The sequence below is a fragment of the Oncorhynchus tshawytscha genome, linkage group LG23 (genome assembly GCF_018296145.1).
Source record: "Oncorhynchus tshawytscha isolate Ot180627B linkage group LG23, Otsh_v2.0, whole genome shotgun sequence".
Classification (NCBI taxonomy): Eukaryota; Metazoa; Chordata; class Actinopteri; order Salmoniformes; family Salmonidae; genus Oncorhynchus; species Oncorhynchus tshawytscha.
The window spans coordinates 16,148,196-16,292,374 of record NC_056451.1 but is presented as its reverse complement, the minus strand read 5'-3'; the positions used below and the strand labels follow the sequence as shown (position 1 = coordinate 16,292,374).

General features: G+C 44.3%; 3 protein-coding genes and 1 long non-coding RNA gene across 6 annotated transcripts in view; 2 read left to right on the top strand and 2 right to left on the bottom strand.

Annotated features, from left to right (window-relative positions):
- LOC112228268 (nectin-2) overlaps window positions 1-49,783 on the top strand; it is an 84,753-nt gene extending 34,970 nt beyond the window's left edge. Inside the window, exons 2-10 of one of the 2 annotated variants that reach the window (XM_042304725.1) lie at window positions 8,956-9,065; window positions 9,651-9,900; window positions 13,825-14,133; window positions 14,296-14,413; window positions 14,736-14,884; window positions 46,807-46,939; window positions 47,018-47,087; window positions 47,603-47,689; window positions 48,421-49,783. In XM_042304725.1, coding sequence (XP_042160659.1) covers window positions 8,956-9,065; window positions 9,651-9,900; window positions 13,825-14,133; window positions 14,296-14,413; window positions 14,736-14,884; window positions 46,807-46,939; window positions 47,018-47,087; window positions 47,603-47,689; window positions 48,421-48,645 — 1,451 coding nt within the window. In that variant the 3' untranslated portion in view covers window positions 48,646-49,783. Of the gene's footprint in view, window positions 1-8,955; window positions 9,066-9,650; window positions 9,901-13,824; window positions 14,134-14,295; window positions 14,414-14,735; window positions 14,885-22,929; window positions 28,454-46,806; window positions 46,940-47,017; window positions 47,088-47,602; window positions 47,690-48,420 lie in introns of those variants that run through there. The other variant, XM_042304724.1, reaches the window with a different exon arrangement.
- Window positions 49,741-51,268, bottom strand: LOC112228309. The gene is made up of 3 exons (XR_002950031.1): window positions 51,110-51,268; window positions 50,470-50,516; window positions 49,741-50,366 (listed from the first exon to the last, which is right to left on the bottom strand). It is a non-coding gene; the product is annotated as an uncharacterized LOC112228309 (long non-coding RNA).
- Window positions 51,269-56,119: 4,851 nt separating this feature from the next.
- LOC112225025 (dynein axonemal heavy chain 5-like) lies at window positions 56,120-114,886 on the bottom strand. The gene is made up of 74 exons (XM_042304398.1): window positions 114,673-114,886; window positions 114,075-114,212; window positions 113,699-113,875; window positions 113,326-113,439; window positions 111,343-111,450; window positions 110,932-111,054; window positions 110,456-110,671; window positions 106,750-106,857; window positions 106,557-106,642; window positions 106,118-106,439; window positions 105,003-105,209; window positions 104,547-104,718; window positions 104,104-104,249; window positions 103,571-103,736; window positions 103,071-103,356; window positions 102,730-102,879; window positions 102,095-102,248; window positions 101,676-101,877; window positions 100,463-100,698; window positions 99,404-99,622; window positions 98,305-98,367; window positions 97,837-98,075; window positions 97,489-97,729; window positions 97,073-97,272; window positions 96,383-96,536; window positions 96,030-96,193; window positions 94,971-95,127; window positions 93,028-93,240; window positions 92,364-92,588; window positions 91,947-92,119; window positions 90,787-90,965; window positions 90,293-90,480; window positions 89,834-90,028; window positions 89,293-89,427; window positions 88,771-88,878; window positions 83,458-83,611; window positions 83,196-83,342; window positions 82,159-82,400; window positions 81,240-81,416; window positions 80,666-80,870; window positions 78,626-78,768; window positions 76,117-76,251; window positions 75,737-75,859; window positions 75,355-75,568; window positions 74,792-75,015; window positions 74,124-74,322; window positions 73,527-73,699; window positions 72,915-73,045; window positions 72,388-72,541; window positions 71,981-72,248; window positions 71,603-71,834; window positions 70,410-70,524; window positions 68,245-68,421; window positions 66,967-67,170; window positions 66,552-66,731; window positions 66,259-66,396; window positions 66,038-66,173; window positions 65,481-65,797; window positions 65,124-65,279; window positions 64,801-64,983; window positions 63,913-64,156; window positions 62,971-63,085; window positions 62,504-62,694; window positions 62,245-62,366; window positions 61,825-61,974; window positions 61,376-61,621; window positions 60,716-60,950; window positions 58,822-59,015; window positions 58,483-58,686; window positions 57,993-58,208; window positions 57,437-57,649; window positions 57,190-57,342; window positions 56,788-57,019; window positions 56,120-56,528 (listed from the first exon to the last, which is right to left on the bottom strand). Exons 1-74 carry the CDS (start codon window positions 114,874-114,876, stop codon window positions 56,377-56,379), a joined length of 13,362 nt encoding a protein of 4,453 aa, XP_042160332.1. The 5' UTR covers window positions 114,877-114,886; the 3' UTR covers window positions 56,120-56,376.
- A 10,255-nt stretch (window positions 114,887-125,141) lies between these two features.
- Window positions 125,142-144,179, top strand: part of LOC112222534 (triple functional domain protein) — a 151,411-nt gene continuing 132,373 nt past the window's right edge. The window contains exons 1-2 of one of the 2 annotated variants that reach the window (XM_042304723.1): window positions 125,142-125,373; window positions 142,784-142,840. In XM_042304723.1, the coding sequence (XP_042160657.1) occupies window positions 125,304-125,373; window positions 142,784-142,840 (127 nt within the window). In that variant the 5' untranslated portion in view covers window positions 125,142-125,303. The remainder of the gene's footprint in view (window positions 125,374-142,783; window positions 142,841-144,179) is intronic. The other variant, XM_042304720.1, reaches the window with a different exon arrangement.

Sequence of the window (144,179 nt, the reverse complement as noted above, 5' to 3'; positions counted from 1 at the left end):
ATGTGCACAACTGGTGAGAAGGAGGGGTAGAGGGAGAGATAGATGGAGGGACAGGGAGAGAGGGAAGGGTGGAAATCCACAGAGATACAGCATGTAATACATTTAGTCTGTAATTTTCTTCTGGGGTCCCCGTAGTAAAATGAACTGGAGGCCCCTGTCAGATCCTGCTGGAAGGCATTTCAGTTGGAGGCATACTAACTATTTAAATGAACTAGTTTTCATTTTAGTTTTTGTGTAATTTAAGTAACAAACTTTACTTTTTTGCAGAAAAATTAACATTTTCCCTACAGATCAAACTCTAATACAAAGCATGTAAGCAAACCAGCTTTGGTATGCAAACAGTCAGGGGGAACACACATGCCCACATACACAACATGATGCCCCACACACACACCACTTAAGCTGCTGCTACTGTGTATTATCTATCCTGTTGCCTAGTCACTTTACCCTGAGAGAGAGAGAGACTCTTTCACCTGGCTTAGAACCCATGCAACCTCACTACCGGATTAGTCTCTGAATAGTCTATATATGACTGAATATTTATCCACTGTCTTGATCACCTCTCTGACCAACACCTTTCTCCCCGATTGCTCGGTTTGGCCGGGCGGCCAGCTCTAGGAAGAGTCTTGGTGGTTCCAAACTTCTTCCATTTGAGAATGATGGAGGCCACTGTGTTCTTAGGGACCTTCAATGCTGCAGAAATGTTGTTGTTGGTACCCTTCCCCAGATCTGTGTCTCGTCACAGTCCTGTCTCCGAGCTCTACGGACAATTCCATCGACCTCATGGCTTGGTTTTTACTGTGACATGCACTGTTAACTGTGGAGCCTTATAGACAGGTGTGTGCCTTTCCAAATCATTTCCAATCAAATGAATTTACCACAGGTGGACTCCAATCAAGTTGTAGAAACCGCTCGAGGATGATCAATGGAAACAAGAAGCATCTGAGGTCCTATCTCAAGTCTCAAAGCAAAAGATGTGAATACTTATTTCAGTTTATTTTTTATTAACTTTGCAAAAAATTCGAAACCTGTTTTTGCTTTGTCATTATGGGGTTTAATATTTATAGATAACATTAAAAAAAACAATTTTAGAATAAGGCTGTAACGTACCAAAATGTGGAATTAGTGAAGAGGTCTGAATACTTTCCGAATGCACTGTAGTGCACGCACTACTGACCAGCGCCCCTTTACCCATATAGTGCACTACATGTGAAATAGGGTGTCATTTGAGGCACAGCCTATTGTTCTAGTGTATCTAAATGTTTTCTTCCTGTGTATTGATTATCTAGTGATGTAGTGGGCTGAGAGAAGGTCAATGAGAGGATGGGCCATGTTTCACCTTCTCTCCACTTCCTCTCCTGTTGTAAGCTTGTCAAACGCCTGCCCTGCCCGTTGCTGTCCTAGCTAACGTGCTGACCAGACAGCACGTGCAAGTTGATTCTGTCCACCCACACCAGACACGATCAGGACGAACTCTGAACCAACTATATTAATTTGGGGACGGTTATTTTACCTGAAATACACAAGGTCTACTCTGACAATTAATCCACAGATAAGTGTAAACCAAGTTAGTTTCTAATCTCAGCTCCTTCAGGCTGCTTATTCTTTGGACTTTATGGCGTTTGGCAACCAACTTTAATGTGCATTACCACTACCGACTGGACTGGAGTGTGGACCTCAGTTAGTCTTTCAATCACTCACGTTTGTATATTTCCTAAAAACCAATGAAAAGATGGGAGAGGCGGGACTTGCAGCGTGTCAAGTTTCACAAATAGAACCAAGTTCTACTTTAGCGCCTGGCTGCGATGATTGATTGAATAACATGTATGTGTACATTTTGCTACGCTGGCTCAGTCTTGTCTGGTCAACATGTAAGCCTCACTACGCAACACTGCTCCCTGCATACCAAACTGTGTGTGGACATGTTTCCTCTTTTTGAAATATCAATGTCTCTGTGGATGTTTAATTTTCTGAATAAACAGTTGACTAAAGTGATGACTTATTGTCTACAGTACAGGTGTACAGCTTGTCTAAAGAGCAAAGTATGTTTTTTACACCCCAAGATGAGGCTTCACTTCAAGTAGAGATACTGTACAGACTACATAGCAGCCCAATTCTGCTGTTACTTTGAGAGAAGAGTGTGTAGTTTAAAGGGCAAATGCCCGCCATTATACACAGTTACTATAGATTCTACCACTGTAGCCTGTATCAAGGCTGTTATTCTCCTAGACCAGAAGGCACAAAGGCTAATGTATGTTCTCCCTCGCCATCACACAGTCTACAGCAGCAACTACTTATTAGACTACTTTATTAGCCCAATCACAGGCGTTTGTCCCAAATAGTACCCTATTCCCAATGTAGTGCACTATTTTTGACTATGGCCTGCAGGGCTCTAAATGCACACTATATCGGGAATAGGGTGCAATCTGGGACGGATGTCAGTGACACAATGGCAGTCAGAGTACTTGCGGAGATGCAGGTTATTTGGCTCCAAGCCCAGAGACAAACCACTGGCCAGCCCACAGGATCACACTGAGGAGCTAGAAGGCTACATGTGTTTGGTTGAATACCAGAGGGAGTGCAGCAGCTAATGTAGGTAATCAAATAAATCAAGGTCCAGGATGATTGAACAAATGGACCACAGAGCTCTGTAGAGAACAGGGTAGCACAGAGGCTAATGTACAAGGCCATTCTCAGTAGGATACATCACAGCACAATGTTTAGTCTTTGTTCTTATTGGACACATGCAGGCTGAACCTCCCTGCTTCACTCAATTTCCAAATGTTTTCAGTTTCCTCCCTACTGAACAGGACTTGAGACTAGATCACACACAGCAGGAAATACTGTTTGAGGGTTAAGCCTGCATGGTATTAGACAGTAGGCTGAATGCTTGTTTTAGCCAGTAAATGGTCTAGTGAATACTGGGGATGTGGTGTTACTCTGTAAATAACTGGCCTCTTTGGGGCTGGAGATGGACTGTGCATCACAGTGACCATCAGACAGAGGACAAGAGAACCATTAGCCATCAGCCTCACACCCTCACTCAGTCACACACTGATTCAGGTCAGCAGAAGGCAGGGATGGAGGGAGTTAAGTAGACAGACCAACAGGGAGGTAAGCAGACGGGGAGGGGAGGTAAGCGGATGGGGAGGGGAGGTAAGCAGGCAACAGACCGATAGAGGGAGCTAGGCGGGCGGGGAGGGAGGCTGACAGGCGGTCGGGCGGGGAGGGAGGCGGGCAGGGAGGGAGGCGGACAAGCGGGCAGGGAGGGAGGCGGACAAGCGGGCAGGGAGGGAGGCGGACAAGCGGGCAGGGAGGGAGGCGGACAAGCGGGCAGGGAGGGAGGCGGACAAGCGGGCAGGGAGGGAGGCGGACAAGCGGGCAGGGAGGGAGGCGGACAAGCGGGAAGGGAGGCGGACAAGCGGGAAGGGAGGCGGACAAGCGGGCAGGGAGGCGGGCGGACAAGCGGGCAGGGAGGCGGGCGGACAAGCGGGCATGGAGGGAGGCGGACAAGCGGGCAGGGAGGGAGGCGGACAAGCGGGCAGGGAGGGAGGCGGACAAGCGGGCAGGGAGGGAGGCGGACAAGCGGGCAGGGAGGTGGGCAGGGAGGCGGACAAGCGGGGAGGGAGGTGGGCAGGGAGGCGGACAGGCGGGCAGGGAGGCGGACAAGCGGGCAGGGAGGGAGGCGGACAAGCGGGCAGGGAGGGAGGCGGACAAGCGGGCAGGGAGGGAGGCGGACAAGCGGGCAGGGGAGGGAGGCGGACAAGCGGGCAGGGAGGGAGGCGGGCAGGGAGGCGGACAAGCGGGCAGGGAGGCGGACAAGCGGGGAGGGAGGCGGACAAGCGGGGAGGGAGGCGGACAAGCGGGGAGGGAGGCGGACAAGCGGGGAGGAGGCGGACAAGCGGGGAGGGAGGCGGACAAGCGGGGAGGGAGGCGGATAAGCGGGCAGGGAGGCGGACAAGCGGGGTGGGAGGCGGGAAAAGGGTAATTGGCGTATGTTCCCTTTAAAGCCACGGCTGTTCAAATGGTGTCTGTGTGTGTCATACTCTCTGCCCTCTCTCTATTCTGAGACAGTCCTCATTTTCTCTCAAGGTCATGTGTGTGTAGTCTACCTTTGCTCTCCTTTACTGCTCCTTACCTCTCCCTCTCCCTTTTCCTCTTTCTTTCTGTCATTCCTCTCTCCATGCACTGATTCCCTCTCCTGTTCTTGCTCTCATTCTCTACTTTTCCTGTCTAAACATCTCTCCTACTTTATTTCTCTCCCCTTTCCCTGTCTATCTCTTCTCTCTCGCTCTTCTCGCTGCTCTTCTCTTCTCTGTCGCTCATCAACCTTGTTTCTCCCTCTTTCCCTCCCCCTCCATTCTTTATACCCTGTTCTATCCATTCCTCCCTCATGTCCCTTCCTTCCTCATGTCCCTTCCTTCACTCATCACTCTCACCCTGCTCTCTCCCTTTGTCAGTCCCTCTCTCTCACCCTCTCTTTCTTCCTCTCACCCTCTCTTTCAACTTTTCACCCCCCCGCTCTCTCTTGCTGTCCACTCATCCTGCATCACTTTGACATCTCCTAGCTGTCTCTCCTCCTCTCATCCTTCCATCCTCCTGGCACACCTCTCCTCCATTTCTGATCTGTTTTCCCTCCATCAAAGGCATGGTGGGAAATATGTAAATGTCAGGCAGAGCGCCGAGAGGAAGGGGTTAATATAGCAGGGGTGTCACTGCTCTTAGGGTGTGTGAGAGGGAGAGACATGATGATTGGTGACAGTACTTAGGATGCCGACTTGAACATTGATGTGCTACTTTTAGATGCTGAATCTGTGTACGTGTTTGTATTGGTGGGCGTGTTGTGTCACCCGTCCTTTAGGCGATAAACTGAAGCACAGTAAAGTAGAGCAGCACTGACTGACACACAGATTCTGTTCTCTCTCTCTCCTCCCCTCCAACCTTTTCTTTCTGTTTCCTCTACCCTTCAACTGTTTCCTCTACCCTTCAACCGTTTCCTCTACCCTTCAACCGTTTCCTCTACCCTTCAACCGTCTCCTCTACCCTTCAACCGTCTCCTCTACCCTTCAACCGTCTCCTCTACCCTTCAACCGTCTCCTCTACCCTTCAACCGTCTCCTCTACCCTTCAACCGTCTCCTCTACCCTTCAACCGTCTCAAATCAAATGTTATTTGTCACATAGTAGAGAACAGGTGTAGACTAACTGAAGTTGTTACTAACAGGCCCTTCCCAACAATGCAGAGAGGGAGAAAAGACATGTAATCGAAAAGGGTACTAGGTAACAGGATAGACTAAACGGTAACAGGATAGACTAAACAGTAACAGGATAGACTAAACAGTAACAGGATAGACTAAACAGTAACAGGATAGACTAAACAGTAACAGGATAGACTAAACAGTAACAGCAGAATACGTGATGAGTATTAGAAAAGGGGACTAGGTAACAGGATAGACTAAACAGTAACAGGATAGACTAAACAGTAACAGGATAGACTAAACAGTAACAGGATAGACTAAACAGTAACAGGATAGACTAAACAGTAACAGGATAGACTAAACAGTAACAGGATAGACTAAACAGTAACAGGATAGACTAAACAGTAACAGGATAGACTAAACAGTAACAGGATAGACTAAACAGTAACAGCAGAATACGTGATGAGTATTAGAAAAGGGGACTAGGTAACAGGATAGACTAAACAGTAACAGGATAGACTAAACAGTAACAGGATAGACTAAACAGTAACAGGATAGACTAAACAGTAACAGCAGCATACGTGATGAGTAATAGAAAAGGGGACTAGGTAACAGGATAGACTAAACAGTAACAGCAGAATACGTGATGAGTAATAGAAAAGGGGACTAGGTAACAGGATAGACTAAACAGTAACAGGATAGACTAAACAGTAACAGCAGCATACGTGATGAGTAATAGAAAAGGGGACTAGGTAACAGGATAGACTAAACAGTAACAGCAGCATATGTGATGAGTATTAGAAAAGGGGACTAGGTAACAGGATAGACTAAACAGTAACAGGATAGACTAAACAGTAACAGCAGCATACGTGATGAGTATTAGAAAAGGGGACTAGGTAACAGGATTGACTAAACAGTAACAGGAGCATATGTGATGAGTAATAGAAAAGGGGACTAGGTAACAGGATTGACTAAACAGTAACAGGATAGACTAAACAGTAACAGGATAGACTAAACAGTAACAGGATAGACTAAACAGTAACAGCAGCATATGTGATGAGTATTAGAAAAGGGGACTAGGTAACAGGATAGACTAAACAGTAACAGTAGCGTATGTGAGTAATAGAAAAGGGGACTAGGTAACAGGATAGACTAAACAGTAACAGGATAGACTAAACAGTAACAGGAGCATATGTGATGAGTAATAGAAAAGGGGACTAGGTAACAGGATTGACTAAACAGTAACAGGAGCATATGTGATGAGTAATAGAAAAGGGGACTAGGTAACAGGATTGACTAAACAGTAACAGGATAGACTAAACAGTAACAGCAGCATATGTGATGAGTATTAGAAAAGGGGACTAGGTAACAGGATAGACTAAACAGTAACAGTAGCGTATGTGAGTAATAGAAAAGGGTACTAGGTAACAGGATAGACTAAACAGTAACAGGATAGACTAAACAGTAACAGGATAGACTAAACAGTAACAGGATAGACTAAACAGTAACAGGATAGACTAAACAGTAACAGGATAGACTAAACAGTAACAGCAGTGTATGTGATGAGTCAAGAGTTCACGCAAAAAAGGTAAATGCAGTAACTCCAGGTAGCTATTGGTTAACTACACTGATCAGAAATATAAACGCAACATGTAAAGTGTTGGTCCCATGTTTCATGAGCTGAAATAAAAGATCCCAGAATTTTTACATACGCACAAAAAGCTTATTTTTTGTGGCCAAATTTGTTTACATCCCTGTTAGTGAGCATTTTGTCCTTTGCCAAGATAATCCATCCACCTGCCTGGTGCGATATATCAAGAAGCTGATTTAAACAAACTCCTAAAATAGTCTTATTGCTGAGGGGTAGAAGATGTACAGGGTCTTGTTGGTTCCAGACTTCAATCCTCTCTCTCGATCTCTTTTATATATGTTCTCTTTTAATATTAGTTTTCTGTTTAAGGCATCCTTAGCAACACAGCACACACATAAATAATCTAGTCAACCCTTGTCGTTCTAATGATAGTCTACAACCCCGCAGGGTTAGTCATTTCAGGGGGTGGGTTATATTTTATATCCCTGGGGGGGTTGGATGTCTCAAACCATTCCTCTCCTCTCATCCCCCTCTCATCTTGGAGAGAGTTAAACTGGGTTGGTTTTCCTCTTATTGCTCTGTCTGTGACTGACAGCAGGCAGGCTTTCCTCAGCCCTGTCCCTCTGGGCTTTCTGCCTGCCTTACTTCCTGCCTGCCTGCCTCCCTGGGATTACAAAGTGTGTGTGTGTGCGCGCGCACACATCAATACAGGTCTGTGTAATGACCTGTGGCGTGCAAGGTTGACTCAATTAATACTCCCCAGTGGAGATGAGCAATCCTGGGTTTCAATAGCCCTCCATGCCTCCCTCCTTCCCTCACTAGAGCCGAGCAGGTCCCAGAGCTAATCTGTAGTTGGTCTATCTCCTGCCGGTGGATTGAAGTCAGGCTGCTGCCTGATCCCTCCCAAACACCTAGATCACACAGCAGTAGGCCCCTACACTAGGACACAATACACACTGGTCTTCAAGGTCTGGAGAGGCACCAGGATCCAGCTAGAACACACTCAGATTCTGAACCCTTCACCCCTCATGAGGGGAATACCAGTGCTTCTGGCTCTTCGATCATGGCAGCAGAGTCTCCAGGTGGTTGTAAAGAGGTTATGGTTATGTGGTTGCAGAAGGGTTGTTTTGTGGTTTGAGTCTGACATTGGGTTGGTGCTGGGAGAGTCGGTGGGTAATTCTAGGAAATGCCTTGCTTGTTTTCTTTCGCTATCTTTTCTTCTCTCTCTCTCTCGCTCTTCCTGTTTAAAGACCATGGTAGCAGAGGTAGGCTGTGTGGATAGCTCATAACCACCACCAGAGAAGACCGTCAGTCCGGGCCTTTGACTCGTGTCTCTATAGGGATGGTGCGTTTTCCACCCCACCTTCTTCTCTAGTTTCTGTTTCTCCACTCAGAGCGGATGGACAAACCAGTAGAACCAGTTATGATGCTAAAATTGATTTCGGTATCAATCACGTGGGTGTGTGCATCATGTTAAGAAGCCTGTGGCTATATAATATGGGAACACATACACGCAGAGAGCGAGAGATTGAAATGTTGGTGAACATTGACAGGTGTGTCGCAGCCGATAATTTGTCTTTATGTAGAATAGGTAGACCAGACACACAACGACTCATTCATACAGTTAATTACATTTTCACGCAGACATGCATGAAAGACACCCTTTGGTGACTTGTCAGGACGCTGTAGGAAAACATGTACACAAACACACACCAATCCTTTGTACACAGTGTGTGTGTGTGTGTGTGTGAGCCCAGAGTAAATAGCTGGTTCTAGATAAGCATAAGCCATCCAAATGATTTATGACCTGTGTGGAGCGGATTGGGCTTTTTCCTCATCACTACATGTCCTGTTTCCTCCACTCATCGCTAGAATTGGGGGGGCTCGGCCGCACACACACCCCTCTAGCACACTCCTGGAGCGTTGACCTACTTGCTTACTGTAGGTAGTCTTAATGGTGTACCAGACGATTCCACAGAACTATAATCTGACTAGGGCTGGTCCCAATAGTGCCAACAAGCTTCCTCTCCTCATCAGGCAGGCTGGGGCCTGGTCTCAATAGACTCAACAAGCTTCCTCTCCTACTCACCTCTCCTTCATGGCCTCTGACAAAGAACAGGAAGGGGAAAACAGGAAGGTGCTCTAACGTTCTCTCCTCTTCCTCCCAGGGGTATTGTCTCAGCAGGTGAAGGTGGAACCGGAAGTGATGTCCTACCCCAGCCAGGCGGTCAACCTGAGGTGTGCCTTCGCAGACGCTGGAGGGATACAGCTCACACAGGTCAGTGTCAGACAGGAACTCATATGTAGACAAATGGATATGTTTTTACAACATGAGAAGAAAGCCCTAAATGATCAGACACACATACAGGAACTAATGTCTGGACTCATGGCTTTTACTGTCATAACAATTTACATCCATGACCATTAACAAGAGAACATTCTACATTATTATTAAGACACTTGATCATCCAAGTTTACATGCACTGTACATGGATTGTCTGATATGCTATTTGATTTGAAAGCTTTTATCTACTGTAGTGGGGCGGCAGGTAGTCTAGTGTTTAGAGCGTTGGGCCAGTAACTGAAAGGTTGCTGGATCGAATCCCCGAGCTGGCAAGGTAAAAATCTGTAGTTCTGCCTCTGAACAAGGCAGTTATAACCCACTGTTCCCTGGTAGGCCGTCATTGTAAATAAGAATTTGTTCTTAACTGACTTGCCTAGTTAAATGAAGGTTAAATAAATAAAAGATGGTAATATATGTTCACAAAGACAAGGGTAGGAGTCGCTGTTATTTATTCACCCCTTTTCTCCATCTGACAGGTTGTGTAATATTTGAATGAATGAACTTGACTCTATTACGCAGGTGTCCTGGATCTATGAGCCGAAGGAGGGCGAGCGGCTCAACATCGCCGTGTACCACCCTAAATTTGGGGCAAGTTTCCCCACATCGCCCCTGAAGGGGCGGGTCCGCTTCACGACGGAGCCCCCCTCCCTCAGCAACCCCTCCATCCAGATCTCAGACGTCAAGATGACTGACGAAGGGAAATACATCTGTGAATACGCCACCTACCCCAGTGGCAACGAACAGGGTGTCACCTCCCTCGTCATGCTAGGTAGGACTGTATGTGTGTGTGTGTCCATGTTCTATTATGTATCTGTGAATACGCCACCTACCCCAGTGGCAACGAACAGGGTGTCACCTCCCTCGTCATGCTAGGTAGGACTGTATGTGTGTGTGTGTCCATGTTCTATTATGTATTTATGTATCTGTGAATACGCCACCTACCCCAGTGGCAACGAACAGGGTGTCACCTCCCTCGTCATGCTAGGTAGGACTGTGTGTGTGTGTGTGTGTGTGTGTCCATGTTCTATTATGTATCTGTGAATATGCCACCTACCCCAGTGGCAGCGAACAGGGTGTCACCTCCCTCGTCATGCTAGGTAGGACTGTGTGTGTGTGTGTGTGTGTGTGTGTGTGTGTGTGTGTGTGTCCATGTTCTATTATGTATCTGTGAATACGCCACCTACCCCAGTGGCAACAAACAGGGTGTCACCTCCCTCGTCATGCTAGGTAGGACCGTGTGTGTGTCCATGTTCTATTATGTATCTGTGAATACGCCACCTACCCCAGTGGCAACGAACAGGGTGTCACCTCCCTCGTCATGCTAGGTAGGACCATGTGTGTGTGTGTGTGTCCATGTTCTATTATGTATCTGTGAATACGCCACCTACCCCAGTGGCAACGAACAGGGTGTCACCTCCTCGTCATGCTAGGTAGGACCGTGTGTGTGTGTCCATGTTCTATTATGTATCTGTGAATACGCCACCTACCCCAGTGGCAACGAACAGGGTGTCACCTCCCTCGTCATGCTAGGTAGGACCATGTGTGTGTGTGTGTGTGTGTGTGTGTCCATGTTCTATTATGTATCTGTGAATACGCCACCTACCCCAGTGGCAACGAACAGGGTGTCACCTCCCTCGTCATGCTAGGTAGGACCATGTGTGTGTGTCCCTGTTCTATTATGTATCTGTGAATACGCCACCTACCCCAGCGGCAACAAACAGGGTGTCACCTCCCTCGTCATGCTAGGTAGGTGTGTGTGTGTGTGTGTGTCCATGTTCTATTATGTATCTGTGAATACGCCACCTACCCCAGCGGCAAAGAACAGGGTGTCACCTCCCTCGTCATGCTAGGTAGGACTGTATGTGTGTGTGTGTCCATGTTCTATTATGTATCTGTGAATACGCCACCTACCCCAGTGGCAACGAACAGGGTGTCACCTCCCTCGTCATGCTAGGTAGGACTGTATGTGTGTGTGTGTCCATGTTCTATTATGTATCTGTGAATACGCCACCTACCCCAGTGGCAACGAACAGGGTGTCACCTCCCTCGTCATGCTAGGTAGGACTGTATGTGTGTGTGTGTCCATGTTCTATTATGTATCTGTGAATACGCCACCTACCCCAGTGGCAACGAACAGGGTGTCACCTCCTCGTCATGCTAGGTAGGACTGTATGTGTGTGTGTGTCCATGTTCTATTATGTATCTGTGAATACGCCACCTACCCCAGTGGCAACGAACAGGGTGTCACCTCCCTCGTCATGCTAGGTAGGACTGTATGTGTGTGTGTGTGTGTGTGTGTGTGTGTCCATGTTCTATTATGTATCTGTGAATACGCCACCTACCCCAGTGGCAACGAACAGGGTGTCACCTCCCTCGTCATGCTAGGTAGGACCATGTGTGTGTGTGTGTGTGTGTGTGTGTGTCCATGTTCTATTATGTATCTGTGAATACGCCACCTACCCCAGCGGCAACAAACAGGGTGTCACCTCCCTCGTCATGCTAGGTAGGACTATGTGTGTGTTCTGTTTCCCTAGTCTGTGTATCCATGTTCTATTATGTATCTGTGTACGTGCTCTCGTGCCTCCTCCGACCTCTACCCTGCCCATGCAGTTTAATTGCTATTAGAAGTAGAGGTCGACCGATTATGATTTTTTTTCAACGCCGATACAGATTTATTGGAGGACCCAAAAAAAGCCGATACCAATTAATCGGACGATTTTCATTTTTAAAAATGTATTTATTTGTAATAATGACAATTACAACAATACTGAATGAACACTTATTTTAACTTAATATAATACATCAATAAAATCAATTTAGCCTCAAATAAATAATAAAACATGTTCAATGTGGTTTAAATAATGCAAAAACAAAGTGTTGGAGAAGAAAGTAAAAGTGCAATATGTGCTATGTAAGAAAGCTAATGTTTAAGTTCCTTGCTCAGAACATGAGAACATATGAAAGCTGGTGGTTCCTTTTAACATGAGTCTTCAATATTCCCAGGTAAGAAGTTTTAGGTTGTAGTTATTATAGGACTATTTCCCTCTGTACCATTTGTATTTCATTAACCTTTGACTATTGGATGTTCTTATAGGCACTATAGTATTGCCAGTGTAACAGTATAGCTTCCATCCGTCTCCTCGCTCCTACCTGGGCTCGAAGCAGGAACACATTGACAACAGCCACCCTCGAAGCAGCGTTACCCATGCAGAGCAAGGGGAACAACCACTCCAAGTCTCAGAGCGAGTGACATTTGAAACGCTATTAGCGCGCACCCCGCTAACTAGCTAGCCATTTCACATCGGTTACACCAGCCTAATCTCGGGAGTTGATAGGCTTGAAGTCATAAACAGTGCAATGCTTGAAGCACAGGGAAGAGCTGCTGGCAAAACGCAGGAAAGTGCTGTTTGAATGAATACTTAAGAGCCTGCTGGTGCCTACCATCGCTCAGTTAGACTGCCGGTGCCTACCATCACTCAGTCAAACTGCTCTATCAAATCATAGACTTAATTATAACATAATAACACACAGAAATACGAGCCTTCGGTCATTAATCTGGTCGAATCCGGAAACTATCATTTCGAAAACAAAACTTTTATTTTTTCAGTGAAATACGGAACCGTTCCGTATTTTATCGAACAGGTGGCATCCCTAAGTGTAAATATTGCTGTTACGTTGCACAACCTTCAATGTTATGTCATAATTATGTAAAATTCTGCCAAATTAGTTCGCAATGAGCCAGGTGGCACAAACTGTTGTGTATATACCCTGACTCTGCGTGCAATGAACGCAAGAGAAGTGACACAATTTCACCTGGTTAATATTTCCTGCTAACCTGGATTTCTTTTAGCTGAATATGCAGGTTTAAAAATATATACTTCTGTGTATTGATTTTAAGAAAGTCATTGATGTTTATGGTTAGGTACACGTTGGAGCAACGACAGTCCTTTTTCGTGTATGCGCACCGCAAGGATTATATGCAACACAGGACACGCTAGACAAACTAGTAATATCATCAACCATGTGTTGTTATAACTAGTGATTATGATTGATTGATTGTTTTTTATAACATAAGTTTAATGCTAGCTAGCAACTTACCTTGGCTTCTTACTGTATTCGCGTAACAGGCGGGCTCCTCGTGAGGCAGGTGGTTAGAGCGTTGAACGAGTTAACCGTAAGGTTGCAAGATTGAATCCCTGAGCTGACAAGGTAAATATCTGTCGTTCTACCCTGAACAAGGCAGTTAACCCACCCCTCCTAGACCGTCATTGAAAATAAGAATGTGTTCTTAACTGACTTGTCTCGTTAAATAATGGTGTAAAAAAATAACTAAATAGGTGTCCAAAAATACCGATTTTCAATTGTTATGAAAACTTGAAATCGGCCCTAATTAATCGGCCATTCCGATTAATCGGCCGACCTCTAATTAGAACTAGTATTGTCAGATCAATTGTGTTTCTGTTAATGCATTAGAATCATTGCTCTAACCTGGGCGCAGCTCCCCTCTCTCTCCTCTGGCGTTTATTGATCCGGCTGCTTGTCATGCTTGGTGTCGGCTCTTGTCCTGATTGTTCTACTCACATTCAACAGACATGGAGAGGGAGGGAACAAACAGTTAGTTTGTCTTGTTTTCGCCGGTCTAGTCGTATATCAATATTGGTATTCATTAATTATTCTCTCTTCCCTTCATCAGCCAAACCCAGGAACTCTGCCTCCGGGGTAACAGTGATAGCCTCCACTGTCGCCGCGGGAGCCAAGCCAGTTGTTGTGGCCCGCTGTGAGTCGGCCGACGGTCGTCCTGCTGCCCAGATCGCATGGGTGACAGCTGTCAACGGCAACGCTACCTCCGCCTCTACGGCGGGTGCTGACAACACCGTGACGGTATCCAGCCAGTACATGCTGGTTCCCACAGCAGCAGACAACGGCAAAGACATCAGCTGTTTGGTGTCCCATCGAACCCAGGCCAAGCCTGAGAGCTTCCTGATGAAACTGGCCATCGAATGTAAGGCCACTGCACACACTGGTGCACACATGCATCACACACACACACACACTTACTCATGCAGAGCGTATTCTCAGACCTTTTTAATGTTGTCATGAATATGCATCCGAATATAATTATTTTCTCTCTGTAGGAAGTTCCACTAATTAACCTCTCTCTCAGACCCCCCACAGGTGACCATCGTGGGCTATGATAATAACTGGTACATGGGTCGGACCAACGTGGCTCTGACCTGTCGGGCTACTGCCAACCCCATTCCTACCACCATCACATGGAAAACGTGAGTGTCTGTCCGTGTCTTTGTCAGTCTGTATCCTGGTCTCTTTCTCGCCTTCTTTAATTATCACTATATCCACAGGCCACTATAAACCACAGATAGTATTATGATAATAATGATGAACTCGACAGCCACTGGCCTCTTACCTTGATTATGGAGAAATGGTGTAAGTTTCCATAGTGGAGTTTAACCCCAGTAGAAACAAAAAGCCAACAAAAACAATTCAGTTTTTCTACGTATGAAAAGGTCAGTTGGAAGTAGGGAGATCTGGGCCAGGTTCCAGTACTTATGTTTTCCACCCTCTCCTCCTCTCCTCTACCCCCAGTATGTCCGGTCAGATGCCAGACACAGTGCAGGTAAAAGAAAACGTGCTGACTGTGCTGAAGGTGGATGAGCAGGCCAACACAACCTTCGTCTGCGAGGTCAAGAACCGCCTGGGCACCGGCAAGGACCAGGTCACTGTTATGGTCAGAGGTGAGTCCACACACACCTGAAATGACTGTAATCATACACATCTGCGTGCTATGCTACAAACACACCTGGACACACACCTGAAAACACACTTACTACACATGCAGGCATACTGGGACACACACACACACACACACAGAGGGTGTGGTGATGCTTGCCTGTAGTCAGGGAGAGCAGCATGCTCTGTCCCTGGGGTTAGTGGTTGGGGGGCAGTTTACTGGGCCTCTACTCCTCCGTTTGGGGTTTCCATCTATCCATCCTCTACCCTTTGAAACTTTATCACCCATCCCTCCTTGTTTGCATGCAATCCTCTCCTTCTGTTCATACCTATGGATCCTAGCTGTGATGTTTGAGCTCTACTCGTCTGTTCATCTACTGGTAGAATGGATTGAATCATCATCAGAGACAGTTTCAGGTCTCCACACACTGGTAGGGTTTATTTGAGGGTATGGTTTGCGTAGGACTGGACTGAAACTCAACCTTGCTATCTCCTTGTTGTGTACTGTGACTAGACAACCACTACACCACTTGAAAGAGATGTTCGGTCGACCGCGCCCATTTAAATAAATATCACTCCGTCCATCTATCCCCTCCACGAGTTCCACCTTGCTCTCTTATTAAAAAAATACATCATTTTGTGCTGCCACGTGGGAATGCAGGACAAATGGATCAAAAGGGCAATTCACAAGTGAATGTTTTAAAAGCCACCACTCCTCTACCTCCCCCGCTCCGTTCCTCACCTTCCCATGGTACTAATGTGTTCTCTCTGATAAGCCACTAGCATCTCTGGAACGTAACGGACGTCCCCATGCAGTCCCACGGGGTTTTACAGGGCTGGGTATGGGTACAGGGCTGGGTATGGGTACAGGGCTGGGTATGGGTACAGGGCTGGGTATGGGTACAGGGCTGGGTATGGGTACAGGGCTGGGTATGGGTACAGGGCTGGGTACAGGGCTGGGTCTGGGTACAGGGCTGGGTGGCTGGGTACAGGGCTGGGTACGGGTACAGGGCTGGGCTGGTACAGGGTACAGGTATGGGTACAGGGCTGGGTACGGGTACAGGGGTACGGGTACAGGGCTGGGTACGGGTACAGGGGTACGGGTACAGGGCTGGGTGCGGGTACAGGGCTGGGTACGGGTATGGGTACAGGGCTGGGTCTGGGTACAGGGCTGGGTATGGGTACATGGCTGGGTACAGGGCTGGGTACGGGTACAGGGCTGGGTACGGGTACAGGGCTGGGTACAGGTATGGTACTGGGTACAGGGCTGGGTACAGGTATGGGTACAGGGCTGGGTACGGGTACAGGGCTGGGTACGGGTACAGGGCTGGGTACGGGTACAGGGCTGGGTATGGGTACAGGGCTGGGTACGGATACAGGGCTGGGTACGGGCACAGGTATGGGTACAGATATGGGTACAGGGCTGGGTATGGGTACAGGGCTGGGTATGGGTACAGGGCTGGGTATGGGTACAGGGCAGGTGGCTGGGGGGAGGGAGGTAGCGGGAGTAGGGGAGAAAAAGGGGTGATTGAACGATGGAGAGAGTGGGGAAGGGTTGGTAGAGGGTAGAGAGAGTGGCTGCTTTTAGAATAAGGAGGGAGGTGAGAGGGGAACAGGATGCTGATGCCATTTAAAACCCCTATGGGAATCTATGGCACTGCTTCTTCTCTACCACTATCACCCCCTCCATTTCTCTCTCTGATTAGTGTGTGTGCGCTAGCGAGCAGGCTGACAGTGCTGTGAGTGTGTAGTGTAGTCTCTCTATCCTCTCTGAGCAGATCAGTCGGCCTCTGCTGCTTTAGCTCCTGGCTGCTTCTCCTTCTTATCTCCTCTTCTGTCCTCCCTCCCTCTCTCTCCTCTGGTCCATCACCCGTAAATTCTTTCCCTCTTCCTCCCTCCCCATTCATCTACTCTCTCATGCTATAGGGAAAGGTGGATGCCTAGTCAGTTGTACAACTGAATGCATTCAACTGAAATGTGACTTCCGCATTTAACCCACCCCCTCTGAATCAGAGAGGTGCGGAGGTCTGCCTTAATCGACATCCACGTCATCGGCCCCTGGGAACAGTGGGTTAACTGCCTTGCTCAGGGGCAGAACGACAGATTTTTACCATGTCAGCTCTACTCCCCTCCCTTGTCCTGTCATCTCCCTCCTCTCTTCTTTTCTCCTGTCATTCCCCCTCAGTGAGTTGAATGAACTGAGTGCAGGCCCACACTGAGAAAGACTGAGATGGAGATGGAGATAGAGGTAGTGTGAATACAGGTGGAGTGCTAATGCAGTGGAGATGTGTCCAACCAGGGCTGAGAGGGGCCGTGGCTGTGAATTGTCCAGCGTCTGGACCAGGCTAGAGCAGGCTCCTGTCCTACTGCTGCTCCTGTCCTGCCCCCAGCTGTGTGACAACTGACGCAGAGATCCCTGCACAGGGTTACGAGCTGACCTGGGATCTGTCTGTGTCCCTGCCCCTGGCCCGGTCCTCTGTCAGTGTTCCTATCAGGCTCCTACAGCACTGTACTGATCTGTGCTCAGTGGAGAGACATGCCGTTAGCCCCCTCTGAGACTCACTCTCTCTCTCTCAAATACCAGCCCACAGCACTGAGGCATTCTCCATTTCCCCTCTATCTCCCTCTCACCTGTCTCTCTAATTCTTCCTCTCTCCACCCTCCCCCCCTCTCATCCCATTCTCTCTCTCTCTCTCATCTTCCTTCCTTTCTCTCATACCGCTCTCTCATCCCCCTTACCCTATCTCTCTCTCTCTCTCTCTCTCTCTCTCTCTCTCTCTCTCTCTCTCTCATCCTGCTGAGCTGGTCTCTCCTTCTCTTAATCACTGCTTAGCTCCCCTGACCCTGCACTGGAACCTGCTCCGCCGCAGTTAGCTGACCCACTTTCTGCCATCACCACTGTCTCCACTGGTCTCTCCAATATTCCCATGCACTGGTGTCACATCAAAATCCTTCCCCACCCGTTCAGACAAACCTTTTTCCTTTCCGTTTCCCCTATTCCCCTGCAATGGTATCCCGTCAAAATCAGCCCCTCTTAATGAGTTAACCTGCATCCTTCCTATTTCACATATTCCCATGTAGTGGAAGGATGCATCTCCTTCGTTCCTTTTTCCTCCAGGTCTGTCTCTGGCCGTGCGTACAGAGAAGAGCAACAGATCTAATGTAGTCTGTTCCTCTCCAGCCTCAGTAAGATATTAATCAATGGTCTGATCCAGACCAGTCAATAAGTCACATTCAGTACTGCTGCTAACTCACCATCTCTCTCTGTGAAGAAACCAACCAATCAGTCTTCTCCCATGATGTGATGTAATATATGCCCATGCACCACTGAGTGGTGTGTGTGTGTGTGTGTGTGCGTTGGGGGGCTGCTGCATGTCTTTAGGAGGCGGGCGGCAGCAGGCTTTATTTCCGCCCCATCTCTCTCATTACTTGCGGTTACTTGGAGCTTATGGTCGTGCATGATGCGATCTATAAAAAGCATCATTTTCCTCAGCCAGTGGTTTTTGTGCTTGAGCGATGCATAGTGTACTTTCTGGGGTTGTTTCTTTCTTTTTGGCCGGACAGCCCTGGGCGCCAACGAGCTCTGGCGGCCCATGCGCCTGTCTGACATAGATAGTTGTGACAATAACCCTCTAAAAAGTCATTAAGAATCTTTTTAATGTACTAAGAAGCTAAGCATTTGTTTCTTGGCCTTCAAGAATGTGACTGACCAAAGTGCCTCAGGCCTTGGGAAATAAATGAACTGATTGAAAGTGTAAGGGGATATCGGTGAACAAATGCCGTTGTCAAGGCTATGAAGGCGCCAGTGCAGTGAGTGGCGCTTACTCAGGAGTTAAAAAACCTATGTCGGATCGAGAGCCTAATGCTTCTTAAGTAGGTCTTTATGAGTTTTAGTTTAGAAAACGATTTCTCCACAGAAGCGACAGTTACAGGGATGGTTATAAACAGCTTGATTTGCAGTAGCAAGACGAGGGGAACTGGGCAGAAGGGAGTGGTGTTGCAGAACTGCTAGATTTGAAGCATCTTTATTTTAGCCTCTCGCATTCTCCTTAATTGCCGGACTCAACAGGTTACGGAAAGCGATGACCTGAATAGGAAGCTCTGGGACAGGTCGTCTGGATACTGGACAGACAATAAATTGGCAGATGCAAACAAATGTATCTTGAGCGGACAAAAGTCCTTGAGGGCTCAAACAAAAAAAGCGTGTTGTGATTTTGTTCATTCTGGTGAACCGTCATTTGAGTTGTGTGGTTGCAATATTAACAGTCCCTTATCTCTGGTATATCTTTCTATGCACCATTCAAGACTAAGTTTAAATTGTGTGCAGCGCAATGGACATATAATGCACAATGTCTCAGAAAAAACTGTCTGGATTGTCAATACTCAGTAGAGAAAACAGTGGGGTCTGTAACCTGGACCTACAGGCCGTGGTGAGAACGTTTGCACACAAAAATGCAAGCCGACGCAGCCGCATACTGTAGCTACTACAGGCCTCTACATAGAAAAAATGAGATTGGCATTAATAAACTGGTTTTACACAAGACAACTTTCTATCCAAGCTGCGAGGAATGGCTCATGTCATGCAGGTTCAGGTAGGATATACAGGACAGTTGTATATCAAATGAATACATCAATTGGTTGCTGATTTAGTCTGCTGTTGTATTGAACATATATTTTACCGTATGCAATGTTTGAATTGCCAACTTTTAATTACCGAACAAGTAATTACATTCTTGTTGCCAGACAGCAGGCTAAATGGACGCCCTACGACAATGTGTATAGCATCGTGAAATGTTAGGTTTAACATGAGAAAATTACGACCAAATATAGGCCTTCAATAAATAATAATATAGGCCTTCCATTAAGTAAAGCTATAGGCTTTCTGTGGTGCCAGGGCATGTGACCTATCATCGTTTTGATAGGCAGCTGCATAGACAATTTCAGCATTATGGACAGTGATTAGTTGTCTATACTATGTGAGTGGCTCCCTGGCATTTGATTATATTTGGGGCTGACCTTGCAGGGGTCCAGAGAAACTGCGTTGCGTCAGTGAGAGCGAGGGAGATATGAGTGCATTTTTCATTGAGAGGATTTTGTACCGTTCTTCCCAAGGCGTTGTGCTCAGTGTGTTTACTGCTTGACTGGGAGAAGCGTCTCCCCTGTGTGTGTGTGTGTAAGGAAAATTCTCTCTCGTGGGGAGGTTTCCCACATCCTCACGAGGACAAAAGCTATTTTAAACTTAGGGGTTAAGGAAAATAGGATTTTGAATTGAAATCCATTTTGTGTCCCCACAAGGATAGTAAAACATAAGGTGTGTGTGTGATCGTGCTGGTGAGAGCTTGTCTCATGCTGTTTAAAAGGCCAAACACCGTGGGAGAGGAAGTATTCCTTTACAGGAAGCTGTTTAGTGAAACCTTGGGACACTGAAACCTGCTGTCCTCTGCTCGCGCTCTGCTGTCCTCTGCTCGCGCTCTGCTGTCCTCTGCTCGCGCTCTGCTGTCCTCTGCTCGCGCTCTGCTGTCCTCTGCTCGCGCTCTGCTGTCCTCTGCTCGCGCTCTGCTGTCCTCTGCTCGCGCTCTGCTGTCCTCTGCTCGCGCTCTGCTGTCCTCTGCTCGCGCTCTGCTGTCCTCTGCTCGCGCTCTGCTGTCCTCTGCTCGCGCTCTGCTGTCCTCTGCTCGCGCTCTGCTGTCCTCTGCTCGCGCTCTGCTGTCCTCTGCTCGCGCTCTGCTGTCCTCTGCTCGCGCTCTGCTGTCCTCCTCTGCTCGCGCTCTGCTGTCCTCTGCTCGCGCTCTGCTGTCCTCTGCTCTAGTGCCCTGCGCTCTAGCGTCCTCTGCTCTAGTGCCCTGCGCTCTAGCGTCCTCTGCTCTAGTGCCCTGCGCTCTAGCGTCCTCTGCTCTAGTGCCCTGCGCTCTAGCGTCCTCTGCTCTAGTGCCCTGCGCTCTAGCGTCCTCTGCTCTAGTGCCCTGCGCTCTAGCGTCCTCTGCTCTAGTGCCCTGCGCTCTAGCGTCCTCTGCTCTAGTGCCCTGTGCTCTAGCGTCCTCTGCTGTCGCTCTAGCGTCCTCTGCTAACGCTCTAGCGTCCTCTGCTGTCGCTCTAGCGTCCTCTGCTGTCGCTCTAGCGTCCTCTGCTGTCGCTCTAGCGTCCTCTGCTGTCGCTCTAGCGTCCTCTGCTAACGCTCTAGCGTCCTCTGCTAACGCTCTAGCGTCCTCTGCTAACGCTCTAGCGTCCTCTGCTCCAGCGCTCTGGCGTCCTCTGCTCCAGCGCTCTGGCGTCCTCTGCTCCAGGGCTCTGGCGTCCTCTGCTCCAGGGCTCTGGCGTCCTCTGCTCCAGCGCTCTGGCGTCCTCTGCTCCAGGGCTCTGGCGTCCTCTGCTCCAGGGCTCTGGCGTCCTCTGCTCCAGCGCTCTGGCGTCCTCTGCTCCAGCGCTCTGGCGTCCTCTGCTCCAGCGCTCTGGCGTCCTCTGCTCCAGCGCTCTGGCGTCCTGCTGCTCTGGCGTCCTCTGCTCCAGCGCTCTGGCGTCCTCTGCTCCAGCGCTCTGGCGTCCTCTGCTCCAGCGCTCTGGCGTCCTCTGCTCCAGCGCTCTGGCGTCCTCTGCTCCAGCGCTCTGGCGTCCTCTGCTCCAGCGCTCTGGCGTCCTCTGCTCCAGCGCTCTGGCGTCCTCTGCTCCAGCGCTCTGGCGTCCTCTGCTCCAGCGCTCTGGCGTCCTCAGCTCTAGCATTCTGTTCTCTAGCGTCCTCTGCTCCAGCGCTCTGGCGTCCTCTGCTCCAGCGCTCTGGTGTCTTCTGCTACCACCCAGACACCAACTTTTTTGCGCCTAACCACATATCTAGTACCACATTAACCAACCTTTAACCATTGGGAGGATTAGAATATATCAGGGCCTGTATTAATAAAACATCTCACTGCTGATCAAGGATCAGTTTTGCCTTATAATGATTTAGATTACATGGACAAGGGGGGACTGATCTTAGATCAGCACTCTAACTCTGAGACGATCTTGATGAATGTGGCCCCTGACCCTGTATCAGTGTTTAGGGGATACTTGTACCTACTCCATCCTTAAGCACCTCCAGGTACAGTTCCTGTGTTTTTATTATAGGAGGGATTGGAGGACCATGTCTCATTGTCATGTGTCAATGGAAAGGTTTAGCTACTGTGGGGGATGGGGGGTGCGCGCGCTGCTCGTGTACAAGTGAGCAGTGTGTGGAAAGAAAAACGGAGAGAGTGAGGGCTGAAGGGGGTGGTGTGTGGGACATGAGAGGGAGGGAGGAAAGGAAGGTGTAGTAGATGAAGAATGGGAGAGATGGCTGAGAAGAGGTAGAGTGGTAGTAAATAACTATCAATCTCACCAGCTGATGTGTCTGGAGTCATGAGCCTTGCAATATGACCAAACTGAGGGAAAGCGCACACCGTCTGGGGCTTATTCAACGGAGCTCAATTGGGTGTTCAGTAGCTAGGAGAGAGAGAGGGCAGACGGACTGTCCTGTTCTACATTCTGGTAGCTTGAAGCAGGAGTTGTCATTCTGCTGTCTCGCTCTGTCAGTCACCACCACCCGCATCCTCTTCTCCTTCATCCCTGGCTGCATCCCTCCCTTCATTTATCATCCTCCTGCATGGACTCCAGAGGATGTCTTTTGTTTTTAGTCGTTCTGATATTTTGTGGGTGAGGGGGCTGAGACTAAAGAGAACCTGCACACTGCCCTCACACTGTTTAGGAGAAGATGTCATTGGCATGTTGCCTTGATGTTGCAGAGACCTTGTTGAAATGTTGCTCTGACGTTATTAGGGCGTTTGTGAGGGAATGGGGACGAGCAGCTCAGAGGGAGAGTAGGAAATTCCAGTGACGTTCAACACTGCTGTTAGAGCCTCAGTACACACACTCCCACATGCAAAAACACATCACGCGGAATACAGTGCAGACTGCTGACATCATCCAAACCCTCTTCTTGTCTTCTCTTTGTTTCCCCCTTTCCCTCTCCATCTACTTTCTTTCTCAATCTGTCTCATCCTCTTCTCTCTCTCCTCTCCCTTCCCTCCCTCCCTTCCTACAGAACCCTCTGTGGTCCCCTCCAATGCAGGCGTGGTGGCAGGTGCTGTGATTGGCTCCCTTCTGGCCCTTCTCCTCGTTGCCGCCCTTATTGCCGTCCTGGTCACCCGAAGCCGCCGGCAACAGCAGGGTTACCGCGGCAACCCAAACCACAGCTCCTACGACATAAAGTCGCGCGTCTTCGGTGGCGGCAAGAAGGGGAGCAAGAACGGGACGGGTGCTGGCGCTGGGGGCAACGGGGCGGGCGGCAACAACAGCCCCATCTACGTCTACAAGGAGGGCTCCGCCCATGATGGCCTGACTGAAAAGGCCAATCACCACGTGCCGCTACACCTGGGGAGGCATGGTGAAGGGGTGGTTGCCACGGCGCAGGACATCCTGCTGAGTGGCGAGCTGGACGAGGCAGAGCGGAGAAAGTTTGACCAACTGGAGGATGACGAGGAGAGTTACGACCACTTTGGAAGGGGCGGGCCCATCCTGCAGCTCCGCCCAACACATGACCAGGACGGAATCATGGGTGGTTACCTTGACGACGACATGGAGTCTCAGCGCGACGGGTCGGTCATCTCACGGACTGCCGTGTACGTGTAGAGAGAACGGGCAGAGGAAGAGGAGGAGGAGGAAGGGAAAGCAGGATGAAGAAGGAAAGGATGAATGAAAATGTCCTCCTTCCAGAGGAGTCGGTGGTGTTGGGTTCTCCTCTGTTGGATCATTTGAAATATATTAACGACGACCAACAATGCAGCCCATGGAGGGAGCAAGATGAACTGAATGAAGTGGCTGAGGGAGGGAATGTAAACAAACAAGATGGAGGACTGGTGTATTGATAATACAAATCTTTTTCTCTGGTCCCAATATGAAAAGTGGATCACTTGGGATCTATCTACCAAAACAAATGAAAGAAATCCTAAAACTATCTTCCTCACATTGCTGTTCTGTCTGTTGTGTTCCTCCTTTCCTTAGCTTAGGGACCTTGGAGATTGAACCCTCCAGAGAGACACATTGCGGTAGGGACTTGTGGGTAAAATGGCATCTCAATGCACCCGTTCCCACGTTAGAAACTCCTCACTAAAATATTCACTCTTATCTCCACTAAACGCACAGTAGCAATGTAAGGGGTGTCATGATGATACCTGCTCCCTGCTATTCTCGTCTCTCTGGGACAACGCTTGTTCCGGCCACAGTAGCCTTGTTTCTGCTGTATGTGACAGTACTGGGGAAGGGGAAGGTTGACAGCGGAAGTGGTCGATGTAGTTGTGGTTAAGTAGAATGTCAGACTCTCTCTCGTGTCTGTATGTTGCAGTAGGCCTCCTCATTCTCTCTGCTATTGTGCCATCAACTGGAAGTATGTGCAGAATTTAGTTTGGGACATTCTGAAATGATATTACTGAAGGAGGTAGGTCATCTCGATGAAGAGTGCATGAAATGGGAATTGATAGAGGGAACCGTACAGCTGTTCTCATCTCTGGAGAGACTGGGAGAGAGGGGTTAGGATGAATTGATAGAGGGAACCGTACAGCTGACCTCATCTCTGGAGAGACTGGGAGAGAGGGGTTAGGATGAATTGATAGAGGGAACCATACAGCTGTTCTCATCTCTGGAGAGACTGGGAGAGAGGGGTTAGGATGAATTGATAGAGGGAACCGTACAGCTGTTCTCATCTCTGGAGAGACTGGGAGAGAGGGGTTAGGATGAATTGATAGAGGGAACCGTACAGCTGTTCTCATCTCTGGAGAGACTGGGAGAGAGGGGTTAGGATGAATTGATAGAGGGAACCGTACAGCTGTTCTCATCTCTGGAGAGACTGGGGGAGAGGGGTTAGGATGAATTGATAGAGGGAACCGTACTGCTGTTCTCATCTCTGGAGAGACTGGGAGAGAGGGGTTAGGATGAATTGATAGAGGGAACCGTACAGCTGACCTCATCTCTGGAGAGACTGGGAGAGAGGGGTTAGGATGAATTGATAGAGGGAACCATACAGCTGTTCTCATCTCTGGAGAGACTGGGAGAGAGGGGTTAGGATGAATTGATAGAGGGAACCGTACAGCTGTTCTCATCTCTGGAGAGACTGGGAGAGAGGGGTTAGGATGAATTGATAGAGGGAACCGTACAGCTGTTCTCATCTCTGGAGAGACTGGGAGAGAGGGGTTAGGATGAATTGATAGAGGGAACCGTACAGCTGTTCTCATCTCTGGAGAGACTGGGAGAGAGGGGTTAGGATGAATTGATAGAGGGAACCGTACAGCTGTTCTCATCTCTGGAGAGACTGGGAGAGAGGGGTTAGGATGAATTGATAAAGGGAGAAAAAGGAAAGTGTCTGAAACAGCAGGGCTGTTCTCCCTCTCCTCTTTTTGATCCCTCTCTTCTTGTGGTGTTCCTGACACGAAGAGTTTGATTGCTAATGAGCCATGAAGTCACCGCTCAGCTTAGCCCACATGCACACCAAATTACCACCGCTTGGATGTTATGACGTGGACATTTTCTCTCTCCCCGTTTCTCTCCTCCCCCAGTCTTTCTCCATCACCTCTCTCTACCCTGTGTGTGTGGGTGATTTACACAGGGATACAGGGAGAGCAGAGGGAGTATTTCATGCCACCCAGCTTACTGTAGCCCCTTCCTCCCTGACTCAGAAAGCCATGGTGGAGTCATGCCCTGCTCACTGTACATCTCAGCTTTCATAGGTTGATTCGTCAGGTTATATAGAAATCCAAATACATGATGGCATATTTGCATCTAGCCAATTAAGATACAAATGAAGTCAAATGAATTGATTGATTCTGTGCATAGACAGGGGGGTGAATGACCTGTTATAGGACCTACATTGACTAGCAGAGGTCTGGGTATAATCCTTCATGATTCAGACCGGAGCCTGATAGTTTAATGACAGTCGAGGGCGGTTCAAGCCAATATCACCATGTGCAACTATTATACATCACTAGAGGCAAACAGACGACCATTGGAAGGCTGTGACCAGCTGTCTTCCTGAAGAGCCTTAATTTCCTACCCTCAATAGCCCAGATCTGAATCCCCTCTGAATCAGCCCCTTAACAACTCCTATCTCATGACTCCCCTGTGATTCATCGTGTTCCCTGGTTAATCAGTGGGGTTTCCTTGGCTGCCCTGACGAGGCGAGGCGCCTGATTGGCCCATTAAGCCTGGGTCTGTTTCTGGGTCACGGCCAGCCAGAGGTCATGGGGTCACAGAGAAACGCACACACACACTCTGGTGAGAGAGCGACGTGTAGTAGTGTTCCAGGATGACGTTAACTGTTGTGGTGGAGGTTGACCGTTGTGTGGGGGAGAGACCGGAACGGAGAGGGGGCAGACTGGGAGGAAGGGATAGATACTGACCCACTGCGACTCGCCTAACCATCAGCACTTGATAACACTATAGCCTATGTCTGTCAGTCCTCAGTATAGGCCAGAACTCTGGCTTACATAAACATTATAGATACAGTACACATGCAGGGAGCAGGGCTCTACAGTGCAGCCGTTTTACTTCATATGCGCCTAAGTATTTTGCTTTGCGACATGTCATTTTTATTTTGGCGCACCGGTGCACCTAGACAATTTTACAATTCTAGCTTTATTACCTCAAATATTTTTCACTGTGCTCCTAAATTTCTTTGTGTGCGCCTACATGTTTCAACTTAGCCACACACGTGCTCCTAAAAAAGGTCAGCGTAGAGGCCTGTAGTGACCTACTTATAATGACCACTAAGAAACACGTATCTCCAGTCTGCACTTGTATGTAACACCAAAACAGGATATGCCCACTAGTTATATTTGTATGAAGGTGATCAAGTGTGTCTTTGGAGAAATATTGATAAAGTCCTTCAGTTTGTGATGTGAAGAGGGAGGGAAGGGAGAAAGTTGTATGTATATTTTGGTGTGAAGTATCTGTATACTATATATGTACGGATCTTTATTTTTCTGGTCGAACTCCTGTGAAAAAATGTGGATATTGATCAGAGTGTAAATAACTGCTGTATAGTCAATGGTGTCATGTGGAACTCACTTCCTGGTTTGGCCAAGGTCAAAGTTCAGTCAGAGGCAATAATACTGTACTCCGAATGTAACTGCTTGAATAGACAACCCTTCAATGAAAAGGTATAGGATGTATAAGATGCACATCTTAAGTTATTAAATACTTGTGAATCTAGTTCATCTCAAGAACAATAGTTGAAATACATGTAAACATTTGAGTTTTTCAGCCAGGGTGAACTGAAATAACTGGATTGGCAGGTTCACTAAACTCAATCAACATACTTAAGATACTTGCCCCATCACCCATAAACACACATACTATCAGTTAGACTAGCTCCTACATAGGCAGTGATCTGTGTGGTTTCTGAGTCAGCGCTGTGTGTGTGGCACAGAGGCTTTGGGACATCTGTCAGTGCCACGGTGTGTAACCCGAATGTCCATTTCTTGCCCCCTCTGTCTCTTAGCATTGGGAGTTAGAGGAGACATTACTGTAAACTGTCCCCTGCAGCCTGACCTCTCTCTCTCTCTCTCTCTCTCTCTCTCTCTCTCTCTCTCTCTCTCTCTCTCTCTCTCTCTCTCTCTCTCACACACACACACACACACACACACACACACACAGAGAAAGGGGGAACTAGTAGGAAACGTACACAAACACTTAGTGGTTCGAACTCTGTCAGAACATTCACAGACCCTTCTGTTCTCCAGAGACTGGGAGAGAGCCACACACACATTCCTCTTGTCCACTGTCAGGGATTTAAGTAACATGTGTTCTGAGAACACTTTCTGAGAATCATCTGTACTGTTACTCTCTCTCTGTGAGGGCTGTGTTTTTAAAGCTTTCATAAAATGAATACCCAATTGGCCAATTTTATAAAAAGTAAATGCTTTCTGGGAATCTTCTTCTCTTGACCTCTGCTTGTACTGCCTGGCACAAAGATTTTAAAATAAAAATGCTTTTAGAGAGTTGATGTAATGTTCCTGTCCTGGAGTTAACACAGCTTGTTTGTAGGTTGTTATTTAGTAGTTGTTGTTAATCCACATTGTCCTCCTCTGGCTCTAAACACTGATGACTAATCCAAGCCTTAACTTCCCTGTCGTCTCGATTGCTCCCCCCTGACGTGTACATAGTATAAATATATAAATACAGTATCTAGCGGAAAGAAAAATAAAGAATGACTAATTTATGGTGTCACGTGTTCTATTTCTCAGCGCCAAGCATGAAGGATTTCTTCTCTTCTGTATCAATGCTTATTTTACAAGTCCTTGTCTTTTTATCTTTTATTGCAGTGCTTTATCATTTATGCTTTATTTCTCCACTGCTTTGCTGTGACTACTCCGCCACAACAGGCTTAATGTGCTTTTACCCTGCACCATTTTGTACAGTGCAATCGAAACAATCTTACCACAAAATGTGCTTTTTATTCACCGCTCTCTGAACTAGTTTTTTTTTAAAGAAACCTTTTAGAATCTGTCACTATTTGTCATGTCTTTCTATTTTTTTGTATTTGGTTGCAATTAAAGTTTTCTTGATTTTTGAAACGATGACCTTGTTGCTGTGTATTATGTACATAGAAGGAATATAAATAGTAATTGAATGTAGGTATCTGGGTATATTTATTATCAATGTCCTCTGTTAGCTTGTGTAACATGTTAGCACACCCTGGAGGGTGCTGAGTCTTGCTGTTTGTTTCGGTTGTGATAAAACTGTTCATTGTCAAGAGTGCTGATAACATACAGCAGCTAGGCTATGGGAATCAACATGAGAAGGGTAGCGAGGGAGAGAGGTGACGTGTGTTAGCTCACGTTTCACTCACACACCCAAGCCCCTGCCCCTGTTTGTTTGATTTGCATATGTCATCTGGTAGACTAAGGTGAACCCGCTGCCGTGGTAACAGGTAGTTTGGACAGAGTGGGAGCGTCAAGGAAACGTACAGATACCGTGTGTAATGGCTTAGGAATGTGGTGTTGCTTTGGTATTACCACATAGAGGGAGGGTTTGTTATCAGTTGGGGAATGTGCATGCTGGCTGAAACTAAGTAATTCGACCAGCTCTCAAGGGCTGCGTTCTTTGAACCCTCTGACTCAACCAGACTGGTTTGGGAAAGAAAGTGGGAGGAGACGCGTGCTTTCATGTGCCCATAATTTTATCACTGTAAAACCGTGTGACCTTCACTCCCCACAGTAATACAGTGCAGAGATGAAGTGGAAATGGATTCATTGTGTGAAGGTTTGAATGTTTTTATGCCCTGTAGTCTCAGCTAGAACCAATTTGGTTCTTTAGGTCCGTATCTTCCCTGTGTCTCGACGCTTTGACACAGGTCTGTGTGTGTGTTGTCTATGGGGTTTTTCCGTTGATGCTCAAACTATTTATTCAGAGTCCAGACCGCCATCTGGCTCCACTAATTGCTTTTGAGTTTGAGGCTGGCAAAATGAAAAGGTGACTCGCTCTCTCGCTCTCTCTCGCTCTCTCTCGCTCACTCTTTTCTCTGGGCTCCTGGCTGAATGCTGAAGACTTCCTTTCACAACAGAGCGGAAATGGTGGCATCACTTAAAACGCCTGAGAGGAGTACAAGCACACTGTGTTGCGCTCGACACAAACATTTGAACATCCCTCTAGTTTAAGAGCAGTGACCCCTTAAACCAAAACCTGGCTGTTCAACCAGAAACCACAACCTAGATTTGAAGCCAAACTGACACTGCGGGGCCAAGCTCTCAGTGTTGTCCAATCCCTGTTCTAACGTAGTGCTGTACCAGTCCAGTGCCAATCCGCCGCTGTAGTTATATTGTAGTGATGCCTGGGGTACTGTCATGGTGGCCCTGTTCTGGCTCCCTGTGACGGGAGGATGAGGCAGACATTGTTTTTGTGTGTCTGTCGGACTCGGTTAGGAATAATCGTGTGTGTTTCTGTGTTTGTTCACGGCAGCGTGTACTATAACGGCATGTTTGTGTTTAGACACCAGCAAAGTGGGGCAGTTTGTTTCCGTGTCTGGTATGATGGCCTGAGGGGGGTGCCGTGTGTGTGGTGGTATTCGACTGAGGAGACGTGTGTGGACATCTGAGTGGGTACTCATATGTATGCGTATCTGCATGTATGCCTGTTGACTCTGCAGCATTCAAAGTATATACTGTCCATGGCTTGTCTGAGCTACTGTCCAGTCCATACAGTAGTGTCTAGATTAACACACAGCCTTAACACACACTTTAACCTGTTCTAGTCTGCAGATGGATGGATAGAAGCTAGCCTACTGCCACCTGTCTCCGTTTAACCTCTCACCCTTAGGCTCCAGGCCTGACTCAACAATCCCAGAGTGTGATAGCTGGCCTGATGAATGGATCACAGGACGATGTATTGATGGGCTGACCCATGAGGGCATCTCTTCAATGACCTAAATGAGTAGCCAGCCTGGTTCTGACCTTTTTTAATGTGAATGGAAACTCCTTTTGGCCTCATCACTTTGTGTAGATTCTGTTTGACTTTCTCCAATCCAGAGCCACAGATTTATAGTGTATTCATAGTTTTAAAAACAATTGCAGTTTATTTTTATTGTGTGTTGCACACCAATGACAATATTTGACATCTTACAGAGCACTTTTTCCATGTGCTGTATTTGATCTTCTACTCCCTGCTGTTTACATGGCTTCTCCTGGTCTAGCCTGGGTACCTGACTGTCTGCATTCCACACTATTACTCTGTTGTTGTGTCAATGTCACGTACACTAAAGCAGAACACAGTGGAACTCTTGAGATTACTGAGACTACTCTTTAGCATAACAGACACAGGAAATGGTATTGTTAACCTTTTCATCAGGAAGTCATAATGTTGACTCTTCTCAGGGTTTTATTAAGCTACATTTTGTGCTCACACACTCTCTCTCACACACACTCAACCCCTGACCTTGTGTGAGGGGGGGGGGGGTGCCCCTGTATCCCCTGTGGTCCCAGGGTGATTACGCTTCCTCTCCTGATGCTGACCGGGCTTGAGCTGACGGCAGGCAAGGGATTGTGGGTAGCAGGGCTCCCAGGGGTGGTGCATGGTTGGCCCACTGCCACCAGAGCAGAGGGGGTATCTGACTGGGTTGGGGTGGGAGTAGAGGGGGGGTAGATGGATAATGTAGATCCAGTTGAATGCACCTTCCACATGACAGAGCGTGTTTGGGATGAGGACTGTGGAGAAGTGGGGGTTGTTGTAGGGTGATGGGTTTCAGTCTAGTGTAGGGGAGGTGATGAAGGGTGTTTGGGACAGGGACTGTGGAGGAGAAGTGGGGGGGTAGTTGTAGGGTGATGGGTTTCAGTATAGTGTAGGGGGAGGTAATGAAGGGTGTTTGGGATGAGGACTTGTTGTAGGTGATGGGTTTCAGTATAGTGTAGGGGAGGTGATGAAGGGTGTTTGGGAGGAGGACTGTGGAGGAGAAGTGGGGGGGGTTGTAGAGGGATGGGTTTCAGTATAGTGTAGGGGAGGTGATGAAGGGTGTTTGGGAGGAGGACTGTGGAGGAGAAGTGGGGGGTTGTAGAGGGATGGGTTTCAGTATAGTGTAGGGGAGGTGATGAAGGGTGTTTGGGAGGAAGACTGAAGGAGAAGTGGGGGGGTTGTTGTAGGGTGATTGGTTCTAGTATAGTGTAGGGAGGTGATGAAGGGTGTTTGGGAGGAGGACTGTGGAGAAGAAGTGGGGGGGTTGTAGAGGGATGGGTTTCAGTGTAGTGTAGGTTTAGGAGTGGGTTGATTTGGGCTGAGGAGAGGAACAAGGGGGAGGTTGTTGTAGTTGGATGGGTTTCGGTATAGTGTAGGTTTAGGAGTGGGTTGATTTGGGATGAGGAGAGGAACGGGGGGAGTAGGATTAGAAGAGTGGGGGCATGGGGTTAGTGCAGCTGTGTTAGTTTAGATTCTGTGAGATCTGTGTGTGTGTTCTCTCTGTATGTCCCACTCAGTGGTGCAGTGACCTCAACCACCACCTGCAAAAACAGACTGCAGCCGCAGATGAAAGGTGTGTGTGTGTGTGTGTGTGTGTGTGTGTGTGTGTGTGTGTGTGTGTGTGTGTGTGCGCGCGCGCACGTCAAGCTCCCATGTACCTGGAACTAAAGCACACAGAATAACAAAATTGACCATTTTACAGGGTTCTGGTTAGCTGGCAGCACTGACCTACAGTCTGTCTGAGTCAGATCTCTATCCATATAAGAATGGTTACTCCTGCTCCGCTCTTAAGAATAGATGCGTGTGTGTTTGGCTCGGGGCGCTCTGCAGATCAGATGCACTGGTTGCTTAATTCACCGTCTCAACAGGCTCTCAATCGTGCTCACACACACACACACACACACACACACACACACCGACCGATCAAGAGAAGAGAAACAGAGAAACAGAAATACTCTGGCTCTAGGTTGGTCAGGATAAGTTGTATGACATTTTTATTGGACTGTCAGGTCTAGAGTGAATCAACTGGTCACAGTGCGTCTTTGTGACTGTACATGCGTCTCTCACACGGGATAAAGATTGTGTCTCTTCTCTCTGAGGCAGTCCAGAGTGATTTGTTCAGTGACTGTGTGGTCTCTCTCTCTGTAGGAGTGAAGTCTATTTCTGTCCTTTGTCTGACATCAAATAGAGTCAGGTTGCGGGAAGTACTGTGACAACTTCACACAGCTATGTCTGTGTGTGAGGCAACTTCTCTTGACACTTCTACACACACTCTGTATTATCTCTTCCATTCATCCGTCTCTCCATCTAAACACCTTTTTGTCCTTCTCTATCAGACATCCGTCTTCTCCATCTATCTCTCTGCTCACTCTCACCTCTTCTATTCTGTCCCTCCGTCCTTTGACCTTTCTCCCTCTGTCACTCTCACCTCTTCTATTCTGTCCCTCCTTCCTTTGACCTTTCTCCCTCTGTCACTCTCACCTCTTCTATTCTGTCCCTCCGTCCTTTGACCTTTCTCTCTCTGTCACTCTCACCTCTTCTATTCTGTCCCTCCTTCCTTTGACCTTTCTCCCTCTGTCACTCTCACCTCTTCTATTCTGTCCCTCCGTCCTTTGACCTTTCTCTCTCTGTCACTCTCACCTCTTCTATTCTGTCCCTCCTTCCTTTGACCTTTCTCCCTCTGTCACTCTCATAATAACGAAGTGAGATGAATGGTGACAATCTGACAACCCACCCCGCTCCTCGTCTCACTGCTCAGAGATACCGTCTCTCTTCCTCCCCTTATATCTGTCTCCCTGTTTCTCTGATCTGGTTACCACAGGAGACTGACAACCCCCCAGTGTTACCTGCAGCCAATTAGATCACAATCTATTCTGTGAGGAAAGGAGTTCTTTCCACTTATTGTGCTTCTCTGTTGCAAGCCAGACGTTGTCTAGAGGGCAAAACAGACGGGAGCTGAAGGTATTAAACTGTGGGGTGTATCTACCTGTCTGCTGAGCCCTGCTCTTAAAACACTGCAGGGCCACAGTGACAGGTGCGCAGTGACAGGGCCACAGTGACAGGGTGACAGGTGCACAGTGACAGGGGCACAGTGACAGGGGCACAGTGGCAGGGGCACAGTGGCAGGGCCACAAATATGGTGCTGTGGGTCGGCTCCATGGAGAGGCCTGATTCATGTCCATGTGCAGAGGAGTGTCTGACACGAGAGCAGTGTGTGTGACATACGAGAGAAATGAGCAGCCTGGGAGCTTAGACACACACACACACACAGAGAGAGCAATATTAGAGCTCTCATCTTTTACCACCTATGGCTCCTTAGGCGTAGCAGCACTATATTGGTTTAGCTGTACTTTAGTGTGTGTTCTGGGAGTCTCTAGTCTTCTATCATCTGTAGCCCCATGCCTCTATTCTACAATTTATCTCTGTGTTACAGGGCCTGTCTATGAGCTTTTCTCCTGTCCTTTATCCTCCATAGGCCCACACCAAGGATGTGACCAAAATGGATCCCTATGTAGTGTATCCCAAATTCCCTATGTAGTGCACTACTTTACACCAGAAATGGGCTCTGGTCAAACGTAGTGCACTACATAAGGAATAGGTTGTGATTTGGGACACAGGCCATGTGATGTATGGAGCTGTTCCGTTTCTAGATCCGTTCCTATGCTACATGGTCAGTCTAGTGTCTGAGGTTTTCTCTGCATGCGTAGCCTATCACGTCTGTGGCCTGGTTTGTCTGTGGTCGTTTATCCTGCTTAGGGCACTCTACGCTGCTGCTGTCCCGGGGTGGTAATATCTCTTTTATATCAGTCTCTCTCAGCTTTCCTCTTCCCTAGTCAATCACTGTTCATAGTGTGTCTGTAGAACAATGCATTGGGTTGCCTTCTGTCGGGTGTGATTTGTAGGAGAACGATGGGAGGGAGGGAGGGAGGGAGAAGGGGCACAAGTCGGTGATCGGTGAGAGATGAGTGCTGTTGAAAAGCGAGAGGGGAAAAGAGAGAACACCAGCTGTAAGAGGGAGAGGAGATGACACTGCCTCCTTCATTCCTTCGCTCCTTCCTTGTCCTTCATCCATGGGCCCTGAGCCTGTCTGTAGTGTATAGCCCCACTCCTCATTACGCTCTCTCAACCTTAAAGGCCACAGGCATGATGGGATGGAGGACTTTTAAAATGCAACAAGAAAAGCTCCTTTATGTAACTGCTGCTGGAGCTTTGTCACGGTGTTGTGTTACTTTGTCACGGTGTTGTGTTACTTTGTCACGGAGTTGTGTTACTTTGTCACGGAGTTGTGTTACTTTGTCACTGAGTTGTGTTACTTTGTCACTGAGTTGTGTTACTTTGTCACGGTGTTGTGTTACTTTGTCACGGTGTTGTGTTACTTTGTCACGGAGTTGTGTTTCTTTGTCACGGAGTTGTTACTTTGTCACGGAGTTGTTTCTTTGTCACGGAGTTGTGTTACTTTGTCACTGAGTTGTGTTACTTTGTCACGGTGTTGTGTTACTTTGTCAAGGAGTTGTTACTTTGTCACAGAGTTGTGTTACTTTGTCAAGGAGTTGTTACTTTGTCACGGAGTTGTTTCTTTGTCACGGAGTTGTGTTACTTTGTCAGTTGTTTCTTTGTCAAGGAGTTGTGTTACTTTGTCAAGGAGTTGTGTTACTTTGTCAAGGAGTTGTTACTTTGTCACGGAGTTGTGTTACTTTGTCACGGAGTTGTGTTACTTTGTCACGGAGTTGTGTTGTGTTACTTTGTCACGGAGTTGTGTTACTTTGTCACGGAGTTGTGTTACTTTGTCACGGAGTTGTGTTACTTTGTCACGGAGTTGTGTTACTTTGTCACGGAGTTGTGTTACTTTGTCACGGAGTTGTGTTACTTTGTCACGGAGTTGTGTTACTTTGTCACGGAGTTGTGTTACTTTGTCAGGAGTTGTGTTACTTTGTCACGGAGTTGTGTTACTTTGTCACGGAGTTGTGTTACTTTGTCAAGGAGTTGTGTTACTTTGTCAAGGAGTTGTTACTTTGTCACGGAGTTGTGTTACTTTGTCACGGAGTTGTTACTTTGTCACGGTGTTGTGTTACTTTGTCACGGAGTTGTGTTACTTTGTCACGGTGTTGTGTTACTTTGTCACGGAGTTGTTACTTTGTCAAGGAGTTGTTACTTTGTCACGGAGTTGTGTTACTTTGTCACGGAGTTGTGTTACTTTGTCACGGAGTTGTTTCTTTGTCAAGGAGTTGTGTTACTTTGTCAAGGAGTTGTGTTACTTTGTCAAGGAGTTGTTACTTTGTCACGGAGTTGTGTTACTTTGTCACGGAGTTGTTACTTTGTCAAGGAGTTGTTACTTTGTCACGGAGTTGTGTTACTTTGTCACGGAGTTGTGTTACTTTGTCAAGGAGTTGTTACTTTGTCACGGAGTTGTGTTACTTTGTCACGGAGTTGTGTTACTTTGTCACGGAGTTGTGTTACTTTGTCACGGAGTTGTTTCTTTGTCACGGAGTTGTGTTACTTTGTCACGGAGTTGTTTCTTTGTCAAGGAGTTGTGTTACTTTGTCAAGGAGTTGTGTTACTTTGTCAAGGAGTTGTTACTTTGTCACGGAGTTGTGTTACTTTGTCAAGGAGTTGTGTTACTTTGTCAAGGAGTTGTGTTACTTTGTCACTGAGTTGTGTTACTTTGTCACGGTGTTGTGTTACTTTGTCAAGGAGTTGTTACTTTGTCACAGAGTTGTGTTACTTTGTCAAGGAGTTGTTACTTTGTCACGGAGTTGTTTCTTTGTCACGGAGTTGTGTTACTTTGTCACGGAGTTGTTTCTTTGTCAAGGAGTTGTGTTACTTTGTCACGGAGTTGTGTTACTTTGTCAAGGAGTTGTGTTACTTTGTCACGGAGTTGTGTTACTTTGTCACGGAGTTGTGTTACTTTGTCAAGGAGTTGTGTTACTTTGTCAAGGAGTTGTGTTACTTTGTCAAGGAGTTGTTACTTTGTCACGGAGTTGTGTTACTTTGTCACGGAGTTGTGTTACTTTGTCACGGAGTTGTGTTACTTTGTCACGGAGTTGTGTTACTTTGTCACGGAGTTGTGTTACTTTGTCACGGAGTTGTGTTACTTTGTCACGGAGTTGTGTTACTTTGTCACGGAGTTGTGTTACTTTGTCACGGAGTTGTGTTACTTTGTCACGGAGTTGTGTTACTTTGTCAAGGAGTTGTGTTACTTTGTCAAGGAGTTGTGTTACTTTGTCAAGGAGTTGTGTTACTTTGTCAAGGAGTTGTTACTTTGTCACGGAGTTGTGTTACTTTGTCACGGAGTTGTGTTACTTTGTCACGGAGTTGTGTTACTTTGTCACGGTGTTGTGTTACTTTGTCACGGAGTTGTGTTACTTTGTCACGGAGTTGTTACTTTGTCAAGGAGTTGTTACTTTGTCACGGAGTTGTGTTACTTTGTCACGGAGTTGTGTTACTTTGTCACGGAGTTGTGTTTCTTTGTCAAGGAGTTGTGTTTCTTTGTCAAGGAGTTGTGTTACTTTGTCAAGGAGTTGTGTTACTTTGTCAAGGAGTTGTTACTTTGTCACGGAGTTGTGTTACTTTGTCACGGAGTTGTTACTTTGTCAAGGAGTTGTTACTTTGTCACGGAGTTGTGTTACTTTGTCACGGAGTTGTTACTTTGTCAAGGAGTTGTTACTTTGTCACGGAGTTGTGTTACTTTGTCACGGAGTTGTGTTACTTTGTGTGTTACTTTGTCACGGAGTTGTGTTACTTTGTCACGGAGTTGTTTCTTTGTCAAGGAGTTGTGTTTCTTTGTCAAGGAGTTGTGTTACTTTGTCAAGGAGTTGTGTTACTTTGTCAAGGAGTTGTTACTTTGTCACGGAGTTGTGTTACTTTGTCAAGGAGTTGTGTTACTTTGTCACGGAGTTGTGTTACTTTGTCACGGAGTTGTTTCTTTGTCAAGGAGTTGTGTTACTTTGTCAAGGAGTTGTTACTTTGTCACGGAGTTGTTACTTTGTCACGGAGTTGTTTCTTTGTCACGGAGTTGTGTTACTTTGTCACGGAGTTGTTTCTTTGTCAAGGAGTTGTTACTTTGTCACGGAGTTGTGTTACTTTGTCACGGAGTTGTGTTACTTTGTCACGGAGTTGTTACTTTGTCACGGAGTTGTGTTACTTTGTCACGGAGTTGTGTTACTTTGTCACGGAGTTGTGTTACTTTGTCACGGAGTTGTGTTACTTTGTCACGGAGTTGTGTTACTTTGTCAAGGAGTTGTGTTACTTTGTCAAGGAGTTTTTTCTTTGTCAAGGAGTTGTGTTACTTTGTCACAGAGTTGTGTTACTTTGTCACAGAGTTGTGTTACTTTGTCAGAGTTGTTTGTCACAGAGTTGTTACTTTGTCACAGAGTTGTTACTTTGTCACAGAGTTGTGTTACTTTGTCACGGAGTTGTGTTACTTTGTCACGGAGTTGTGTTACTTTGTCACGGAGTTGTGTTACTTTGTCACGGAGTTGTGTTACTTTGTCACGGAGTTGTGTTACTTTGTCACGGAGTTGTGTTACTTTGTCACGGAGTTGTGTTACTTTGTCACGGAGTTGTGTGACTTTGTCACGGAGTTGTGTGTCTTTGTCACGGAGTTGTGTGTCTTTGTCACGGAGTTGTGTGTCTTTGTCACGGAGTTGTGTGTCTTTGTCACGGAGTTGTGTGTGGGTTGATGGTAATGTGTTGAACTCTCTGATGACATCATACTAACATCCACAGAGACTAGTTTCACTGGGCTCTCTGCAACTTGAGGTGCTGTACAATAAGCAGGCCTATAGCCTGTCTGAGGCTAAGTCTCCATGCCTGTCCCCTTTAGCTCTGGCTGTCCTGTCCACCCTGTGTCCCCTGTCCCCTATTGCCCCGGTCTCCTTCACTGACTCCCCCCTCCTCTCCCTATCCACCCTCTGTTCTCTCCCTCCTCACTCCATGCCTCCTGTCTATTTGTGGTGGTAATGTTTTTGTACAGTGATGACAACCAGGGTCATAGCTAGCCTGCCACCACGTCCAGCAGTGAAGCTGCGAGACACACACACACACACACACACACACACACACACTGGTGTTTGGTGACATTTTACAGAAATGATTCATCCATGTTGACATTCAGCCTTATGAATAATATTAATGATCCATACAGCAGAGGCATGTTACACACAAGCTTGTACACACACACATGCTTCTGCAGGCGGTATGGAGAGCATGTCACAGCCAAGACATGTCACACACACACACAGAATGCATTTACCCAAGTTACTGGTCACTAGAGATGTTCTTCCACTATATAATGGATAGACGACTGTAGGTCTGTAGTCCGATAGATGAATAATTGGACTCATTTAACCTTGTCTATCATTATGTATTCTGAAAGACTTTACCCCCTAGGGTTTTATTTAATTCATATTTTTAATCAGCCAGACATTTTGGAATTAATATTTCAGTCACCCTTTTCCTTCAGGCACTGGACTTGTGTGAAGTCTGGTATGATGACAGTCGTTGTTGAAAGGAGCTGAAGGTTTATTGTTGTGTATTGAAAAGAGAACAAATGAGTTGGATTGAGTGAAGATAATGAGAGGATGGGTTTCGGTGCAGGTGAACATTCCTTGGTGTCATATAGCAGAGGGTGAAGGGAGAGTGTCTTTCTGCCAAACGGGTTGGTGGCATTTCATTTGTGACAGTGGACACTGTTGTCTATGGCATGTATGCTAAGTCAACCAGCCTAATATTGCTTAAAGGTCTACTGACTGGTGTGTTTCACAGAGGAAGTGGTTGATCTAGACATTTCTGTCACCTGCTAGACATTTCTGTCACCTGCTAGAGTCAGCTCTGTCACCTGCTAGATAGTTCTATCACCTGCTACCAGGGGTGGACAACTCCAGTTGAGGGCCTGATTGGTGTCACAGTTTTGTCCCAGCTCCAGCTAACACACCTGACTCCAATAATCACCTCATCAGGATCTTCAGTTTTAGAATGCAATTTAATTAATCAGCTATGTTTGCTAGGGATGGAGAAAAAGAGTGACACCAATCAGGCCCTCGAGGACTGGAGTTACCCACCCCTTTGCTCGACAGCTCTGTCACTTGCTCGACAGCTCTGTCACTTGCTCGACAGCTCTGTCACTTGCTCGACAGCTCTGTCACTTGCTCGACAGCTCTGTCACTTGCTCGACAGCTCTGTCACTTGCTCGACAGCTCTGTCACTTGCTCGACAGCTCTGTCACTTGCTCGACAGCTCTGTCACTTGCTCGACAGCTCTGTCACCTGCTCGACAGCTCTGTCACCTGCTCGACAGCTCTGTCATCTAGAGGAAACACTGATGGTCCTGATACAGGTGTCTCAGAGACCGGTGTGTGTTGTTCACCTCCAGTTGAGCTGATAGAGCAGAGACAAGGGGGACCTGATACAAGTCTAACAGGTGTGTCTGTGTCTAGAAGAAAGATGGGTATGTGTCACCTCCAGTAGATGCACATCTATCTGATACACATCTATCTGATATTGCCGTGTGTGTGTCGCCTGCAGGAAGTGTTGAACATCAACAAGCCATTGATAGATTACACAGAGAACAATGCCATGATCTGCTCCTGTTCAGGTGACTGTTACTGTGTACACAGCAGGGTTGGGATCAATTCAGTTTCAATGCAGTCAATCCAGGAAGTGAACTGAAATTCAAGAACTGCAAACTTCCCATAGAAAGTAAATGGAAACTTTTCAATGATTGAATTGAAATGGAAGTTGCCCCAACCCTGGTACACAGACCAAAAGAATGTTGAGCTTTGTGAGATGTTGAGAACAGACAGAATACCGGCCCAGGCGAAGACAGTTGGAGTAGAAAGGAAGTCACTGCCCATCTAGGTGTGTAATAACTGCTATTTCTGCCTCATCCTTCACAATGAGTAGCCTCCATTCCCATAGCAGCAGATCAAAAACACTCACATCAGCTCTGTTCCATCCGTCTGACTCTGTGTTGTTACACAGGTACCTTTCTTCCCCACACACACTCCTGTCTCTCCGTGTGTGTGTTCCCTCTCCTCTCGCCGTGTCTAACGCGGTCTGACACACACTTGTGCAGAAGCGTACACACACACACTACTTCAGGAGGATTGGGCTGGTGTAAAGCTGCCAAGAAATCAATCCTCTCTCCCTCTTCTTCCACTCTTCTGTCCTCTGAGCTCTGTATTAAATATGTAGAGCCCTGTGCTGTGCAGGGTGTTTAAGGGCTAGTGTAGTGTGGACCAGTATAAGAGGCTCTTTAGGGAACACTGATATAACTCCCCTCAACACAGCTCTCAATGACTGGTGTGTGTGTATACATAAGCATGTACAATAAGGAGTGTAGTGTGTTACTGTCGACACACACACACACAATGACTTAGTGTGCTCTGGTGAACACTTAAATTGACTGGCATGCACTCACAAACACTGACTAGCGTCGACAGTAAAATGATCATAATGTGAAAAACAGCCAGTGGCGTTGTAGTTTGACACACTTAAACCTGTGCACCTGGCACCCACTACCGTACTCCATTCAAAGACACTTTAATATTTTGTCTTGCTCATTCACCCTCTGAATGACACATGTCTCGAGGCTTTAAAGTCCTTCTATAACTGGTCTCCTCCACTTCATCTACTCTGATTTGAAGCGGGTTTAACAGGTGACATCAATAAGTGACCATAGATTTCAGCTGGTCAGTCTGTCATGGAAAGAGCGGGTGTTCCTAGTGTGTTGTACACTCAGTGTATGTGTGTCTTTCTGTATTGTGTTGACTGTCATGTTGAGTGTCATTATGGCGTGCAGCCAGTGTTTGTGTCATGTCTTTCACGCAGGGCTGGCCTGGTGATCTACACTGCATCAAGTGTCCTTCACTGCTACCTATTGATTACCTCACACACTCTGCTCCTCGCCCACTGCAATGTATTTATGTCCACTCACCCACTTTATACTTTGCTGTTGCTATTGAACGGTCTATCTCTGACACCACACACACACACACACACACACACACACACACACTGAGAGGTGGGAGAGATGGAGGAGCACGATATAGCTAACTGTATATTGAGATTCGGATGAATTGTGACATAAAAATGATTATCTGAGAGAGACAGACGTGATGCAGTGTGTTAGATGCTGTATGAAGGATCATTATGTGACCATGGGGTTGTCTGTCTGGAGGATGTTGTCGGTAAGGCCTTTTGATGCATGTACAGCAGTTTGATATTCTTCATCTGTGACATGTGGGTGTGTAAATGTGACTATTAGCATCCATATGCATGCATTGTGTGTGTCTGTCATCCTGTATGATTGTGTTTTTGTAACACACTGTGTGCATGCTTTTGTTGTATTCTATGTGTAATGTTGGTGTTAAGGACAGACACTGAAGAACACACAGCTATAGCAACAGGTGGTAATGACTTCCATCACAGGCTGCTGAGGAGGCTCATACAGCCAGAACGGAGCAATTGGAATGACATCAAACAACTGGAGGGCCGTGTGTTTGATGTATTTGGTACCATTCCACTGGTGCCGCGCCAGTCATTACCACAAGCCTGTCCTCCCCAATGAAGGTGCCACCAACCTCCTGTGACTTCCATGTATGATCAGCACAAGGCTCCCACAACCTAGAATACCTCCCAGGGAACTATATATAACGGTGGTTCTGGTTTGCATTGTGATTCCACACCCATATGCCCACAGGCCCATTAGATGTCCATAAATAACGTGTGTATACGTGAATGTGTATGTTACTTGCGCTGTAACCCTGTATAATCAACAACAAACTAAACCTCGTCACGGTAGCTCGCCGCATAACGATAAGTCCTTTTTTTCGACATGCAAAATGTTACCCTCGTTGCCTATTCTATTCCATTGTTTATATGCCCAATAGTTCACCATGGCAGAGGAGAATTGTCTTAATGAGAGTTTAAATCCGAATGCAGAGCTAGAGCCGGGCCTGTGCCATTCTGGCTGTGCAGATTCTCTTGAGGGGCATCGGCTGAAAGGGGGAGAGAATGCAACTGAAAAGCGGGGCCATTACGGCTCCCCGTTCTGTTAATCAGTCTCTTATTCGAGGTAGTCTACTGGAGACGGCCCCCCAATTAGCCGCCTGCTGTGGCCGAGAGGATACATCTCAGTAGCCTGAAGTCATCTCTCTTTCCTCCATCTCTACTGACATTGAACAGATATAGCTATAAGTGATATAACATTCTATCAAGGCATCCTCCTCGATATTGCTTTGACCTAACACAGCCTAACCTGAGACCAGCACATTGTTAGTAGAGGAAACCGGAGTGGAAATGTTAGTTTGTCTCACCTCAATCCCCTCTCAGTAGAAGGCTGCACTCTGGGCTGGGATCCCTCTGTGCATGGCGGAGTAGTGCTCCAGTAGTTAATGAAGTGGATGTTCTCCCAGGCGGAAGGTCACAGGGCAGGTAAACGGACCAATGGGTGACAGACCAGGCCCCAGGGAAGGAGGGGGAGGTTAGGGACAGTTCACATTATGACACACTAGCTAACTGAGGTGACCTGTGTTCTTACAGTACAACTCTTAGTTACCCGGACTGGACTGTGTGTGTGTGTGTGTGCCTTGTTATGGATCTGCCAGCTGCAACCTGTGTATGTTCTCTCTGTTGCTGGGATGAACAGCTATTTGGTGTGGTTGGGGTGTGTTGCCTTTTGGACTACTAAAGCCTGCCTAGTCCTATTCCTACCCCTATTAAACCTTCTCAGCTGGACTGGAAAGCTACATTTGGGTAATGCAGCAGGCCTGCTCCATGCTGGCTTGACCCAGCCACCTCTGTTCCAGTGTGAAGTGGACTGTAAATATTGACGCAGAGACAGCGAGAGGGGAGCCTCGACCTTGTCAGAGAGAGAGGGTATGAGGGTGGGGGAGAGAGACCCTGCCTTCTCCCAGGGTGCCTGTCGGTGCCTTAATGCACCATGGCAGGGAGCACACTGTTTCCCTGCAGAGGGAGGGGGAGATCAACGTCAAACACTCACACACCCACACGCAATTGTATGCATACACACGGTCTTTCCTGCTGTCACACACACACACACACACACACACACAGGCTTGGTGTCCCTGACATACGTTTAATCCCAGACAGTGTAAATGCATGGGGCCAGCTCTGGAATCACCCTAGATGAATACTGGGCCTGACAGACTACAGCTTCAGTACTGCACCAGGCAGGCAGCAGCCAACAGCAGTCCACATAGTACTACTGTAGTAGTGTTGATGGTAGTGATACTGTGTTTTGTGTGTTTATTATTAGCAGCAGTAATATAAGATGATCATACTTGAAGAGGCAGTGATCGGAATTCCTCTCCATCACCCCGTCTCTCCCATTCATCCTCTCTCCTCTCCTCGATCACTGTATGTCCCTGTCCTTCTCTCCCTCCCACACACACCTCCAATCTGTGTGATTATGTATGCGGCGCCTGGTTACCAGGATACAGGGTCGCTAGGGAGCGAGGTGTGTGTGTATTGGGCTGAATGGATGTTGGTAATGTAACTCTGTTAAGCCTTTAGGATCTAAGGGCTAGACTTCTCCTCTCCCTGACTGAGCAATGGGATTACTTCAGCTCTTTCTTTAGCTCATCTTTATCTCTATCAGTGCTGATCAATCCGTCTAGACCTAATCTGTAACCCCATCATCTGGGGTCAATGGATCCGTGTTTGTCTCATGTGTACGTTGATGCTCAAACTTAAGTCAACAATAATACAATACAGGTGGATTTTATGATCAGCAACAGTAGGATTGTTTGGCCAATGAATGACCCTTTAATCTGTTTGGGTCAATGACTTTTATAGCTGAGGTATAATAAATGTGTAGCTCTTGGGAGCAGAGATTGTGTGTGTGTGTGTGTGAGGGCAGGGAGGGTAATAAAACAGGCTTATCTCTGCTCGTTAGGAGATTAAAGATGCAGAGCTGGAGACGCTACAGATTTGGGCTGCCATATTAAGGAGAGATAAATGAGCGTTTCCCAAACGAAGGCAGCAGTAGAGGATGGGAGAAGGGAGAGATGGGGATAAGTGCAGCTAGGCCAGGTCAGCCAGCCCGAGGTCACATGAGTCATATGGGCCTGTATGGTTGGCTGGGGAAGCATGTTAACCTTAATCCCAGTTGGGAGAAGCAGACTGGTATCACCGAGAGAGGTAAGCAAGCAGGCAGAGCGAGATGTTACACTCTGTTTCCTGGTCAGCCAGTCTCTCAGCCCAGAAAATCCCCCAGCAATCATCTAGAGGCTGCTTAATTATGCACCAGCTATCTTATGCAGCAGTGCTCTAGTGTTGTAGAGCTTTGGCAGTATTGGCAGTATTTTTAAAAAGATTTTAAAACTCTTAGCAGTATTTTAGACTATACCTCACATTGAGAATACAGGTAGAATCCTTGAGAATACACCAAGAGTGGATAAACCCTGTCTCAATCTGTGGGACGGTATGGGGGTGTGAGTGAGTGGGAGGGTATGGGGGTGTGAGTGAGTGGGAGGGTATGGGGGTGTGAGTGAGTGGGAGGGTATGGGGGTGTGAGTGAGTGGGAGGGTATGGGGGTGTGAGTGAGTGGGAGGGTATGGGGGTGTGAGTGAGTGGGAGGGTATGGGGGTGTGAGTGAGTGGGAGGGTATGGGGGTGTGAGTGAGTGGGAGGGTATGGGGGTGTGAGTGAGTAGGAGGGTATGGGGGTGTGAGTGGGTGGGAAGGTATGGGGGTGTGAGGTGAGTAGGAGGGTATGGGGCATTCAGCACACCACAGAGAATTGTGGGTGTGTATAAATGTTGGTGTGAGTGACAGGGATATTGGATAGTATACAAGATGGCCCTGCCAGCTGGACTCTGCTCAGTGTGTTTTTGCCTGCACCCGTTCGGCTAAATTTACGGAGCCCAGCCTGTCCTTGTCGGAGGGCAGCGGAGCGCGGCGCCAGCTGAGAGACACAGCGGGCATCTCGGGCCGTCTGGGAGATTTTGTTAGAGTGAGACATGGCTGGCATTCACCACAGATAGAGAGGGCATGATCTCTATTCACCACTGCTGGAGTCACTCAGACAGCGGCTGCATCTCAATACTCTAAAGTGGCTTCCTCTCCTTTATCTGAACTGATCTGAAAGGAAAGTACCCTAATAAATAAAGAATGCTTACCAGATAAAGCTGTCACCAGCCTAGTTTATTCCCTATCAGTAAAAAGGAGAAGAGGGGAGGAAATCACTTTGGAGAGGGAGGAAAAGTTTCAGGTTTTATTAGTCGTATGTACAGGATACACATGGTGTATATACTGTCCAACTAAATTGTTACTTGCACGTTCCTTCTTGACAATGCAACAACAAGAAATAAAATATAAGAATACGAACATAAAGTAAACGACTCAGTATAATAGAATAAAGACATAGTAAATAAATACATAGTCGATGATCATGGGAGTGATGAAGAGCAGAGAGGACGGAACAAAGCAGAGGTAGTGAAGATTATTAGTACTTCAGAGCCTGTTATGGAGACACAGCACCGCCATGTGGACAACAGGCTGTATTACACCAAAATCACCCAGTAACACTGCTTTCTAAGTCCTATAACTGGGCTACTGCCATGTGGACAACAGGCTGTATTACACCCTAATCACCTAGTAACACTCCCTTCTACATTTTTATTTTATTTACATGTTGTGGTCTAATTGAAAACAACTGCTATTTACATGTGTAAAGGTCATTGGATGCTCCATTGTTTACATTACAGAGCGTTGCTATAAGATCATCAGTACCACAGTCATAATTATAAGCCTAACATTCAATCAAGGGCCAACCAAATTACGTTCCCTGTGTTACTCTTCTCCAATTAGCTGAGCTCCTTATTGCCCTTTAACACTCCCTCATTAGCATAATCCCCTGGGCAATGATGGGGAGGATAAGGGGATGGGGTCACAGCGTGTGTGTGTATGTATTCCTATCTTATTTTTAGAATTGGTACTTGTGGTCATGGTTCATTAGAGGAAGGTACTACAGTCATTATGTCTGATTGTCTGCCTGTCTGCCTGTCCACGTGACTGTAGTCTACACTAATGTAGACCTTCTGTAAAGGCAGAGACACACTTTCTCTGCATCTCGGCTTGCTCTCACACACACGTACACACTTTCTCTATACCTCTCATCCACACACACACTTTGTTTGCACCTCTGCCTCACATGCACACACCCTATAGACTGTAGCTAGGCATACTTCATTACTTGGGGATTACATTTAGAATTTCGCTTTCAGAACCTTTCACCACAAATGAAACTATTTTGTGTAATGTAGGGTTATTCCTGTGCATGTGGGACGACTCCAGCATGTGAATGTTATCACTACTCTTCTTAATGTTCTCTTTTCTCTCCCTCTTTGTACTTATCCCCTTTTACTTCCCTTCTATTCTTTGTCTTCCTTCCTATCTCACTTTTTCTCTCATCTACTTTATTTTCTCTCATTTCTCCTACTCTCCCTGTCTCTCTCTCTCTCTGCAGGTACTCGACTGCCAGTGAAGGGTCCCACTACAAGCGGTGTTATAGGAGGGCTCATTGGGGTGGTTCTGCTGCTGGCCATTATCGGCAGTGTTGTGGTCTTGGTCCGCAAAAAACGCAACCAGCAGAATGGAGAGTGAGTGTTTGTGTGTCTGTCACTCATACTAAGTGATCATCCTGTTTGTTTTGATTCCCTCCTTTCTCTCTTTCTCAGTGGTCCACCCAAGTACAAGCCCCCTCCCCCTAACAAGCAGCAGACCACCACCAGCAGCTCTTCTGATACGGTGAGGGATGCTGGCCAGCCATAACAGTTTTAGACTTGCTGTTATGGCCCCTCAATTTGTATTTTACAATCAGTAAAAAAATGCGGATAAGAGAGAAAAGTAATTAAAGAGCAGCAGTAAAATATATATATATTTTTTCACCTTTATTTACCTTGTCAGCTTGGACTTGCAACCTTTCGACTGCTGGTCCAACGCTCTAACCACTAGGCTACCCTGCCGCCCCCCCAATAGCGAGACTATATACAGGGGGGTGCTGGTACAGAGTCAATGTGCAGGGGCACCGGTTAGTTGAGGTAGTATGTAGTTAGTTATTAAAGTGACTATGCATAGATGACAACATAGAGTAGCAGTGGTGTAATGAGGGGGGTCACTGCAAATAGTCTGGGTAGCCATTTGACTAGATGTTCAGGAGTCTTATGGCTTGGGTAGAACTGTTTAGAAGCCTCTTGGACCTAGTTTTACCCAAACTCAGAGTACATGAGAATAATCCTGTGTGTGTGCATGCACATCTGCAGCTGAACACCAGTCGAGACCCTGTGGAGAGAAAGGACGGATCCGTGGACCACCTGTACTACGCTCCGCAGGATGCAGAGCCCAGCACAGTAAGAATACAGCCATACATGGGGTGCATCTCTCAATAGTCCTTCTCTCCTGACTCCTTTCCTCAATCTTCAGACATGAAAGACCTGGATGGGCGAAAGCAAATTCCCAGCTGGCCTCCTTGATAATGCTTCCATCTGGCCTGTGTTTTCCTATCAGTAAAGATGGAGTGAATGGAGACCAGGAGAGGAAGCCATTGTAGACTATCAAGATACATTAAGCTCTGTAGCTTTGGCTTATAAAGTGCCTCAAACCCAACTCTTAGTTCATTATCTATATCATTTATAATACATGCTGGTAAAGGATTCATGAAACAAAAATAACTCAATCATTTAACATCTACTTATGATCATTAATTCATCAGTTACTCAACATGATTGCCCTATTTACCAGAACACAAACATGAGAACGTGTAGGAAACTGAAGGGTATGGAGGGTTGCTATGTGGATAGAAGCTGTTACACTGGACATGCTATAGATAGAAACATGTGTTTTTAATACTGTAGCAACCATTGCCTTGGTAAGCTAGTTACAATTTTCCCCCTGTGATTTAACCCTATTGGAACAGTGGTTAGCAAGTTTGCCCATGGGCTAGAAGACCTGGGTTCAAGACTCTCAAAAGGTGTTGCTCTGTCAGTTTGTTTGCTAATGCAAGGGTCACTAGAATACTATGAAGACTGCATTGGTTCTCCTTATTTTTACATGATTATTAAGATTTGATCTTTCCCACCAGGACCTGGATGCGTGCAGTGATGAGGAATACAATTGTGATGCGGAGGAGTTGCGCTACGCTGGCGCCCCTTCTGGCTGGGATGAACCCAGGCTGAACGAAGTCCCGCACCTGTACGCCCCCAACCAGTACAAACCCAATGATTACCATGACAATGAGGAGGACCACCCCCCTGCCGCCGGTGCGACTCGTGGAGAGAGCTTTGTGTCCCAGGCCATGTTTGTGTGAAGACATTGGGAGACATTGGAAGTGTGTGTAGGACTAAACCTGTTTCTACGTGAAGAACATCAGACACTGGATGTGTGTGTCTGTGGGATGGCTGCGGTGTGTGATGGTTGTAGTCATTGCCGTTCAATCAGTATCTCCAATCTAGAATTTTACATTGTGAACTAAAGTGAGTGTATGTATTGGGTTCTAATAACGGGAATCATGTTTTTAAAAGGGGGATCTGCTTTACTGTTAAAATGCTGTGTAAGTAAGACACAACATAAAAGAACACTAACTTTTATCGCGGTTGGTTGAAACTTGAATTTTGTGAACCTTTGAATGTTGTGGTTAAAGTCCCATGTGTACAGTAAGTGTGTGAGATTGTTTAATAGGCACAGATCCAGGGCCAGCTTTCCCTCTTTGAATCTTAACCATTACCTTTAGGGGATAACGCAACACTGACCTTGGATCAGATCAGTGTGTATTGATAGCTCCATCATACTGTGGAATGTAGATGGGCTCTGGGGTCAGGAGACTGGTACACTACTCTGAGCTAAAGGCAGTAGGATGATGTTGCCTATAGACACTATTGTAAGGTCAGTTGTGTGTTTTACTACCTAAGGATTATGTTTAAGGTTTTACATAATGTAATCTGATCCTAGATCTGTGTCTAAGATACAATTCTGGATTCCTGGAGCCCAATACAAGCCATACGAGAGGGACAGTCAATTGCCTGAACAAAAATCTAACAATGTAAGTTACTGACAATCTTGTATATATAAAAAGGAAATCTCTGTTACCTTTTAACATTGACGTGTCTAAACATTGATGATTTGTGCCTGTTCGCTCAGGATTTAAAAGCTCTATTCACATGCTCTACCACAGTATGTTGGTTACAGAATGTACTACGTAGGCCTACTGTTGAAATGTCCAATATTGTCAGGGTCTAGGTTTTTATACAATTTCAGGGTCTTCTCTATACAATCACTTAATTGTTAAACCAGATGTGCCTATTTTTGTAGCGTGTCAGATTATAAAATGTGAATCAAACAGAATTCTGAATGATTTGTAACAGATGGAATTGACCTGTTTTTACTAAAGCAAAGCCTGATGCGCTGGTTACTTGATGATTTTTAATTCATTAAACATTTAAACTGTGTATCCAGTGTGGTCAGATCATTCTAAAGTTATGGTCAGTATTGCTGCGGTCACATTGTCTCATCTTGCTTAATGTCTGGCGAGTTAGTGGAAGTACATAAGAGTCCAGAAGGGGGAACTCTTGAGGCTTGAGAAAAAAGTTAGTGCTATCCGGAATCCTTGGGACATCGGTAACCTTAACCATTTTATATTTCAACTTCGATGGCTTAACGTCAGAGTTGGGACGTCCCAATGATCCCATTTAGACTTTTCCCTGAGAACTCTTGTAAAGAGGCTGTCCACTCCACCCTATAGGCCTAGAAATCTATATTTTCCTCTCAACCAGCGGTATAAAACATCCTTCTGTAGCCCTGTAACTAACCTGTTGTAATGATGCTCAGTAAGAACATCTGCCTGGGTGCCAGTACATTCCCATCATGTTACTTTGACATAACTAGTCAATACAGAGGATGTACAGAACACAGATAAGAGGCCTGTTACAGCTTTACACTTCAATAACAGTTGAACTGCCAAACAATCCGGTAAAGATTCAGTCTGTGCCTCTGTCGGCAGGATCGCCCTGCAGTTTGGAGCGGTGAAGTAATCTGAAAGAGAGAAAATATGTTAATTATTGGTAGTTCTAAGTAGAGGACTGTCCCTGTCTGTATATTGGTGTATGTGTCAGTTTGTGTTGTTGATTGAACCCACCTGCTGCATACTCTCGAATGCCTGTGGGTCTTTTGAGAAATACATCTCTGTAAAAAAACACAAAAAAACAAGAAGCAGGTACCCAAGCAATCGGTCAGTTAGACTTAATTACTGTCGCTAAATATGAAATAGAATTATATTCGTTATTGATGTCTGGAGCTTGAGAGCCCTAATTGAGATGGAGAATAATATGTCTGAAAATAGACCGTCAGTCAGTGCCAGCCAATTAACAAACCTTAAAAAGTCGCTTATTAAGGCCTCCACCTCTGGATGCGCTCTCTAATATACATTGTTGGCTTTGCTTGTCCCAGAATAAATATAATGGTGAATTCCCTTAACTTTACTGTCCATTCTACTCTTTCCCATGCCTCATGATATTTTGAAAAGCCAGGTGGTCAATAGCAGATTTAGTTACCCCACGAGATGTTTGTTGAGCCTATCTTTACCCAAGGAATTTCTGCTAGCTAACTATTAGCTGGATGAATGCAAAAATAATGCAGTTTAGTGATAGAACAAGAAATCCTATTGTATTTTAATTCCTAATTATATCGGTAGAACTAGCTAACTAAATGTTGTTGGAGAAGCCAAGGAGCACTCATGAAGCTACCTACAGTAGTAAAGTGTTAGCTAGCTAACTAACCTTAAATTGTCAGAGTTGCTGCTGTTGCTCGATGCTTAATGCACAAAAGTCCAGTTTCTCCAAAGCACGTTTATCAGCCATTTGATCTCATCAGCTAGCTAATATTCCTTTGATAGCCTGCTTGCTAGCTACCGTTAATATCTTTGCTAAAAAAAACATCGCCTGTTGTTGATAAGCTCCGCTGTTACTATGGCAACAGCCTGAGTAGAACAGAAGCAACACTCTGTGGGAAACGTGTATCTTTGCTTTCCCCCGTGACATCTTTGTAGGTCTCTATGGCTCTGGGTGGCAGCCAATGTGACAATGTTTTTCAGAGCTTGTATTGAGGGATCCAGCCACAGGACATGAGAGTTCTGCCATATTGCCCAAACAGCTCATCATATGTTGTGACCTAAGCAAGTACCTCTGTAGTAGATGTCTCTTCTATAGGTCCATGCAGGGAGACCAGAACACTCATGGATGGATACTCTGTGTGTGAGATTCGCGTTTGCTCCTATTCACTATTGTAGACTATAGCAAGCACACACATTTTCTTTAGAAAATGTTCCTTTTCTACTCAAGGTACTACTCAAGTGGAATACCTAAGGTTCAAAGATTTGGGTAGCAAGCAACCATTAATATGAATGAATATGCTTAACTTTATTACAATCATTTGGTTACAGATTAAAATCTTAGAATTGTATTGAGGGGGGTTGGAGGTGTGTACATGTGAGGGTCTTGGTATAGAGAAGCCTGGGGACACGCTCTCTCAAAGGAAGGGGTTAATGACCTTAACCCAACAATAGTGACCTATAGTGATCTTGTCAAGAGGTTTGGACCACTTGTTGTAACTGTTAAGGTGTCACAAACCCCATCACATTCATTAGGCCAATTACTTTCTGGAACATTTTCAAGTGTCCCCCTGACTATTCTTCCATCAAGTTCATTAGGCAAAATACTGTTAGGCATACTGTTCATGACATGGTTTCAAAGCAATTTTCTGATAGCCCCAGGGGCCCATTATCAGTGGTGTAAAGTATTAAAGTAAAAACACTTTAAAGTAAACTTAAGTTACTTTACTATATCTATTTTTAACTACTTTTGCTTCACTAGATTCCTTACTTTTTATTCCATACATTTTCCTTGACGCCCAAAAGTACTCATTACATTTTGAATGCTTCGCAGGATGGGAAAATAGTCAAATTCACGTACTTATCAACCGAACATCCCTGGTCATCCCTACTGCCTCTGATCTGGCGGACTCACTAAACACACATGCTTTGGTTGTAAAGGATGTCTGAGTGTTGGAGTGTGCCACTGGCTTTCCAAAAAGAAAAGAAAAAGAAAATGGTGCCGTCTGGTTTGCTTAATATAAGGAATTTGAAATGATTTATACTTTTATTTTTGATACTTAAGTATATTTTAAACCAAATACTTTAAGAATTTTACTCAAGTTGAATTTTACTGTGTGACTTTTACTTGAGTCATTTTCTATCAAGTTATCTTTACTTTGACTCAAGTATGACTTTTTCCACCACTGCCCATTATACTGTATAGCGCTATCACTTTTCTCTATTCCACTGCAGTTGTAAATGACCTGCACTAAAAATATGCCACAAAAATGTAACCTCCAGCCTACTCTTAGTAGGCGACCTTTGGTAAGTGTTTAGACTGGTTATAAGTATCCTTCAACCACACAGCTGCATACATCGTGTATAAAAGACATAAAATGTAGAGGAGACAACTGATGAGTCTGGAGTGTAGATAGAAGAGACAACGCTCTGAGCTATCCCTCCTAGATCCAGGGACTGCTTCTGCTACTAGTACTACTGTATCTGATCAGCACCATGGCTTCAACAAAGTTAAAGTTTTTAGATATTTATTCATTTCACCTTTATTTAACCAGGTAGGCCAGTTGAGAACAAGTTCTAATTTACAACTGCGACCTGGCCAAGATAAAGCAAAGGAGTGCGACAAAAACAACACAAGAGTTACACATGGGAGAAACAATCGTACAGTCAATATCACAATAGAAAAATCTGTATACAGTGTATGTAAGTGAAATAAGGAGGTAAGGCAATAAATAGGCCAATAGTGGCGAAGTAATTCAAATGTAGCAATTTACACTGGAGTGATATATGTGCAGATGAGGATGTGCAAGGAGAAATATTGGTGTGAACAAAAGCAGAAAAACAAATATGGGGTTGAGGTAGGTAGTTAGTTGGTTGGATGGGCTATTTACAGATGGGCTGTGTACTGCTACAACGATCGGTAAACAGCTCTGACAGCAGACGCTTAAAGTTAGTGAGGGAGATATAAGTCTCCAACTTCAGTGATTTTTGCAATTCGTTGCAGTCATTGGCAGCAGAGAACTGGAAGGAAAGGCGGCCAAAGCAGGTGTTGGCTTTGGGGATGACCAGTGCAATATACCTGCTGGAGCGTGTGCTACGGGTGGGTGTTGCTATGGTGACCAGTGAGCTGAGATAAGGCGGAGCTTTACCTAGCAAAGACTTATAGATGACCTGGAGCCAGTGGGTTTGGTGACGAATATGTAGCGAGGTCCAGCCAACGAGAGCATACAGGTTGCAGTGGGTAGTAAGTATATGGGGCTTTGATGGTAACAAAACAGTACTGAATGCTCCCTCTAAACCTCACCTTCTGAACAGGACAACATTCCAAGAGGAGCAAGACATGATGGATCTGTTTGCCTGTTTTTTTCCAGCACATCGCTTCAGGGAAAATATATATTTTTCAGATTTTTTGTCGTTATTTTTCTCTTCTCTGGTGATGAACCTACTCATTGGATTGGTGACACCGTTCCACACTTTGTTACATTTTCAGCTGATATGTGGTCTTTTGCATAGCCTCATTGCAGCATTCATTGTCTTGCACTCTCTTCTGCTCCAATGTACTGTGACTATCGGGGTGGTGAATGGAACATTTTAGTATTATGTGTACCATCCTTTGGAGCGTTCAGATGACTCTGGCCCTCATGGAAATAGAAAGATGTGTGTTTATTTGCTACAGCATCCATTACCTGAGCATAATGACATCCAGGCATGTGTGGCTTGCCTTGGGGCTAGTCTGGGTACTGAGTGCCACTGTTGGTAATAATCACTGGTCCAGCTCAACATGGGACACACATGGTGCATTTAATAGAGCCACTGCAGGGCTGCTATGTAAGCCTAGAATTGTGAGAGCATCTGTGAGCTTTAGTCCTGTGCAAGAGGCACTGTTCCATGGCCCTCCCATCATCACCCCAACTCTTTCAATCTGAATTACTTGCCTCTGTTTTGTGCGCATGTACAATGAGGCACGCAGGGCTGTTGTGGCCCTCCAACAAGACAACCACCGTGCTCGTAGAACTGTAACCTTCGACCTCTGTATGTTTCTACTGAAGCTGGTGCCAATAATCTACGCTCTTACCGGTCTGCAACTACACGAGCAAACTCTGTCCCTTCACTTGTCTCAACACATTGTTTGTGTTACTCATGGTGCACCAACCCTGTCGTCTATACCATCCGTAACCAAGAGGTGAGGCGTGCACTGATACATCTGTGCCAAAGAAGGCAGGTGGAAAGAGCATTCAGGAAGAGGAGGATGAGGGGGGGGACAGTATTCAGGAGGATGAGTCCAACAGGGGAGAGAAGAGGACCACAGAGGGATGGGGTGGGGCAGGAGGGGAGCAAGAGACTGCAACCAGACCCCTCTGTTCTTCCTTCCTCCTTTCTCTCTGGTTGATGTGTGACTCACTGATCTGACTGCAGGACAGTTGGGAAGACAGCTAAACTAATTGGATATTTTATGTGTTCACATGTGCTGGTTTTCACTAGATGTGTTTTGGGACCCATTTAAAGGATCATGTCGGTATTTTACAACGTTAGATGGTTCATTACCCTGTAATTAGTCTATGAGCCAGGAAAAACTGTAATCCATGTCTCGTATTTCTGGCCATTACACACATTTCAGCTAACTTTAACCACCGCTAGATAACAACCAATAGGAGTGATGGGGCAACTGTGTTTATCCTAGCTCATAGACTACTTTCAGTGTAAGAAACCATCTTACATGAGGTTAATAATGAATTCATCCTCTTAAACTATGTTTCAACATCTTACTATGTGCGCTTGTAATAAGTTAACATGTTTGAGGTGTGTTTTCACTTTTCACATCAGTGCTATTGGTCACTGGATATGTTTTAGGATGTACATGTGAGTTGGAAGATGTTTTTGTGTTGCTTTCAGGGTTGGGGTCAATTACATTTTAATTCCAGTCAATTCAGAAAGTAAACCAAACTCCAATTCAAAATGTTCCTAATTGAAAAGCATTGAAAATAATTGGAATTTCAGCATCCATCCTGAATTGACTGGAATTGAAATGGGATTGATCCCAACCCTGGGGCCCTTCCTCTTTTGTTCTCTAGTGCTCCTCTATTGTTCCTCAAGCAAGGGGGGAGGCTGATGACATCACAGATTCTCATACATTTTCATGGAACCTTTATTTAACTAGGCAACTCAGTTAAGAAGTAATTCTTATTTACTATGACGGCCTACCCCGGCCAAACCCTAACCCGGACGACGCTGGGACAATTGTGCGCTGCCCTATGGGACTCCCAATCACGGCCGGTTATGATACAGCCTGGGATAGTATTTTTTATGTAACATATTTAGGAAGATAAGACAGTGGGATAATCTACATGTTGATATGTAGATGTGCTGGTGCTCTCTTGCTTTTATCATTCGGATTTATCTTTTTTTATACTGCTTTTGTTGTGTTTTTATATTCATATGTTACATTTATAATTTATTTTCTGCCTCAGAATTCTAAATCTATAATGACTGAAATATGAACATTTTCTTAACAGGTACAGTACAACGATGCAGCAATACAATGTCTATCAATGTATATTAGTCTAGTAACAACCATATTATGGTGAGTACAAAAATAATGACATTTAGAATTATTCACGTAAAATAAATAAGTAAACGCACACCCAAAATAGTTCAGACGTTCAATAATTGGGGGTATAGACTTTATTTTTCTATTATTCCTGCAACCCAGTGATAGGTGCAACTTTGTTATTACGGAAGCTTACCACTATAATCGAAATGAAGCCACTTCCCTCATTTAATCCTTAAAGGTTCCATTTCTCCAGCCACATCCCTCAGCTGTTTAACAAAACAATGATGGGGTGGCAACTTTGTTGTTGTTTGAACTGCAGATTGCCCCTTTAACCACTGAAACACTCCACTTCAAGATTTAGGTTTATTATACAATATAGAAGTGGGTTATTTGACTTCACACAGCAGTGCCACACCACGTAGTATCCAGTACTCAGGCGGTGCAGCAGTCCTCAGTTCCACAGCAGCAATGTAATTCAGGTCCATCCTTACAGGCTTCTTATATATGGGACAGGAGTATAACTGGGCATGCTTGACACCTGAAATGACCACAGCAACGATAAACATCCATTACTTATACACAATGATCACATGAGTTTCTCTTTCACTGCATGTTGTCCATTCAGTAGGTCTGAAATACTGTAACCATTAAAGACCACATTGTTATTGACCTAAAAGTGAAATATCATTCCCACTGACATATTCAACATGTAACGTATAGATGAAAACAAGGCGCAGCTAAATGAGATACTGTTCAATGAGTCTCCAGTTACAGTAACTACTGACTACAGCACTCACCATTGTTTTCAGCATACATCCTGACTACAGGCATCATCTCAAACAACACTTTGGGCTTAGAGTCGATGAGTTTGCAGTTCCTCCTGTCCCAGCCCGCCCCCTCCAGATAGAGGCCATACACATACACCCCCTCAGAGGGCGGCTGGGTTATGTCATCCTTCATCCACTTGGTCACCTCGTTGCACAGCACCATACGATCTAGGGCCCAGCCCTTGTTTGCACGAGTGATCTCCTACACACACAAAAACAGAGTAACATAGACTGGCTTTGTCTTTGTAGCTTCATGATCAACTATGACTGTGTAGTGTGTGCAACCTCTAAATATAACCTCAGTGGCCTAGCCAAGTCAGTAAGTATGTTCAATTGTGATTGCATTAGAATGTGTGAATGTGCCGTCTGTACCTGTCTCATGGCGGTCAGGAAGCCCTGTGGGTTAAAGAACCCTGTCATCCAGAAACAGTTGGGCCGTCCTTCAAAGATCCACGCCTGGAACTGCCGGTTCCTATCCAGCAACTCAGTAAACCAGAACCCTAGAGTGCTGGAGGCCCATGACGCCTAGAACAAAGGAATACAGAAGTAGAAAATAGAACATGGAATACATGCGTAGAATACGGAATAAATGTGTACTCAGAGGCAGTAATAAACATACCTTATTCCAACGTGAGGGGATGCGTGCGTCATACATGCAGTCCAGCGCGTCCCGTAGGTTCTCACTCGTGATGATGGTGCCGTCGATGGCCAGTTTGAGGTCGGTCAGCGTGTTCCTGACCAGCACGATGACCCTCTGCATGCGGTCTATCTCCTGACGCAGGAAGATGTTCATGGGCTGGAGCAGACCCATCGTCTGTAGCCTCTCTCTCACCTGGATATATTGAAAACATGTTCTTGTGAAATTACACTATAAATAAACGTTTATTTGATTTGATGCATAACACAGTTCTGAACATTAAAAAGTAAACCTCTATTGCAGTAAAAACATTACCTTCAAAGTGCATCTCACTGCACTATGGGTTATATTAATGAAATACATTTTATTGCATGGGTTATTGTTAGATGACTTGGCGTCATCCTGTGAGAGTTTTTTAACGATCTACCTTGCTGAAGCAAGGTATTATGGGAAATAATAGTTTTAATGGCCAGCACTGTATTAATCATGGGTGATTATTTCCAGTAGGGTTAGCTAACTCCAGACCAGTGCTACTCACTTCAAACGGTACGTAGTCTGGAGGTAGTTTCTCCAGCATGTCGTCAGCCAGCCTGGCCACAATGGCCTCCCTGGTCTCCCCTCCGCCACTGGAGCTGTCCTTAGGCTGAATGGACAGGATGGTGTCCAGGACATCTTTGGCCAGCTTGCTCTGATACGTTATGTCAGCATTGGGGTGCAGGCCAAACACCTCTGGTGTGTCGTAAGCCGGTAGGCCCTGCAGGGGAAAATACATAGGATTAGAGTCTGCATGTCTGTGCATTACCAAACTACAGTAAACCGTGGAATGCATTGTGGATATTTCATAAGGTGTTATAAGTGCTTATAATGCATTATGAACAAGGTATTAATGGGAAGTGTTACCAAATGTCTCAGTGTCGCACATAATGTATACAGCACACATCTTCATGCAGTCTGACTACATTAATTCAATATAATGTTACAAAGCACTGTAAACTGCAGGAGAGACTGAGTGTGAAAAATGGACAGACCTGAATGTATGTCAGATATTGGTCCACGTTGGTACACTTGGGAATGCTGTAGCCTTTGTAGAAATAGAAATCAGGTCCAAACATGTTTTCACTGAACCAGACCTTGGCGAAGGTGTTGAGCAGACGCTTGTCATAGTCGTCTGTCACCCTACCGCCATACTGGATCTCTCCGATCATGTAGCGCACTGTATTCCAGGATACACCCTGGGGAGACGTCAGACTACCATCAACACAGGAACAGACACATCTTACATAAGAAGACATGTAGCAGTACTAACAGTAGAAGTAAAGATAGAGCTTTACTTAGTTACAGCAGGAGCTTCTCGTCTCTGCACCTACCTTCTTGATGTCCATGTCGTCCAGGTGGTTCTGAACAAACTGCACGGTGGCGTTGAAGTCAGCCTGGTTGAACTCGTAGGGAATGTTCCAGCCCAGGGGGCCGTATTTACGCCTCTCCTGGACCGTAGAGTGGAGGAACACCACCCCATACAGCATGGGCCTCCACTGGACCATGTTACTGACATCCAGCAGGTCTAGGTTAAGTGTTAAGGGTAGGGTTGAATCGGGATATGGACATGAAGCTAGGTTAAGTGTTAAGGAGTAGGGTTGAACCAGGATATGGTTAATGCCTGGGGCAACAAACAAGAAGCTAGGGTTAGGATTAAGGCTACGGTTGAACTGGGATGTGGACGTGAATCTAGGGTTAGGGTTGAACTGGGATGTGGACGTGAATCTAGGGTTAGGGTTGAACTGGGATGTGGATGTGAATCTAGGGTTAGGGTTGAACTGGGATGTGGATGTGAATCTAGGGTTAGGGTTGAACTGGGATGTGGATGTGAATCTAGGGTTAGGGTTGAACTGGGATGTGGACATGATGCTAGGTTAAGTGTTAAGGGTAGGGTTGAATCGGGATATGGACATGAAGCTAGGCTAAGTGTTAAGGGTAGGGTTGAATCGGGATATGGACATGAAGCTAGGTTAAATGTTAAGGCTAGGGTTGAATCGGGATATGGACATGAAGCTAGGTTAAGTGTTAAGGGTAGGGTTGAATCGGGATATGGACATGAAGCTAGGTTAAGTGTTAAAGGCTAGGGTTGAATCAGGATATGGACATGAAGCTAGGTTAAGTGTTGTTGAACCAGGGACATGAAGCTAGGTTAAGTGTTAAGGGTAGGGTTGAACCAGGATATGGACATGAAGCTAGGTTGAATCAGGATATGGACATGAAGCTAGGTTAAATGTTAAGGCTAGGGTTGAATCGGGATATGGACATGAAGCTAGGTTAAGTGTTAAGGCTAGGGTTGAATCAGGGTATGGACATGACGCTAGGTTAAGTGTTAAGGGTAGGGTTGAATCGGGATATGGACATGAAGCTAGGTTAAGTGTTAAGGGTAGGGTTGAATCGGGATATGGACATGAAGCTAGGTTAAGTGTTAAGGGTAGGGTTGAATCAGGATATGGACATGAAGCTAGGTTAAGTGTTAAGGCTAGGGTTGAATCGGGATATGGACATGAAGCTAGGTTAAGTGTTAAGGCTAGGGTTGAATCAGGATATGGACATGAAGCTAGGTTAAGTGTTAAGGGTAGGGTTGAATCGGGATATGGACATGAAGCTAGGTTAAGTGTTAAGGGTAGGGTTGAATCAGGATATGGACATGAAGCTAGGTTAAGTGTTAAGGGTAGCTAGGTTAAGTGTTAAGGGTAGGGTTGAACCAGGATATGGACATGAAGCTAGGTTAAGTGTTAAGGGTTAGGGTAGGGTTGAACCAGGATATGGACATGAAGCTAGGTTAAGTGTTAAGGGTAGGGTTGAACCAGGATATGGACATGAAGCTAGGTTAAGTGTTAAGGGTAGGGTTGAACCAGGATATGGACATGAAGCTAGGTTAAGTGTTAAGGCTAGGGTTGAACCAGGATATGGACATGAAGCTAGGTTAAGTGTTAAGGGTAGGGTTGAACCAGGATATGGACATGAAGCTAGGTTAAGTGTTAAGGGTAGGGTTGAACCAGGATATGGACATGAAGCTAGGTTAAGTGTTAAGGGTAGGGTTGAACCAGGATATGGACATGAAGCTAGGTTAAGTGTTAAGGGTAGGGTTGAATCAGGATATGGACATGAAGCTAGGTTAAGTGTTAAGGGTAGGGTTGTGGTTTAGGGTTAACCGGAAGAAACGGCGGTGAATGTGTGTGTTTGTGTAGGTGCGTACACATGCATGCATATGTATGTGTGAACCGTGGTGTGACCCACCTCCATAAGTCCTCTTCAGCCCTGCCTTCAGTCCCTGTGGAGGCTCATTAGTGAACTTGTTGGACATCTGCAGCAGTGTGATGGGGAAGTGTTTATGGACCTCTGTAGTAATCCACAGGCGGAAGGTCTCATGGACGGCATCTGTCTCTGTCACAGTATCCATCAGCTCATCCATGAAGTCCAGGCCCAGGTGGCAGTTTTGGAGCAAGGCCCAGCCACCCTGTGTGTGCATTCGGGATAAAATACAAAATAATATAATACATAGTTAATTGTCCATATTGGGAGAGTGATTCATTACTAATGTCCTTATATAATTCAATTAATAATGTGAGGGAGATGCATGTCGTGTTAGTCCATTTCATTTTTAATATAGTTTAATACAGTCTAAATCAATCACATCCATTTTCATTAACACCATGGTTCAATTTCAATTCATATTCCATCCCTATCGCAATTTGAATTCCCAATTTGATTACAAATGAGATGACATGGACCACAATTCATGGCAGAACGCTGATTCCTAATAAGTTAGTTTCGCTCCCCAGACTTCCTCACAAAGCGCAATAGCCTGGGGACGAGGATAATTATAACTTGACTGTTAGGAGTCTAGTGAGTGTGTACTGTAATGCTGTGTTCAGGACTCACATTGGCCATGGTCTGCTGGAGCAGCTTGCGTGCGTGGACCTCCTGTCCCTGGCCCATGGAGACATAGCGCGTCTCTATCTTCAGCCTCTTTCCCAGGACGATGATGGAGTCGGTGGGGTCTGAGCCCATGGACAGGAAGCAGATGAGCGGGGTCCGGGGGTCTGACTCCTCCCACGTCTTCTCTAGGTCCAGGATCCCTCCCTCTGCATACTTCTCCCCCATCGAGTCCATGATGTACTTACGGGCCTGGAGGATAACAGGTAAAGCATTAGTTAAAAAGTCACCTGCTATTAGATTCAAGAAATATGCAGTAGCAATACTCTCTAAAACTCAGTCCAAAGCTTTGATGAAAATACCAAAAAGCGTAGACATTTCATAATGTATTATGTCTTGGATTGATTGATTGATTGATTAATTACATAATCATTCAATGAGAGTTACCGGTGTACCTGTGCGATGGTCCTGTCTGGGCACCAGGAGCGTATGAGCAGCAGGCGGTGGAAACAGTCCAGGTTCTGGTCATAGGCATTAGGGATCACCTCCTCCTCAGGGGTCTCCTTATCAAACCATGCCTTCCACTGCTTCTCATTACAACAGATCTGGACAGACACACACAGCTCAATACAATGACTAGTTCAATGCCATATGTGACAGAGCTTAGAGGAGTAAAAGGAGCACTGTAATCAGAGGAGCACTACAATGAATAGGGGGGTTTACCAGGGTGAGGGGGCCATGAAACAGACTTATTTAGGGGACCATTTAAACAGACTTATTTAGGGGGCCATGAAACAGACTTATTGAGGGAGTGTATTTTGAGAGTGGGACAACATGAAGTAGCAGTGTAAGAAAGCACCGCATGGGGAACACACCTGATTAAGGATATTCGAGAACTGCCACAGTTTACTGAGCTCCACCAGATTGAGCCAAGTTATGTCTAAGATCCACTTGGCCGGCTTATGGGGGCAAGCCTTCAGATCCAGAGAGGCACCTCCTGCATAGGACAGACAGAGGATGTTCTTTCCAAACCAATGGTCTGTGAGCAATTAACAACATTTTGCTATTCAACATTTCAGTAACTGTGGACTACAGATTGGTGGAATTAATTGGAGGATGGAGTTTGTTCCACACCTTTAATGAGGGTGAGGAACTCGGCGTGTTTCACGCGGTTACTCTGCATGTCGATCTTCAGCGTCAGCAGGAGGGTAAACAGGAATTTGTGCTCCTCATACAGACCCCTGGCTGCATACTTGTGTACCTCAAAGGTCATGTGCTCAATGATGTTCGCTATTCGCTTGCTGGTAATTTGACTTTTGGTTGATCTGTTCAGAAGGCATAGTGTGATGGTTATTATGTTAATATTAAAATATAACTGTTGCTATGGTTTCAGATATTATACTTGAAGAATCAGACGACTCCTACAACTACACAAAAGGTTAAGCAAAACCACATATCCCCCAGTGTAACTTATTAATTCACTAATCATTTAATGTTTACATAAAATGACTGAACCACATCTGAGGACCAACAATTCAATTTAAATACATAAATACAAATATATGTTATTCAGTATGAGAAAAAGTGTATTACTACTGTACCTGGCCAGAGAAAGGTCAAAGATTCCCAAGAACTGTCGTAGTGACGTTTGGTACATGACGTTAACCATGGACATCTCAGTGATGAGGAAGTACAGGATGCTGCCTCTGGTGGCCACTGTAACAGCACAATAACACACAGGCTGACAGTGAGTGACAGACAACGCTCATTCTATATTATCATACATCCAGCTCAAACAAACTTGCCACTGGAAAAGTGTGAGGAACAGATTGCTCCTGAAGAACAGTCAACACAAGGTGGTTCGTGCCAGTTGCCATCCAGCAGAGCACTGTGATTGGTTGGTCAGCCAATCAATAAAGAGCCCAAAATGTTTTGATCCTTACCCTAAAACAAACGGGTACAGTACAACCCACCCAACTCACCAGGTCTGTACCGAGAATAACTCTACCCTAACCGCAGTACAACCCACTCACCAGGTCTGTACCGAGAATAACTCTACCCTAACCGCAGTACAACCCACTCACCAGGTCTGTACCGAGAATAACTCTACCCTAACCGCAGTACAACCAACTCACCAGGTCTGTACCGAGAATAACTCTACCCTAACCGCAGTACAACCCACTCACCAGGTCTGTACCGAGAATAACTCTACCCTAACCGCAGTACAACCAACTCACCAGGTCTGTACCGAGAATAACTCTACCCTAACCGCAGTACAACCAACTCACAAGGTCTGTACCGAGAATAACTCTACCCTAACCGCAGTACAACCAACTCACCAGGTCTGTACCGAGAATAACTCTACCCTAACCGCAGTACAACCCACTCACCAGGTCTGTACCGAGAATAACTCTACCCTAACCGCAGTACAACCAACTCACCAGGTCTGTACCGAGAATAACTCTACCCTAACCGCAGTACAACCAACTCACAAGGTCTGTACCGAGAATAACTCTACCCTAACCGCAGTACAACCAACTCACCAGGTCTGTACTCCTCTCTAGCGGTGTTGATCTGGATCTCGGTCTCGGCTGAGATCTGTAGTTTCTGTATGACGTCCTCGGCGGTGCGCTTGGTGTTGCCCAGGACGATAATGAGGCTCTCGTCGTCCACCAGGGAACCCTGGGTAGAGGTCAGACGATACAGCAGGTTGTCCTCCAGCTCTTTCATCTTCCTCTTGTTGGCTGTTACATCTTCCAACAGGTCTGTGCGCTCCTTCTCCAACTCCTAGATATAACAGGGATAGATAAGAGCACTGTTCAGACAATAATGTTCTTGTTGGTGTAGCCGATGCGAAATGGCTAGCTAGTTAGCGGTGGTGCGCGCTGGTAGCGTTTCAATCGGTGACGTCACTCGATCTGAGACCTTGAAGTAGTGGTTCCCCTTGCTCTGCAAGGGCCGTGGCTTTTGTGGAACAATGGGTAATGATGCTTCGAGGGTGACTGTTGTCTGTGTGCAGAGCGTCCCTGGTCCGCGCCCAGTTCGGGGCGAGGGGACAGACGTAAAGTCTATACTGTTACATTGGCAGTCACATCCTCCAGCAGGTCTGTATGCTCCTTCTCCAACAGGCAGAAACACCGGTCAGTCACAGCTCAGACCATGAGAATTCAGACCAACAGCAAGAGAAACAGGCACACCATTCAGACAGACACTGATTTTGAGGGTCATTTTTCAGGTCTTTTAACATTTCTCTGCTGGGTTCATTCTCTGTGTTCATTTGATTCAGTACATTTCAAAATGGTCACAGTCATTATGTACAATTCTAATAAAGGCTCACTATTAAACAACTACAACAAAATGACCTTTTATTGATACATTCAAATGTTTTTATCCATGATTTCATAAGCACGTGGTTGGACGTGGTTCCTGACCTGTTTCTCAGTGAGGATGACCCGTCCCAGCAGCTGGTCCTCCAGACCCCTCATGGTGACAGTGAAGTCTATGATGGAGGTGCGGGCGCTGATCTCTGGGGTGTACGCAGGGTTGGGGAGCTTAGTGGTCACATAAAGACGGAACCCCCTCATCACATCCACCTCCTTGTCTCCCACTTTCACCTGGTGCAGGAAGAGAAAAAGACAGTCATGAAGGGAGAAAGACAGTCATGATTAGCCCCAGAGATAATAACCCCATAACGATAATGCGTTTCATTTGATAATGTGATGATTGATAATGTGGTTAGGATAATAGTACATACCTTATAAGTGGAGCCCGTCTTAATGAAGTTTTTCTCCAGTATGTTGTCCAGTGCAGGGTCCAGCTCCTCCCCTACGTCCTCGATCAGTAGGGGGCGCCCCAGAGACAGGCTGTCCTCCAGGTGGTTCCTGAAGTACTTGTGGTTCAGGGAGGTGATCTGGGAACCACAGAAACGTCTCATTACTGACACAGTATTACACAGAGTTTCTTTACCAAGAAGGAAGATCTGACATATCCAAAGGTTAGTTAGGCCTAAGGCTAGTGTAACCACTGTTCGGAAACATACAAAATCTATCGGCTGGACAATGGGAGGGCATAGTTATGGGAGAGAATAGTGTGAAAATGAATGCAGTCCAACCTGCAGCTCATTCCTGGATTCTTTCTTTTTTATCCAGATCTTGCCCTGGGTCTGAGGGTCTATGAGGAGAGGGAAGCGTGAGGCCTTGGTGATGATGATCCCGTTCTGGATGGATAGGTCATTGTTGGGCAGGCCCTGAAGGTTCCACTCGCTGACCGTAGGTGCGTCGATCAGCATCTCGGTCAGGTTGAGGTTGTTCCCGAACGGGATGTGTCTGTTCTTCATCTCCCTCTGCCAGTCGGTCAGGAGAAGGTTCCGGAACTCCTGGTTGAAGGGGCCGGAGTAGGACAGAAAGGCTGTGGCCAATAAGACGTCACCTGAGCCAAGAAGTTAGCACACATAGGTTGGTTCACGCCTCCATCCTACTGTATAGCATAACTACAGATAAAATACTAATACGCATTGAAAAATATGGTACAGAAGCAACCGGAGCATCTCCCCCAAAAAATAAGATGTTGAGAATTCTAGGCAATGGACAATAGGTCATACGAAGCTTTTGTGAAAGTTAGCCCTGTTATTTTAAAAAAGGCGGAGAAAAAAGGGTTGAATGAACCCACCTACAAGGCGCTTGGTCTGGGCGGCAAACCCTTTGCTCTGCTCTGTCCAGCGCTCCTTCTCTCCAGCCAGACCACTGATGAGGCTAGAGGCCGTCTGCATCTTGTGTCTGCAGCGTTCAGCATCCTCCAACAGAGTCTGAGAGAGAGAGGCAGAGAGAGAGAGAGAATATATTTGTATTTATTTTTTAATCTAAGGCATTGAGATAAGAGGTGTTCAGTACCTGTTTCTCCATCATGGCCTTCTCATACTCTGCTTGGACCACATCCAGCTCTGCCTGCTTGTCATCCAGCTCTGCCTGGGCCGCCTGCAGGTCTATGTTGGCTATGGCCAGCCGGTTCTGCTGCACTGCCAGGTTAGCCTAAGAGGTAAGTACAGTATCAAATATTAACTGGACACTCGGGGACAACAAAATGTACTGGAAAGAAGAAATCAATTAGCAAGTTTGTGGTACACATGTCAAAGGTTATCAGAGAGGCGGGTGGTGTTACACAACACCACCTGGGTTAGGCCCACCTTTAACGGGAGCACCTCCTTGTTGATGGAGAAGAAGGAGGCCATGGCTTTGGTCCAGGAGGCCAGACCAGCCACGTTTCCACACACACGCTTGGCCGTCTCCAGGGTGTAGTCTGGCATGTCGAAGTAGGGCAGCAGTAGCTCCACCATCTCCTCATTGATACTGTCTTTGGGGAATTGCTGTTAGAGAGAGACAACAGAGCCGGAGATCTCAAAGCAAGCTGCCATTGCATCACCACTGAAGTTGATTTCCTGGTCATATGTGCCTGTAGTGCAGTGTCTATAGTGTAGTGTGTTACTGTAGAAATGCACAGTGTAGTAATATTACAGGATGCAGACATTGTACCTGCACACTGTACTACTTTATTTGCTTATCTAAGTAATATTACTTAGATGTTGGCCATCTGTTTCCTACCTGCAGACTGCCCAGGAAGTTCCCAGCAGTCATGAGTTTGAGGGACTCCTGCCAGGAGGGCATGGTGCAGTTCTTCTCCGGGTCGATCTTCACCGTGTTCACCCTCCTCTGGAACAGCAGCAGAACACAGTCCATGATCCTCATGATGAGGTGGGGAGGCCGACCCAGGGTCCGCACCGTGGCAATGTCCGACGGCTTGATGGTCTGATGAATACATGAGGAAGGAATACAACTACATGAGTAACTGAGGGAGCGTTCATTAAATCTTTTTTTGTTGTATTTTAAAAAAGAAATTGTACCCCTTTTTCTCCCCAATTTCGTGGTTTCCAATTGTTTTAGTAGCTACTATCTTGTCTCATCGCTACAACTCCCGTACAGGCTCGGGAGAGACGAAGGTTGAAAGTCATGCGTCCTCCGATACACAACCCAACCAAGCCTCACTGCTTCTTAACACAGCGCCATCCAACCCGGAAGCCAGCCGCACCAATGTGTCGGAGGAAACACCGTGCACCTGGCAACCTTGGTTAGCGCGCACTGCGCTCGGCCCGCCACTACAGTCGCTGGTGCGCGATGAGACAAGGATTTCCCTACCGGCCAAACCCTCCCTAAACCGGACGATGCTAGGCCAATTGTGCATCGCCCCACGGACCTCCCGGTCGCGGCCGGTTACGACAGAGCCTGGGCGCGAACCTAGAGTCTCTGGTAGCACATGTCACCCGGGAGGCCCTCATTAAATATTTTCACCGGAGAGAACTACCACATTGAGCCGGGGCAGGCAATCATTTCAGCTCGAGGGCCACGTCAGGATTTCAAAATTCAGCAGAGGGCAATTTGCGGCATAGAAAAGGACAGTTATTTTAAAACATATAGGTCCATTATATTTTTTTTACATACTTTCTATATAGTTTGACATTCAAGAGTGGCCTGGAGTGTTTTTTAACCCAAGATAATCATAAAACATGTTTTTACTCCAACCTCCCCTGGGCCACTAAGAATAGGCTCGTATGTTGCCCACCCCTGATGTTGAAGGACAAGACTTGGGTCAAATACATTTGTCAAAACTGATTCCGTTATTTTGGGGTACAATGGAACCAATGGAATTGTCTCAAAAGTGTAAACTCCAGCTTAACCAAATGCATCCATGGCCAGAGAGGGACACACTAAACACAATTGGAAATGTGAACTTGAAGCCATGCCTGGGTCTGATGCTTCTCAGAAGAACCCCCTTGTCACCCTCTCACACCCCCCAGGCCCCTCCCATCCCCCCTCCCAGCATACCTGTAGTGCACCCTCAGCCTCCTCCAGGGCTGGCTTGGCAGCCTCCAGCTTCTCCTCAGCGAAGGCCTTGTCAGCAGAGATGCTGTCCACTATGGCTTGAGCTTTATCCTTGACCTTCTGGACCTCCACCTTGACCTTCTCTGCTGCTTGGGCCTTCACTGTCACCACCTTCAACACCTAATACACAGCAAACCACCACCACCAGAGAGACAGGAAGTGAGGAGCGTCTTTCGCATAAAGCAAAAGTTAATATGCAATATGAAGAGTGTTGTTTTATGACCTGAAATAAAATACAAATATATTTTTTAATAATTTCTCTCAAATTTTGAGCACAAATTTGTTTAAATCTATGTTAGTGAACATTTCTCCTTTGCCAAGTTAATCCATCCACCTGACATGTGTGGCATCTCAAGAAGCTGATTAAACAGAATGATCAAACAGGTGCACCTTGTGCGGGGGACAATAAAAGGCTCTACTTTCCGGCTACCCAGACAAAGCACTAAATAAACTTCAGTTAGTGCTAAATACGGCTGCTAGAATCCTGACTAGAACCCCAAAATTTGATCATATTACTCCATTGCTAGCCTCCCTACACTGGCTTCCTGTTAAGGCAAGGGCTGATTTCAAGGTTTTACTGCTAACCTACAAAGCATTACATGGGCTTGCTTCTACCTATTTTTCCGGTTTGGTCCTGCCGTACATACCTACACGTACGCTACGACCACAAGACGCATGTCTTCTAATTGTCCCTATAATTTCTAAGCAAACAGCTGGAGGCAGGGCTTTCTCCTATAGAGCTCCATTTTTATGGAATGGTCTGCATACCCATGTGAGAGACGCAGACTCGGTCTCAACCTTTAAGTCTTTATTGAAGACTCATCTCTTCAGTAGGTCCTATTATTGAGTGTAGTCTGGCCCAGGAGTGTGAAGGTGAACGGAAAGGCACTGGAGCAACGAACCACCCTTGCTGACTCTGCCTGGCCGGTTCCCCTCTCTCCACTGGGATTCTCTGCCTCTAACTCTATTACAGGGGCTGAGTCACTGGCTTACTGGTGCTCTTCCATGCCGTCCCTAGGAGGGGTGCGTCACTTGAGTGAGTTGAGTCACTGACGTGGTCTTCCTGTCTGGGTTGGCGCCCCTTAATCGGGTTGTGCCGTGGCGGAGATCTTTGTGGGCTATAATCGGCCTTGTCTCAGGATGGTAAGTTGGTGGTTGAAGATATCCCTCTAGTGGTGTGTGGGCTGTGCTTTGGCAAAGTGGGTGGGGTTATATCCTGCCTGTTTGGCCCTGTCCGGGGGTATCATCGGATGGGGCCATGGAGATACTCTCAATGATCGGCTATGAAAAGCCAACTGACATTTACTCCTGAGGTGCTGACCTGTTGCACCGTCGACAACTACTGTGATTATTATTATTTGACCATGCTGGTCATTTATGAACATTTGAACATCTTGGCCATGTTCTGTTATAATCTCCACCCTGCACAGCCAGAAGAGGACTGGCCACCCCTCATAGCCTGGTTCCTCTCTAGGTTTCTTCCTAGGTTTTGGCCTTTCTAGGGAGTTTTTCCTAGCAAAGGGTTTCTGTACAGCACTTTGAGATATCAGCTGATGTAAGAAGGGCAAAATAAATACATTTAATTTGATTTTAAAATGTGCAGTTTTGTCATACAACACAATGCCACCAATGTCTCAAGTTTTGAGGGCGTGTCCAACTGGCATGCTGACTGCAGGAATGTCCACCAGAGCTGTTGCCAGAGAATTGAATGTTAATTACGCTACATAAGCTGCCTTTTAGATAATTAGTCAGTACGTCCAACCAGCTTCACAATCTTAACCACACCAGCCCAGGACCTCCACATCCAGCTTCTTCACCTGCAGGATGTCTAAGGGGGTGGGATGGGAGTGTTGTCTGTAATAAAGCCCTTTTGCTGGGAAAAACTGATTTGGCTGGGTCTGGCTCCCAGTGGGTGGGCCTGGCGACCAATGTCCTCCAAATTGACTAATTTCCTTATATGAACTGTAACTTAGTAAAACCTTTGAATATTGCGTATACATTTTTGTTCAGTGTATGTACACTTCAAAGTTCTGGTATTGGTATTTGGTAAGTCTGTTGCTGGGAAACAAGAGATAGAGGAGTAGCATACACCAAACATACACACACACCATGTCTGCCTTCTCGTTGGCGATTTGCAGCTCCTTCTCTTTGACCTCCAGCTCGTTGCTGAGTAATGCTACAGACACAGAGGCCTCCTTCAGCTTCTGAAGACCTGTGTTCATTCTGATGAATGAACGGGAATGGGATCAGCAATCATTGTATTATACAAGTATACCAGGTAAGTTCGGTCTAATGTTTCTTGAACACATGTTAATGAGTAAAAGAATGACTAAAAGGCAGAATAGTAAGAGAGTGATATTACACAGTGTACACCATATATTGGCATATAGAATACTATATAATACTAGTATTATATTAAATCATGTGATAGACACACAGCATTACGATAGATAAATGCTGTGAAAAACATCTACAATTTCTTTCGACCATGGTGTACTGTGAAGCCGCATGTTCCACATAGGAACGAAGAGCATTAAGAGAGTAAGGAAGTACCGTAATTTCCGGGACTATAAGCCGCTACTTTTTCCCCACGCTTTGAACCTCGCAGTTTATACAATGACACGGCTAATTTATGGATTTTTCCCGCTTTCACAAGATTCATGCCGCCAAAAAACTGAGCACCGTCACATAATGTGACGTAAATTGAGCGCGCTCAAACTTCCCATCATTCTGATTACGGTAGTCATTTTGTCACCCTCATCATGGCAAAGACACGGAGAAATGCATATGATGCAGCTTTCAAGTTGAAGGCGATCGATCTGGCTGTTGGAAAAGGAAATAGAGCTGCTGACAGCGTGGAGCATTGTCAAACAATCCACTATCATCAACGGGTTTCGAAAGGCTGGACTGCTGCGTGTTGAAGAGGGCAGCGATCCAACATCGGATGAAGCAATTCTGAGGCTATTCAACGCCGACACCGAAGGAGATGACTTCAGTGGTTTCAGTGCACAGGAGGAGGAAGATAGTGACCAATGACTTTCTTGGTAGGCTACTGTTTATTGCTATTTTTAATTTTTTTACAAGCTGTGTTTCGTTTAAAAGCCTATTTATTTTTGTTACAAGCCGTGTTTCGTTTAAAGGCTGTGTAAAGTTCATTTGTTTCAATTTACCGGTAGGCACCTGCGGCTTATAGACACGTGCGGCTTATTTATGTACAAAATACATATTTTTAAAAAATTCAGTGGGTGTGGTTTATATTCAGGTGCGCTTAATAGTCCAGAAATTACGGTACTGTAATTACCTGTGTGCCAGCGTCTGCACCTCGGAGTACTTCTCCTTATAGATGGTCTTGTATCCCTGGATGAAGGAGAGGTAGGACTTGGGAGTGACGTGCGTGGCGCGGCGGTACCTCTGGAAGTAATCTACACACTTCTCTGCCACGCCGTCCTGGAAGGAGCCCATACACTGCACCACCTCCCCCTTCACCAAGGTCGAACAGTCGATGTCATAGGTGGACAGGAAGTGCTCTGACACTGGAGAGTAAACAGATTAATAGTGATTTGCTTCAATCTCCAAAGTGTGCAGTATACATTTATACTGTATGTGCGCATACAGAAACGAAAACACATGCTTACCCACAAATGTACACCAGCGGACACACAAATACACACACACACACCTGCGATCAGAGCATCTTTGGGCCAGCGGCTGAACCAGTCCATGGTGCAGCCGGAGATGAGGGCAGGGAACTTCAGGGCTCTGTTCCGGAACTTTTCCCCAACAGGAGAGAAGCAGAGAACCACGTGTAGGTTCTGTCTGACCCTGCTCATAAAGTAGTCATGGAGAATGTCATTGGTCGGTGGTCGCCGAGGAAACTCTCTTTTCATGACTGGTATGAGGTCACTGAACATCTCGTCAATTTCGTCTCGAGCAAACAAGTTCGACACCTGAGAAATCAGCACAATATATAACAACAGTTATCCGAGTTCTAATGGAGTGCGATATTTGTTTCTCAAACACAGATTGACACAACTTCTTGAAAATGCTCTTATGTTTTACGTGTGTTCATGTGATCAATGTGCTGACCTCTCCTGATGATAACACATTATTCATGTACTCCAGGAAAGACTCGTCCTTGATCTCGTTATCAGTGAAGATGAAGCTGATGCCTTTTCCCTGCTGGCCTGCTGTCCTGTACAGACCCTTCAGATCCTCCATCAGGTTAGCAGTGTTGTACGAACTGAGGACAGAACACAGGGATGTTACAGGTCATAGCGAAGGTGTGAAAATACATATTTTTCACAATGATATTTCCTCCACTCCTCCAATGCGTTTCGAGAAGGAGGCGAGGATAGGGGACGTGAGGAATCGAGGAAAGACAAATTGGCAGAGAGTTACTGTGCACTTGCAGTAATGCAAGCAAAGCTACCATCTAGGGGAGGACAACAGAACTGCATGACCACATTCAATACATTATAAACGCCTGTTACAGTTACAAAGGGACTGCATGAGACCGTGTGTCTGTTCCAATAACCTTCCTAGCAAACTACTTAGTATGAAGTAGGAAGTATGTAGTAGTATGCTAGTAAAGACATTGGAGGGTGTGTCTGTACCGTGTTAGTGTGATCTGAAAGGTCTTGTATCCGGCGATGAAGGAAGCCAGTTTAGTCAGGCTCTGCTTGCCTGATCCCCCCACTCCTACTAGAAGGGCATTCCCTCTGGGGGTGCGGATGATCCTGGAGATCTAAAGACAGACATGGGGCGGCAGGGTAGCCTAGTGGTTAGAGCGTTGGACTAGTACCCGGAAGGTTGCAAGTTCAAATCCCCGAGCTGACAAGGTACAAATCTGTCGTTCTGCCCCTGCACAGGCAGTTAACCTACTGTTCCTAGGCCATCATTGAAAATAAGAATTTGTTCTTAACTGACTTGCCTAGTTAAATTTGAAAAAAGATAGACAGAGGGAGAGAATCCTTCCTTTTCTGTTCTTATATCAAGAGATTTGATGCGTACACTGATTGGTGACTGACTTTAAGATAGCTAAGCCTTTGAAACGCTTCCAATGTGAACGTTTAGTAATACTTTTTATGAAGACCCTCTTTGTAATGTGATATAAACATGTGTTTAATACCTTATGATCTATACACAATGCACTATAATGCATGACAAAGGTGGTAATAATTGCTCATAAACACCAATAGGTGAACATAATGACAGTTTCCCTCTACCTTGACAAGGTGTATCATAGCATCTCTGAAGAACACCATGTCCATGCCAGCTCCTCTGATGCTCTCGTTGTACTGGCCAAGGAACATGTTGAGCCTGTCCATCAGGCTCTCAAGCGACTCGATGGGCTCGTACACCTTGGGCATCTCAAAGTCTGTATCCTCTGGCTCCTCACCTGGTGGAAAAAATGGGAGTCATAGTCAATGCCAGATTATTCATTCAAATGATCCAACTCTCTGCTAATGTAGCACGCAGCTAGTTTTTCTTGGTTTGGCAATATTGAAGCACTTTGAATTTAAATAAAACATTTATTTTCTATTTATTATTGTATATACTCATGGAATATCATTATAATATAATTACTGTATTTATTCACATAACCTGCAATTCAGCTTTAAACTGCAGTGTCTACAACATAATAGTACAGCTAAACACACCATCTTAGAATGTACTGTTTGAATCCTTAGTACAAGGTAGAAAAATACAGCACATATTTAATATAGACAATATGGGTTCAGAAACTGTAAATGCAGGATCATGGGATAGATACAGTGTATGTATGTGAAGGGGCTATACAGTATCTGGTGCTCTGGCTATACCTGTAGCTTCAGGAGCATCCCTTAGGAAGTCAACAAAGTAGCCGTCTACTCCGAAGTCGACCACAGCCCTCTCTTCCTCTCCTAGCTCCACCTCTACTAGCTTGGCCATGGCCCTGTCGAACCAGGCTACATCTTCTGGCATGGTGAACCGGTCCGCGATCACACGCTTACACTCATGCTTCCACAGCTGAAGCAACACCTACAGCATACAGGGTCCAAATAAAACAAACTTTATCTCATGGAAATGTTAACTCTACGTTCACAGAACGACTGCTGATTAAATGTCTAGAATCTTACTGTAACTTAGGACAGAAGTTCATTCAGACCTTTGGATCCAGTGAGAAACCTTTTGATATGTATTCCTTTAGTTGTATTGGATTGACTGATTGATTTTTTTTTATGTTAATGTATTTCAAGAGGAAATTCAGTCACACTTTATTTGAATAGTCCGGATAGTCCATCTGTGGAGCATGTCATTCTGTCAACAATCAGCAGCTGCTTGCTAAGGTTATAGTAAGGGTTAGGTTTAGAATAAGGGTTAGGGTGAGGGTTAAGTTCAGGGTTAGTTGATAGTTGAAATAGTACTGATAGTCTGTAGCGCATCTACAGATGGACTATCCAAATAAAGTGTCACCGCAAATTCTCTTTAGAAGTTTTAATGGACTCACAGTAAGAGAGTTGACCAACTCAGCGGTTGGGTTGAGCATGCCCTGCCAGACTCTGGACAAGTCTCTGAGGTTGAAGATGTAGTGGAACTTGGCCGGAGTGGGCAGCATCTTGACCTTGGTCATTTGCCACAGCCGACGGGTCAGCGGCACCAGCTTGGCCACAGTTCCACGCACCTCTTCTGTGAAGCCTCGCCAGGCACAGTAGTGCCCTGTCCCAATGACTCCTGGTCAGGGAAATAAATGAGGTGAGGGGAAAAGGGGTTGATGACATGAAGGTGGGCGAAGCATTGAGGTAAATAAGTTAAATAAAATAGTGTTTTTATTGAGAGATATATAATGGTGTAATTATATATGTATATATAGATATCTAATAGAGTCAAAATTCAAACAAGCCCAGTGTCAATGGATGAGAAGTAGTATTGGTAACTCAAATTACAGGGTATTCATACAATTTCTTTTTTAAATATGCTAGAGGGGGAGAGGGAAACCCACACTGATCAAGAAGATAAACCATAGTCTCCACACAGATGCAATTCCAGAGTTTTTAAAGGAGCCAAACCCACCAAATATCTTGTCGATGGATGTGTTGGAGGGCAGGGTGCAGTTGAAGATGGAGAACTGCCTCTTCAGTCTCTGGGGGATGTCGTTGCGACCTCCCCCTGGGTGGATCATCGCTGCCAGGAACTGGATGTCCACTATATTGGTGAACTCCCCCGGCTTCTCCAGATTGAAAAACCCGCTCTGTTCCATCAGCTGGCGGACTATCTCATTGGTGACCTAAAACGGGGTGAGTCAAATTAGGAAATTAGGTAAAAAGGCAGAATAAGCTGTACACTATTGGATTGCAATTTCATATGGTAAGGTTTCCCAGGCTAACAAATGGGAAAATTTTAATTTTTGGGCTTTCGCCATGGTGATTTAACGAGTGCTGAGTATGAGTCCGACCTGATCTCCCCATTCGTTGATGACTGGCATGTTGATGTCGTCCACAAAGACGGACATCTTCTTCCCTGCAGGAGGGCCGTAGGTGGTGCCCACCCGCTTGTCCACAAAGCTTTCCACAGTCCGCTGGAAAGAAAGAAAGATTGGGTTGAGTGTTTCATCTTTACAGACAGTGAATTAAAGGAACAAAACACACATTTGAAGTAATGTTACTGTAAATAAATGTTGCATAGACCTGAAGTAGTCAGATAAACTTTCTGACAAGTTACTGGAAAACCTTTTCATTCATTCACAACTGATCTTAGACAGTCCTACCCATCTAAAAGTAGAAAAGTTAGAGTAAAGAGCAGGAAGTGTGTGGTGTTGTTTTGGAGGTGTAATACCTGGAACATGAGTGAAGTTGTGGCGGAGGAGAAGTTGAGACTCTTGGCCATGTGAGTTTCGGGGTCGTACTTTGACATGTATCCCTTGATGATGACGGTCTTGGCTGTGCCTTGCTCTCCGATCAACAACACAGCCTGCGACAAAACGAGGAAGGGATTACTCTTGAGGATCTGACCAAGATCACATGGCTAGGGGGTCATTTATCCTCCACATACAAGCCAAATTAACAATACGTGTACACTCAGAACAAGATTGCTGATATAGGATCATTTTAGATTAAATAAATTCGGAAAGTATTCAGACCCCTTCACTTGTTCCACATTTTGTTACATTACAGTCTTATTCTAAAATGGACCCAATACCCCATTTACCCCATTTTTGTGCAAATGTATTAAAAATTAAAAATGAAATATTAAATTTACATAAGTAATTCAGACTCTTTACTCAGTACTTTGTTGAAGCACCTTTGGCAGCGATTACAGTCTTGAGTCTTCTTGGGTATGACGCTACAAGCTTGGCACATCTGTATTTGGGGAGTTCCTCCCATTCTTCTCCACGAATCCTCTCAAGCTCGATCCTGACTGGTCTCCCAGTCCCTGCCGGTGAAAAACATCCCAACAGCATGATGCTGCAAGCACCATGCATCACCATAGAGATGGTGCCAGAGGTCAATCTTGGTTTCATCAGACCAGAAAATCTTGTTTCTCATGTTCTGAGAGTCCTTTAGATGCCTTTTGGCAAACTCCAAGCGGGCTGTCATGTGCCTTTTACTGAAGAGTGGCTTCCGTCTGTCCACTCTACCATGGTGGAGTGCTGCAGAGATGGTTGTCCTTCTGGAAGATTCTCCCATCTCCACAGAGGAACTCTGGAGCTCTGTCAGTGACCATCGGGTTCTTGGTCACCTCCCTGACCAAGGGCCTTCTCCCCTGATTCCTCAGTTTGGCCGGGTGGCCAGCTCTAGGAAGCTCTTTTCCATTTAAGAATGATGGAAGCCACTGTGTTCTTGGGGACCTTCAATGCTGTAGCCATTTTTGGTACCCTTCCCCAGACCTGTGCCTTGACACAATCCTGTCTCTGAGCTCTACGGACAATTCCTTCGACCTCATGGCTTGGTTTTTGCAGGACCTTATATAAACAGATGTTTGCCTTTCCAAATCATGTCCAATCAATTTAATTTACCACAGGTGGACTCCAATCAACTTGTAGAAAAATCTCAAGGATGATAAATGGAAACAAGATGCACTTGAGCTCAATTTTGAGTCTCATAGCAAAAGGTCTGAATACTTATGTAAATAAGGTATTTCTGTTTTATTGTTTTAATACGTTGGTAAAAAAATTCTAAAAACCTCTTCGCTTTGTCATTATGGGGTATTGTGTGTAGATTGATGAGGAAAACAATAAATGTAATACATTTTAGAATAAGGCTGTAAAGTAACAAAATGTGGAAAAAGGTAAGGGGTCTGAATACTTTCTGAATGCACTGTATATACACTACATTACCAAAAGTATGTGGACACCTGCTCATTGAACATTTCATTCCAAAACCATTGGCATTAATATGGAGTTGGTCCCCCTTTGCTGCTATAACAGCCTCCACTCTTCTGGGAAGGCTTTCCACTAGATGTTGGAACATTCGATGGGGTTGGGGTCAGGACTCCATGTAGCCCAGTCAATGCACGAGGGCATTGTCATGCTGAAACAGGAAAGAGCCTTCCCCAAACTTTTGCCACAAAGTTGGAAGCACAGAATTGTCTAGAATGTCATTGCATGCTGTAGCGTTTTCCCTTCACTGGAACTAAGGGGCTGAGACCGAACCATGAAAAACAGCCTCAGACCATAATTCCTCCTCCACCAAACTTTACAGTTGGCACTATGCATTCGGGCCAAACCCGGATTACTGTCCGTCCACTGGCGGCGAGCTTTACACCACTCCAGCCGACGCTTGTCTTGTGTTCGGCTGCTCGGCCTTGGAATACCATTTCATGAAGTTCCCGACAAACAGTTATTGTGCTGACATTGCTTCCAGAGGCAGTTTGGAACTCGGTAGCGAGTGTTGCAACAGAGGACAGACGATCTTTACGAGCTACACACTTCAGCACGCGGCGGTCCGGTTCTGTGAGCTTGTGGGGCCTACCACTTTGTGGCTGAGCCGTTGTTGCTCCATGACGTTTCCACTTCACAATAACAGCACTTACAGTTGACCGGGGCAAAAATTGACGAACTGACTTGTTGGAAAGGTGGCATGCTATGGCGGTGCCACGTTGAAGTGTCACTGAGCTCTGCCGTAAGGCCATTTTACTACCAATATTTGTCTATGGAGATTTCATAGATGTGTGCTCAATTTTATACATCTGTCAACAATGGGTGTGGCTGAAATAGCCACTAATTTGAAGGGGTGTCCACATACTTTTTTATATATAGTGTACAAAGGGGACTTGATCCTAGATCAGCACTACTACTCTGAGTCCCTTTGTGAATATGGACACCCACCTTAATATGGACACCCACCTTGCCCTGTTTGGCGATGGTCTGGATGAGGAAGTCAGTGCGGACATTGTCCACGTTGGGGACCAGGATGGATCCGTACTCTGGGGTGATGTCTGATGGGTAGATGTACTCCTCTACCCGTGTGTTCCAGTGGACCCACTGACCTGCACATACAAGAATAAGTCATTGAAAAACAAATAATACGAGCATCGTGAACACCATCCACGATGTCTTCAGATGGAATTTTCACCATCCATGATGTTTTCAGATGGAATTTTCACCATCCACGATGTCCTCAGATGGAAATACTTTAGTTCAGTTGTAAAGAATGACTGTCAAATAGATAAATTACCCTTATTCTGTTCAAAAAGGACAACATTTTTCTGATGATAATACCCACCGGAGGGTGAACATATCATGAAAGACTGGTAGCAAGCAGGACTAAGGTAACACCAACATCAGCTGTGCAGGTGAATTTAACGCATATTGATGGTTTAATGAGAGATCTGATGGGAATATTTATAATTGAGCAAGAGCACTGTGAAAGACCAATATGATCTTATGATCTACACTGAACAAAAACAAACACAACATGCAACAATTTCAAAGATTTTCCTGAGTTGCAGTTCATATAAGGAAATCAGTCATTTGAAATAGATTAATTAACTAATCTATGGATTTCACATGACTGGGAATACAGATATACATATGTTGGTGACAGATATCTTAATAGAAAAGGGAGGGGTGTGGATCAGAAAACCAGTCCGTATCTGGTGTGAGCAGATGCGGCGCGACATCTCATTCGCATAGTGTCGATCAGGCTGTCGATTGTGGCCTGTGGAATGTTGTCCCACTCGTTTTCAATGGCTGTGCAAAGTTGCTGGATATTGGCAGGAACTGGAACACGCTGTTGTACACATTGATCCAGAGCATCCCAAACATGCTCAATGGTTGACATTGTGAGTATGCAGGCCATGGAAGAACTGGGACATTTTCCCTTTCAAGGAATTGTGTACAGATCCTTGCGACATGGGGCCGTGCATTATCATGCTGAAACATGAGGTGATGGCAGCGGATGAATGGCATGACAATGGGCCTCAGGATCTCGTCACAGTATCTCTGTGGATTCAAATTGTCATTGATAAAATGCAATTGTGTTCATTGTCCGTAGCTTATGCCTGTCCATACTATAAGCCCACCGCCACAATGGGGCACTCTGTTCACAACGTTGACATCAGCAAACCGCTCGCCCACACGACGCCATACACGCTGTCTGCCATCTGCCCGGTACAGTTGAAACCGAGATTCATCAGTGAAGAGCACACTTCTCCAGCATACCAGTGGCCACCGAAGGTGAGCATTTGAAGTCGGTTACGACGCCGAACTTCAGTCATATCAAGACCCTGGTGAGGACGGCGAGCACGCAGATGAGCTTCCCTGAGACAATTACTGACAGTTTGTGCAGAAATTCTTCATCAGCTGTCCGAGTGGCTGGTCTCAGACGATCCCGTAGGTGAAGAAGCCGGATGAGGAGGTCCTGGGCTGATGTGGTTACACGTGGTATGCGGTTGCGAGGCCGGTTGGACGTACTGCCAAATTCTCGAAAACGACATTATGGTACAGTATGATATGAACATTAAATTCTCTGGCAACAGCTCTGAAATTCCTGCAGTCATCATGCCAATTCCACGCTCCCTCAAAACTTGAGACATCGGTGGCATTGTGTTGTGTGATAAAACTGTACATTTTAGAGTGGCCTTTTATTGTCCACAGCACAAGGTGCACCTGTGTAAGGATCATGCTGTTAAATCATCTTCTTGATATGCCACACCTGTCAGGTGGATGGATTATCTTGGCAAAGGAGAAATGCTCCCTAACAGACATGTAAACTTAAGCTTTTTGTGCATATGGAACATTTTTGGGATCTTTTATTTCAGCTCATGAAACACTTTACATGTTGTGTTAATTTTTTTGTTCACTGTGTCTTCCATAACAGTAAAAAGAGGACTGAGTGTGTGTTGTGAGTTTTTGGAGTCTGTCTACTGAACATGAACCCCTCACCGCCTGTAGTGATGTGGTAGTCGAACATGGTGTCCTCGCTGTCTGATGGTATATCTGGGAGGTCCAGATGGATGTTGTCGTTGCCACGGAGCCAGCTCTCCATCTTCCTCCTGTCTTCCAGCTCCAGTAAAGCTCCGATGCTCCACATGAGAGCAAACACATAGAGACGCTCCACATGCTGCCTCGACACCTCCCCACACTGCTCCTGGAACACAGTCACTATCAACACAACATACTGTACCAAAGCCCCTCTACATCATTAGATCTACTATATTTCCTACTTGGTACTCAAATTAATCAGTCACCTACAGTAAAGGGAAATGGAAATCCACCCTCACATAGATGCAGAGTCCAGAGAGTTACAGTCCAACAGTAATTGAAAAGAGTGCTTACGGAAACACAATGACAGGATTAATTAAATCAGTTAGGCATTAGAACATTCCAATTTGTCTCTATGAGGAATGTGGGGCAATTCACTCCAACAGTATTCATAGAGCTCAGTGATGTACGGATATTATCCCCCTTCTGCAGGGTTTTTAATATGGTTGGAATATGGAGGTTTCCGGGTGTCTACCTTGGCGGGGATGAGGCCCTGCAGTATGTTGATGCTCTGCATGATGACGAAGGCCTCCAGCATGTCGATCTTGTACTCCAGACAGCGAACAGTGAACCGGTAGAGCTCTGGGAAGGAAGAGGAAAACAGCTCTCTCAGCACCTCTCCCTCCTGACAGGAACGCTTCTTCAGCCAGCCCTGCATGGGGACAAACACACATGTATATATGTAGACAAAGATACACACATAACAAATACACACACACACACACACAGACAAAAACATACACAAATACACACACACACAGACAAACATACACAAATATACACACACACAGACAAAGATACACACACAGACAAAGATACACACACAGACAAAGATACACACATACACAAATACACACACACACACACAGACAAATATACACAAATACACACACACACAGACAAAAACATACACAAATACACACACACACAGACAAACATACACAAATATACACACACACAGACAAAGATACACACACAGACAAAGATACACACACAGACAAAGATACACACACAGACAAAGATACACACACAAACAAAGATACACACACAGACAAAGATACACACATACACAAATATACACACAGACAAAGATACACACATACACAAATATACACACAGACAAAGATACACACATACACAAATATACACACACAGACAAAGATACACACATATACACACCGACAAGGATACACATATACACAAATATATACACACAGACAAAGATACACACATACACAAATATACACACAGACAAAGATACACACATACACACACACAGACAAAGATACACACATAGACAAAGATGCACACACACAAGCATGCACGGATGTACGCACACACACACACACATTTTTATCCACTGATAAAGAGTGAGCGAAGGTTCCTGTGCCCACCTCCAGAATGGGGCTCCAGTCGAGCACAGAAGAGCTCATGAACACCATTCCGTTACGAGACACGGTGGCAGGCGAGGCGTTGTCGATGTTGTGGGGCTCAAACACGATCTTGCAGTTGGGGGCCATGGGGATCCTGTCTCCATTGGCCAGGGTCAGAGTCCTGTTGTCATCCAGTACAGAGTTGAGGTTCTCTATCCAGATAGCATCTACTGGTCCATCTAGTACTATCCAGATGTGCTCCCCTGCAGAGGAGAGAGACATTAGAACCAGTCTGCTTATTAAACTAATCAAAATCAACTATGGAGGTCAGAGAAAAGGTATTAGAACATCACTTTTAGTAAAACTATAGGGAAATGATAAGGAAATGAATAGAAGATATGAGAATATTGAAAAACATGGAAATGGTCTGCCCCTTTGTTCTACATGAATTTCATAGAGACTATATGGTATGCACTGTATGTGAGTTCATGCTCTAACATGTCTAATTGAGTAAACTTGCATGTGTTGTCTCTACCTTCTTGCCATTTGTGCTGTTGTCTACGCCGAATAATGTTTGTACCATGTTTTGTGCTGCTACCATGTTGTGCTGCAGGGATGTTGTGTTGGTATCATGCTGTTGTCATGTTGTGTTGCTACCATGCTATGTTGTTGTCTTAGGTCTCTTTATGTAGTGGTGTCTCTCTTGTCATGATGTGTGTTTTCTCATATATATATATATATATTTTTTTTACATCCCAGCCCCTGTCCCGCAGGAGGCCCTTTGCCTTTTGGTAGGCCGTCATTGTAAATAAGAATTTCTTCTTAACCGACTTGCCTAGTTAAATAAAAAAATACATGTGTAAAGCAAGGACCATTTAAGTCCAGGGAATTTCTTTCAAGTTTTAATGTCACATGCACAAGCACAGTGAAATGCCTTTCTCGCAAACTCAAAACCCAACAATGCAATAATAATCAATAACAATGTATTACTCACAATAACAAGGCAGAACAAAAACACACAAGATCTAAAAATATGAAATAAGAGGTGTCCGCCTCACCTTTCTTGGCTCTCAGGGTCTTCCTCCACAGGGTAGAGAAGATGCCGTCAGTCCAGTCATTGGTAGCTACATCTAGACGGCCAAACATCTGAGGGGCAGTGATCGCTTTGGGGTTCATACGCATCTCTCTGTGTGGCTGACCGCAGTCTGTGGGTGCAAACACACACACATTCACTTAACACAACTTTTAGTTAAGTATGACTGCCATGGGGAAGTAAATAAGGTCAAATAAGTCCAGGGTTTGGATGGGGATGTTTCTCACCTGTCATGGCTCTCATCAGGGTGTGAATGCAGGTGGTTTTTCCTGCTCCGCTGGGCCCCAGGGCCATAACGCCATGGCGGACCCTCTGGGTCTCAAACAGCTGAATCACCTTCAGCTTCCATGGAGGGTGGCTGATCAGACCGGACTCCTCCACCTACAGTATAGAGTACAATGGAAGACAGTGAGGGGAACTCTTCATGTTATGAGACCAGACTCCTCCACCTACAGTGTGGAGAACAATGGAAGACAGTGAGGGGAACTCTTCATGTTATGAGACCAGACTCCTCCACTTACAGGATGGAGAACAATGGAAGACAGTGAGGGGAACTCTTCATGTTATGAGACCAGACTCCTCCACCTACAGGATGGAGAACAATGGAAGACAGTGAGGGGAACTCTTCATGTTATGAGACCAGACTCCTCCACCTACAGGATGGATAACAATGGAAGACAGTGAGGGGAACTCTTCATGTTATGAGACCAGACTCCTCCACTTACAGGATGGAGAACAATGGAAGACAGTGAGGGGAACTCTTCATGTTATGAGACCAGACTCCTCCACCTACAGGATGGAGAACAATGGAAGACAGTGAGGGGAACTCTTCATGTTATGAGACCAGACTCCTCCACCTACAGGATGGAGAACAATGGAAGACAGTGAGGGGAACTCTTCATGTTATGAGACCAGACTCCTCCACCTACAGGATGGAGAACAATGGAAGACAGTGAGGGGAACTCTTCATGTTATGAGACCAGAATCCTCCACCTACAGGATGGAGAACAATGGAGAACAATGAGAACAATGGAAGACAGTGAGGGGAACTCTTCATGTTATGAGACCAGAATCCTCCACCTACAGGATGGAGAACAATGGAAGACAGTGAGGGGAACTCTTCATGTTATGAGACCAGAATCCTCCACCTACAGGATGGAGAACAATGGAAGACAGTGAGGGGAACTCTTCATGTTATGAGACCAGAATCCTCCACCTACAGTATAGAGAACAATGGAAGAGAGTGAGGGGAACTCTTCATGTTAATACAAATAAATCCTTACCTCACATTTAGATCGAAAAAGGTTTTATGCTACTATGGTATTAAGGCTAATACCAAGACAGATTCATCCCTTAAACTCGGTATTATACTGTGGGGGTGGCATGTAGCCTTGCGCGTAAGAGCGTTGGGCCAGTAACCAAAAGTTTGCTGGTTCGAATCCCTGAGGTGATGAGGTAAAAAAACATGTTGATGTGTCCTTGAACAAGGCATTGCTCATGTAATGAGAGCATCTGCTAAATTACTCAAATGTACTGTAGGGAAACGGAGAAGAGATGGGTGGTGAGGAGAGGAGAGAACCAGTGTAAGGAGGAGGGTTATGAGAAACTACATGTAGATAGGCTTCAGAGTCAAAAACATGAGCTGGGTGTGCAAAATTGTTTTGTGTGGAGGTGCTGACTAATGGCAAATGAACCTTTTTAATTTTTTTATTTCACCTTTATTTAACCAGGTAGGCTAGTTGAGAACAAGTTCTCATTTACAACTGCGACCTGGCCAAGATAAAGCATAGCAGTGTGAACAGACAACAACACAGTTACACATGGAGTAAACAATAAAAAAAGTCAATAACACAGTAGAAAAAAAAAAAAAAAAAGGAGTCTATATACATTGTGTACAAAAGGCATGAGGGGGTAGGCGAATAGTTACAATTTAGCAGATTAACACTGGAGTGATAAATGATCAGATGGTCATGTGCAGGTAGAGATACTGGTGTGCAAAAGAGCAGAAAAGTAAACAAATAAAAACAGTATGGGGATGAGGTAGGTAAATTGGGTGGGCTATTTACCGATAGACTATGTACAGCTGCAGTGATCGGTTAGCTGCTCAGATAGCAGATGTTTAAAGTTGGTGAGGGAGATAAGTCTCCAACTTCAGCGATTTTTGCAATTTGTTCCAGTCCCAGGCAGCAGAGAACTGGAAGGAAAGGCGGCCAAATGAGATGTTGGCATTAGGGATGATCAGTGAGATACACCTGCTGGAGCACGTGCTACGGGTGGGTGTTGCCATCGTGACCAGTGAACTGAGATAAGGCGGAGCTTTACCTAGCATGGACTTGTAGATGACCTGGAGCCAGTGGGTCTGGCGACGAATATGTAGCGAGGACCAGCCGACTAGAGCATACAGGTCGCAGTGGTGGGTGGTATAAGGTGCTTTAGTAACAAAACGGATGGCACTTTGATAAACTGCATCCAGTTTGCTGAGTAGAGTATTGGAAGCTATTTTGTAGATGACATCGCCGAAGTCGAGGATCGGTAGGATAGTCAGTTTTACTAGGGTAAGTTTGGCGGCGTGAGTGAAGGAGGCTTTGTTGCGGAATAGAAAGCCGACTCTAGATTTGATTTTAGATTGGAGATGTTTGATATGAGTCTGGAAGGAGAGTTTACAGTCTAGCCAGACACCTAGGTACTTAGATGTCCACATATTCTAGGTCGGAACCATCCAGGGTGGTGATGCTAGTCCGGCGTGCGGGTGCAGGCAGCGAACGGTTGAAAAGCATGCATTTGGTTTTACTAGCGTTTAAGAGCAGTTGGAGGCCACGGAAGGAGTGTTGTATGGCATTGAAGCTCGTTTGGAGGTTAGATAGCACAGTGGCCAAGGAAGGGCCAGAAGTATACAGAATGGTGTCGTCTGCGTAGAGGTGAATCAGGGAATCGCCCGCAGCAAGAGCAACATCATTGATATATACAGAGAAAAGAGTCGGCCCGAGAATTGAACCCTGTGGCACCCCCATAGAGACTGCCAGAGGACCGGACAACATGCCCTCCGATTTGACACACTGAACTCTGTCTGCAAAGTAGTTGGTGATCCAGGCAAGGCAGTCATTAGAAAAATCGAGGCTACTGAGTCTGCCGATAAGAATATGGTGATTGACAGAGTTGAAAGCCTTGGCCAGGTCGATGAAGATGGCTGCACAGTACTGTCTTTTATCAATGGCGGTTATGATATCGTTTAGTACCTTGAGCGTGGCTGAGGTGCACCCGTGACCGGCTCGGAAACCAGATTGCACAGCGGAGAAGGTATGGTGGGATTCGAGATGGTCAGTGATCTGTTTGTTGACTAGGCTTTCGAAGACCTTAGATAGGCAGGGCAGGATGGATATAGGTCTGTAACTGTTTGGGTCCAGGGTGTCTCCCCCTTTGAAGAGGGGGATGACTGCGGAAGCTTTCCAATCCTTGGGGATCTCAGACAATATGAAAGAGAGGTTGAACAGGCTGGTAATAGGGGTTGCGACAATGGCGGCGGATAGTTTCAGAGATAGAGTGTCCAGATTGTCAAGACCAGCTGATTTGTACGGGTCCAGGTTTTGCAGCTCTTTCAGAACATCTGCTATCTGGATTTGGGTAAAGTAGAAGCTAGGGAGGCTTGGGCGAGTGGGGGGGGGGGCGGAGCTGTTGGCCGAGGTTGGAGTAGCCAGGAGGAAGGCATGGCCAGCCATTGAGAAATGCTTGTTGAAGTTTTCGATTATCATGGATTTATCAGTGGTGACCGTGTTACCTAGCCTCAGTGCAGTAGGCAGCTGGGAGGAGGTGCTCTTGTGCTCCATGGACTTTACAGTGTCCCAGAACTTTTTGGAGTTAGAGCTACAGGATGCAGATTTCTGCTTGAAAAAGCTGTCCTTTGCTTTCCTGACTGACTGCGTGTATTGGTTCCTGACTTCCCTGAACAGTTGCATATCGCGGGGACTATTCGATGCTATTGCAGTCCGCTACAGGATGTTTTTGTGCTGGTCGAGGGCAGTCAGGTCTGGAGTGAACCAAGGGCTACATCTGTTCTTAGTTCTGCATTTTTTGAACGGAGCATGCTTTTCTAAGATGAGGAGGAAGTTACTTTTAAAGAATGACCAGGCATCCTCAACTGACGGGATGAGGTCAATATCCTTCCAGGATACCCGGGCCAGGTCGATCAGAAAGGCTTGCTCGCAGAAGTGTTTTAGGGAGCATTTGACAGTGATGAGGGGTGGTCGTTTGACTGCGGGCCCGTAGTGGATACAGGCAAGGAGGCAGTGATCGCTGAGATCCTGATTGAAGACAGCGGAGGTGTATTTGGAGGGCCAGTTGGTCAGGATAACGTCTATGAGGGTGCCCTTGTTTACAGATTTAGGGTTGTACCTGGTGGGTTCCTTGATGATTTGTGTGAGATTGAGGGCATCTAGCTTAGATTGTAGGACTGCCGGGGTGTTAAGCATATCCCAGTTTAGGTCAACTAACAGAACAAACTCTGAAGCTAGATGGGGGCGATCAATTCACAAATGGTGTCCAGGGCACAGCTGGGAGCTGAGGGGGGTCGGTAGCAGGCGGCAACAGTGAGAGACTTATTTCTGGAGAGAGTAATTTTTAAAATTAGTAGTTCGAACTGTTTGGGTATGGACCTGGAAAGTATGATATTACTTTGCAGGCTATCTCTGCAGTAGACTGCAACTCCGCCCCCTTTGGCAGTTCTATCTTGACGGAAAATGTTATAGTTGGGTATGGAAATCTCAGAATTTTTGGTGGCCTTCCTAAGCCAGGATTCAGACACGGCAAGAACATCAGGGTTGGCAGAGTGTGCTAAAGCAGTGAGTAAAACAAACTTAGGGAGGAGGCTTCTGATGTTGACATGCATGAAACCAAGGCTTTTTCGATCACAGAAGTCAACAAATGAGGGTGCCTGGAGGCATGCAGGGCCTGGGTTTACCTCCACATCACCCGTGGAACAAGAGCATTGGGGACAAAGAATAAAAGGAGCAGATTTCTGGGCATGGTAGAATATATTTAGGGCATAATACAGGGGTATGGTGGGGTGCGGGTACAGCGGAGGTAAGCCCAGGCACTGGGTGATGATAAGAGAGGTTGTATCTCTGGACATGCTGGTTGTAAAGGGTGAAGTCACCATATGTGTGGGAGGTGGTACAAAGGAGGTATCAGAGATATGAAGAGTGGAACTAGGGGCTCCATTGTAAACTAAAACAATGATAACTAACCTGAACAACAGTATACAAGGCATATTGACATTTGAGAGAGACATACAGCGAGGCATAAAGTAATCGCAGGTGTTGATTGGGAGAGCTAGCTAAAACAACAGGTGAGACAACAACAGCTAATCAGCTAACACAACAACAGCTACCTTAAACTATCAAAATAAAGAGAGTCGCACACTCCATATATAAACACCCAGTAATTTATTGGGTCAATTATTTTTTATAGTTGATAGACTTCAGAGTAACAGGGAGAATTTTCAAACTTAATGTAAAGGGATTATGTTATATAAAATGTCATCTCACCTGTTTGTCGATAGCTGTCTCCAGCTCTGAGAAGCCTGCTTTATCCAGCTGGATCCCAGGGAAGAGGTCCTCTATCAGGCTGAGGAACAACGGCTCGTCTTCATCTATCTGTCAACACATATAGTATTATGTCAGTGAAGTCAGTATTATGTCACACACATATAGTATTATGTCAGTGAAGTCAGTATTATGTCACACACATATAGTATTATGTCAGTGAAGTCAGTATTATGTCACACACATATAGTATTATGTCAGTGAAGTCCGTATTATGTCACACACATATAGTATTATGTCAGTGAAGTCCGTATTATGTCACACACATATTATATAGTATTATGTCAGTGACGTTAACCACGATGCCACTTCTGTTATGTTGCACCTCACTGAAGATGAAATCATTATTCATGTATTACAGAATATATATGAAAAAAATAACAATCTGTAACACTTAATGCTGCTTAAAAAAATGGCAGTTGATTTCGAGGAGAATGTCCTGTATATTTGAGTGACTGTACTCACCAGCTTGGACAGGTTCATATCTCTGAGAACCCTCATGACGATGGTAGATTCTGTGTCATTGGGGTTTGCTCGTTTCACCGCCCCCAGTATTCGCAGAACTGACAAAATGTTTCGCAGTCCAAAGTCATAATGCACCTTAAAAACAGAGTGAACCCAACATGGACTATATGGAAATCAAACTATGAAACTACACACAGATCATAATCAACACATACATGGACAGTTAAGTTGTTTTTATACTGAACCAAAAATATGAACGCAACATGTAAAGTGTTGGTTCTATGTTTCCTGAGCTGAAATAAAAGATCTCAGAAATTGGTCTCAGACCAAAGAAAAAATGCATTTCTCTCACATTTGTGCACAAATGTGTTTACATCCCTGTTAGTGACCATTTCTCTGTGGCAAGATAATCCATCCACCTGACATGTGGTATGTCAATTCCCTCTAAAGGGATTTGAGACTTTGATAATACACCTTTAAATAACCTTTCACTTAACTTGATTGTTTACTCATATGGAACTACTAAAATGTAGGACCTGACCTGCTTGGAGAGTTGCTCCTCACACAGTTTGTAGAGAGTGAAGAACTTCCTGGCTAGCTCTATGTTGTCTATGAAGCCACAGCTGGCCAGCTTGACCCGGATGATGATCTGACGGTCTGGGACCATCATGGCCACCGAGCGGAAGTTGACCTTCAGGTTCTCTGGAAGCTCCTGACGACCTGCGTAGCCCGGGTTCTGATGGGGGGCAAAAACATTTATTCATCAAATCTATATTTAACCAGGTGAGACTGTTAAGAATAAAAAGCTAAACAAAGTCTATGACTAACATCCTCTAAGTAATAATAAACCTTGTCTGATTTGGACTAGTTTCTGTTCATCTTCTTTGAGACAAGAATTCACTCTTCCTTTCAGAAGTACTTTAAATGAAGCTCTACTTGTCAACATGTTTGTGAAGGGGTTTCTATGGTGAGTAGTTTATAGACGGCTAATAATAATAACCATAGTCAGGAAGATGCCGAATTCGGGATTCATTTCCACGTTGTCTCCGTCGGTGAAGATGAAGTTCTTGCGACGCTCCTTCTTGCAGGTAAGCACGATGGCGATCTGCTGGGCCGCCACGGAGAGCACTGATAGGTCAATACGGTTGAACTCATCAAAACAGCCCCAAGAGCCCGACTGGGCTAGACCTGTCAATCAACACAACATTACACATCACTCTTCACATTGAACTCCTCATTCAAAACAACCCCAAGAGCCTGACCTGCAAATCAGACACACAACATTACACTGTTCATTAGGTTCAGGTTGAGATCATCATTCTCTTCACAGTAATATGAGTGACATTTTATATAGCTTATAATCGCCACAAATCATATACGTTTTGTTTGTACTGGATATCCAACTCCTATGGTCATTGCCATGCAAATGACACAGGAGTTGACAAGAGAGCACAAATGTATTTGGGACCAGGCAATATGAGTAGAAGCTCCTACCTTTAAAGATCCTCCCCAGTCCTCTGAAGTCCATCTGGTCGGAGCAGTTGAAGACCACCACGTACTTCCCCAGGCAGCGGCCCATGTCTTTAGTGGTCTCAGTCTTCCCTGTCCCTGCAGGTCCGGCCGGGGCTCCTCCCATACTCATCCCCAGAGCCTGGGCCAGTGTGATGTAACACCTGGGACAAACACACACCAAGTAAAAGGTACATCCAGGATAATCACCCAAAGATATTCAATGTGATACACCATACACTTGTGGGCACTAAAAAGTTAGGCTGGGCCATGGTACTGGCAGTTAGTCCCTACCTGTCAGTAAGACATGTGAAGATTAGTTAGTCACTACCTGTTAGTCAGAGGGGTGATGACGAGTTAGTCCCTACCTGTCAGTGAGAGGGGTGATGACGAGTTAGTCCCTACCTGTCAGTGAGAGGGGTGATGACGAGTTAGTCCCTACCTGTCAGTCAGAGGGGTGATGACTAGTTAGTCCCTACCTGTCAGTCAGAGGGGTGATGACTAGTTAGTCCCTACCTGTCAGTGAGAGGGGTGATGACGAGTTAGTCCCTACCTGTCAGTGAGAGGGGTGATGACTAGTTAGTCCCTACCTGTCAGTGAGAGGGGTGATGACGAGTTAGTCCCTACCTGTCAGTGAGAGGGGTGATGACTAGTTAGTCCCTACCTGTCAGTGAGAGGGTTGATGACGAGTTAGTCCCTACCTGTCAGTGAGAGGGGTGATGACTAGTTAGTCCCTACCTGTCAGTGAGAGGGGTGATGACGAGTTAGTCCCTACCTGTCAGTCAGAGGGGTGATGACTAGTTAGTCCCTACCTGTCAGTGAGAGGGGTGATGACTAGTTAGTCCCTACCTGTCAGTGAGAGGGGTGATGACGAGTTAGTCCCTACCTGTCAGTGAGAGGGGTGATGACGAGTTAGTCCCTACCTGTCAGTCAGAGGGGTGATGACTAGTTAGTCCCTACCTGTCAGTGAGAGGGGTGATGACTAGTTAGTCCCTACATGTCAGTGAGAGGGGTGATGACGAGTTAGTCCCTACCTGTCAGTGAGAGGGGTGATGACGAGTTAGTCCCTACCTGTCAGTGAGAGGGGTGATGACGAGTTAGTCCCTACCTGTCAGTCAGAGGGGTGATGACGAGTTAGTCCCTACCTGTCAGTGAGAGGGGTGATGACCAGTCTGTCAGTGCAGCCCAGGAACTCATTCTGATAGATGAAGCCTACGTCAGTCATGTTGATGATCATCTTGTCAGAGTCCTCATTGAAGTAGAAACGACACTGCTTCAGCCACTCAAAGTCTGTAGGGCTTTTGATATGCAGCCGACACTGAGGGGAGAGCAGGGGGAAAGAGAAACCATTCTGGAAACAAAGCATTGCTAAAGTCTCTGAAATCCCTAAAACCCCAATTGTCAAATGTGATTTGAATACCAGGGGAAACTCAAATGGATATTCTCAGACTCTACCATGCCCTAATCAGAAAATATTTGGTGGAACAGTTTGCCAAAAGGGACCTTTGGGGTTGAAGTACTATTTTAGCCCCTGATTCAGTTTGTGATTCCAGTCCACTCACCAGGTCATCAAAGATGTCCCTCTGGTGAACATGGATGGTTATGAGTGTCTCATACTTGGCCCGCTCCATTGAGGCCAGGTCTTCAGTGGTCATGTCTATCAGGGTGTTGAGAAGCTCCAGGAAGAACTGGTTGGTCTTGGGCATGATCTTACGGTCGTAGCGGGCGTTGGTCAGGGCCTCCTCTGAGTTTCTGGTCCAGATCATCTGGACTCCCAGCAAACCAACCTGGTTGATGGAGTCAGGAAGAGAGGACATCATGATAGGACATCAATGAGAGAATGTAAAGTCATCTTTCCTGTTTTCCTATCAATCAGGGCTGTAATCAGGACAATGTATAACATCAGGAATGTATGGAATGTGGCTAGTGTGTAGATCAGTTTCAGTTATACAATAATGGAGGATAATGTCAGAAGAACAGGAATCCCTGATCAGGTATTGAATAATGGAACATAGATGTGGGAAAGTCTTACTACAAGGCCATTGCTCCAAGCTCAAAGTTAAGGTCATCTATCACATTATAAAAGAGAATGAATGATGACTCCAAGACCAGGACTGTGTCACAAATGGCAGCCTATATAGTGCACTACTTTTAAACAGGGTCTGGGTTAAAAGTAGCGGACTATGTAATAGGGTGGCATTTAGGATGTATCCCATGTCTCCCCACCTGAGCAGGGAAAGTGTCCAGGAACTCAATGAGCTGGAAGCCTGAGTCCTGGATGGCCAGGACAGCCTGTCTGATGACCAGGTGAAGAGACCTCTGGGATTCCTTCAGCAGGGCGTTGAGCCAGACCTCCACGTTCCCCTCAGCAGTCACCGGCCAATCCAGCTCTACCGTCTCCCCCTCCCTGGACGAGATGGCCAGGATCCGGTCGTACATCTGTGGAGACAGAAGATCAGATACTATTGATGTTGCTGAATCCGGGTTAGTTACTATTGCAGAAGGACAGATACTACTAATAGTCAAATAAGTCAATTGATCAGGAGGCCTGACGGGGATAGTTGTTGAAAGAAATTACAGTGAGGGAAAAAAGTATTTGATCCTCTGCTGATTTTGTCCGTTTGCCCACTGACAAAGAAATGATCAGTCTATAATTTTAATGGTAGGTTTATTTGAACAGTGAGAGACAGAATAACAACAAAAACATCCATAAAAACGCATGTCAAAAATTGTATAAATTTATTTGCATTTTAATGAGGGAAATAAGTATTTGACCCCCTCTCAATCAGAAAGATTTCTGGCTCCCAGGTGTCTTTATATAGGTAACGAGCTGAGATTAGGAGCACACTCTTAAAGGGAGTGCTCCTAATCTCAGTTTGTGACCTGTATAAAAGACACCTGTCCACAGACGCAATCTTTCAATCAGATTCCGAACTCTCCACCATGGCCAAGACCAAAGAGCTCTCCAAGGATGTCAGGGACAAGATTTTAGACCTACACAAGGCTGTAATGGGCTACAAGACCATTGCCAAGCAGCTTGGTGAGAAGGTGACAACAGTTGGTGCGATTATTTGCAAATGGAAGAAACACAAAAGAACTATCAATCTCCCTCGGCCTGGGGCTCCATGCAAGATCTCACCTCGTGGAGTTGCAATGATCGTGAGAACAGTGAGGAATCAGCCCAGAACTACATGGGAGGATCTTGTCAATGATCAATTGGTAACACACTACGCCGTGAAGGATTGAAATCCTGCAGCGCCCGCAAGGTCCCCCTGCTCAAGAAAGCACATATACATGCCCGTCTGAAGTTTGACAATGAACATCTGAATGATTCAGAGGACAACTGGGTGAAATTGTTGTGGTCTAATGAGACCAAAATGAAGCTCTTTGGCATCAACTCAACTCGCCGTGTTTGGAGGAGGAATGCTGCCTATCACCCCAAGAACACCATCCCCACCGTCAAACATGGAGGTGGAAACATTATGCTTTGGGGGTGTTTTTCTGCTAAGGGGACAGAACAACTTCACCGCATCAAAGGAACGATGGACGGGGCCATGTACCGTCAAATCTTGGGTGAGAACCTCCTTCCCTCAGCCAGGGCATTGAAAACAGGTCGTGGATGGGCATTCCAGCATGACAATGACCCAAAATACACGGCCAAGGCAACAATGGAGTGGCTCAAGAAGAAGCACATTAAGGTCCTGGAGTGGCCTAACTAGTCTCCAGACCTTAATTCCATAGAAATTCTGTGGAGGGACCTGAAGGTTTGAGTTGCCAAACATCAGCCTCGAAACCTTACTGACTTGGAGAAGATCTGCAAAGAGGAGTGGGACAAAATACCTCCTGAGATGTATACAAACCTGGTGGCCAACTACAAGAAACGTCTGACCTCTGATTGCCAACAAGGGTTTTGCCACCTAGTACTAAATAATGTTTTGCAGAGGGGTCAAATACTTATTTCCCTCATTAAAATGCAAATCAATTTATAACATTTTTGACATGCGTTTTTCTGGATATTTTTGTTGTTATTCTGTCTCTCACTGTTCAAATAAACCTACCATTAAAATTATAGACGGATCATTTCTTTGTCAGTGGGCAAACGTACAAAATCAGCAGGGGATCAAATACTTTTTCCCTTACTGTATATGTCTGTCTGTGCGTTACTGTACCTTGTCATGGAAGCGGACACATTTAATATTGTCAAAGACGTTGAGCAGGTGGGCCTGGATGGTGTGGGAGTCCGAGGCTTGGCCCAGTATCTCCAGCAGGGCCGGGTCAGACACAAAGAAGAACCGAGGGAACAGCAGACGCTTCTTCTCCAAGTACCTGTCAGTCACACAATCACACACAACCAAGGTTTGAAAACTGGATAGCCAGAAGCTACAATCTGCAAGATTAAAGCTACACCTAAAAAAAAGTTTTGAAAATATTACTAGTTTAGTACACATCATCAAGTTACCAATGTACAACGTAGGCAAACTTGGAAGGTGTCATACTGGTACATGAATACTTTCAATTCAACTATTTAAAACAAATTAAAAGTATAAGTATAGGCCTACCCAGTGAGAGACTTCTGATAGACCTCCAGACAGACTTACCCAGAGACTTCTGACAGACCTCCAGACAGACTCACCCAGAGACTTCTGACAGACCTCCAGACAGACTTATCCAGAGACTTCTGACAGACCTCCAGGCAGACTTATCCAGAGACTTCTGACAGACCTCTAGACAGACTTATCCAGAGACTTCTGACAGACCTCCAGGCAGACTTATCCAGAGACTTCTGACAGACCTCCAGGCAGACTTATCCAGAGACTTCGGACAGACCTCCAGACAGACGTATCCAGAGACTTCTGACAGACCTCCAGACAGACTTATCCAGAGACTTCTGACAGACCTCCAGGCAGACTTACCCAGAAACTTCTGACAGACCTCCAGACAGACTCACCCAGAGACTTCTGACAGACCTCCAGGCAGACTTATCCAGAGACTTCTAACAGATCTCCAGGCAGACTTACCCAGAGACTTCTGGCAGACCTCCAGACTTATCCAGAGACTTCTGGCAGACCTCCAGACAGACTTATCCAGAGACTTCTGGCAGACCTCCAGACAGACTTACCTAGAGACTTCTGGCAGACCTCCAGGCAGACTTACCTAGAGACTTATGACAGACCTCCAGACAGACTTATCTAGTGAGAAACTTCCGATAGACATTCAGATAGACTTACCCAGTAAGAGACTTCTGACAGATCTCCAGTTGTTCCAGCAGGTGAGGCAACAGCTGTCCCATGGTCTCGTCCCCCACACATGACTGCACCACGTTGGGCATCTCATGGACCCGCGTCATGATCTTCACCCAGGACTTGTCGATGTTGGAGAAGCGTTTCGCCTCCTGTCATTCAGATGATTCAGACTAGATTGTCATTCCTAAGTTTGCAAAAAGTTCCTGGGTTTTCCCCCAATAAGTGATTTCTGAAAAACCAGGGCACTGTTAAAGTTCAAGAAATTGTGGAACCCCATCGCTAATTGCATAAGGTTAAAGATGTGTTTTCAGATGAAAAGTCAATGTATTGGTCCTTACCTTGGGTAGCTGTTTGGCTATGTCCCCTCCCACGAACACAGCCTCAAGGTAGATCCACAGGTTCTGGACAGTCATCCAGTTCTCTATGATGTCAGTGGTATTGGAAAGGTTCTGAACCCATTTCTGGATCTGGGGCTTGAATGGCGTGTTGTACCTGTGGAACACCAAGTCATCATCTAAGTCAAGCATTGACTACTACAGTACACAAACAACACTAAATGTCTGTACAATGTAGCTGAAACCTTACAGGGATTTATACATAGCACCCCCAGTCTAAACACAACTGTCTAAACACAAACACCACAACTGCTGAACACTAGATGACAAGTCAACTGGATGCTGAAATACAGTGAAGGCTGCTGAGGGGGCTCATAATAATGGCCGGAACGGAGCAAATGGAATGGCATCAAACACCTGTGAACCATGTGTTTGATACTATTCCACAGATTCTGCTCCAGTCATTACCATGAGCCCGTTCTCCCCAATTAAGGTCCCACCAACCTCCTGTACTGAAATATGATACAAAATTGAGAAGAAATCATATATCACTCCGAACCCCCAGGTCATTTGTTGCCTCAAAATCAAGACTGAATTAGGCTAAATTTCACTATTGTTAACAAGCATGAAGCAGAAATCAGTCTAGATTTCCAGGCTAAGTCATTTGTGCCTCCAGTAGGTCTCTAGTCTAACCTGTTGCTCATGAGTGAGCCCAGCACCATGAGGCTGTCCTCCATGTTAGTAATGATCTCAGCGGTGCTGTCACCCCTCAGCAGCAGCTCCCCTCGCGTCTTGAAGTTGGCCAAGGTGAACGTCTTGTTGTCCCACTCAGCAATCACCTGCTTCAGCTTCTGCTCAATGTCCCTCTCCTTCACCGCACTGATGCAAATATCCTGCCCAGCGGGAGTTCAAACAACATTTATCTTTATTTTACCTTTGTTTAATTAATCAACTTGTCCCATTGGGGTCAAACAACCTTTTTTTCTGGCCTCAATTTACAGTACAGAATAGTTATGGTGAGTGGAGTACCGGTAGTTGTACGGCTATAGAGAATCAATTACCTGGTTCCTTCCCGGGTTTCAGCACCAACAACAAAAATCCATAATCACCTCAATTTCCTCTTTGCATTTGAGGAGCGGAGCTTCCATGATGTTGCGCAGCTTGAAAGTGTCCGTCTCCACCTCGAAGCTGTGTCCTGTCACCTCGGCGATTCTCTTCCAGTGACGCGTCATCATGGCCTTGTTGGTCATCAGTTCTAGTAGGGGGCAACACTCGTTGAACTCATCTATACTTTTCTTCAGGTCAAGGAATGCCTTCCACTCTTTCAGGGCACGGGGCAGCTTGCGACAACTGGAAATGGGAGGGTGAAAAAACACGAACATCTTCAATGAGATTATTCATCAGTGAGTTCTGTGTAAATGTCTCTCATGGTCTGGGTTGTAGTTTGGTTTCCTTACCGCGTCTGGAAGTCAAGAAGTTCGTCATTGATCTTGTCTATGTGGATGTCGGCCCAGAGGATGTCATAGTAGCCGTTGACGGTGTCGATGACACTGTTGTAGAGTCCATAGAGCTTCTGGAGGAGGGTGAGCTGTCTCCTGATCTCCAGCAGCTGAGGGTGTTGGGTCACAGGCAGGCCAAACAGCTCCTCTCCACCAGTGTAGGTGATGTACTTACGGAACAGGTTGTCAAAGCGATTCTGACCAAACAAAATGAGTACAGTAAAGTGCATGAATGGTCACATATATCATTTCCAAAACCATACAACATACAATAATACAATCATGCATGTTGTTGGCTATGTTAAATATGGTAGAAATAAGTAATACATTAAAGAAATAAACCTCTGTGAATGTATCAACTTAATGAAATGCTGCAGAGAGGTATATACTGTAGATTCCTCTCTTGAAGATACACACTGTACTCACCTGAAACATGATGAGACTGTCACTCGCGTCTTGGGGAGCCAGTCCGACAACCATGGGACCGTCCTGGGAATGAAACACAGCCTGCGTCAGCAATTAGCTAGCAGTCTTAGTTAGAGCGTGCCAAGTTAACTGTAATAGAAATAGAAATGTCTAAGACCCAGACAGCCTTGGTGTTACATGTAGCTGTGAGTAAGACCTAGACAGCCTTGGTGTTACGTGTAGCTGTGAGTAAGACCTAGACAACCTTGGTGTTACATGTAGCTGTGAGTAAGACCTAGACAGCCTTGGTGTTAGGTGTAGCTGTGAGTAAGACCTAGACAGCCTTGGTGTTACGTGTAGCTGTGAGTAAGACCTAGACAACCTTGGTGTTACATGTAGCTGTGAGTAAGACCTAGACAGCCTTGGTGTTACGTGTAGCTGTGAGTAAGACCTAGACAACCTTGGTGTTACATGTAGCTGTGAGTAAGACCTAGACAGCCTTGGTGTTAGGTGTAGCTGTGAGTAAGACCTAGACAGCCTAGATGTTAGGTGTAGCTGTGAGTAAGACCTAGACAGCCTTGGTGTTACGTGTAGCTGTGAGTAAGACCCAGACAGTATTGGTGTTAGGTGTAGCTGTGAGTAAGACCTAGACAGTATTGGTGTTAGGTGTAGCTGTGAGTAAGACCTAGACAGCCTTGGTGTTACATGTAGCTGTGAGTAAGACCTAGACAGTCTTGGTGTTACGTGTAGCTGTGAGTAAGACCTAGACAGCCTTGGTGTTAGGTGTAGCTGTGAGTAAGACCTAGACAGCCTAGATGTTAGGTGTAGCTGTGAGTAAGACCTAGACAGTATTGGTGTTAGGTGTAGCTGTGAGTAAGACCTAGACAGCCTTGGTGTTACATGTAGCTGTGAGTAAGACCTAGACAGCCTTGGTGTTAGGTGTAGCTGTGAGTAAGACCTAGACAGCCTAGATGTTAGGTGTAGCTGTGAGTAAGACCTAGACAGCATTGGTGTTACGTGTAGCTGTGAGTAAGACCCAGACAGTATTGGTGTTAGGTGTAGCTGTGAGTAAGACCTAGACAGTCTTGGTGTTAGGTGTAGCTGTGAGACGTGTCTGAACCTTGTCATAGTCCTGATAGAAGTGTCCACAGTCCTCCACAAACGTCTGCACATTGTCTATGAGCTCTCCTCTGAAGTTGGGCTGCAAGGACACCAGCTTATTCTGGACCTCTGTGCTGCGGGCTAGCAGCTTCTCCCAGGTGTAGCGCAGCGTGTCCACCTTCTCTGCCTCCTCCTTCGCCACTACCAGGCCGTACTTATGGAGCATGGCATAGGACTCCTAGGAAAGGAGAAGGCACAGCACTGAACACACACATGGTACAACACAGATCTCCAGTGTCTTCTCACAACCAAATACAGACTTCAAGGACTTAATCAAACTATGGGCAAATCCTAACTTCCACCTAAGTTGAATTATCACCCATTGATACCAATGCCCGTAGACTAAGTAGAAATTTGACATAGGTGGGAATTAAGATTAACCTCCTACTGAATGAAAGTGGATATTGCAAATAGTCTCAGTGAATTATTCATACAGTATCTCTGCAGTGGTGTAAAGTACTTAAAAGTACTACTTAAGTCTGTACTTTACTCTTCATATTTTTGACTACTTTTACTTTTGCTTCACCACATTCCTAAAGAAAATATAGTACTTTTTACTCCATACATTTTCCCTGACAACCAAAAGTACTCGATACATTTTGAATGCTTAGCAGGACAGGAAAACGGTGAAATTCAAGCATTTTTCATGAAAACACATGGTCACCCCTACACCCTCTGGCTTGGCAGACTCACTAGACACAAAAGCAAATTTTGTAAATAATGTCTGAATGTTGGAGTGTGCCCCTGGCTATCCATACATTTTAAAAACAAGAAAATGGTGCTGTCTGCTTTGCTTAATATAAGGAATGTTTATTATTTATACATTTACTTTTGATACTTAAGTATATTTAAAACCAAATACTTTTAGACTTTTACCCAGGTACTATTTTACTGGCTCACATTCAATTTTACCTAAGTTACTTTCTATTAAGGTAGCTATACTTTTACTCAAATATGACAATTGGGTACTCTTTCCACCACTGTCTCTCTGAAAGAAGTGTGCATTTGTGTTCCCTACCTCTATGGGTCCCACATGGAAGTCAATGGAGATCTGCTGCTCTCTGATCTCCTTCAGCGATGCCATGGCGATGCGGATGTCATCCAAGTCTTTGATTGGTCGGTTCAGTTTCTTTGCCGCCTCATCCACTAACGTGAAGATGTTCTCCATATCTGTCCGGTACTTCCTGTTACAGTGCAGGCCATAGTCCACCATCCAGCTCTTAGTCTCCGCAGTCAGGGCCATCTTCAGGTCAGCTGTTCAACAACAAATCAGATATTAGTCTGATAATAGTCAGATATTCATGCAGTGTTGAAAAAATGAAACAACAGTATTGCGAAATTCTACTAAGAAGATGTGCAGTTATATTTTGTTGTCTTGTGAGGTTAATGCAGGGGATTAGCAGTCAATTGCTTTGAAATAGCCCAAAATTTCACATAACGGGGAGAAAGTTGTAGAGAGATACAGGTCAGTCTACAGTTACCTGTATTTTTATTTTTTATTCATCCCTCTACTTCCCACGGCTATGTACCCGTATAGAGGGCCAGTTCTCCTACAGTGACGTATTCTACCTATGTAGTTGGCAAGAGCTCCCACAGTGAGGTACTCTACCTGTATAGAGGGCCAGAGCTCCTACAGTGAGGTACTCTACCTGTATAGAGGGCCAGAGCTCCCACAGTGATGTACTCTACCTGTATAGAGGGCCAGAGCTCCTACAGTGATGTACTCTATAGAGGGCCAGAGCTCCTACAGTGATGTATTCTATCTGTATAGAGGGCCAGAGCTCCTACAGTGATGTACTCTATAGAGGGCCAGAGCTCCTACAGTGATGTATTCTATCTGTATAGAGGGCCAGAGCTCCTACAGTGATGTACTCTACCTGTATAGAGGGCCAGAGCTCCTACAGTGATGTACTCTACCTGTATAGAGGGGGCCAGAGCTCCTCCACAGTGATGTACTAGAGGGCCAGAGCTACAGTCTGTATAGAGGGCCAGAGCTCCCACAGTGATGCTACTCTTCCTGTATAGAGGGCCAGAGCTAGAGGGCCAGAGCTCCCACAGTGATGTACTCTACCTGTATAGAGGGCCAGAGCTCCCACAGTGATGTACTCTACCTGTATAGAGGGCCAGAGCTCCTACAGTGATGTACTCTACCTGTATAGAGGGCCAGAGCTCCCACAGTGATGTACTCTACCTGTATAGAGGGCCAGAGCTCCCACAGTGATGTACTCTACCTGTATAGAGGGCCAGAGCTCCCACAGTGATGTACTCAGGCTCAGCGTTGATCTCCAGCTCCAGGTCTTTGTAGTAGAGGATCTGAGACTCAAACTCAGACAGCAGAGGGCTGCCCTGGCTGAACTTCTGGATGGTGTCCTCTCGCTCCTTCCTCCAGATGTGGTGGTAACGACTGAAGCGGTCCAGAGCATTCACCACATCCTGGTTAACAACACAACAGCCAGCTCTTAAATGCACTTTCAATAAAGTTTGAATTTAACTGATTTGATTTAGGTCTCCTTTTCACATCAACATCTTAGGAGATAGGTGCCAGTATCAAACACAAGATAGTTAGAATTTGACACACTAAGGTCAGAACGTTAGGAAAACAGGAGAAACAGACTTTTTATTTTTATTTTGTGTGTACACCTGTATGTACCTTCTTGGTAGAGTTGATGGAGGTGCTGAGCACAGACACCAGCTTGATGATCTCCTTGTTCTCAGACACACTCTTGTAGTAGTTCCTGGCCTGGTAGGGTATGGCCTGGGTCACAGAGGCGGAGATGTCTGAGGTACTGCCATCAGCCAGGCTCCTGTAGGTGGTCTCTCCGTCCTCTGACTCACTGTCACTCTTGTCCTGTCTCAGAGCAGCCATGCCTCTCTCACTCATCTTCCTCTGTGTTGGCATGAACAGAATAATTAATGTTTGGTGTTTGTTTTAAGAAAAACTAAAACCTTAATCTCATGATTTAATTTGAAAGTGTTTTATATATAATTCCACACTATGATGTTGGAATAATATGAAAATGATAATTGTACGAGCTGTTTGAAAAGACTGCCTGACATTTCAGCCTGTTTTGGTGGGATGGAGTTTTGGCCTGACGATAACAGCTAGTTTCAGTTTTCCCCTCCCCACTCAGACCACACTCAGACAGTCCTACCAAATTATTGCTTGAGAAATAGCTCTTTGCTATGAAGCAATTTTTTCCCTTCTAATTGAAAACAATAACAGTAAGCTACTTAATTGTTACCAGAAATGATTTGATATTGAAGCTTTAAGCTTTAAGCCACGACAAGCCCACCTTGGAGATCCTCTCCTTGCTCCACTGGCCGACTCCTTTGCTAACACTGACCACACTCTCCACAGCCCGGTTCAGAGCCTGCTGGACCTCATCCAGGGCTGGGACCATGGTGATGTTGGGGATGGACAGGGTCACACTGGTCCTGAAGATAGGCTGCTGACCACTGCCCTTCAGACGGCTGGGGGAATCACTCTCTGCTGTGGGTGGTGGGCCGATATTGAAGTAGTGAGAAATGGAATGGGAAACCCTCATGACGGCCCCACCTTACTCCAACATGGATAGGGTTGAGCTCAAAGGGTGGCACTTTGTGACAACTGCTAATGTAAAAGGGGCTTTATAAATACATTAGATTGATGGAACTTACTCAGGAAGTGCAGTAGTGAGGAGGCGTGGAGGCGTTTGCGGAGGGTCTCCAGGGTGTTGCGTGTGAGCCTCAGCAGGGCGTCCACGTTACGGTGGTTGAAGTGGGACAGAAGCTCTTCAGCCTCCTCCTCCATCACCTCCAGCAGGTTTTTCTTCTTCTTCCTCTTCACCAGGGGAGATGGGGGGCCTGTGGTGCTCGCTGCCATGGTGTTACGAGACAGCAGGTTGATGCGACCCTCTGACTTACCCTCCTCCCCTGGGAAGAGGCATGAACAGACGTGAATAGACCTGCATGTACACAGGCATGCACACATTCTCATTTTCAGTCTGTAACAGTCAGTCTTTGTTCACCTGAACAATCGTTTTGCTATTGTACCTTTTTCCCTTGTATTTTGCTGACCCTGTTATCACTCTCTGTTTGAGTTTTGCTGCATCATGATTATCACAGTTAAAACTGTAGGTTACAGTACCTTCACTCTCCACTAGGTCCATATCAGTCCTGCTCTCCACTAGCAGTTCCTCGTCCCCCTCCTTGTTCAGCTCAAACTCCAGCAGCATGTTGATGAGTTCGTTGGTTGCCTCCTCCACCAGGGAACTCTTGGCATGGAGACTCTGAGCTCCCTTTATACACAGCTCCTACCATGACATAACAGAAGAAAGTACATGGGCCTATATCAGGGGTAGGCAACCCTGTTCCTGGAGTGCTGCAGGTACTGCAGGATTTTTTCCCAACTAGGCACCCAGACCAGGTCAGTTAAATCAAATACATGAAGTACCTGCAACACTCCAGGACCAGGGTTGCTTACCGCTGGTCCTATATGCATAAAGACTGTTTATACTAAACTAGTACTGGACTAAATATACTGTTTTGTCTGGTCAATGTTGTTAGCACTGACGATGGGTGACTGTGTTACCATTACAGGCTGTTGATGATGCAATTATTATGCCTAACAAGCATGTATGTGTATAACACATGAGTAATGCAAAGGGAATCTTTGTTTACCCTGGTGGTCTGAACGAACTCTTCACAGCTGAAAGGTTCCTCCAGGGGCAGAACCCACAGTGTGGCTCCACTCATCTCCTGCAGCACAGCGTCTATTCTGAACTCCACCAGGTCATTCACTCTGTCCATTAGCAGCTCCAGGTCCGCTGGACACACAGGTTACAGGTCAGAGGTCATTCACAGCACCACGGTGTCACCGGGGGTCACAAGGAAACAGCAGTTACAATCAGCTTTGCTCACTGGGACAGCAGATATAACTTTTTCCAATGGGATATTTGACATGAGTTGATCAGGCACAATTAGCTGCGATCAAATTACGTCAAAGTTTCGGTGTACTTACGGTTCTGGTTATTGTGGTGAGATTGTTCTCCTGTTTTATAGTATGGTGCTATGACAGAGCACAGTACAGTGCTGACAAGGTTAGATTGGACATGGTTACATACTGAGAGCACTGTTGATGCGGCTGAGGTATTTCTCGATGTTCAGTGAGGTCCAGTTGAGGGAGGTCAGGCCTGGCAGAATAGCTTTGTCTACCTTAGCAACATGAGGCATCACCAGTTGCCCAAAGGCACTCTGGATCTTAGCCCGGACCCTGGCGTTCTCCGTCAGAACCAGCTGTGGATGTGCATCAGAAATAGAGAAATTTTACTTAATACGCTTTACTTAATACCTGCCGTTATAATGTCTTCACCCTTATAATGTCTTCTAATCATCGCATTAAGATTCTCCTGACTAAATACCAGCCCGTAGGACTTTCTACTCAATTCTAAATTAATTGAAATGACAGCCCTTGTATTACTGCCGTTGAGTGTATGTAAAGCTTTTTAAAGATACAGGATACAGTATCATGCTCAATATGCGTCAGTTGATCAAAAGGCATCATGGAAAACATTGAGTACCTGCAGCTTGTTGTAGTTCTTCTTGAGGGCATCTTGTTTCTGCTGTAAGATGGCTGCAAAGGGAGGAATCTCCAGCCTCATCCTGGTCATGCAGTCTGTCTCCCTAATCTGAGTCAGGATCTGAGGGTCAAAGTTGACAAACAGGTCCCCCGTATCGGGACATTTGACCAGCAAAGAGGCCTGGAGGCCCAGTCTGACCTCCTCGATCTGGGGAGTGGAAAAGAGTGAGATAGAGAAAGAGAGAGAGAGAGAGAGAGAGAGAGAGAGAGAGAGAGAGAGTGTGTAATGGGTGCGTGTTGGTGGCAGGGAAGTCAGGCGCAGGAGAATCGATCTTGGTATAAACAGAGTTGTTTAATCAGTGCTTCACAAAACTCCAAAACCAAAATGACAAAATAATAAAAAGTGGGTACAAAACCCGTCGCGCACCAACACATAATACAGAAACATACAATCAAACAATCTCCGACAAGGACATGAGGGGAAACAGAGGGTTAGATACACAACATGTAATTGATGGGATTGGAACCAGGTGTGAAGGAAGACAAGACAAAACTAATGGAAAATGAAAAATGGATCAGGGATGGCTAGAAGGTCGGTGACGTCGACCGCCGAACACCGCCCGGACAAGGAGAGGGACTGACTTCGGTGGAAGTCGTGACAGAGAGAGAGATGTAGAGGGAAAGAGAGAGAGAGAAATGGAGAGAGACAGCATGAGTGTGAGAGAGTGAGTGAGAGAGAGTGAGAGAGACCAGAGAGAGGGAGAGAGCAAGCGAGAGAGCGCGAGAGAGAGAGAGAGACAGAGAGAGACGGAGAGAGAGAGAGCAAGAGAGCGTATGAGTCATATGAGTCATCTACAGTATGTCTGTGGGAAATCAACAAGTCAATCAAAAGTAATATCAGTCTTGCCAACTACGACAGCACAGATCTGGGACCAGGCTACAGATAAGGTACAGATAAGCATTAATAACAGTAACAGTTAACGCTGCTATGCTTCTGGAGTATTTGTCCAGCCAGTACACCAGAGACCGTATCAAGAGTCTCAGAGTAGGAATGCTGATTAAGTTTTGCCTTTAAGATCACAATAAATAAGACAACCAGGAGGAGTCCTGTCTCACCTGCTTCATCCATCCACTGTGGTAGAGCATCTCAAACTCTAGCAGCACCCTGGCCACCCTGTTGTAGTTCCTGATGATGCGTTTGGCCTCGGGTGTAGCCAGCACCCCAGGGGATTCCTGAAACAGATCCATGGGTTCCTGGATCCTCCGGTACAGCTGGCGGGCCCACAGGATCTTACCGGCTACCGGGGGCAGGTCCCGGCCAATGGGGGGATCCATCTTCTGCTTGGTGTAGTTACGGGACACCATCTCTATGTCTCTCCCATAGTTCTGAAGGATCTGCTGGTACTTCTCATCGATGCCCAGGTCTGGGATGCCCAGTCTTAGTGATGTAAGGGGAGATTTTGATATCAAATGAAGAATGAATGAAATGGCTGTTAAATGGACTGAAATGAATTAAAGGTTAGTTTGAAATAGAGGTGGATTGAAATAACGGTACCTTTCACATTTCTTCAGTACATTCAAAGCCCTCTCTGTGTTTTGAATGTTATCGAATGTGTTATCCATGAAGGTCTTCAGCTGATTCTGAAAGCAAATGAACACAACAAACAATTGTGCAAGTAAATTATGAGATTATTCAGAAGTGTTTTGTTATGATTTACCGGTAAGTCTGCTATTAAATGTGGACTTACATGCAAGGCAGCGGTATTTTTACAAAACTCATCATAGTCCTGATCGAAGTCTGTTCTTCTCTGATCAAGGAAACTGTAGTGCTTTTTCTTCATGCTCAATACAATGCTCTGAAAATAAAAGGCAGACAGGTTATTTTTCATTCTTTCCAAAGTTCTTGAGGCTTTTGATCATTTCTTGTGTCTGTATTCATTCCAACCAAAGCCAAAAGACTGTCAACAATGTTTCCGTTGAATGTTGTGAGACTGTTGGGTTTAATTCCATTTTAATCAGAGTAGTAGGCCACATACTATAGAATGTAGAATGATGATGACATGTAGCTTCTGGCTGGACACCATCCCTATTTAAAGATCCTCCATCTACAATGGCAGGGATGAAAGGCAGTGTATAAAATAGGAGTAATTTCTCCAATGAGCAGTTTACCATAAAATATGTATATTCTGGCTCCTGTGAACAAACTGTCAATCTTCACAAAAGGACATCAGGACTAAGTAATTAATGGATCAGCTTCTGCTCATTAAAACTAATGCTGTTCAACGCAATCCAATAAATTGAGGACACGTTTTGTGATGAGTCACAAATATGACTTTTTACTTTGTGAAATGGCTCCTGATCATTACAGTCAGGAGTTTAGTATGGCTATATGCTTGGTAGAGTTGATGATGATGATGATGAGGCATGCACTGATGGACAAAAACAAGGACAAAAAAAACTATGTGGCAAAAGTTACCTCCCATGTCCCCTGCATTTCGGCAGTCTGTCCAGCGGAAGCAATACAAAGAGCAGAACTAACATTACTACAGGAAAAACATCTAAAAAGGTAACGTGTAAAAATGTAACATGTAAAAAGGGTAACGTCTAAAAAGGTAACGTGTAAAAAGTTAAGATGTAAAAAGGTAACGTGTAAAAAGTTAAGATGTAAAAAGGTGACGTGTAAAAAGTGAACGTCTAAAAAGGTAACGTGTAAAAAGGTAACGTGTAAAAGTGAACATGTAAAAAGGTACAGTGTAAAAAGCTAATGTCTAAAAGCTAACGTCTAAAAAGGTAACGTGTAAAAAGGTAACGTCTAAAAAGGTAACGTGTAAAAGTGAACATGTAAAAAGGTACAGTGTAAAAAGCTAATGTCTAAAAGCTAACGTCTAAAAGGTAACGTGTAAAAGGTAACGTCTAAAAAGCTAACGTCTAAAAAGCTAACGTCTAAAAAGGTAACGTGTAAAAATGTAACGTCTAAAAAGCTAACGTCTAAAAAGCTAACGTCTAAAAAGGTAACATGTAAAAAGGTAACGTCTAAAAAGCTAACGTCTAAAAAGGTAACGTGTAAAAAGGTAACGTCTAAAAAGCTAACGTCTAAAAAGCTAACGTCTAAAAAGCTAACGTCTAAAAAGGTAACGTGTAAAAAGCTAACATCTAAAAAGCTAACGTCTAAAAAGGTAATGTCTAAAAAGCTAACGTCTAAAAAGCTAACGTCTAAAAAGGTAACGTGTAAAAAGGTAACGTGTAAAAAGCTACGTCTAAAAAGGTAACGTGTAAAAATGTAACGTCTAAAAGCTAACGTCTAAAAAGGTAACGTCTAAAAAGGTAACGTCTAAAAAGGTAACGTGTAAAAAGGTAACGTCTAAAAAGCTAACGTCTAAAAAGCTAACGTCTAAAAAGCTAACGTCTAAAAAGGTAACGTGTAAAAAGCTAACATCTAAAAAGCTAACGTCTAAAAAGGTAATGTCTAAAAAGCTAACGTCTAAAAAGCTAACGTCTAAAAAGGTAACGTGTAAAAAGGTAACGTGTAAAAGTGAACATGTAAAAAGGTACAGTGTAAAAAGCTAATGTCTAAAAGCTAACGTCTAAAAAGGTAACGTGTAAAAAGGTAACGTCTAAAAAGCTAACGTCTAAAAAGCTAACGTCTAAAAAGGTAACGTGTAAAAATGTAACGTCTAAAAAGCTAACGTCTAAAAAGCTAACGTCTAAAAAAAGGTAACATGTAAAAAGGTAACGTCTAAAAAGCTAACGTCTAAAAAGGTAACGTGTAAAAAGGTAACGTCTAAAAGCTAACGTCTAAAAAGCTAACGTCTAAAAAGCTAACGTCTAAAAAGGTAACGTGTAAAAAGCTAACATCTAAAAAGCTAACGTCTAAAAAGGTAATGTCTAAAAAGCTAACGTCTAAAAAGGTAACGTGTAAAAAGGTAACGTCTAAAAAGCTAACGTCTAAAAAGCTAACGTCTAAAAAGGTAACGTGTAAAAATGTAACGTCTAAAAAGCTAACGTCTAAAAGCTAACGTCTAAAAAGCTAACTAAAAAGGTAACGTCTAAAAAGCTAACTAAAAAGCTAACTAAAAAAGTAAAAAGTAACATGTAAAAAAGCATGTAAAAAGCTAACGTCTAAAAAGCTAACGTCTAAAAAGCTAACGTCTAAAAGCTAACGTCTAAAAAGGTAACGTGTAAAAAGCTAACATCTAAAAAGCTAACGTCTAAAAAGGTAATGTCTAAAAAGCTAACGTCTAAAAAGGTAACGTGTAAAAAGGTAACGTCTAAAAAGCTAACGTCTAAAAAGCTAACGTCTAAAAAGGTAACGTGTAAAAATGTAACGTCTAAAAAGCTAACGTCTAAAAAGGTAACGTCTAAAAAGCTAACGTCTAAAAAGGTAACGTCTAAAAAGCTAACGTGTAAAAGGTGACGTGTAAAAAGTGAACATGTAAAAAGGTAGCGTGTAAAAAGCTAACGTCTAAAAAAACGTGTAATAACATCTAAAAAGCTAACGTCTAAAAAGGTAATGTCTAAAAAGCTAACGTCTAAAAAGTGAACGTCTAAAAAGGTAACGTGTAAAAAGGTAACGTGTAAAAGTGAACATGTAAAAAGGTACAGTGTAAAAAGCTAATGTCTAAAAGCTAACGTCTAAAAAGGTAACGTGTAAAAAGGTAACGTCTAAAAAGCTAACGTCTAAAAAGGTAACGTGTAAAAATGTAACGTGTAAAAATGTAACGTCTAAAAAGCTAACGTCTAAAAAGCTAACGTCTAAAAAGGTAACATGTAAAAAGGTAACGTCTAAAAAGCTAACGTCTAAAAAGGTAACGTGTAAAAAGGTAACGTCTAAAAAGCTAACGTCTAAAAAGCTAACGTCTAAAAAGCTAACGTCTAAAAAGGTAACGTGTAAAAAGCTAACATCTAAAAAGCTAACGTCTAAAAAGCTAATGTCTAAAAGCTAACGTCTAAAAAGGTAACGTGTAAAAAGGTAACGTCTAAAAAGCTAACGTCTAAAAAGCTAACGTCTAAAAAGGTAACGTGTAAAAATGTAACGTCTAAAAAGCTAACGTCTAAAAAGGTAACGTCTAAAAAGCTAACGTCTAAAAAGGTAACGTCTAAAAAGCTAACGTCTAAAAAGCTAACGTGTAAAGAGGTAACGTGTAAAAAGTGAACATGTAAAAAGGTAGCATGTAAAGAGGTAACGTCTAAAAAGTTAACATGTAAAAAGGTAACGTCTAAAAAGTTAACATGTAAAAAGGTTACGTTATAAAAAGCGAACGTCTAAAAAGGTAACGTGTAAAAAGGCAACGTGTAAAAAGGTAACGTGTAAAAAGGTAACATCAAAAAAGGCAACATCTAAAAAGGTAACGTTAAAAAAAGGTAACGTCTAAAAATGTAATTGATTTACAAAAATGATTTAAAAAATCTAAAAGGGTAACGTCTACAAAGTACTCTAATCTCCAGACTGTGTACCTGAAACGTGGTTGCCATAGTTTCCAGGCCTTCTATCTTGGAGTCCTGTAGGGCTGAATAGGTAGTGATGGTGCTGAACATGTTGAGGATCTTGTAGAGGCGTCGTTGGAACGTCTCAAACTTCCCAAAGATGTACATCTCACTGAAATCAAACTGCCTCTCGGACAGACTCTGCTCCAGCTTCTTCTTGGTCTTGTGGAAGCACTTCTGGTACTCCTATAATGAGATAGATGGGATCCAGATGAAAAGTCATTGGAGGAGCATGGAAAGGAAGTTATACTGTAAAATAGTTCATTTGTGAGAAGTGTGTAAAGGATGTGACGGTATTACACTAGAGATAATAAATGATTTATAGATTAAAGCTCTTAAGGGCCTGTACTTTCAAAACTGACATTTTTGTGCCTTGATTTAGCACAGTATTTGAAATGATCTGGTTAATGTGTGTTGAACAAGTACTTGGTATATGAAAGCAGTACCTGGTTTAGGTGGATAGCAGCTTTCAGTTTCTCAGCTACAACACCCTGAGGCTGGTCCCATATGGACGCAGACCCGTTGTTGGTGATGTAAGTCTTACATGCTGTAATCATCTGGTTGGTAACCTAAGACATGAATAAAAAGAATAAAAAATGATACATTTTGCATGCCTCTCTAATAAGCAACCTCGATGGGATGACTGGTTAACAGGCTTGGAAGGAAAGTAGACAGCACTTCAGCTAACATGAGACCAGGTGGTGAGGCCAAATGCACCGTGAACATCAAAGAAGAATTGACCATATTCATTTCAATACCCTTCTAATGAGGAAATGTAATACATTTGCCAGCTTTTAGGAGATTTACAGTCACCTAGTCTTCTTGGTGGTTAAATACAGTATCATAGCAATAATGACCTTGACAAACAGGGAGGTGATCTTCTCTGAGGTGTTGTAGTAGCGGGAAATCCTGTGGATCATCCGGATGGCGTTGATCAGGCCTGGAATGGCCTCTACCATCGACACCTGCGTTCATTTAGCACACAATACAATCATACAATGATGAGTTTTCAAATCCATTAAGATCGATATACAGTTGAAGTTGGAAGTTTACATACACCTTAGCCAAACACATTTAAACTCAGTTTTTCACAATTCCTGACATTTAATCAGAGTAAAAATTCCCTGTCTTAGGTCAGTTAGGATCACCACTTTATTTTAAGAATGTGACATGTCAGAATAATAGTAGAGAGAATTATTTATTTCAGATTATATTTATTTCATCACATTCTCAGTGGGTCAGAAGTTTACATGCACTCAATTAGTATTTGGTAGCATTGCCTTTAAATTGTTTAACTTGGGACAAATGTTTCGGGTAGCCTTCCACAAGCTTCCCACAATGAGTTGGGTGAATTTTGGCCCACCCTTCCTGACAGAGCTGCTGTAACTGAGTCAGGTTTGTAGGCCTCCTTGCTTGCACATGCTTTTTCAGTTCTGCTCACACATTTTCTATAGGATTGAGGTCAGGGCTTTGGGATGGCCACTTCAATACCTTGACTTTGTTGTCCTTAAGCCATTTTGAGAATGCTTGGGGTCGTTGTCTATTTGTAAGACCCATTTGCGACCAAGCTTTAACTTCCTGACTGATGTCTTGAGATGTTGCTTCAATATATCCACATAATGTTCCTCCCTCATGATGCCATCTATTTTGTGAAGTGCACCAGTTCCTCCTGCAGCAAAGCACCCCCACAACATGATGCTGTCACGCCCGTGCTTCACAGTTGGGATGGTGTTCTTCGGCTTGCAAGCATCACCCTTTTTCCTCCAAACATAACAATAGTCATTATGGCCAAACAGCTCTATTTTTGTTTCATCAGACCAGAGGACATTTCTCCAAAAGTACAATCTTTGTCCCCATGTGCAGTTGCAAACCGTAGTCTGGCTTTTTTATTGTGGTTTTGGAGCAGTGGCTTCTTCCTTGCTGAGCGGCCTTTCAGGTTATGTCGATATAGGACTTGTTTTACTGTGGATATAGATTATTTTGTACCTGTTTCCTCCAGCATCTTCACAAGGTCCTTTGCTGTTGTTCTGGGATTGATTTGCACTTTTCGCACCAAAGTACGTTCATCTCTAGGAGACAGAATGTGTCTCCTTCCTGAGCGGTATGATGGCTGCATGGTCCCATGGTGTTTATACTTGCGTACTATTGTTTGTACAGATGAACGTGGTACCTTCAGGCGTTTGGAAATTGCTCCCAAGGATGAATCAGACTTGTGGAGGGCTACAATTATTTTTCTGATGTCTTGGCTGATTTTTTAAAATTTTCCCATAATGTCAAGCAAAGAGGCACTGAGTTTGAAGGTAGGCATTGAAATACATCCACAGATATACCTCCAATTGACTCAAATGATGTGAATTAGCCAATCAGAAGCTTCTAAAGCCATGACATCATTTTATGGAATTTTCCAAGCTGTTTAAAGGCACAGTCAACTTAGTGTATGTAAACTTCTGACCCACTGGAATTGTGATTCAGTGAATTATAAGTGAAATAATCTGTCTGTAAACAAATTGTTGGAAAAATTACTTGTTTCATGTACAAAGTAGATGTCCTAACCGACTTGCCAAAACTATAGTTTGTTAACAAGAAATTTGTGGAGTGGTTGAAAATGAGTTTTAATAACTCCAACCTAAGTGAATGTAAACTTCCGACTTCAACTGCACATAGTAGACCGGTTTCGCAGATTAAACCTAGTCCTGGACTACAGGGTTTTTAATTGAGAGTGCTTCTTAGTCCAGGATTAGGCATTATCTGTGTCTGGGAAACTGGAAAACTATGTAAATCTGTTGTTAGTAAATCTTAGAGGAAGATATTGAAAACTGTATACAATATTAGTCTCTCACAGGGTCACTGTTGTAGAGCGGGTCACAGAACTTCTCCAGAGTGTAGAGGTACTTCACATTGTCCTTGGCCTCGTTGGCTGAGTCAGTGATCCTGGTGTCCAGCTCTCGCCAGGACTGGTGGGACAGATACAGTCATCAAACATGCACTGTACCTATTCTGCTACAGTTATACAGGAAACACCAACTGAATTCAGATATGAGAGCCATGTACACTAAGCATAGAGGAGTGCTTTATTTTAATGTTTTAATGTGACCGACTCCCACGAACGAGTCTCACGTAGCAAAAATCGAAATTGAGATTTTAACATTTTATTAGCAGGCCTTTAATATCTACTCCTGTGTTACGGAGGACAGGGTGTAACATCTTGCTCACCTTGATGAGTTTTGACTTGGCCATCATGAGAACGCCCAGGACAGATTTGACATCGGGGCTCTTCAGCTGGTCCAGGAGGTAGTTGAAGCGGGACATACGTTTCTTCCAGTGGTCCAGTTCGGCCCGCGGCCCCAGGTTATCTGCCTCCTTCCTCAGCTGGTCACTCTCCGCCAGCACCTGGATACAACACAATCACTGCTGATTGGGGAATGCAATATCTGTCAATTGTATTAGATGTGGTGGATCTTGATGTAATTTCCCCTGAGTGGATGAATAAAGTTGGATTGTATTTACTATATTGAACACACACCTCCACCCACAATTAAACTGGTCCATGGAGGAGAAAGGTGTGCTATTGAGGTTCAATCTATTTTACCTGTTCAATCTGTTTGATCCACACTTTCATACAGGCCTCTATCTTCTCTGTTGCCTCTGCGCTGTTAGCCACAGCAATGTAGTCAGACGGGCCTTTCAGTGTCTTCAGGTCAAATTCGTCACACACTTTTAGATTCACCTAAATGAAACGATTAATGATATCAATTGTATATCCATATACTCGTAATTGCAAAATTACATTTGATTGTTTTGATAAGCATGTGTGTGTATTTAATTATTTGTTATTTAAATACTTATTTTCTGCATATTTGAGTATTTTCAAATAATGTGGCTTGAATAAACTACATATATTGAAAGTATTTTCATTTTTTTTCTATAAATAGCATACTTTTTGAAAAATAAAAAAAATACTTATTAAAAATACTTATTTCAAATACAATTTTCAAATACCTGGGTTAAATACATGGGAGTGTATTTGAGTCAATGTATTTGAGTTTTCCAAATACATTCCAATATTCAACTACTTGTCTTTTCAAATAAAACACATCTGAATAAGTACTTTGAAATGCATGTGAAAGTAATTTAGATATTTGAAGTAATATTTGAAGCCAGGTCGTTTAAGTTTGCACGTCACCTACCTTCTCCTGCAGGCTCTCCTGTGCCCCGGCCAGCACAGAGACAAAGCTGTCCAGTGAGCTGATGAAGTGCTGTTTAACTGACTGGGCCTGTGGGCTGGCCAGCTCTCCCCAGCCATGGTCCATCTTCTTCAGGCTGGGTATGAAGATCTCAGACAGCAGCTGCTCCACACTTTTAAGCAGGCCTACCTCTGTGGTGTCCAGCATGTTGAAATTCACCTCCTACCAGGGCCAGAGAGCTTTAGATAGACATGACCACACAGTAGGCCAGGGGATGACACCATTTTAGAAGCAAAGATTGGGCTGACGTGTCATACTGTTACTAATATTGTTTTCCTGAATGCAAGGGTAAATAGTGTTATAAATGATAAGAGCATTGTTATACGAACATTGTTTAAGCCCTTAGATATACAGTGGGGCAAAAAAGTATTTAGTCAGCCACCAATTACGCAAGTTCTCCCACTTAAAAAGATGAGAGAGGCCTGTAATTTTCATCATAGGTACACTTCAACTATGACAGACAAAATGAGAAAAGAAATCCAGAAAATCTCATTGTAGGATTTTTAATGAATTTATTTTCAAATTATGGTGGAAAATAAGTATTTGGTCACCTACAAACAAGCAAGATTTCTGTCTCTCACAGACCTGTAACTTCTTCTTTAAGAGGCTCCTCTGTCCTCCACTCATTACCTGTATTAATGGCACCTGTTTGAACTTGTTATCAGTATAAAAGACACCTGTCCACAACCTCAAACAGTCACACTCCAAACTCCACTATGGCCAAGACCAAAGAGCTGTCAAAGGACACTAGAAACAAAATTGTAGACCTGCACCAGGCTGGGAAGACTGAATCTGCAATAGGTACGCAGCTTGGTTTGAAGAAATCAACTGTGGGAGCAATTATTAGGAAATGGAAGACATACAAGACCACTGATAATCTCCCTCGATCTGGGGCTCCACGCAAGATCTCACCCCGTGGGGTCAAAAAGATCACAAGAACGGTGACCTGCAGAGAGCTGGGACCAAAATGGGACCTTCAAAATGATCACAAGAACGGTGACCTGCAGAGAGCTGGGACCAAAATAACAAAGCCTACCATCATTAACACACTATGCCACCAGGGACACAAATCCTGCAGTGCCAGACGTGTCCCCCTGCTTAAGCCAGTACATGTCCAGGCCCGTCTGAAGTTTGCTAGAGAGCATTTCGATGATCCAGAAGAAGATTGGGAGAATGTCATATGGTCAGATGAAACCAAAATAGAACTTTTGGGCAAAAACTCAACTCGTCGTGTTTGGAGGACAAAGAATGCTGAGTTGCATCCAAAGAACACCATACCTACTGTGAAGCATGGGGGTGGAAACATCATGCTTTGGGGCTGTTTTTCTGCAAAGGGACCAGGACGACTGATCCGTGTAAAGGAAAGAATGAATGGGGCCATGTATCGTGAGATTTTGAGTGAAAACCTCCTTCCATCAGCAAGGGCATTGAAGATGAAACGTGGCTGGGTCTTTCAGCATGACAATGATCCCAAACACACCGCCCGGGAAACGAAGGAGTGGCTTCGTAAGAAGCATTTCAAGGTCCTGTAGTGGCCTAGCCAGTCTCCAGATCTCAACCCCATAGAAAATATTTGGAGGGAGTTGAAAGTCCGTGTTGCCCAGCAACAGCCCCAAAACATCACTGCTCTAGAGGAGATCTGCATGGAGGAATGGGCCAAAATACCAGCAACAGTGTGTGAAAACCTTGTGAAGACTTACAGAAAACGTTTGACCTCTGTCATTGCCAACAAAGGGTATATAACAAAGTATTGAGATAAACTTTTGTTTTTGACCAAATACTTATTTTCCACCATCATTTGCAAATAAATTCATTAAAAATCCTACAATGTGATTTTCCGGATTTTTTTCTTTTCATTTTGTCTGTCATAGTTGAAGTGTACCTATGATGAAAATTACAGGCCTCTCATCTTTTTAAGTGGGAGAACTTGCACAATTGGTGGCTGACTAAATACTTTTTTGCCCCACTGTATAAATATTGATAAAACGTATAATGCCAACTATGTGTTGGATTAGGGTTCTCCAACCCAGTTCCTGGAAAGCTACCCTCCAGTAGGTTTTCAATCCAACCCCAGTTGTAACTAACCTAATTCAGGCCATCAACCAGCTAACTATTAGATTCAGGTGTGCTAGATTAGGGTTGGAGTGAAAACCTAAAGGACTGTAGCTCGCCAGGATGGAGAGCCTTGTGTTGGTAAGATAGTAAGGTGGAGACTCACCCTGTGCACATTCTCTGAGGTGATAGCCTTGGAGGGGTTGGCTCTTGTGAAGAACACACAGACACCAGTCAGAGCCACATCTTTGCCCTCAGTGACAAACACCTTGGCCTTCTTACTCTGGTTGGGGGCCAAGACAGCTGCTGATGCTGCTGCTAGGGAGACAAACAAAGCAGTTACCCACTACCCACTATATCATCTTTATGACAGGAAGAAGGGTAAGATACATGAATCTAACTGTTCGCAAGATTCAACCTCTTTGAGCTGTAACTCTACTATTAACTGTGTTATTACTCTGCTATTATTATATTCCCCTATTATTTCCCTACATGGCCAATCATCTCACCTGCTTCAGCTAGCTCCACATCCTGATAGTAGAACATGATATGAGGAAGTCCCTCAGCCACAAAGAACTGCTCCATGCGCTCAATCTATGGGAGACAGGTTCATCACAATCACCGTTCCCACAATTCATTTACTTTTACTTGATTCAATCGCTTTTGCACAAGTTATTACAATACAGGTAGTCTTGAAATGTAGAAACAAATGTTGCATCCGCAAGCAGTGGCCAGCTACTCAACAGTCTGTCACAAGGGACCACAGTACAGGGGATTGACGGAAGTGGAGCGGTGATGAAGTGTTATGCCCTACCTGAGTTCCCTCCAGAATGGCATCCTCCACGTCAGCCTTCTCCAGGCCCAGGCAGGAAGCCACGATGCTGAGGACGTAGTCATGTCTGCCATCCAGCTGAGCTCTCTTAGTCTCACGCTCCTCTTTCAGCTTTTGCTGCAAACAGAGAGACAGAGAGAGGCCTCATCAAGTCAACCCCAGTACAGACTCAAACTGGACGGATTGCTTCGACAAGAGGCGGAACCAAATTCTGATTAATATTTCAGCCCGGAAACAATTCAAGTAATTCAAATCATAATGACTGGATACAACAGAGTCATTCACACATACTTTGAATGCAACAATCTCGCTGTTAGATATGAGATAGGATTGAGGCTCCCTTTTGCTCCTTCTAGTCTTTGAGTCAGCCATTGTTCAAAAGGTTCACAGAATGATAATCACTTTCACATGTCAGCCAAAATTCAGGACAGTTGCAGACTCCATTGAAGAAATATCAGAAAAAAATCTTCAATATATACTGCAGCTTTGTTATTAACAGTAAAATCCATGAAAAAAATGTGAAAAAAACGCAAAACCCCACACAAAGAAGTGAAAATGAAAGTGATAGCCTATTCCTTCATGGAAATCTCTTGAACTGTGATCTCTGATAAAAACATTTTCCATATACTGTAGACTTTTTAGCTATGCCTCTTTCTCTGTCTTCTATACCACTCCTACCCACTAGCTATCCACAGGTTATATACAGTGAAACGTCCAGACAGTAGCACAAACAGCACAGATAGAACCTTAACATCCCACTCTGGCTGGGCTATAACACTACCCTGGACAGCCCAGTGGCTGGGGGCCTCATGTTAAAGAAGACAGAATAGAGATAGTAAAATCTACTACAATGAGTTGCTTGGTGGTGCTGCTAGGTAACGGCAGGAAAAAGGCAAACCAATAAATTAAGCCGACTTTGTGTTGTATTTTGTGGGCCGGTTGCAGACGCTTTCAAACTCTGGTTTTATTTTCCCCATTGAGTCTGGAATTGAGCCTGTGTTGTCTGGAGAAGTGTTTCTCTCTAGGTTAAGCTACCTTTTACTTGTAAGGGTCTAATTTGAGATATAGGCCCTTTGGGTTCAGCACATTGCAACTTAACAACAAAGCATTTTATAGCTACTGGCTAGACCATTTACCGGCAGACCAAGAATACTAAGCACACTTAAGCTTTTCCTGCATTTCTTTATATCTACACTGACATGTTACTATTTGGCAAACACTATACATTTTGACCTAAGAATGCATTTGATGCCATGGATAAAGTGTGGTCACATTCAGACTTGAGTTATTCATGCCAAGCCGGCTCACTGGTCTATCTCTATTGCACTTTAAAGACGTTAAGGCCAAGTCTGAGTCACATTTACTATGGCTTATTTTATAACCCCAATGGTTTAGTCCAATTAAAAGATAGCTCCACATGAGTTTCATCCAGGTATCTGGTGGGAGTAGGAGAAGGCTGTGGAAGAAGATAGCAGAAGAAGATGGATAAAGATTTACAGCATGCATCAGATCAGAGGCAGCACCCAGCAGTCAACAAGCCTGGAAACGAAAGACCAAACACAGCTATTGACCTATTGGACAAACACTAGCCCCAGACTACATCCTAAATGCAACCCTACTCCCTATATGGTGCACTGCTTGGTCTCTGGTCAAAAGTAGTGCACGATGTAGGGAAAAGGGTGCCAATAGACGAAGCATGTGCAACGCAGGCCAGCCAGTACAATACTAATTCACCACACTGCCTGAACAGAACCACTGGAGGAAATACATGCTTATATAAGCTAGCCAAGACAAGGGTTGCTGGGCGACACACACATCACACCTGCTCCCTGAGCTGGCAGTGATTCCAGTCCAAGACTTTCATGATGAGCAAGCAGCCACCTCAGGCTTCAGCCTACAGAGAAGAGCTACAGCACACCGAGCATCAAGCACCAAGCACCAAGCGTACACAATGGCAGCCTCAACTGTCTGCAAGCTTTCAGCTCAGATAAGAACTGAAGAGCTACAGCACACCGAGCATCAAGCACCAAGCACCAAGCGTACACAATGGCAGCCTCAACTGTCTGCAAGCTTTCAGCTCAGATAAGAACTGAAGAGCTACAGCACACCGAGCATCAAGCACCAAGCACCAAGCGTACACAATGGCAGCCTCAACTGCCTGCAAGCTTTCAGCTCAGATAAGAACTGAAGAGCTACAGCACACCGAGCATCAAGCACCAAGCACCAAGCGTACACAATGGCAGCCTCAACTCTCTGCAAGCTTTCAGCTCAGATAAGAACTGAAGAGCTACAGCACACCGAGCATCAAGCACCAAGCACCAAGCGTACACAATGGCAGCCTCAACTCTCTGCAAGCTTTCAGCTCAGATAAGAACTGAAGAGCTACAGCACACGGAGCATCAAGCACCAAGCACCAAGCGTACACAATGGCAGCCTCAACTGCCTGCAAGCTTTCAGCTCAGATAAGAACTGAATGGCTTGAATGAAAATATCCTGACCAAACAAATCAAGAAATACTTCAGAAAGAAAAGGACTAACAGCTTCCCACTTATTGTGGGAAGCTTGTGGAAGGCTACTCGAAACATTTGACCCAAGTTAAACAATTTAAAGGCAATGCTACCAAATACTAATTGAGTGTATGTAAACTTCTGACCCACTGGGAATGTGGTGAAAGAAATAAAAGCTTAAATAAACCATTCTCTCTACTATTATTCTGACATTTCACATTCTTAAAATAAAGTAGTGATCCTACCTGACATAAGACAGGGACTTTTTACGAGGATAAAATGTTAGGAATTGTGAAAAACTGAGATTAACAGTTGGAAGTCAGAAGTTTACATACACCTTAGCCAAGTACATTGGCTAAGGTGTATGTAAACGTCCGACTTCAACTGTAGCTCCAGATAGAGATTAGTGAGTGCTGTCGAGAAGATAAGGCTTGGGGGTAGAAGCTGTTAAGGAGCCTACACATCTGCCTATTTTTCATTCTATCAATGTTTTGTTTATGTTCTTAGAGTAGCTTATTTTGTTGAGTAAATTGATCGAAAAGCAATAACCTAGATACAAATGTATACGGTTTTACATTGAATTATAATACTTGTGACATGTTTTCAATTAACTAACTAAATCTAAAGAAAGGCAAACAAGAAATAGAGCCTTTTGCAGCCAATATAAACCTAACCAAAGCAATAAGACAGTGATATTCACACAGTTTTGATACTTTAAAAAAACTTTTTCAAATGTATGTTTTTCCCTACAGGATTTACTCAAGTAAAAGTAAAGTACACATTCCTAAAAGAAAACTACTCAAGTAATGTAACGTGTTACTTGTAATGTGTTACTACCCACCTCTGTATTTTCATGAATCCCCAGTTCTGTAAAATCCATACCTCTTATTGATCATTTATAGTTGGGCAACATAGCCTACAGGCTGAACCTCTATCTACACAATGGTCTGGTAAACAGTCCAGAAGACTGTTATTGTATTTAAAATAAATACAATTAAAAACATTCATGATGAAATGCATGATTTGGTCACAGATTGGGACCAGGGTGTAGCCTAAGTAACGTCATGTAACAGAACTGTGTAGCTTACCTTGTTTTGATAGTCAGGTTTAAAGTGAAGCATCGCCACTCTCAACAAAGCAACCTATTCAAGGAATCCACCCTCTTAATTGACATGAATTACTATTCATGAGAACACAGACAAGAATTCCAGTGCATGCACTGCAGAACAAGCACTGCCAGTGACCAGCATCTTATTTTCCAGCCCAAAGGTTACTGTCTGAAATTATAATATTGTTTTCTCTTCAAAAAGAAGCTTGTTAACTAAAAGAAGCTTGTTAACCTTCCGGCTAGGTAATGATCAAAAGCAGTGCTATCGCCTTACCAACGTCAACAATGGGGCTGGGGGATGAATGTGTCATTGTTATACAGTAGAGGCTACTCTTACAGTCAGTGACAGACATGTCTCACCTGGACAGGAATAAAAGAGCCCTGTGGTCCAATTACATGAGAAAGGGATTGACCAACAGAGAATGGATGGTGTTAAAGAGCAATACACAATACTAGGCCTCGACCTATGTTGTGGAACTCGGGTTAGGCTAGGCCTAGTTCAATCCAACCAAGGAACACAGTGACTTCTTAATAAAAGCCATTCACCCGTGTGCATGTTGTATGCATGTTGTACTGAAACTAGAAAGGAATAACACTAATGTAAAGTGGTGAAAAGTGGGGTGAGATGAAAGTGCCAGGAGCTGATGATTAATATGACATAGCCAATCCTTCAAAAATTAGGGGACCAACAAGTGTGGAGAAATGTTGAGTGACAAAACAATCCACCCAAACTTCAAATTCAAAAGGGCAACCAGCATTTGGTTACTGCCTGTCCAAAGAGAACAACATACACCAAGAAACAAACACACCAGCCTATTGAATTGAATTTATTTTGGGTAACAGATATATACAACAAAATGTACAGTGTGAACCCAGAGGATATCACTTGAAACTATTCATTATAACGCTTGTTTCCAAAGTGGTCCTCAATATTAAATTCCATTAGATTACACAATATTGACCGAGGACAATCACAGACTAAGCTGCCCTCATATGGGGTGAGAGAGCGTTTGATACTTGGAAAATGATTGTGCATCTTTGCATTTAAAAGCAGTTAGATAATTTGTATTTCACTAAGGCATGGCTGATTTCTAAAGTGAGACATCTCATTTGGAGTCCCCACTGAATTATGTATGATCTGGTGAGAGCTCAGAGAGGGATCTAAGAGAAGCATCATAACATGCACAACATGTCCCCATAACATTACAATAACATCTACAAAATGTCCCCATAACATCACCATAACATCACAAAATATCCCCATAACATCACCATAATATCCACAAAATGTCCCGAACATTTAAAAAAAAATATATTTCTACATTTAAACTTGATTTAACTAGGCAAGTCAGTTAAGAACAAATTCTTATTTACAATGAGGGCCTACCCTGGCCACATCCCGGACGACGCTTGGCCAATTGTGCACTGCCCTATGTCGTGGTATATTGGCCATATACCACAAACCCCTTAGGTGCCTTATTGCTATTATAAACTGGTTACCAACGTAATTAGAGCAGTAAAAATACATGTTTTGTCATACCCGTGGTATACGGTATCACATACCACAGCTGTCAGCCAATCAGCATTCAGGGCTCGAACCACCCAGTTTATAATGCAAATTATAAAGTTCGAGTCCTGAATGCTGATTGGCTGAAAGACATACCATAGGTATGACACTATTTCTATGTGTACTGTTCTAATTACGTTGGTATCCAATTTATAATAGCAATAAGGCCAGAGGAGCTGTGGTATATAGCCAATATACCACGGCTAAGGGCTATTCTTATGCACGACTCAAAGCAGAATGCCTGGATATAGCCATTAGCCATGCTTAAATTATTGTGAGCTCTTGAGTCTACATTGGCATGCTCTTCATTACCAGAAAATGCCATCATTTTATTGGCAGGGATAAGGAAACAGGACCACAACACGATGCAAGCTATTGGCTACCTTGCCACCACCACCAGACAAATACAAAGATATACAGTCCAACTAATATACATTACAATCACATCTACACAAGCGAAATAGCTGATAATACCATCACCAAACCTGCATTTCCTTTATTGACTCCACGGGGACTGCGGGTTGGGACCTGTTCTCTAGTTGGACTTCGCAGAACGCGAGCTGAGAGACATGTTGTTTCCACACCATCACTAATATGTCTTTGAAGTGTGAATACAGTATCAGAATTCTGGAAACAGTTGCAAGTTTTCCATGTCACGTGGAATTCCTATATTTTGGTCCTTGGTGTCCCGGGCTGGCTCGAGGGGCTCACGCTGCAGTTCTCAGATAACACTTTCCCACCAATTAAATGGTGTTAGCTGTTTCCTTGGTTACGTAGGACCAAGGAAATGATTTTTGCTGAATTTGCTATTCAGCATCCTTGGAATTTCCATATCCTAAACCATACCCTAACATTAACCATAATTATTACCTAATGCTAACCCCAACCTTAACCCGTACCTTAACCCCATTTGAATGTCTACTTCAATGGGGTATGGACGTCCCAAGGATTCCGGATAGCACGGACATTTTTTTTCTGATGGGGGCAGCTACAAATACTTCCCTGCAGGCTGCACCATGCACAGCTAGCATTGAGGAATCGGCCCAAATCAACTGTGCTAGCTGGATGTTGACCATATAAATAGTTTGGGTAGAAACACCACACATCCATATGATTTGTCACGGTCCACTCATGGGGCCGCAAATAAACTTCTCATTAGATCATTGAGAAAAATCCGATATTGATTAATTTTTAATAAATTTGGAAAGATACGTTTGTAGGACGCCTTTTTTGGCCAACACATGTTCTTGTGAAGGCTGCTAGTCTACAGTTTGTCGTCTTTCTGTATTTGTATATTCGCTTTCATTTCTAACGTTACACTAGAGGGAATGGGTCACACAGGTGGGATGCACAAGTATGGAGAGCATACAGGCATATACAAGCATTTGTCTTTCAAACATGCGTCTATGTAATTAATGATTATTCCCAGCCGCACGCCAACATTGTGTGGAATATGAGTAGGGGGCCATGAATTGAGACGTTGATGCAGCCGTTGAGTGTATCACAGGGCACACTTATAGATATTTTCAAGATGCCTCGATGACACTTTGTAATGTAGGCCATGAGAGGAGCGGAGACAATGCATTTCCAAATGGACACTATAATAATCTTCTTTACTTGATTTTTACTAGCGGCTTTCTAAACTGCAGAATTTGTGCATCACAACATAGGCCAATCTGTATGCCAACAGTATGAAGAGGACACAATGCATGTATAAAGGTACCTTATACTTTTTTAAACCAGTGGGAGGCAGTGTTTGATCGCAGAATGAACCATCTATATATTTTATAGCAGACGTCTATCAATCATTATTGTAGGTAGTTCTATACAATCTTTAATGGAAAATAATAACACCAGGCCAGTCATCATCAGGTAGGCTAAACAGTCGAAATGTCTTGATTATTCCCAGTGTAGGAAGTGTTTTTGTGATAAATAACATTTTATTCCTAGCCTATCTCATAGCTATGTTTTCCTGTTGGCTACCATAGCCTATGAAAGGTCTATGTCTATATTATATCATGTCTGGTGGCCAAGTGTAGCCTGGTCCCAGATCTGTTTGTGCTTTTGCCAATTCCATTGTCATTGTCAAACAAAACATGTTTGACAATGACAAATCCGTAAGGAGTTGGCAAGAGAGCAGAAACTGACTGGCACCCAGGCTACACCAAGTAGCCTTTATGATTTGGCTCCCCTTTCATCCCATTTGTGGCGCACAATGCCTCAAAATTTCAGGGATATTCCAGCAGGGCCAGAGACCCCATACAAGACCTCCCCTTTATCAACGGACTTCCCCCTCTGCCTCTGTGCTCAGGCTCTGGAGCGCCGCCGATCGGTAATAAGAATTCTCATTCTCGCCAAGATGGAGGTCTCTTGCCTATTGAAGAGAGAAAAGATTGCGTGCGTGTTACAGTAGAATATAATTTCAATGGTGTTCCATTTCAATTTTCTCGGAAAATCTAGAGGAAGTCAATTATTTGGAGATTATTCTTCCATATCGGTATTCCAGCCATGAGCTCTGGAGAGGGAATAGATGAGGCTGCTAAAGATGCGGCCGACATAGCGGCGTTTTTCAAGTCCGGTAAGTGAAAGAGGGGCGAGAACCTCCGGTAGCCCACTGTATTGATAATGCCATCTACATTGTTCCCGTATAGATGCTAAACTGATCAACAAATTCAGCCATTGGTGGGTGGATGCGTTAGAGAGATACGATTATTATCCTCCTAAACAGGCTCCCTGTCATCCTCTCTGCTTTTATTCCAATATGATAACAGAGTGAACCTCAGATTATAGTAAATTACGCACACTTCAATGTAAAAAAACATGTGTCTTGGGTGGTTTATAATCTAGAAATGAAATGTAATAAATGTATCCTATCTCGAGATGTGTGTAGAAAACATATTTACATTTTTCTGTACCCTGCGTCGTGGCCAATGAACCTTCGGCAGTGAGCTGCTTGTTAGTCAGAACCACATCCTATTGATTGTGATAGCCTATCATGTAAACAGACTGTAGTCTATGATGCCGCCCAGGTGAAGAGGCTGCACAATCTATCTAGAACATAACTGAGTTTTAGGCCAGGCCTACGTAGCCTATGGAAACATCTTCCTGTTTACTCTCATACGATGTGTTATGGACTAACCAAGAATAGACTATCACGTTTTTCTATCGCTGTTTGGTTTATTTAGACACCCATTAGTCCATCAGGGCAATAAACGAATCCCTAGAAAATGTATCCTTACAAAATATTCAGATTATTGTGTTATTAGGGTTATTTACTTTAACATATCTAATACCATTGATTTTATCTCTGGTATACGTTCTAATATTTTTTTTCTCTCTAGTCAATTTAATGACCTAACAATGTATTTTTTATTTATTACCCTAGTAGGCCAAACCTATTCATCCCAGAAGTGGTCCACACCACACGATGCCATCATTTCCCCCCACATTAATTGGGGTAAGAATGTAATTCTAAAGGAATGAACATTTTGTAAAGTAAAAAAAAGTGCATATAGGTGCCTTGGGAACGTCCTTGGACCATGATGAGACCACCTCAGATGATCCACAGTCAGAGCAGCTGTTCGTTTGCGCTCAGCTGTTTCTGTAGCATCTGGTCTGGTGCATCTTGGTCAAGAAGTCTGTTTCCCACCATCCCCATGGATGACACACAGACAGAAGTTTGAGTGGGACAGACAGGGTCAAGCTGAAGTGAAGAAGGGACTGAGTCTATTGGAAAGACGAGTGATATAGCCTAATGATTTATATAATGCATTCTATTCTATTCTTTAGTGAATGCATGTTGCATAGCATTGACTTGAGCTTTTAGGTCACTGGAGTATGGAGGTAAAGGAAGTTAAGAAAGAGCTGTCTAAAGACAATGTTAGGAATTGGGTTTGGCGAAGGAATGTCCCAACATTAATGGAGTCAAGGGACCTCGAACTATAGGCTGATGGTCATATCTAACAAGGTAGAAATATATACATCTGCCTATGTTCCTTTCTCCCATAGTTACCACAAATATTTCCTCTCGATGTCTCTTTAAGACAGCTTGGAATGCTATAATGGATTGTATTATATTGTTGCAGTCTACTGTTGGTATGTGGCCAGTGTTTTCTGCTGTAGCTGTTATAGACCATGTCCTGGGAGTTAACAATAGCAACATGAACCTGAATGATGTGCATGAACAACATTTGCCTGTAAATGGTCTCTGTCTAGATGCTTTGAGGTTTGTGTAGCCCATTTGTACTATTATTGTTAACTGTAAGGACTAAGCTTAGCTTGCTGTATCGGGTAATTAGGTTGTATTTTGTGCAGTGTTGAAGCTAGTAAGTGCTTTGCATGGTGATGCATTTAGACTTTCAAATTTCACACATATTGTGTAGGTGCTAAAACTGTGAAAGCTAGTTATGACGGTGTAAGAGAGAGGCCAGTGAAACACAGAGCAAACAACATGACCCATAACTGTGTCCAAGCATACGATAGATAGGAGCAAGGAATATGTTGGCTGAGTCCCAAAAGCTATTCCATATAGTCCACTACTTTTGACCAGAGCCCTATGCCTTTGAGGTACTATTTAGGGAATAGGGAATATGTTCACTATAATAGGGTGCCATTTGGGATGCAACCATGGATATGTTGTTTGGCCTGTCAGTATCCTACAACACTATTCATCCTGAAGCCACAGGGAAACGGACAGAAAAGGCCACCCCACTTTCTGTAACCTCTCCAGCAGGCTTCCTAATTGCTGCTGCCTTGTAGAGCGTTGAACTCTTGGCACAAAGTTGCTCTTTCTTGTTGCACTGAAACAGATTTCTTTGGTTTGGGGAGCCCTGGGTGCACCCACTATGATGCCCTAGTTAGTCTTGAGTAGGACTTTGGATGTGTCCCAAATGGCACCCTATTTCCTATATAGTGCACTAGTTTTGACCAGGGTATGAATAGCGTGCCTTTTTTGACTCATATGGCTGTACTAAACGGCCTGGCTGAAGTTGTTATATGTCATTTAAGAAGAGACTGGGCTAATTTTAGTGTTCACCCTTTGAAGAGTATCTAACGCGATGATATACTAGACAGTCTGTATTGGAAGACGATATGCATCACATAAGTCATAGCTCGATGATTTAGGGAAGTCAACTATCAAAACAGTATTCTTTTCAGTTTATGGAGACATATTTCTGTTTGGAGTTGTTGTGGTAGTCATGGAGATGTTGTGCTAGTCATAGTCGTCTATTATTCCTTGTCCTTATTTTGTGATGAGTTAGACAGATGGACGTTATTATGTCATTCCCACAAACATTGTATAGATCCCACATTTTATACTGAGTCATCCTCTTGTGAGCTAATCAGTGAGATTGTCATAACTTTTAGTCCACTTGACGATGAGGCTCATTACAGCAGCTCAGTAGCATGCATGCCTATGATGTCAGCCCACACAAAGCTTTAGGTCTATGTCCCAAGGAATTCAAAACTATTGCACTGTATGCTTATATTCACTCTACACTGAGTGTACAAAATATTAGGAACACCTGCTCATAGACTGACATAGACTGACCAGATGAATCCAGGTGGAGGCTATAATCCCTTATTGATGTCACTTGTTATATCCACTTCAATCAGTGTAGATAAAAGGGAGGAGACAGGTTGAAGACGGATTTTTAAGCCTTGAGACAATTGAGACATTGATTGGGTATGTGTGCCATTAAGCCGGTGAATGGGAAAGACAAAGGATTGAAGTGCCTTTGAACGGTGTATGGTAGTAGGTGCCAGGCGCACCGCTTTGAGGGTCAAGTACTGCAAAGCTGCTGGGTTTTTCACGCTCAACCATTTCCCGTGTGTATCAAGAATGGTCCACCTCCCAAAGGACGTCCAGCCAATTTGACACAACTGTGGGAATAGTTGTAGTCAACATGGACCAGCATCCATGTGGGAACGCTTTCAACACCTTGTAGAGTCCATGCCCCGACAAATTTAGTCTGTTCTGAGGGCAAAGGGGAGGGGTGCAACTCAATTTTAGGAAGGTGTTCCTAATGTTTTATACACTCAGTGTATATTAACACTATGTATTAACTATTTACCAAGTTATTACATTGGCACCGAGTGTAGTATACAGAGCTTTGGGAAGGCATAAGGTTGTCTTGGCCTGTTTGATGTGAGTTGACTCTTACAGGGATCATCCTGTCCCTCACTGTACAGTAAGCTGTTGTAATGCTGAGCTGCTCGCTGGCTATTCATAGTGTACAGTGGCATTGCCCATTAGCTTTCAATGACCCAAATCAGGAGGTCATTTTCAGTGGCCTTTTCTTGCTTTTTAGGAACAAGACGAAAAATGTATGAGGTGTGACTAACTTTTATGACACAGCATCATGCCATGCTTACAAATGAGTACGCTGTAGCTCAATCAGGCACCACTGAGTTCTGATTTACAAAGTAATAATATACTAGTCATCCATCATAACACCAGTGGTATAATGAGACCTATGGTTCCAACAAAGATATAGTGTTTACTATGTCAAAGTACCTTCTATTTTTGTCCTGTATCAAATGCCGTAGTCAGGCGCCATTTTCCACCACATAGCTGCCTTGCTTTGACCATTTACCATATTACACAGTGGGGTTGTTCTTGTGAGAGGACGGCCGTCACATTGGCAACGGTATAAATCAGGATATTTTCTGTGTACATGATTGTTCCACTATCCAGCTCAGAGCAGGCTGAGGTTTACCAATTACTTTCATTTGATTGGATCTTTAGAAAAGCCCTGTCGTGTCTTTGGCTATGCCGGATTAAGTGATATGACATGCTATTCTATAAAATAATTTCTCCGTAATTAATATCGCCTGATTGAGCTAATCAAGTAAATGTAATTAACTAGAGAGTCGGGCACTACGAAATAATATTTATAGAGCTGTTATCTTCCAAATAAACTCTTAAAGACCTAGTAATATTTTACATCAATAGCAGTCAATATCAATCGTCATCTTATTTCAGTCTCATCTGAAAGTTGTAAATTATTTTATCTGCACGAACCCTGGCTACCAAGTTGAATCAGCAATACAACATTGGGTTGAATTATTTATTTTCTAAATACCTAACTAATCACACAGAATTACACATACACACAATTAATAATAACTTGATTACAAATTACGTCATAAAGAAAAACGTCCCTAGCGGGCGGAACAGATATGACAGCTTGTTACACAAAAGAAAAGGGCCTAGGTTTAGTGAAGGAGCGGGAAGACTGAGGGACACAGGGGGAAGCTGTGCTATCGTAAATACAGTATCTTATGTATTCTAAATTACCGCCCATTTGGAAAAGGAAAATGCAACAAATATTTACTCTGAGCTGAGCTTTGGTAGGTTGGTGGTAGATGGAAGGCCGTGTTGCCATACGAGTCCTTTGAAGAATGTCTCTGGTTGTCAATTGGATACGTTGTAGTAATGTCGTTGTGTGGTAGACGGGATACTGTCTGTATCTTCCTAACCTGCGTTTGCAGCTGCGGTTGCTAACTCAACGGCTAGGAGGTATCACTTCTGTAGTGAATAAGAGTTCAAAGTTCATACCATTCGCAACCAAAGCTCACGCTGATGTTGGCTTCGTTCTGTAGTTATTATCTGAACCATTCTGTCGTCCTACATCCCCAGAACAGGAAGTTCTATTGTCGTCAAGGGCTTATATACGAAGGGAGAGGAGGACGTGTTTGAAAGCCCATGTCCCTTCACAGGGCGGGCCACTGATTGAGCAGCCCTATCTTATGAAAACCCACATCTCACATTTTAGAAGCTAAAATCACATTTCATCCCATCACAAATCATTTCATATTCAAACATTTAAATTGAACAACAATTCCATGTGAATCCGATAACTCTGTGTAGACTTTCCACTGTAGAGTTTATGTCATCTTATCATTGATGAGAATGTCTCCGATGGCAACTGAACTGACATCATATTCATTAAGTACCACCGTATATGTTCAATTGTTCGGATTACCAGAATATAGTTCATTTCCCCCCACCTACTGATGTTCCCAGAATCTCTATGTTAACCAAGGGTTTTGCAAATGTAACCTCAGTAGGGTAGAGAGAGGAAAAAGGGGGGGAGGAGGTATTTATGACTGTCATAAACCAGCTCCCCAGGCCAACGTCATGACAGCCCCTTTACTAATTTCTTATGTCCCCATTCCATTTCAACATTACTTGCTTTCTAGTGGTGATATTATACCATAGAAAGGTTACAGTTATCATCTATTTACCATCAACTGTTGCACATGAAAATGCTAAATGTCTTTGTCCGTTTAGGAATGAAAAATGAGATTATGACTAGGCCTAATTAGACTGGCCTGTAATGGCCAGTAATGTGAGCCAAATTCTTGTACTGCTTGTGATCCAGCGTTATCACCCAGTGTGATCATGCTTATCAAAGTGGAAACCTAAGTGTTATGTAATAAAATGTCTACTGGTGGCACAAAATCAAACGTCTGACTGCATGGAGATGCTTGGGAATATGGTCACTACAGGGGACCATGTTGTGGGTGTGTCAGGAGAAGGGTGTATATCTGACCTCCATCTAGGATGTGACAATAGTTAATCAAGTCTCTCCATTTCTGCCCATTTTTTTGCTCAGTTTTACAGGGTTTCTCATACAGCTGCAACTGTATATGCATTCATAAATCAAGACCTTTCTTGAGTTGGGCTCTGGGATGGTGCAACTGTTGAGAATCTGAGTCTATGGTTGTTGTGGGGGAAAGGGGTTAGGTGTGTATGAGTGTTTATGAGTGTGTGTGTGTGTATCCCACAACTGTTGCGAGGGAGTAAAATAAAAGATGTTAGGGACAATATAGGATGATTCACAATAATTGTTTGCTAATATAATAATTGCTTGCCATAATGTAATTTTCGTAATGGCGAGACTGGTGAGAGGTAAAAATCCATTGCATAAAATGCCTACATAACTACAAATATTAATAGCTAATTATGGAAAATAAGATAAACAGGATTTTTAAAGTATATATATACAGTGGGGAGAACAAGTATTTGATACACTGCCGATTTTGCAGGTTTTCTCTACTTAAAAAGCACGTAGAGGTCTGTAATTTTTATCATAGTTACACTTCAACTGTGAGAGATGGAATCTAAAACAAAAATCTAGAACATCACATTGTATGATTTTTAAGTAATTAATTAGCATTTTATTGCATGACATAAGTATTTGATACATCAGAAAAGCAGAACTTAATATTTGGTACAGAAACCTTTGTTTGCAATTACAGAGATCATACGTTTCCTGTAGTTCTTGACAAGGTTTGCACACACTGCAGCAGTGATTTTGGCCCACTCCTCCATACAGACCTTCTCCAGATCCTTCAGGTTTCGGGGCTGTCGCTGGGTAATACGGACTTTCAGCTCCCTCCAAAGATTTTCTATTGGGTTCAGGTCTGGAGACTGGCTAGGCCACTCCAGGACCTTGAGATGCTTCTTACGGAGCCACTCCTTAGTTGCCCTGGCTGTGGGTTTTGAGTCGTTGTCATGCTGGAAGACCCAGCCACAACCCATCTTCAATGCTCTTACTGAGGGAAGAAGGTTGTTGGGCAAGATCTCGCGATACACGGCCCCATCCATCCTCCCCTCAATACGGTGCAGTCATCCTGTCCCCTTTGCAGAAAAGCATCCCCAAAGAATGAATCCACCTCCATGCTTCACAGTTGGGATGGTGTTATTGGGGTTGTACTCATCCTTCTTCTTCCTCCAAACACGGCATTTAGACCAAAAATCTCTATTTTTGTCTCATCAGACCACATGATCTTCTCCCATTCCTCCTCTGGATCATCCAAATGGCCATTGGCAAACTTCAGACGGGCCTGGACATGCGCTGGCTTGAGCAGGGGGACCTTGCGTGCGCTACAGGATTTTAATCCATGATGGCGTAGTGTGTTACTAATGGTTTTCTTTGAAACTGTGGTCCCAGCTCTCTTCAGGTCATTGACCAGGTCCTGCCGTGTAGTTCTGGTCTGATCCCTCACATTCCTCATGATCATTGATGCCCCACGAGGTGAGATCTTGCATGGAGCCCCAGACCGAGGGTGATTGACTGTCATCTTGAACTTCCATTTTCTAATAATTGCGCCAACAGTTGTTGACTTCTCACCAAGCTGCTTGTCTATTGTCCTGTAGCCCATCCCAGCCCTGTGCAGGTCTACAATTTTATTCCTGATGTCTTTACACAGTGCTCTGGTCTTGGCCATTGTGGAGAGGTTGGAGTCTGTTTGATTGAGTGTGTGGACAGGTGTCTTTTATACAGGTAATGAGTTCAAACAGGTGCAGTTAATACAGGTAATGAGTGGAGAACAGGAGGGCTTCTTAAAGAAAAACTAACTGGTCTGTGAGAGCCAGAATTCTTGCTGGTTGGTAGGTGATCAAATACTTATGTTATGCAATAAAATGCTAATTAATTACTTAAAAATCATACAAGGTGATTTTCTGGACTTTTGTTTTAGATTCCGTCTCTCACAGATTAAGTGTATCTATGATAAAAATTACAGACCTCTACATGCTTTCTAAGTCGGAAAACCTGTAAAATCGGCAGTGTATCAAATACTTGTTCTCCCCACTGTATAATGGCTATATATAATACAAATCAAGGTGAGGGGTAGGGAAATGCATTTGGCGGTTGAACTGCTTCTCTTCTGTGGGTGACTCAATCACACTCAATCATCATGTTTCTTTTTAATAGTACGTTTACAAACATATATTTTGATAAATATAATTGAAACTTGTGTCTCATTATGTGGGGAAATAATTATAGCCAGTTATAATTGTAATGGCTTCGCAGATAATAAGAAAATACTATCAGTATTTACCTGGCTAAAAGAGAAGGAATTTAATATCTATTGTTTACAGGAAACCCATTCAACAATTTTACATGAAGTTTTGTGGGAAAAGGACTGGGGGGGGACGAAATATATTTCTCCCATGGGCAAAGAAATTCAAAAGGGGTGATGAAATTAATTAACAGTAATTTTGATCCAAATGTCAAATTGTCCAAACAGATCATCAAGGTAGAAGGATTATTTTAAATATGTTATTGGACAATAAACAGATATGGCTTATTAACCTATACGGTCCAAGTAATGATGATCCAAGCTTCTTTGAAAATATATATAATAATTGATCAACTCTACAAGCAACACTAGACTCTTTTATTATGGTGGGGGATTTTAATACGGTTTTAAATACCTCTATGAACCGTAAAGGAAATCACACTACGAACTCTCACACTCGGGCACTTAAGGAAATCATGAATGTCATGGATATATTGGAATTAGTGGATATATGGAGGCTTACCCTGACCTGTTGAGATATACATGGCGGAGACTTAATCAAGCAAGTCGTCTTAAATACTTTCTAATGTCATCCTCTATGGCATCAAAAGTTTAAAAGGTGTTGATAGGGGACAGAATCCGGTCAGATCATCACATAATTATATATATTATTCTTACAGAATTTCCACGTGGGCGAGGATAACTTGTTTATACAGTGCCTTGCAAAAGTATTCACCCCCCTTGGCATTTTTCCTATTTTGTTGCATTACAACCTGTCATTTAAATGGATTTTTATTTGGATTTCTTGTAATGGACATACACAAGAGGAGTAAAACAAGGTTCTCCACTATCGACATATCTATTAGTGCCATCGAAATGTTAGCTGTTAAAATTAGATTTCTTGTAATGGACATACACAAAATAGTCAAAATTGGTGAAGTGAAATAACTTGTTTCAAAAAAATTATAAAAAATAAAAAACAGAAAAGTGGTGTGTTCATATGTATTCACCCCCTTTGCTATGAAGCCCCTAAATAAGATCTGGTGCAACCAACTGCCTTCAAAAGTCACATAATTAGTTAAATAACGCCCACCTGTGTGCAATCTAAGTATCACATGATCTGTCACATGATCTCAGTATATATACACCTGTTCTGAAAGGCCCCAGAGTCTGCACCACCACTAAGTAAGGGGCACCACCAAGCAAGCGGCACTATAAAGACTAAGTTCAGGGACAGGGACAAAGTTGTGGAGAAATACAGATTAGGGTTGGGTTATAAAAAAATATCCGAAACTTTGAACATCCCACGGAGCACCATTCTTTCCATTATTAAAAAATGGAAAGAATATGGCACCACAACAAACCTGCCAAGAGAGGGCCGCCCACCAAAACCCACGGACCAGGCAAGGTGAGAATTAATCAGAGAGGCAGCAAAGAGACCAAAGATAACCCTGAAAGAGCTGCAAAGCTCCACAGCGGAGATTGGAGTATCTGTTTATAGGGCCACTTTAAGCCGTACACTCCACAGAGCTGGGCTTTACAGAAGAGTGGCCAGAAAAAAGACATTGCTTAAAGAAAAAAACAAGCAAACACAATTGGTTCTTTGCCAAAACGCACGTGGGAGACTCCCCAAACCAATGGAAGAAGGTACTCTGTTAAAATTAGATCTAACAATAATATTAAGGGTTTAGAAATCCGTGGCTTAAAAACAAAGATGTCATTGTATTCTGATGATTCATGTTTGCTTTTGAAACTACAATTAGAATCCCTCCACATTCTCAGAGGATCTAGATACCTTTACTAACCTCCGTGGATTAAAACCAAATTAGGATAAGTGTACTATATTATGTATTGGATCACAAAAAAATGTAACTTTTATATTACCGTGTAGTTTACCAATACAAGGGTCTGACGGAGATGTGGACATACTCGGTATACAAATCCCGAAAGAAAGAAATTCTCACGTCAATGCATTTTTATAGAAATTTAGCAAAATGGATAATATCTTGCTACCATGGAAAGGAAAATACCTGTCTATTTACCTGCCTTTTCCCTTTATTCAGATCACAACTGCTCACTTTTGGTTATTTGAAAATGAAATAATCTCCAAAATATCTTTATTTTTTGAATAAGCCTTAGAAAGTTGGTTGCAATTTCAGTTCAATCCACCTGAAACAGAATACAAATAATAACAGAACAAATAATACAACAAACATTGTGGTTAAACTCAAATATACACATTTATTTAAAAATATATATATTTTTATGTTTGACAAAGGTATAATTTTTGTAAATGGTATCATAAATAGGACTGGTGAAGTTATGTCACACATGCAGCTAACACAGACATATGGAAATGTCTGCTCTACCCAAAATTACAACCAACTAATTGCAGCATTAACACAAAAATGGAAGAGGCAAGTAGAAGGGGGAAAAAGTAAGAAACTTGTCTGTCGGCCCTGCATTAAAGACCATAAATGGTTTTTGAAAAATTGTGATAAATAAAAAGATATACCAATTTCATTTAAGGGCCAAACAATTGACAGCTGTCCCATATAAATTGCAAAATAGTTGGGAAGAGATTTTCGATGTACCGATTCCATGGCACATGGTTTATGAATTGACACGCAAAACCGCAAATTCATAACTTCACATTTTTCATTTTAAATGATTATACAATTTTTTTGCAACCAATAGAATGTTATATATATATACGTACATTGGGGCAAAAAAAGTATTTAGTCAGCCACCAATTGTGCAAGTTCTCCCACTTAAAAAGATGAGAGGCCTGTAATTTTCATCATAGGTACACTTCAACTATGACAGACAAAATGTGGAAAAAAATCCAGAAAATCACATTGTAGGATTTTTTATAAATTTATTTGCAAATTATGGTGGAAAATAAGTATTTGGCCACCTACAAACAAGCAAGATTTCTGGCTCTCAAAGACCTGTACCTTCTTCTTTAAGAGGCTCATCTGTCCTCCACTCTTTACCTGTATTAATGGCAACTGTTTGAACTTGTTATCAGTATAAAAGACACCTGTCCACAACCTCAAACAGTCACACTCCAAACTCCACTATGGCCAAGACCAAAGAGCTGTCAAAGGTCACCAGAAACAAAATTGTAGACCTGCACCAGGCTGGGAAGACTGAATCTACAATAGTTTAAGCAGCTTGGTTTGAAGAAATCAACTGTGGGAGCAATTATTAGGAAATGAAGACATACAAGACCACTGATAATCTCCCTCGATCTGGGGCTCCACGCAAGATCTCACCCCGTGGGGTCAAAATGATCACAAGAACGGTGAACAAAATTCCCAGAACCACACGGGGGGAGCTAGTGAATGACCTGCAGAGAGCTGGAACCAAAGTAACAAAGCCTACCATCAGTAACACACTACGCCGCCAGGGACTCAAATCCTGCAGTGCCAGACGTGTCCCCCTGCTTAAGCCAGTACATGTCCAGGCCCATCTGAAGTTTGCTAGAGAGCATTTGGATGATCCAGAAGAAGATTGGGAGAATGTCATATGGTCAGATGAAACCAAAATATAACTTTTTGGTAAAAACTCAACTCGTCGTGTTTGGAGGACAAAGAATGCTGAGTTGCATCCAAAGAACACCATACCTACTGTGAAGCATGGGGGTGGAAACATCATGCTTTGGGGCTGTTTTTCTGCAAAGGGACCAGGACGACTGATCCGTGAAAAGGAAAGAATGAATGGGGCCATGTATCGTGAGATTTTGAGTGAATACCTCCTTCCACCAGCAAGGGCATTGAAGATGAAACATGGCTGGGTCTTTCAGCATGACAATGATCCCAAACACACTGCCCGGGCAACGAAGGAGTGGCTTCGTAAGAAGCATTTCAAGGTCCTGGAGTGGCCTAGCCAGTCTCCAGATCTCAACCCCATAGAAAATCTTTGGAGGGAGTTGAAAGTCTGTGTTGCCCAGCAACAGCCCCAAAACATCACTGCTCTAGAGGAGATCTGCATGGAGGAATGGGCCAAAATACCAGCAACAGTGTGTGAAAACCTTGTGAAGACTTACAGAAAACGTTTGACCTCTGTCATTACCAACAAATGGTATATAACAAAGTATTGAGAAACTTTTGTTATTGACCAAATACTTATTTTCCACCATAATTTGCAAATAAATTCATTAAAAATCATACAATGTGATTTTCTGGATTTTTTTCTCTCTCATTTTGTCTGTCATAGTTGAAGTGTACCTATGATGAAAATGACAGGCCTCTCATCTTTTTAAGTGGGAGAACTTGCACAATTGGTGGCTGACTAAATACTTTTTTGCCCCACTGTATATATGGGGGGTACAATCTTCCCAGCTCTGCAGATTCTGATGCGAGAAGGCAGAGTCATTAGATCATTTATTTTGGTACTGTCAATAAGTAGCTCGTTTTTGGTCACAGGTCCAGGAATGGCTGAAGAATTGCAACATTTACCTAGAACTAAAGCTGTAGATAGTAACATTGGGTGATTTGAAAAGTCATAGTCAATCAATCAATAATATAATAATTATTTTAGCAAAAATGTTTCTTTAATTTACAATCTGTAGACGCTATAAGAATAGAAAGGTTCATTAATTTTGTGAAGCATCACAGCACAATTGAAAAATATATGGCAAATAGAAATCCAAAATGGATGGTGTTAAGAGATAGATGGGAGGGGTTGAATGGAGCTGAAGGGTGGGACTAATGTAAAACATACGTGGTCTGTAAAATGTATATAGGTTCAGAATTTTTTTGAAATAGCAGTTACAAATAGAAATCAAACTGGATGGACATTAGAAATAGAGGACGGACTAAAAACAAACAAAATATAACTATTGTAAAATACGTAGATTGTGTCTGTAAAATGTGTATAGTATGTATAAACTGAAGGTAGAAGCCTAAGTGTTATTGTTTATAGGTTTTCTCCAATTGGGGGAAGGGTGGTAGGGTTTGCGGGGAATAATAAAGGTATTTAAAAATAAAAAAAGTGTGTGTGTGTGTATATATGTATATACATATGCAAATAAATAAATAATACATAAAAGTAAAAAATGTCTTATGTCCCCATTCCATTTAAAGTTTACTTGCTTTCTAGTGGTGATATTATGCCAACGAAAGGTCACAGTTATCATCTATTTACCATCAACTGTTGGACATTGAAAATTCTAAATGTCTTTGTCCGTTTAGGAATGAAAAATGAGATTATGACTAGGCCTAATTAGACTGGCCTGTAATGGCCAGTAATGTGAGCCAAATTGTTGTACTGCCTGTGATCCAGCGTTATCACCCAGTGGGATCATGCTTATCAAAGTGGAAACCTAAGTGTTATGTAATAAAATGTCTACTGGCTGCTACTGAGAAACAGACTTGACCCAACTAAAGTCTTCTTAGCTGTGTCACAATAATGGTGTAGTGTAGTAGGGATCAGATGCTCCAGAATCAATTCACATCATGAGAGAGGGAGAAGGGGAGAGAGGGAGAAGGGGAGAGAGGGAGAAGGGGAGAGGGGGAGAGAGAAAGAGAGCGAACGAAAGGAAGGACAGAATAAACACCTCTGCAAATGATAGAGTAGTGAAGGCTAAAGTCAGGGTGGAGTAGGCCATCATGGCTTGCTTTTATACATATTCTACAGTCAGAAAGAATCCTCTTGCGTTCTATCGCAAAGTAATTGGCAGTTGCTTCTAGTGGAGTAGAAGCAATCAGCCCAGAGTGGCATTGCACCATGAAACAGCCTCAGCACAGCCTCCATCATGCCATCCTCCTCATAATTGGAAAAAGAAGAGCTTTTGACTGGAGCTGTTCTGGTTTGCCCAGACTCACTTCGGTGGTTTGGTTTCCCTCCTCCTCTCTTCAGCGAGTCCACTGTATGCTCACAATGGAGAGCAGATGTTTTAGTGCTGCTTGACTGTTATGGATGTGTTTATTGTAGAGCTGTTTATAAAGCAGCCTGCTGAGTGTCTTTTATGAGATCCATGGCATTTATAGTATAGATTAGTTAGAGATACTAGGTTTTTTACTGACCTACAGAACTAGATAAGGCCACATCTCACTCAAAGCAGCAATCGGTGCACAATTCTGTAGTATAGATCATGAACTGTAGGCCTATGCTAGTTGTGTGGAAGAAATCTAAAGACATTCATTAAAACTGCCTGCATGATCAGAAGAATAGCAGAGTATTTACCGGGAAAGATTCTTAAGCAAACAACAGGTGAACTACTGTTCTGTGGTCTGGGGAAATTCATCAGAAAGTGAGATTAGGAGGATGCAGATTGCACAGAACAAAGCAACAAGGATAGTGTTATGGTGGAGATATGATCCTTCTCTTGTAGTCATGTACAATGGTCTTGGGTGGTCATCAATCAACAAGATAATTGAAAAACATGCTTATTTTATTTTACAAAGTACACCACATTACAAGAAATAGATGGTCCCCCATCGATGTCTTATCTCGGCAGAGAAGAGAAATAGGCAAAATAACATTTCGATTCAGAGTAATAAAGAGATTGAATAATTCATCTAGCAAACCAGAAACCTTTCAATTTATAAATTCATACAATACTTAGAACCACTTAAATATAATAAATTGCAAGGTTGTGCAGGTAGATGGTAGATGAACAAACCAATCTATCTTTTAAGACTGTTAGATTATTTATCTGGTCAATATGGCAGTGTATTATGTCTGTTTATTACAGTGTGTTAAATGTGATTGCATTGTAAATTGTATTTTAATGTTTAAGGACTAATGGAAGATTAGTCCAAGTGAGGATTAAAAGAGATCATAATCAAATCAAATAAAACACTAATGCTTGCAGAGCTTAAAGTCATTGCTTACAGGGTAAGGAAACCAATATGTAATTTGGGTGAACTGTCCCTTTAATAACATTCATTTTCCATTTAAATAGTCCCGATTTGCATACAGATAACCGTCAATGTCAATAAGTAGGAATTGAGAATGCAGAGTGAAGTCGATAACTAGCCTAAGGGATGGCTTAATTCAGTCAGGAATATAGAGGTATCAATCACAGCAGCCTCAGCCTGCCACCCACGTTGCCTGGGGGCCAGGAAGGAAGGAAAGAAAAGGGATTGTGGGCCATGAAGAAGAAGAGTGGTTGTGGGCTGAGCCTGCCTGTGTGTCTCCTTGAAATCCCTCATCTGATAAGAGAGGATTTCCTATCCATCAGAAAACCTCAGCCACCCACACCCTACCAGACACACACACCCAGCAGCCCCCTCCTTCCCAGCAGTAAGGCGGCGTCTGGAATCAGGGCATCTCATCTCAGAACCCTGGCCTCCTAGGTGTCTGTCTGCTGGCCTGCCTTCCTGTCTGTGCCCCTCTCAGAGACTAGCTGTTATATCAAACAGAGCAGCAGGGTTTTATGTGTTTCTGAGCTTATGTATTAACACTCCTCTTCTCTCTGATGGTAATAATAAACTCAGACACACACACACATACACACACAAGCGCATTTGATCCTTCCCGTCGTTCATGCAGGACGGCATATTAAAAATCATATACTATTAAAAGCCTTTATGTTTTGAGAACATGCCTTTCCTCTTTTTAATGAGGTTGCGGCACACACACGCACACACACATCCGTACACACACACACACACAGACAGGGCTCAGTTTGGGAATCAAAGCAGCATGGCCCATAGTGGGAATTGAGCTAGGGGATGTTTGGTGTGGTGTGGTTGCAGCTGTGTGCCCTCCCTGTGCTTGTCTCCAGTGAACAGCTGTGCACAGCTTGTCAAACAGGAACTCCACACGGAGCGAAACATCCTCTCCCCTTTGAAGACACTAACATGTTTAGATCCTCCTCGTGCTGCACTCTGCCAGTGGTCGCCTGGTTTAAATAGATCACGGGCCGCTGCTCAGATTTGTATAAAAACAAGCAAACTAAACTAAAATCCACATACTACAATTGTCTATCATTCACCCCATTCAAGTTGGTGTTTGTTTGTATGAGAGACATCGTTTTGGTCCACTTTTAGATGTCATACCCTGGATAGTTAGACATGAAACTGACTAACTCATAGCCATTTCCATGTTAGAAAACCCCTAGGTGAATAGGCAAGAGTAGGATACCAGAGATACAATGAAGGATGCCAGTTACAAAGCCCAAGGCTTCGTCTTACAGCAGGGGACCCTCTAGTCTATATTTACATTACAATTTTTACATTTCAGTCATTCAGCAGACGCTCTTATCCAGAGTGACTTACAGTTAGTGCATTCACCTGAAGATAGCTCGGTGAGACAACCACATAATCACAGTCATAGTAAGTACATTTAATAAATAAGTGTTAGTTCAAGAAAGGCAAGTTTTTTGGGGGGTGGATGGGGGAGGTTTCAGTCGGATCATCATCGTGTGAATTCCCTGTCACATGTCTTCGAGACACTTTAATTGTGACCTTAGTATAGCCTAACATAAAATCCACAATGCTGTTAACATTGAACAGCCACTGCAGTTCGCCGCCCATTTAATCCCTAGCAGCAGCATATGCTGGTTTGTCTTTTGAGAAGCAGGCAAAGTGGAGCTAAGCTGGAGCTATCCCGTGCCACTGATAGACGAATGACCCAGAAAGAAAACAGGGCTGTACTGCCAACAGCCCACAACACCACAGTACTGCCATAGACGTAGAAGTGAGTCAGTCTGTCAGAATGAAGAGAAAGCCTCACTTAACCCACTGTAATGTGCCACTGTAAAAATCAGAGCAGACGATGACAGACTGTGTTTAACTTTAATGACTCCAGGTGAATTATCCAGCATTCCGGATTCAAAGATATCATTTTTTCCAGGTGGGTGGCGGTAGAAAGATCTGCAGATTCCCGCTCAGGGATTCTATCATGATTCATTCCTGTACCAGTTTGTCAGCTGTAAGTCATTTGGTGGCTTCATGTTCAATTCTGGTTGCGTCCCAAATGGTACCCTATTCTCTGTATAATGCACTACTGTTGTATTGGGAATAGGGTGCCAGTTGTGACACAACCCATGTTTCATGCTGTTTCATGTCTTTGACTAGCCAGATACTGGGATCAAAGCAGCTCTTCCTTGTCCTCTCATCTGCAGGCAATAATCACATGCTCAAGGTCAGAAGAGATTCTCAAAGCCAGGCCACTATGTTCATTCGCTGACTATTCTTTTTTCATCTTCATTTTTCTAGATTCTCTCCCTCTTTCAAAATGTGAGCCCAAACTGGACGGACCCAGTCAACAAGCAGGTCATTTATTTACTTCATTATTTTGCTTTGTCTGTCTGTGGAATGTATTGTATAATTGTGTAAACGCGTATGACTTGGCATCTTGGTTTGGGATACCCTCTCAGATATCTGTTTATGCCTGTTTGTGGTCAGGTTTGGAGAAGAAACAGAAACCGATCCTATCACATCTCGTTATGAGAGAGAGAGATGGAATGACCTCTCATTTGAGCTCCCCTTATCTCTCTGCTTGGGTACATGGGTATACTGTACATACACAGCTATTATATATAGTATATTACATGGCTGCTGTTGCCAGTGACCTGCTCTTAGTGCACCCCAGCTGATTGAGAGTGAAAGTTAAGTACAGAGGGTCTGGTTTAACTGAAGGTCCTCATCACTTCCTCGTCACTTCCATCAGGGCCTACCTGTAACGATCGTCGTAGGTGGAAGGAGAGGACCAAGGTGCAGCGTTGTACGTGTTCATGATCTTTTAATTACACTGAACACTAAAATAACAAAAACGAAACAGTCCTGTCTGGTACAGAGACAGAAAACAACTACCCACAACTCAAGGGCGAAACCAGGCTGCCTAAGTATGGTTCTCAATCAGAAACAATGATTGACAGCTGCCTCTGATTGGGAACCATACCAGGCCAAACACATAGAAATACAAACATAGAACAAAACATAGAATGCTCACGCTCTGACCAACCTAAAATAGAGACATAAAAAAGGAACTAAGGTCAGGACGTGACACTACCACTGTATTTCTTTCATCATGGATGCTTGTGTGTAGTCATTTCCTATTAGGCTCTATATGGAGTCTTGAAGGTTGATGTAGTATAGAGTTTTCACCCATGACATTCTTCATGGCTAACTGGTCACTGACCTGCTTATTTCTCAACTAGGTGACACAAGGTGACACACGCAGACACACACACACACAGACATGGCTACACTTCACCGCACTTGACTAGTTGGCACGTGGTCAACCAGACTGTCACCTGCTTATTAACTGAATGCCATCACGGTCTCTGTGTTCTTTCTGTTCAGAAGGCCCGTGTTTAAAAACACACATAGTCCAAACTTCACACCTAGACGGACTGGTTACTGATCGGTAGCATATTCTGTTTTCCACATTCTGTTTGGTGAAGTGAAATATTTAACACATTTGTATCTACTATGATGAACCTGTTCGATGCTGCACATTCATTTGCAGGTGTTTCAGCTGCCAAGTTAATTATATAGCGTTAATAATGCGTTTCAATGAAGATATATGCTGACTCTGCTGTTACTAAAGATGGTCTGTGTTGGCTAGAGGGGAAAAGGGTTTATGTGTGAATTATTCAATAAAATTGAC

Coding starts and splice junctions, on each gene's coding strand:
- LOC112225025 (XM_042304398.1), bottom strand. CDS start 114,876: ATGCTGGACACCACAGAGGTAGGCCTGCTTAAAAGTGTGGAGCAGCTG. Junction 89,428..89,833: donor AGGAGCAACTCTCCAAGCAG/GTCAGGTCCTAC, acceptor TCTGTTTTTAAG/GTGCATTATGACTTTGGACT. Junction 72,542..72,914: donor TTTCAGATCACACTAACACG/GTACAGACACAC, acceptor TTCTGTCCTCAG/TTCGTACAACACTGCTAACC.